The sequence below is a fragment of the Medicago sativa genome, chromosome 6, assembly GCF_051527215.1.
Source record: "Medicago sativa cultivar Bolivia chromosome 6, Bolivia_mono, whole genome shotgun sequence".
NCBI lineage: Eukaryota > Viridiplantae > Streptophyta > Magnoliopsida > Fabales > Fabaceae > Medicago > Medicago sativa.
The window spans coordinates 53,803,256-53,947,434 of NC_140754.1; the positions used below are offsets into that span (position 1 = coordinate 53,803,256).

General features: G+C 34.9%; 6 protein-coding genes, 5 long non-coding RNA genes and 3 pseudogenes across 12 annotated transcripts in view; 6 read left to right on the top strand and 8 right to left on the bottom strand.

The window, feature by feature from the left end:
* Positions 1–20,304: 20,304 nt before the first annotated feature.
* Positions 20,305–22,779, top strand: LOC146915675 (uncharacterized). Its single transcript, XR_015013404.1, has 2 exons — positions 20,305–20,572; positions 22,516–22,779. It is a non-coding gene; the product is annotated as an uncharacterized LOC146915675 (long non-coding RNA).
* A 25,004-nt stretch (positions 22,780–47,783) lies between these two features.
* On the bottom strand, positions 47,784–55,699 carry LOC146915676 (F-box/kelch-repeat protein At3g06240-like; annotated as a pseudogene). Its single transcript, XR_015014714.1, has 4 exons — positions 55,558–55,699; positions 55,033–55,342; positions 48,742–49,842; positions 47,784–48,178 (listed from the first exon to the last, which is right to left on the bottom strand). The product of XR_015014714.1 is annotated as an F-box/kelch-repeat protein At3g06240-like (transcript).
* On the bottom strand, positions 51,486–54,786 carry LOC146915677 (uncharacterized). Its single transcript, XR_015014715.1, has 4 exons — positions 54,491–54,786; positions 54,043–54,160; positions 52,678–52,748; positions 51,486–52,155 (listed from the first exon to the last, which is right to left on the bottom strand). It is a non-coding gene; the product is annotated as an uncharacterized LOC146915677 (long non-coding RNA).
* A 6,517-nt stretch (positions 55,700–62,216) lies between the features above and the next one.
* LOC146915678 (cytochrome P450 85A-like) lies at positions 62,217–66,174 on the bottom strand. The gene is made up of 8 exons (XM_085718035.1): positions 65,605–66,174; positions 64,645–64,966; positions 64,242–64,394; positions 63,662–63,907; positions 63,299–63,385; positions 63,137–63,215; positions 62,624–62,730; positions 62,217–62,526 (listed from the first exon to the last, which is right to left on the bottom strand). Exons 1-8 carry the CDS (start codon positions 65,790–65,792, stop codon positions 62,398–62,400), a joined length of 1,311 nt encoding a protein of 436 aa, XP_085574161.1. The 5' UTR covers positions 65,793–66,174; the 3' UTR covers positions 62,217–62,397.
* A 4,718-nt stretch (positions 66,175–70,892) lies between these two features.
* On the top strand, positions 70,893–73,965 carry LOC146915679 (uncharacterized). Its single transcript, XR_015013406.1, has 3 exons — positions 70,893–71,007; positions 72,594–72,798; positions 73,868–73,965. It is a non-coding gene; the product is annotated as an uncharacterized LOC146915679 (long non-coding RNA).
* Positions 73,966–78,240: 4,275 nt separating this feature from the next.
* On the bottom strand, positions 78,241–79,266 carry LOC146915680 (uncharacterized). The gene is made up of 3 exons (XM_085721413.1): positions 79,066–79,266; positions 78,360–78,611; positions 78,241–78,252 (listed from the first exon to the last, which is right to left on the bottom strand). The coding sequence occupies exons 1-3, from the start codon at positions 79,264–79,266 to the stop codon at positions 78,241–78,243; spliced, it is 465 nt and encodes a 154-aa protein (XP_085577539.1).
* A 13,970-nt stretch (positions 79,267–93,236) lies between these two features.
* LOC146915681 (uncharacterized) lies at positions 93,237–95,686 on the top strand. Its single transcript, XR_015013407.1, has 4 exons — positions 93,237–93,600; positions 93,890–94,030; positions 94,948–95,089; positions 95,233–95,686. It is a non-coding gene; the product is annotated as an uncharacterized LOC146915681 (long non-coding RNA).
* A 4,806-nt stretch (positions 95,687–100,492) lies between these two features.
* Positions 100,493–101,176, top strand: LOC146915682 (ASI1-immunoprecipitated protein 3 pseudogene; annotated as a pseudogene).
* Positions 101,177–102,198: 1,022 nt separating this feature from the next.
* Positions 102,199–102,776, top strand: LOC146915683 (chaperone protein ClpB1 pseudogene; annotated as a pseudogene).
* Positions 102,777–119,841: 17,065 nt separating this feature from the next.
* Positions 119,842–121,746, bottom strand: LOC146915684 (uncharacterized). The gene is made up of 3 exons (XR_015013409.1): positions 121,309–121,746; positions 121,157–121,220; positions 119,842–120,397 (listed from the first exon to the last, which is right to left on the bottom strand). It is a non-coding gene; the product is annotated as an uncharacterized LOC146915684 (long non-coding RNA).
* Positions 121,747–124,493: 2,747 nt separating this feature from the next.
* LOC146915685 (uncharacterized) lies at positions 124,494–126,398 on the bottom strand. Its single transcript, XM_085718038.1, has one exon. The coding sequence runs from the start codon at positions 125,840–125,842 to the stop codon at positions 124,736–124,738; it is 1,107 nt and encodes a 368-aa protein (XP_085574164.1). The 5' UTR covers positions 125,843–126,398; the 3' UTR covers positions 124,494–124,735.
* A 2,963-nt stretch (positions 126,399–129,361) lies between these two features.
* On the bottom strand, positions 129,362–130,120 carry LOC146915686 (F-box/kelch-repeat protein At3g23880-like). The gene has a single exon (XM_085721414.1). It carries the CDS (start codon positions 130,118–130,120, stop codon positions 129,362–129,364), a length of 759 nt encoding a protein of 252 aa, XP_085577540.1.
* A 1,205-nt stretch (positions 130,121–131,325) lies between these two features.
* On the top strand, positions 131,326–137,048 carry LOC146915687 (cytochrome b561 and DOMON domain-containing protein At4g12980-like). The gene is made up of 3 exons (XM_085718039.1): positions 131,326–131,591; positions 135,352–136,319; positions 136,709–137,048. The coding sequence occupies exons 2-3, from the start codon at positions 135,465–135,467 to the stop codon at positions 136,931–136,933; spliced, it is 1,080 nt and encodes a 359-aa protein (XP_085574165.1). The 5' UTR covers positions 131,326–131,591; positions 135,352–135,464; the 3' UTR covers positions 136,934–137,048.
* A 4,472-nt stretch (positions 137,049–141,520) lies between these two features.
* LOC146915688 (F-box/kelch-repeat protein At3g06240-like) overlaps positions 141,521–144,179 on the bottom strand; it is a 6,534-nt gene continuing 3,875 nt past the window's right edge. Inside the window, exons 3-4 of the transcript XR_015014717.1 lie at positions 143,448–143,544; positions 141,521–142,334 (exon numbers count right to left, since the gene is read on the bottom strand). The gene's annotated coding sequence lies outside the window, so the exon portion shown is untranslated. The remainder of the gene's footprint in view (positions 142,335–143,447; positions 143,545–144,179) is intronic.

The window sequence follows — 144,179 nt, forward strand, 5'->3', positions numbered from 1 at the left end:
CAGAAGGAATCTACTAGCCCATCTCCTCAAGGTCTTTTTGTCCCTATTGGAGGCACCAGGTGGATATTCACGATTCTGCAAGAATTTTTTGATGTTGTAATACCAAGGCTTTTTATCATTCACATCTTCATCAGCCTGATCTGGCATATTTTCAATAGTAAGCACATGAGCGGGTCTGTCAAGACGCTGCACCATGATTACGGGCATGTCATTCCAGTGATTCACATGAAACATGGAGGACAAAGTAGCAAGAGCATCAGCCATTTGATTTTCATCCCAAGGGATATGGTGCAGCTCAACCTTGGTAAAGTATGTCAACAGGCGTCTTGCATAGTCACGGTATGGGATCAGCTTCTCATGATAAGTCTCCCATTCACCTTTTATCTGATTGATGACAAGTGCAGAATCTCCATAGATGTCAAGGTGCTTAATTCTCATATCAATGGCTTCTTCAATGCCCGAGATGCATGCTTCATATTCAGCTATGTTGTTCGTGCATTCAAAGGTTATTCGAGCAGTGAAAGGAATGTGGTGCCCCTGCGGAGTTACAATAATGGCCCCAATCCCTTTACCATAAGCATTGACAACACCATCAAATACTAATCCCCACTTGCTATTGGGATCTGGCCCCTCATTGATCAATGGCTCTTCACAGTCTTTTGCTTTCAGATACATAATCTCTTCATCAGGGAAATCAAACTTAATCGGCTGGTAATCATCAAGAGGTTGACAAGCAAGATGCTCAGCAAGGATGCTTCCTTTGATTGCTTTCTGAGCTTTGTACACAATATCATATTCAGACAACAACATTTGCCAACGTGCAATCTTTCCAGTAACAGCAGGCTTTTCAAAGATGTACTTGATTTTATCCATTCGGGATATCAACCAAGTTGTATGATTCACCATATAATGACGCAGGCGTTTGGCGGCCCAAGCTAAAGCACAACAAGTCTTTTCAAGCATTGTATACCGAGTCTCACAGTCGGTGAACTTCTTGCTCAGATAGTAGATAGCATGTTCTTTCTTTCCAGTCTCGTCTTATTGACCGAGAACACAACCTACGGAATCATCTAACACTGACAGGTACATAATCAAGGGCCTTCCTTCCACTGGTGGGACAAGGATAGGTGGTTCCAACAAGTATTCTTTAATGCTATCAAAAGCTTCCTGACATTCATTATTCCATACAACAGGCTGATTCTTTCTGAGCAATTTGAAAATTGGTCCACAGGTAGTAGTCATGTGAGATATGAATCTTGAAATATAATTCAGACGCCCGAGGAAACCTCTGACCTGCTTTTCAGTTCGAGGAGCCGATGTAACACCCTATTTCTAATAAGCGGTAAAACGCGCGAATACATCAGACATATTCTAGAAATAGATGCTACGTCTCCGAATAAACCACAATACAATACATGCATAAAGATCATGTTTACACAACATAGCAGCGGAACAGACATATAATTCATAAAACATCTCTGGATCTCAACAAATACAATTGTATTCTCCAAATCTCAAATAACAAATAACATCTCAACTCCAAATACATGGTCTAAAATAAAACAACATGCAAGAACTATCCTAGATCAGAGCCCTAATCTAGACACTTGCATGAAAAAGAGGAACTCCACTCCTCGGCATCATCAAGCAAACAACTAAGCATCCTGCACTCCATCTACCCGTCCATACAGAAAGGTAGGTGGTAAACCACTGAGGGTTAGCATTACATCATCATAATCCATATGAAAACATAGCATTCAAGGAATCATACATATCACATATACAAACCATCCCTCCTAGAATACTAGCATCACATGATTATCATCCCCCATTACTAGCATCTCAAGCTATCACATTATCATCATAGTATAGCATGCATAATCATTCTCTATTCAAGATATCGACAAGAGCTCATCATTTAACATCACTAATCGAATGAAAATATTACTCACCTCATTACTCATCTAGCGTGCTTAACTCAACAAGTACAATTTCATCATTTCAAAGCAATCCTCATTATCAAAGAAATCACCACATCATATGTATATACATATACAATTCTCACTTCATCATTATTATCAAATTAATCATCATCAAGTGGGTTCACCAAGTGTATAAGCACAAACAATTAAGACATGCAATTAGAACATAGTTCAATTATTCACAACCGTCAACAAAATCCACCAATGTACATATACATCAATCCAAATAATCACAACGTTCACCAAATTTCACCCATGCACAATTCACCAAGTCACATATTCAAATATATCACAACTCATCAACTAATCAAATGCATGCAATGTTCTAGACTCTTCTAGATGCATGTGGTACCAAACTCCTCCAAGGTTGTCACCTTATGATGCAACAAAAACATCATTATCAACGGCTATAATCAACGGCAATATGGATACAAGTATCCGGTCAACGGCAATATGGATATAACATCCGACACGACATATGATGCATGAACATATGACTCATTTCACCATGCATATGTTCACAACAATTCAACGGCTATAAATCAACGGCTATCATCAACATTCAACTATATCATATAGTTTCACAACTTCGTACAATTCCTCATAATCAATGGCTATATGTATACACATGCATTCCTCTCCAATCACATCCAAATTAGCATGTATCAACTCATCACCAACAATAAACATTTAACATGTTCAACAACAACATATCATAAACATTTTCATCACCATTCAATTAGTACATATGCATCGACGACAATTCACCACCACTTGACATATATACAATCACCAACAATATGATCACAAACATCATATTCATCACTCAACAACCATTCATACATCATCTCATAATCATATCAATCTAATCATAAAGGGTTCATAAGCAATTGGCCCTCAATGATCATTTTCAATCAAGTTCGTCTCAAAAATCACAATATTGAAAATAATTGAGCACCTAAGCCAAAACCAAGTAAACGAGTTCAATTGCCTATGCCATGTATCCTCTCAAGTCACACATATGTGCAGTAGAGATTACATAAGCATTTCATCGGCCAAAAACGACGAATTCAAGAAAAACTCAAAGTTCGTCTCACTTTTCCACTTTTTACAAAATTTTCCATTTTCAAAGCAAAACAAGTTAGATCCCTCACATCATAGTTTAAATACTACTAAACACCTTAATTGAACTCATAAAATATAAGTTTCAAAGTTTGGAAACAGTCCATAAGGTTTGGGTCGACTTAGAAATAGTTATGAGGATTTTTCGTAAAATTTTCTTTAAGACCTCCTTGGAGTATTTTCCTCATAACTCAAAAACCAAAAATCATTTTCAAGTCAAACCAAATCCATTGGAAAGCTAACAAAATTCTCTACAACTTTCATGTTTACACCGAAAACCAATTCAAAACAGAAACGTGCGAAAAAGACACAAGAATGCAGAACAGGGAGTTCTGTCCTGTGCAACTCGCAACTCCGAGTGATTTACTTGCAACTGCGAGTTATGACAGTCCAGTCTCAGGAAAAACCTCATTTTCACCCCAATACTCCAATTTTGACTTCCCAAAGCTCAAATTTGATCCCAAAGTTTGTTTAAACATTTCTAAACATGAAAAGACACACAAATGCATATCAAATTTGTCCCAAAACATTCTCTAAACAAAAATCATCATTTGACCCATTTTTCATCAAATATTCAAAAACAACACAAAGTCATATCAAACTCTCCAATTATGATTACCCAATAATTTAATCATCAACAACAACATCTATCAACAACAATAGCAGCTAAACATCATGAATTCACCAACAATTCATCACAACAACATCTCATATCACCATTTTTGGACAAAAATGCAAAGTATACGTATAACCACCACTTAAGCATGTAATTTCATCACTAACAACTCAATTAACATTCAATTTACATACTCAAACATTGCATCAAAACATGAACACGAATTTGAAAGCAATTAGGTTCAATTCAACAATTTCACAAAAATGGGTAAAGAGAAAAAGATGTGAATTATGGTTGAAATCTAACCCTTTTACCTCTAACACCAAGGTTCTCTAACCCAAGCCTCAATTTTGCTCCTAGATGTTGAATCCCCTCTTTGCCTTCTAACCCTTGTTGTTGTTGTTGTTGCCTCTAGTCTCTATCTCTTCTCTTCCCAAATGAAATGAAATGAATAATGTTGTAAAACCTAATTTCACCCACAACTAGAGTTTATATACTAGCTCTACTCAATTGGGCTTATCTCTTAAACTTTAATGGGCCTAACCCATTTCTAATTCAACCTCAAAAATGTTACTACTAACTTACCGGTAAAATATAACACTAACGGTCACTTAACGGTAATTAAAATAATTACTACACCCTCTCTAGTAACAAGGTAAAATAATAACTTCCACTAAACACTAAAAAAAATAACTTTCTGCAAAATTACAAAATTGCCACTGCCCTCAAAATGACCAAAATGCCCCTAAGTCCAAAATGACTAAAATACCCTTCTAACACCGAATTCTACGATTCCCAACCAAAAATACACACAGAGGCAAATAATCACATAAGAGCACCTATAACACACATAAATAAATAATAAAATAAAACTAGCGAAAATCGGGTTGTTACAGCCGACATCTCTCTGATGGCTCGAACTTTGTCAGGATCAACTTCAATGCCTCTTTGACTGACAATGAAGCCTAGCAACTTTCCAGATCTTACACCAAATGTGCACTTGTTAGGATTCAACCGCAGCTTGTACTTTCTCAATCTTTCAAACATCTTTTTCAAATACACAACATGCTGCTCTTCATCACTTGATTTCACAATCATATCATCAACATATACTTCAATCTCTTTATGAATCATATCATGAAACAGAGTTGTCATACCTCTCTGATACGTTGCACCCGCATTTATCAAGCCGAACGGCATCACTTTATAACAGAACGTTCCCCATGGAGTGATGAAGGACGTCTTTTCTCTATCTTCAGGAGACATCTGTATTTGGTTATAGCCAGAGAAACCATCCATAAAGGAGAACACCTTGGATTGAGCAGTACTGTCAACGAGCACATCAATATGAGGCAATGGGAAGTTATCTTTTGGACTGGCTTTGTTCAGATCTCTGTAATCGACACACATTCGAACTTTCCCATTTTCTTCGGTACTGGTACAATGTTGGCAATCCACTCAGGATATTCAGCTGTCATGAGGAAACCTGCATCAATTTGCTTCTGCACCTCAACCTTGATCTTAAGAGCCATGTCTGGACGAGACCTTCTCAATTTCTGTTTGACAGGAGGACATTCAGGTCTTGTCGGTATCCGATGTTCCACAATCTTGGGATCTAGACCCGGCGTATCTTCATAGGACCATGCAAAGACATCTGGATAATCGCGGAGAAGCTGAGTGATCTTCTTTTTCACTTATGGCTCAAGTGCAGCACCGATATTAATCTCTCGCTTGTTCTCTTCAGTACCCAGGTTGACAAGCTCAATCTCTTCCTGGTGAGGTTGAATGGCTCTTCTTTCTTGCTCAAGCAGTCGAGTGATCTCATACGGTATCTCTTCATCATCCTCCTCATCTTCAGCTTCATATATAAGGAATTCAAAATTTGGAGGAACCATAGGGTTACTGTGTTCAACGGGTTTATTGTGGTTTAATCTGCATAATATGATTGGGATGATTTTAGAAAAATGTTTTTCGTGCAGATTTTTGAAATTAATAAGAAAATACAGATGTTTTGGTTTTTTCTGGCATTACCATTATTTCCAAGAAAAAGGCACTAAAAAGTATAAAAACAAAGAGTCGCGGAAAAGACGACAACTTTTATTGATAACGGCAATGCCTAAACAAACATGCCCTTACAAGGATATCACTTTCGCCTTGGGCAGAGCGAAAGGATTGTTATTTTGAAAACAAAAAACATGAGCAACAAGACACATTACATGGAAGTATGCATGACTAAAGGAACATCAAGGGCCTCCCAATTTCTCACGGTGCCTCCTGGTACAGCAAATGTAGGCACATAACAACTTTCAGCAGCGTCTTTAGCAATAGCATTGATGAACCCAGCACTATAGAAAGTTCCTGTTGAAACGCCTGAGGTCGGGGAGAACCCAAGGCCTTCTTTACGCTTGTTTTCCAAAATCTGTGTCACTTTGCCCCAGCCAGCAGCCTGCCCTTCTTGAACAGCTTTCTGGGCGTCTTTCAATGAAGCCATACTACCACTAGCTCTCCGGCGCTCTGCACCTTCAACAGTCAAGCCTTGAAATGACGTCCCTTCAGCGAACCCTGCTTCAACACAAGAGAAAGATGACACTTGGCTAACCAGATACGCTTCTTCACCATGTATAGTGACAAGCTTACCATTCCTCACAAACTTGAGTTTCTGATGTAGAGTAGAAGTTACTGCCCCAGCATCGTGAATCCACGGTCTCCCGAGGAGACAACTGTAAGAAGCATCGATGTCCATGACCTGGAAAGTAATCTGGAATGTCTCAGGACCAATGGTAATTGGCAAATCTATTTCTCCAAGAACATCCTTGCGAGATCCGTCAAAAGCTTTAACCAAATAACTACTTCCCCTTAGAGAGAGTCCATGATGACTCAACTGTCTCAGCGTAGACTCTGGCATTACATTTAAGGATGATCTAGTGTCCACCAGCACATTGGATATCATGTCAGACTTGCAGTGCACTGAGATGTGTAGAGCCAAGTTGTGGTGTTTTCCTGCTTCGGGGATCTCATCATCACCAAATCCCAAGTTATTGCAAGCAGTAATGTTACCCACTATTCCACTGAACTGATCCACAGAGACTTCATGATCAATGTAAGCCTGTTCCAGTACCTTCATTAACACTTTCCTGTGAGCTTCTGAGCTCAAGAGCAAAGACAAGATGGATATTTTTGACGGAGTTTGCAGCAGTTGGTCTACAATCTTATAATCGCTCTTTTTGATAAGCCTTAGAATTTCGTCCATATTAGACTCTTATATAGATTGGCCTGATGGGCTGGCATTCTTGTCGATAGGAGGAGCAACTGGTGGAATTATTGTAGCAACAGGTGTAACCACCTTCTTTTGGAACAAGGGTGGACGGACTTTTCCGCTTCTCAGAGCTGTAATTGCTCCGGCGACGTTATCAACCGTAGCTGGGGATACCAGAGGTATTTCCACCCTGTTCTCAATCATAGTTGCATCATACTTGTAAGGGATTGCCTTAGTAGAAGCATAAGATACTGGGCCAGGTAGCCTGATCACCAAAGGTTCAACATTCCTTGTCTGAGATGCACTTTCAACTGGAGAATCATGAAACACTAGCACAATCACGCAAACATCGCTGGCAATCAAGTGCTTGTCATTCATTAGGCTTTGTATATCACCTTGTACCACACAACAACCCATATAGGATTTTGAAGACATTCTGAACAAGAAACATAATCGTGATTGAACAACGAAGCCTCGCAAAGTTTGACATGTAGTGGCACCAAAGGAGTAACAACATTACGGACATCTAAAGTGAGAGCCTCTTGAGGAACACGAACTCTTTCGAAAGCCTCGATCATGTTAACAGCAGCATGGTTTGGAAGTGGGTTGTCAAGAACATGAGGAACACTATTTTCAAAAGTCAACCGTCCTCGGTCTATCAGGTCTTTCACCACATATTTCAGAGCATAGCAACCCTCAACATCGTGGCCCTGAGCGCCCTGATGGAATTCACATGTGAGGTCCTGTCGGAACCTGGGAGGCAATGGTGTAGGCGGAGGCTTGCCTGGTCTGGTGACGCAGTGGCCTTTGGCGAGTAGAGTTGGGAGCAGATCGGCATACCGCATTGGTATTGGTGGAAAATAAGTCCTGGGCCGAGGACCCTGTTGTTGCTGTTGTGGCTGCTGAGCAGGAGGCTGCTGTTGTACCTGCTGAGCAATGGCGTTAACGGGCACTGGTGGTTGACCCGGTGGCAGAGGATATTGCTGGTAGAATGGTGGAAAGAAAGGATGTTGAGAGTACTGCATATATTGGTAGGGCAGGGGTAACCGAGCAGCAGCTGTAGACGGGTTACCAGATACCATCCCTACTTCGGAATCTTTCTTCTTATGGTGGCCATTACCATACTTCTTAGGTGCACTAGCTGAAGATTCCCCCTTCTCAAGAACAATGATACCTTCTCTGACAGCCTCCTCTAGACGAGTTCCCATAGTAACCATGTCGGAGAAATTATTCGGAGCAGAGACTATCATTCTTTCAACATATTCCTTCTTCAAAGTTTTCAAGAATGTCTGGGTCAGTTCTTCCTCATCAAGCCGAGGAGAAACACGGGCAGCTGCCCCTCCCCATCTCTGAGCATATTCACGGAAGGTTTCATCTGACTTCTGAGACAAAGACTTAAGAGAATCCCTATTCAGCTTCAAGCGAGTGTTAAACTCATAATTATTTTCAAAAGCAGCAGCAAGTTCCTCAAAAGTATGGATATTGTCTTTGCTCAAACCAGTGTACCAGTCTGCCGCATCTTCCATCAAGCTATCCTGGAAGCAGTGGATCATCAGCGCATCATTATTTGCGTAGTTGGCCATCTTTCGGACGTATCGAATGACATGGCTATGTGGACAAGAAGTTCCATTGTATTTGTCAAAATCTGGCACTTTGAACTTCTTAGGAATCTCAAATCGGGATACTAGGTATAAATCACGAGCCTTAGCAGAAACACCATTCCCACGGCTAGCTTTGACCTCACGGAGTTCTCCAGCTAACTCTCTTAACTGTTTTCTCATAGCTTCCATTATAGGGTCTTGTCCACGCGGAGTATCAACGTCAATTACCTGTTGCACAGTGTGTACAACAGGATCGGTAACAACAGTAGTCACTTGAGGCATAGAGGCAGATGTAGGAGCAAAAGTTGTCACAGGAATCTGTCCTTGATTGCCAATACCAGAAATACCAGCCGTAGTATTAGGAGCATAGAAAGCTGAGAGTCCATAAGGGCATCCATTGGGCATAACAAACCGAGCATCAGACATCACAGTAGACAGTGGGATAGATGGAATCATTTCAGTAGAAGCTGGGACAGATGTGGCTGGTTGTTCCTGTGCAGCCATCATAGCGGACATAACGTCATGAGCCTTAGCCAAGTCTTCTTTCATAGCAGCCAATTTGGCACGGAGCTGAGCATTTTCTTCTTCAAAGTTAGCCATGTTTCTTCTCTTGTACAATCTTGTTTGATGAACTCTATCTGGTTGGTAAACTTTACGAGCACGAGCCACTTTTCAGACTGCGGCAGAAGAAACGGGAGGCAATGAGCATGAGAGAAGTTTTTTGTGACCAATGAATGCACATGATGCATGAGATGTGTTAATGTATATGCAAAAATACTCTTTTTGTGTTATCGAAGGGTTTTAGACAAATTAGAAACTTGTAAACATTACTAAACAATTGAAACATCAAAACCAGACAAAACAATCAAGCATCACAGAGTCTTACAAGATAATTCCCTTTGAAATACTAAGCCAAGGGATAGACTTTGAAATGTAAAACAACATAAACAACTGGAAATAACAATAGGAAAAAGAAATCCTCAAGCATAGGAAGTGGATGCATCATCCTCAGACTCGGTCTCAGACTCATAACAGCAGTATTGGGCATAGAAGTTACGGGCCCCCCTAGCCCTCTTGGAGTCCCTCATAAGCAACTTATCCTTTTCTTCAATTTCCTTTCGAGCTTTAGCTAGCTCTTTCTTCAATGTCAAAACCTCATGAGTCTTCTGTTCATCTTTCCCATCCAAAGTCATGATCAAATTCTCAGCCTCATAGTATCTAGTCTTCCACTGAAGCTTCTCCCGACTCTCCATAGCTAGATGCTCCTGATACATCTCCTGAGTAGGTGGGAGTAGAGGCAAAGGCATGGCTGGAATAGATGCAGACACATATCTCATGGCGGGGTAAGGCATACCAATCTTCTCAGCTTGGTTTATCACCCACTATGTATAGGCCTCATGAGCAACACCGGACCTTACACCCATATGCTTCACCTCTTTCTTCCGAAGTTTGGACCAAGCCTCTATGAAATCCTCTCTTATTCCTGTGGGTGCATTGGAGTAATGGAAGAAGTAAGGAGATGTAGCAAGATTGATGGGCTTTTCTTTCATCGGGAAACCAAATTGTCGTAAGGCGAGCTCCGGGTTATAGTTGATTCCACCCCGGGTACCAAGAAGAGGTACATTAAGAAACTTTCCCCCACCAAAGATAATTTCTTTGACTCTAGAAGCTGGAGTGAGCCAAACCACTTCATTAGGAGTGAGAGCCATAATCCGCTGTGAAATAGTCCAGTTCTCCGAATTGTCATGGAAAGACTTCGGAAGGTGCGAAATAAACCACCTATAGAGGAGAGGTATACAGCAGTAAATGTATCCACGACCCTTGCCGGATCGATCGTGAATAGCATGGTATGTGTCAGCTAGCAAAGTAGGAACCGGATTCTTGGAGTGGAAGATCATAATAGCATTCATGTCCACGAAGTCATCAAGATTCGGGAAGAGAATAAGCCCATAGATGAGTAGTGCAAGAATAGCCTCAAGAGTGTCCTGACAAGTGGTCTTGAGGTTGGCTTTCTCAAGTAGATACTTCGAAGTGAACCCTCAGATGTGAGCCTTAGTGACAAGATTCTTGGAGACATCGGTGGTCTTGAGATAGAGATCTTTAGCAATAACCAATGGAGTAGGAGGATTCTCAAGTCCCACGAAGGGTACCCCCTTAGCAATAGATAGATCCATCAAGCAAGAATAAGCCTCGAGTGTGGGCACCAACTGAAAGTCGGGAAAAGTGAAGTACCGATAGTCCCGATCATAGAATTGCACTAGAGTGTGCACAAGCTTCTCATCCACATTAGTCTGGAGAAGAGTAAGTAAGGCCCCGTAACGATGTCGGAAACCAGTCGGATCCTCGATCTTGAGTGCCAAATCTCTCAAACTAGCCAAATCCACTTCCTTGAACTTGTAGGACTTAGTCTTCCCCATTCCTACAATGTTTACAAATTCAACTTGTCTAAGCCCTTCAATAAATGCATGGAAAAAGTTTATGCATGTATGCATGTATGCATGATTATGTTCAAGTACGGAGAAAACATGGTGGGTTAAAATTCAAAGTTAATGAGTCATGGGCGGACACGGTGTCCGGTGAAACTAGGGCTTTGGATAATAGTAACCAGGTTCTAAAAAGGTTCCCAAGTTGCAACCTCTCCGACGTATATTATGGTGCCACGAGACAAACACTCGCTCCATGATTATCCGTAAGAAGGTCTAACTTGAGTGTAGTATCGCGTGACGACTAAAACTCGAGACAACACTCGGTTTAGCCTCCGCACTACATCCTAGAAAATGGCCATGGATGGGTTCGGTTATCTACGGTTCATAGCATTATAGAACAATTAGAAGTAAAGTGCCTAAACGCGACAACACGCGCCGACAACATCACCCCCAAAATGCCTCAGCTATGTGGGATTGATCGCATAATCCAATACACGAGGCAACCCTCGGAATGAATTGTCGATTATATCCCTCCTAAATCCTAAGTTCACTCAGCCCGGGTGTAGGACTTTTGATATTCTCACCCCACACGTTTGTGAGATTTTAAACATTTATTCACATAATAAAACAAAAAGAAGCAAGTAAAAACGAAAGCGCAAGCGTGGAAATAAAGACTAGGCGTAACTCTTGAATCTCCCCAGTGAAGTCGACAGCTGTTTTATCTTGGTTTTCGGGTGTCAAACATTGATTACGTTTGAACCTTTTTAACCTTTGATATCTCATTTTTTCTTGGGAAGGGAAAAATAAGCAAAACCCTTGAGAATCGAGGTCCGGGAGTTGTTTTCACTACGGGAAGGTGTTAGGCACCCATAACGACTATAGTATCATATAGGAACCGTCTTTACTTTCTACGCGCGCGCTTTAGTTTTAAATGCTATTTGAAAAAATGATATTTACACCTAAGAGTTTACTAAGTCAAGAATTGGAGGGAGAAGAAAGTGTTTGAATTTTTATTTTATTTGAGTTGAAGGAATATTGTTTCCTTGCCTACGTACCCTTTTAAGGGATCAAATCCATCGTAGTTCTCTTCCAAAAAATGTTTTTTTGTTTTTGTTGGTTGATTTTAAGTTTGAAAATTGGAATTTTGAAGAATAGAAAGAGAGGCCTCAAGGGCGTAAGATTGTGAAAAGAGTGAGGTGGAATTAGTTATTTTGCAAAAAGGTCTAAGTATGATTTAGAATTCATTAAAATTTTTGTTTAAGAAAATAAAAGGAAAATCAATGGGATTTTGATCCCAAAGTTTATTTAGAAAATGATTTGAGTGATATTGTTCATATTTTTTGGAAAAAAGAATTTTTCTAAGTATCGTGCCTCCTAAGCATACATCTAAACATACATTCCCTAAGCATACATCTAAAGTAACCATGTGATGTGTGTGTGCATGTGTCGGTGCTTGTGTCGGTGTACATCATTAGAGTCCATTGTCCTTTACATATGCCCTAGTTTACATTCTATGGTCTTGCAAGAAATTAAAATTGCATAAAAGTAAAGTACAAAAATTCCTAAGTTTTTACATTCTAACTTTTGCATGAAATTTTAAAGTGTAAGAAAATAAAGACCAAGAATATAAGATGGAGTAGGAGATGCTCATGGGATGCATGAAACATGAAATAGAGGGTTAGTGGCATAAGGCAAAGAGTGGTAGAGAGTATGAGCAAAGGAAATACTAGACACAATTGCAAAATTAACAAGCAAGAAGCAAACAAACTTAATCAAAAAGGTGGTAAAATATGCCTAATATGCACCATAATATCAAGGCAAGATCATGTCCCATAATCCTCATGTTATGACAAGCTTTTCAAAAGGTTTATTTCAGCCACAACATGAAAATTACAAAACAATATCAAGGTCTAAAAAATTATGACTCATTATAAGCCTATTTCACAATTTATTCACATACTAAAGTATCCACATAACTTGCAACCCAAGAAACTAACACAATGCATTCACAAGTAGTAAAGAAAAGACACAAATCAGAGGCAAGCATATCACAAAATGGTACATCAAATATCAATATCAATTTGACAAAATATCATATCAAAACAATAGCAAAAAATTTACAAGAAAAGCAAACAAATCACAAATGCTACCACGTATATTTTTTTATCAACTTTTAATATGTAAAATATCCACACAAAAAAATCAAGAAACACATTAAAACACATAGAAAAATTTTTAGGAATTTTTTACAAGAATTTTGATGAGACAGAGGTGCAAACATCAAGGAACCATGTCAAAATAGCAAAAAAACTCAAGAATACGAAATCCAGCACAAAAGAGGCCCAGGCCCAAAACCTTGGGTGGATTTGGATCATCCAAACACATCAGGAACGTTGGATTGACCCAATCAACCCAAACCCTAGATCTAACGGTGAGGGTGTTGGTCTAGAGGTGAACCAGACTCGTTCAAATGAACCGGTTCGGTTCACCCCCTTTATAAAAGCCTGAAGACCGGTTTTCTACCATTTTCAACTCTTCTTTCTCTTTCTTCCTTTCAGATTCTCTCGTTCTCTCGTTCTCGTTCTACAAACCCTAACCTCATGAATCTAAGCTTAAGCAACCATTAAAACACATAGATCGGCATGGATCGATGGAAATCTTTACGATTTCGAAGCTATTTGAGTTCTTTAAAACGAATTTTAGAAAAAAACATTCGATCTATGCTGATCCATGAACAGCGAGCAAGTGTGTGACCTAGATATTCAAATTTAGGAAAGAAAGACGAAGGAGGAGGCACTGAGAACTTACCTCGTTGAAATTGGAGAAAAGGGAGAAGACGATGGAACACTTTGATCTTCCCTTCGTCTTTTGATTTCTGGAAAATATTCGAAACCTAACCGTTTCAATTCTCTCGCAGATTTGAGATCCTTTCGCTGTTGCTCTTTGATTTGGTACTTGATTCGAAACCCTAGGGTTTTGGATTAGATCGAATTGGAATTTGATTTGATTTTGCTGAAGGTTTTGATTTGGTTATGGCGAGATTAGTTCAATCTTGATGAACCTGTTTCTGCTTGAGTTCGATTTGATGTTGATGCTGGTTTTCTCTTCGTATTCTCTGATCAGATTCTTCTTCTTCTCTGGTTCGATTCCTCTTTGATTTCTCTTCTTCTCTTCTCAAACTTCTTCTCTGTGATCGTACAGAAACGCCATTGTTGTGGTGAGTTCGTACTGGAATTGCAGAGAAAAGTGGTTCAGTGATGAAGATTCAATTGAATCTCTGAGAATCGCGAAGAACTTTACTTGATTTTAATTTGAATTTGGTTCTGGAGAATTAGGGTTTGTGATCGTTGTTGTTGATTTTTCTAGAAAATTGTTCGGTTATGGATGAAGAAGGTGATTACGGTGGAAATATGATGGTTGGAAGTTTGTTACGGTGGAGACGTGGTGGCTGAAGGTGGTTTGAGTGGTGGAGGAAGTTTGTTAGGAGAGTTGGTTACGGTGGAGAGAGGGTTGGAGAAGAGAGAGAAAGTTGTTAGGGTTTCTGGGTGATGTAGCAGAGAATGAGTGGGAAAAATGGAAATTGTTGACCCTTTGACTGTGATGACTGGGATTTATAGGTGATGATTGTGATGATTGGACCAATAGGATAATGACACGTGGACTTGGACTCATAACAAACTTTTTGGACTAACCTGTAATTTTTAAGACTTTGGGACTGAAATGCAATTGACCTAAAAAGGACTAAAACAAAAGTTTTGACCTAAAGGACTAGAATTTAAATTGGAAAAGACCTTAAAAAGAAATAAAATGAAACAAAAGGACTAAAGTGCAATTTTTAGAAATTTTTAGGACTAAAATTAAAAATAAAATTGAACTAAAATTGGTAAATGGAAAATAACGTAAAGTGAAACGATTAAAAACAACAAAACGGACTAAAATGAACCCACTACTAAATGAGGTACTTTAAAGTAACCTCTCTCTGCCAAAATTTCGTGTGAAATGACCAAAATGCCCCTGGGGACTAAATTGACTCAAAACGTCTCAGATGCAATTTTAAAATGGATTTTATCATGAAATTAAAGCAAGAGTTTATTCAACCCAATTGAAAAGACTCAGAGACAATTTTTAGAGATTAAACAGAGTTTTAACACTGGAAATGACTGAAGTGCCCTTAGGGGCTAAACTGACTCAAAATGACTCAAATGCAATTTTTGAAATAGACTTTAACATGAGATTGAAACAAGGACTTATTCAAACCATTTGTAAAGACTCAAACAATTTTCAAGGACTAAAAATGACTTTGAATGCAGGAAATGACTAAAATACCCTTTTTCATGAATTTAGCAAATAACATTGAAATAAAATGCAGAGAAATATGCAATTGGTCAGAGACCAATTCAACTGACTTGAAATGCAAGAAAGATGTTTTGGATGACTTGAAATGCAAGAAAACATGGACAAATACACAGTTGAAAAGATTTGTAAAGCTAAGTTGAGAGATAAAGTAGAGTAAAATGTTAGTGTAAACAATAGCAAATTGGCAATTCTTCAAGAATAATAGACATATATCAAAGATGAAAGAAAATATTTTGAATAAGTATTTTTAGGTCCAAAATTAGGGTATAACATCGTCACACTATCCAATGTCTAAGGTGCACATGCATTGTCAAATATCATGTTTCAATGTTCATACTTCAAGGAACAATCACAATTTTCAAGCAAAATGTATCTTTTTTTATTATAAAAAATATAAAATGTATCCTTTTACTTTTACACGAATTTATTGTCGGATCATTGGTGTGATGTTGGAAGAAAAATTGGAAGATTAAACACCAAGTAATTATACTTTGATCTAATGTTGTGTGAATTGAAAAAATAGAGTGTGGGGGTCCCACATAAAATAGAACACACACATTAATAGTGTTTAAATCGAGGTATTTAATTTAAATACTTGATAACGATGAAAATAATAGTAATTATTATTTTTATTCATAGATATCATCTTCCATAAATTTAGATTATGGTGGTTTTGATAAGAATAAGAATAGGAATGCAATTGCATTTCTTATCTTTCATTCATTCAAATCCAATGAGTTTGTTTCCTCCACTTTTGTGTATTTGTTTCTCTTGATCCTATCCATAAGTGTTGTTGAACTGATTTATGGATAAGTTCTCTTTTGATGTTATCCATTAGAGTAACTGCTGCCGCAATTTTTGCTAAAGCAGATACAAAATCTATATATAAATAGAGGACTCCACTCAGTTTAAATATCACACCATAGAGTTTCATTGAGTTGTCGGGAACTCTTTCTCTCTTCTCCCTTTCTTGACTTGTGTTGACGAGTCTTTCTATTCTTCATCTCCTTTTTCTATCCCTTCGGAATTAAGAGTGTTCTTAAGATCATAGTCCCTTTTCGGTTTAATGTCCCTTCGGAATTAAGAATAGTCTTAAGTACATAGTCCCTTCAATATTTTCATGTCCTTCGGAATAAATAATACCTTAAGATCATAGTCCCTTTTTCGGTATAATGTCCCTTAAATAATTATGAATGATCTTAAAATATATTCTTCTTCGATTCTTGAAGTAGTTAGACGTTAGAATGGTGTAAAATAATATTTGAGTGATCATAGTACCATAGTTGGAGAAGTTAATAATAAGAATGGTGGTAACACCATACTTGAGTGGTCTCAGCACCATAATAGAGTGGTAACAGTACAATATTAAAGTGGTTTCAGTATTAAAGAGTGGTCTTAGTACCATATTCGAGGGTATAATTATCGAACAGTTTTCTACAGTGCAGTAGTTATTCGAACAATTGTAGTTGTGCTTGTTTTTATCCTTGAGGCGGCGTGGTTGATGGTTTGTCTTGCACAATTTTGGGAAGTGCCACGAAACGTCTTAAAGAGAGCGACCTGGTTGTGACTCAACCTAGTAACTGAATTTGACTCTGAATTTGATTGAAATTTGTTTTAAACAAAACCATATTGTGAATAAAAAATCGAACACAACTTGTTTAATATTATTATTAATACTGATAAAATGGATATGTCATAATTTTTTAGATTGCTACAAAACATAAGAAAATGTTTTGGATTGAAAAAGAAAATAATGCAAGTTGTACTTTTGTTAGAGTTATGCAACAAAATTTTATGTAGAAAACAAATTATTATGTGAAATATGCCAACGTAATTTACGTGATCGAAATGTCACTTAGTTGGTTTTAAGTAGAAATTGGTTCTATTTGTTTTTCAAGCAAATTACGTGAAGTTCCATAAACTTATGCATCGAATTACACAATTGGCAAATTGGGTATATATAATCCCTAGTCAGCATATTAAAATCGCAAGAATATAGAATTCCCATTTTTCCCTGGTTCTAGTGCTAAGGTTTGGACGTGTTGCATGCTCCAAAATAAGAAAGAATCTGAATTTCAGATTTCTATTGAATAAGACTGAGTTAACTCAGACTTAAAGAGTGATTTATGCACCATGCATTTTTGAGGGGAAAAGACTGTGCCTTTGATCGTATGATCAAAATTAAATTCTCCTTCTATTTTATTAGTTGTGTGATTTTAATATTTGACATGTCAGAATTTATCATGTGAACAAGTGTTTAACTTTAAACTTATCTAACTTGGACTTAATTCCAAAGTTATATGCTCAGACAACTTTATTTATTGCAGTCAAATAAGTGAACCAAAAGTTCTTATAAATCGGTGTTTAGAGAATTTGAATCTCTAAACTTAATAAATTATGATATGTGCGAACTTGATGGCACATAAACTAGAAATGATAAATTGATATTTTATCATATTTATTGTTGACTATAAATTTTGAAGGAATAAAATTGATACGCTTGATATGTTCAATTTCTATAACGAAAATCGAAATTCATGTTCGATAGAGTACCCAAGTCTAAGAACAAAAAATTCTAATTAAGAAGCTTTGAAGAAAAGACAGTCCAACTTGTCTTATTTTTTAACTTGGAATTGTCTGGACTATATTTAAATTCTGGATCCCAATAGAGTTGAACTTACTAGTAGAGCCTACGAATCTGTATTCATTGGGTATGCTATAAATAGCGAAACATATAGGTTTATGACCTAAATGCTAAAGTGATCATAGAATAAAACGATGTTGATTTCTATGTAAATATTTACCCCTTAAATAAAGAATGGTGGTGGCACTAGTGGGGGAACTAGTGGGAGCATGACATTAGTGGGGGCAATATAAATTCCTTTTTAAAAATTAAAAACTAGTGGGGGCACTATATCTGATCATATTCCAGTAATCAGAAATAGTTATGAAAACATTGTACGAGATGTTACAGAACCTCGAAGAAGATCCATTGGAAGAAAATCCATTAAGCCTTAAAGAAGCTACATCCTCATTGGATGCTGAATTATGGCAAGACGCAATCAGGTTTTAGTTTTTTCCAAAATTCAAATACAACCGATTGGTTTTATTTGAAGAAAAAAGAATGAAAGGTTCAACTAGCTAAGAAAATGAAGAGAAAATAAGGTTTGCTGAAAATACCCATTGTCTTCTGCACTTTTAAGAATCCAAACAACCTATCTAGCACCAAGTTCATGTAACAACTTACGCTTCCTCAAATACACAACCCTAACTTTAGTTTATAGCTTATTCCTCCGCTTTTGGTTTTGTTTCTAAACACCAATACAAAGCATAACCATCATCAATAGATTACATACAAAACCATTGTTGAGCTTATGAAGTGGGAGGCTCGGATGAGAGAGAAAAAGGGAGGAGAAGAGGATTTAAAGCTTGCGTTAGGGCTTAATTGTGACAAGGATCATGATATATTAATTGCATGTTGGATTGGTTTTGATTCACAATAATAGATCTTACTGGAATTTGACTCACAATAAGTTTAGATACTTAGTAATGTTGATTGAGGTTGTCCATGTATTTCGAGGATTTAAAGTCTTCGGTCATGAAGAGACATGGAAGTCATGGTACATTGCTATTCTTTCTTTCCGAAAATAGCATTGTACCAAGACTTTCGTGTCTCTTCATGACTGAAGACTTTAAACCCTCAGAATAGATGGACAACTCCAATCAACATTACTAAGTCTCCAAACTTACTGTGAACCAAATTGCAGCAAGATCTATTCTTGTGATCCTTGTCTGGCATGACAAACAATTTGGAGATTTGCAACAACAAAAAAAAAAAAAAAAACAATAAGGAAGGGTTAGTTCATATCACAAAAATCTTTTAGATTCAAAATCTGAAGTAAAAAAAATTCAATAAGCATTCGGAAATCTTTTGTTTGTAGGATAGTAGTGGCAAAAAAAAAATCACAATTCCTATATTGCGAGTCCCACTGAAGAGACCAATGCATAGGCTGGCCTCTACACCTTATGGTTAAACAAGTATGTATAACATTTTCCGCTCACTAACCTACACCTTCAACTTGAAGATTTTAATTTGTGGAAATTCACTTGAATTATGGTGCAGGAAGAGCTTGATGGTCGATCTAGTACATTGTGTTAAATTTGGTTTGTTGTTGCTGTCATGTGAAGGACTTTAATTGGACTATTCATCCTAGTTATAACTATATGATATGATAGTATTGTATGCTCATTGTTTATGCCACCATCTAGGACTTTAATTTGACTTCTTCTTTATTATTATTTTTATTTTTATTTTTATTTTTTGCTAAAGGATTCTACTTAGAACATTCGAGTTTTATGTTTGATTTTAAGGGGATATTTGAGTTTTATGATATTATATTTTTATATGTGCTGAGCCAGAAGGTCTATACTATCTAAAATATAAGTGTTGACATCTCTTTATAGTGTTGACTTGTAAAAAATAGAGGAGTTGTTGGTTTATCATTCATTTCATGTTTGTATGATTCTTGTATGGCGAATGATCATTCACAAGCTGTTTGCAAACAAAAAAAATACACGCAGAAAAGATTCAATGATTTTACATTAGACTTTAACTATATTAAGACAATATAAAAAACCAATACCTATTATAAAATATCAAAATAGGTAAAGTTATGATTTATGGCATGAGAATAATATGTACCTATACATCATATGTACCTATGATCCAGTAAAATTAAAGAGGTCTAGATTTTATCATTCCACCGTTGGTAGTAATGTGGATAGTGAATCAGTCTGCAGTAATAGATTTTGAATCTGCTAAAATTATTTTACATGCATAAAATACAAGTTGTCTGCATTACTTAATGTGGTTGGAACATTTTTGGCTCTGCTGATGCAAATAATTTGGGAAATACAAGTTGACTACTAAATACAAGTTGACTACTGCTGGAGTTGGGTTTTCTATTGGTGTTGAATTTGGGATTTAATTCAAGAGGATCAATTTAGAAAAGCCGGGGTGTTGCTCTGTGTTCTGTTCCTTCATGAGGTAGTTGAGAAGGGATGTAGCATGATTTTGGAAAGAAAATATTTGTTCATGTAATTTCTAACAAGCTTTGGTAGAATATTGATAGGGCTGGATTTTGGAGTGCAATAGCTTCCAATGTGCAAACCAATCGTAATGTTCTTGGAAAAAGGTCATGGTCAAGCAAGAGGTAATACGATCTTTGGACACTTCCTAATGTTTTGATTATATTGTGGTGCTGGAACTGTTTTTTGCATTCAAGAAGGCATTTTATGAATCACTTATATGTAAACTATCAGAAAATAACAATGATTTCATTATTCTCAGGAATCCATGTAAAAATAAGGTTTTCTACCTGTTAGCACTTCAGGCTGTTTTCATGTTGTTAAAGTAAGATAGGACATGTTTTTTACTTAAATTTAGATAGAACTAGAACAAGGTTTTTTTGTTTTTTTGTTTATCTACAATATTGCTCAAGCTTCGTATCTTTTGTTAGATTGACTTATTGAATTTTATGCAATTATTATGATTGAAAAGTTAAGAGGTTAAGAGATCGATACTCTTTTTTTTTTTTATTATTATGATGATGGCCAGGGCATTTCTTTGAAATCCTTGAGTGATTCCTGATTTATGTATTATGATTCAAATAGATCTATCTATCTTAAGAATAGACTTTTTTTAATGGAGGCACAAAACAATTATTTGAAACACTTCACCTTAGGTTTGTCTTAAACTAAAAGGACATTTTTCTTGCTGAAAAATGAAAAATGTCTTTCTTATAATTTCTTGGAACTTGTGTATTTAATGTTGTAAAAGTTTAACAATTTATATTTCCAATACAAAATTTATTTGTTATTTCCTTTTTTAACTCCTTAGCTTGTGCCCTTAGCGCACAAGTTAGCATGACCCATAATTAAAATAAAGCTAAAACTTAACCCTTAACGACTGACCTTTATTGCTATGTCTCTAATAACACATGTTAAAGCTTCAGTAAAGTACAATTCTCCTTTGCCCAGCTTGAAATTAGGTTTATCCTTCGCATTCATTTCGATATCCCCTTCCTCCGTCACCGAAGATCCAACACTCCAAGTATGGTTTATTGATCGGATGTTATTGGGAACCCTAATTGTGGCATATAGTATATAAACATCGCGAGTTTGCTCTACTCTAGCATCCATATACCTTTTGGATGCTAGAACAGAGCAAGTTGGTGATGTTTATAAACTATATGCCACAATTAAGGTTCCCAGCAACATCCAATCAATAAATCATACCTGCAGCGTTGGATCTTCAGTGACGGAGGAAGGGGATATCAAAATGGATGCGAAGGATAAACCTAATTTCAAGTGGGGCAAAAGAGAATTGTACTTTACTGAACAATAAAGGTCAGTCATTAAGGTTATGTTTTAGCTTTATTTTAATGATGGACCATGCTAACTTGGGCACAAGAATACTCCATCCGTTTCTAAATATAAGCAAAATCGACTTTTTAGGTTCATTCATTTAATGATGTATATAGTTCATAATATGGACCACATACATCATCATTAAATGAATGAACCTAAAAAGTCAATTTTGCTTATATTTAAAAACGGAGGGAGTAGGAGTTAAAATAGGAAATAACAAATAAATTTTGTATTGGAAATATAAATTGTTAAACTTTTACAACATTAAATACACAAGTTCCAAGAAATTACTTTTATGTTTAGCTTTTTAACTTGTGCTTTAAGGGCACAAAATAACATTTCCCTTTAGTATGATGTAATGAATTGCTTGGTGTGTTCTCCTCAATTTTTCAGTTTGCCGATAGGACTCCTTTATCTGCATTAGAAGACAAAAACTATTGTTCAATAATAGGGATATGCTGACCTTAAATTAGATTCTCTTTTACAAAAACTAGAACATTGATACAAGTTTTTTTCTAATACTATTTATTAATTGGTGATAAGTTACCTGATTGATTTTTCAATATGTGATTTTCAGTTGGAATATTGCTTCGCTCTCAACTGAGCATCTTATAATTTTGTATGATTTAAGTCCTGCAATTGACTTCATTATATCATACTAAGTTAACTGCATGGACTCCTTATGTCTAGTATAAACTCATTTTTATTTTCTTATTTTTTATTTTAGGTTGCTTCAATTTGACTACTATATCTTGAACGATAAAAGTTGGTTGAATTTGCATGGGGTGGATGGACCTTTGAATTAAAGAAGCTGAAGAAGGCTTTGGAAGATTGAGTTGATCTTTAAGGGACATTTTTTTATTATTTTAATAAATAATAAAAAATGTAATTTGGCAAAACAAAGACATCTCATGAAAGTTATCAAAGATTCTTTCAAAAAAAAAATGAAAGTTTTCAAAGATAAAGAATGAAAATCAAAGAAGTTCTAGAAGGCTTTGAGAACAATTCAAGTTTTGGAAATTCTATCTCAAATCCTAAGATCATGTCGAAAAAGGAAAACACTAAAAGAACGAAGAAAATCTGCAAATTTCACCCACGCTAAAGCCATGTGCCCCGCACATGATCCCATGCACATAGCTACCAGTGAAAAGGCTCTGTTGCCAGCTGACCATGCGCACTAGGTGAGAACTAAATCAACTTTTTGTTGATTTTCACCTACAGGTTGGAAGAAATAGCGCAATAACCCAATGCAAACACAGTTGGAAAAATGGTTATTTAAAAGACTTTGAGCACACATAAATATTCACTAAAGAAATGGGAGTGGCTCCTGTTATACCCTAATTTTGGACCTAAAAATACTAACTCAATTCTTCTTTTCTTGCATTTCAAGTCATTTGATATGTCTCTGATCAATTACATCTTTCTCTGCATTTTATTTCAATATTACTTGCAAAATTCATATAAAAGGGTATTCTAGTCATTTCTTGTCTCCAAACTCATTTTAGTCCTTAAAAAAAATTGCTTGAGTCTTTTCAATTGTTTGAATAAGTTTTTAATTCAATTCCATGTCAAAATCCATTTTAAAAATCACATTTGAAGTCATTTTGAGTCAGTTTAGCCCCTAGGGGCATTTTAGTCTTTTCATGTGTTAAAGCTCTGTTTAATCTTTTAAAATTGTCTTTGAGTCTTTTAATTTGTTTGTATAAGCCCTTGCTTCAATTCCCTGTTAAAAGTCCACTTTAAAAATGCATCTGAGTCGTTTTAAGTCAGTTTAGCCCCAAGGGCATTTTGGTCATTTCACACAAAATTTTGGCAGAGAGAGGTTACTTTAAAGTACCTCATTTAAGTAGTTGGTTCGTTTTAGTCCATTTTGTGTTTTTTATTGGTTTCACTTTACGTTTATTTCAAATTACATTTTTTAATTCAATTTTATTAATTTTTTCATTTTAGTCCTAAAGTTTCCAAAAATTGCATTTTAGTCCCTTTGTGTCATTTTATTTTCTTTTAGGTCCTTTTTTGATTCGAATTTTTTTCCTTTTTTTTCCTTTAGGTCAAACTTCTTGTTTTAATCCTTTTTGGTCAATTACATTTCAGTCCCAGAGTCTTAACAATTTTGCAGAATGGTCCTTAGTGTTTTTTTTGCAGGTTAGTCCCTTAAGTTCTAGAAAATTGCAAAGAGGTCCCTAAAACAAGAAACCCAGCAAGGCCGAATATCTCAAGTCCAGTACAGGTGTCAAGGGCTCATTGGATCAGAAGTTACAAGCTGACCTATAAATACCAGCCAACTCATCACATGTGTCAGAAATATACCATTCATCACGCGCCAACTCACACAAACAGATTCCATTTTTCCATTTCCCAGAAAAATGGATCAAAATTACAAACTCATATGAACCTCAAGAACATTCATCAAGAACTCAAACCTTAACCATTTGCCAGCAATACAATCCAACACAAATTCGTACCAAATTCATCATCAAATACACAGTTCAACAACAAATTCCACAAAAAATGAATCAAACAGCTTCAACTTCTCAATTGATTGAGAATTATTTCGATTCTCAGAATATCTTCAACGAAGATTTCATCATCGAATCGTTGTCCTCTCCCTGCAATTCAAACCCTAGGGTGATCACAGGAAGAAGATTGAGGAAGAGTAGAAGAGGGATCGAATTCGAAGTGAATCAGAGAGGAAGAAGACGAACAACGTCGAGGCACTTACCAGAAGCTTAGGGAGAATCCGAGGAAGCTTTCATCGTCTTCTCACTCGAATTTTCATTCGAAACCAGGTAAGCATATGAATCCCTCTCACTTTTGTGTTCAAATCATCATCGAAGGATCCACAATCAAAATAAACGGTGAAAGAAGATAGATCAACAAGTCCTAAGACATGTTCATTCGAAAAAACTGAAAAAGCTTGAAAAGATTCGAAAATCGAAACCCTAAAACATAGATCTGCAATGAATCACCGTTTATTTTGTAAAATTAGATGCGAATTTGCAATCAGCATGAAAAATGATACAGATTAGGGTTTCGAATTGACGAACGGTGAGAACACCAATTAATCCTTGATTTTCGAAGAACATGCAAAAAGAATGAACGGAATCCGTCGCTCTCATCAGAGAAGACGACAATTCCGTCGTTCTAGAAGGTTTACAAGGTGTTCATCACCTTCCTCTTGTTCAATGGCGCCGTTAGGGTTTCAAGTTGGAGAGAAGAGAGAACGAGAGAGATACGAAAGAAGAAAGAGAAAAACGGTTTGAAATGAAGAAAAAACCGGCTCCCAAGCTTTTATAGGGAGTGAACCGGACCGGTTCACCTGAACCAGTCTGGTTCGCTCCCCAAACCGTCTTCTCTTCCTTTCTCACCGTTGGATCTGCTTTCCAATGACGTGTACGTCCTGGATCTTGTGTTTCCATGCGCCTTACCTTGTCTATCATGTGCCACGCACTCTCAACCCTTGGATTTAGGGTTTGAGAAGGAATTGGGTTGATCTGAGGGCTACGAAGCAGTTGGATCACCCAGATCCAACTCAAATCCTTGGGCTTGGGCCTGTGTTTGCTGAATTTCGTTTCCTTGCTAGTTTCTTGCTATTTTACACTCTGTTTTGGCTTTTTACACCTCTGATCATGCTCAAATTTGTCTAGAAAATTCTATAAAAATTTGTGTATGTTTCTTGTTAATTTTGTAATGCTTTTATGCAATTTGTTTACTGAAAATCTTGGTAAAAAATATTAGTACATTTTCTTGCTTTATTTCTTGAATTGATGTGAAAATTCCTATAAAAAACACCTAATTCCATTTTAATTTCTTGATAGTTGTTTGTGGTACATATCACTTGAATTTTGTGAGTTTATTGCTACTGTTTGTATTTGATTTTGCTGCATGTGTGTGAATTTTGCTTAATTGCTTGGTTTACAAGTTATGTTTGTGAATAAATAATGCAAATGTGTTTAAATTCACCTCAAAAAATGTCATGTTCATCATGTTGCCTTGATTCTCATCTTAGAACCAGAGTTTATGCCTTTAAAATAGATTGAATTGTGAGAATTATAGGCCACATGATTCTTGCATTTTGTGTGGTTGGATTCTAGTTATATCTTGCATTATTTTGGCCATGTCTTGTGTCAATTCCCATGTTCTTGCTATAGTATTGTGCTTGCTTTATCTTTACCATATTACACTTCATACCACTAACCATTTCATTTCATATTTCATGCATCCCATAAGCTCCTCTCACCTCATATTCATCTCTATTTTCTTGCAATTTAATTCTTGCCAAGATTTAGCATGTAAAAATTAGAGACTTTGTAATTTCCTTTTATGCAATTTTTAATTCTTGCAAGACCATAGAATGTATCTAGGCCAATGATGTAAAGGACAATGGACTCTAATAATGTACACCGACACAAACACCGACACATGCACACACCTCACTTTAGATATATGGCTAGGATATGCATGTTTAGATGTATGTTTAGGATTGAATGTTTAGATGTATGCCTAGGTTTTACACTTAGAGAAAATTCCAATTTTCCAAACAAAAAAATATGAACAACATCACTCAAATTCTTTTTTCATAATAAACCTTGGGATCCAAAATCCCATTGTATTCTCTTTTATTTTCTTAATCAAATTTTAATGAATTTTAATCATACTTTGACTTTCATTTTGCAAAATAACTAATTCCAACCTCACAATTTTACAATCTCATGCCTTTGAGGCCTCTCAATCTCCATTCTTCAAAATTCCAATTTTCAAACTTAAAATCAATCAACAAAAACAAAAACAATTTTGGAAGAGAACTACGGTGGATTTGATCCCTTAAACGGGTACGTAGGCAAGGAATCAAAATTCCTTCAATTCAAATAAAATAAAAATTCAAACACATTCTTCTCCCTCCAATTCTTCATTTAGAAAACTTTTAGGTTTAAATAAACACTTCCAAATAGCATTTAAAAATAAAGCGCGCGCGTAGAAATTAAAGACGGTTCCTATAGGATACTATAGTCGTTATGGGTGCCTAACACCTTCCCGTGGCGAAAACAACTCCCGGACCTCGATTCTCAAGGGTTTTGCTTACTTTTTCCCTTCCCAAGAAAAAATAAGATATCAACGGTTAAAAGGTTCAAACGTAATCAATGTTCGACACCCGAAAACCAAGATAAAACAGCTCCTAATGTTCATAGCTATAATATCTTGATTAATGGATTTTGTAAAATTAAAATGGTCGATGAAGCCTTCAATCTCTTTAAATAAATGCATCGCAAACCCTATACAATAACTTACAACTATCTTATTGATGGTTTGTGCAAATCAGAGAGAATCTCTCATGCTTGGGAGCTTCTTGATCAGATGCAAGCTAGAAGTCAACCTGCCGATGTAATCACATACAACTCCTTCTTACATGCTTTATGTAAAAACCATCAAGTTGACAAGGCAATTATATTGGTCAAGAAAATTAAAGACCAAGGCATTCAACCAAATATTAACACATATATACTTATCGATGGACTATTCAAAGAAGGAAGACTTGAGAATGCACAAGTGATTTTTCAGGATCTTTTGATTAAAGGCTATAAGGTAACACTCTAGACATATACAATTATGATTAATGGTCTTTGTCTAGAGGGCTTGTTTGATGAAGCTATGACCCTACTGGAAAAAATGGAAGACAATGGTTGCACTCCTGATCTTGTAACATGATTAATGGTCTTTGTCTAGAGGGCTTGTTTGATGAAGCTATGACCCTACTGGAAAAAATGGAAGACAATGGTTGCACTCCTGATGTTGTAACTTATGAAATCATTATTCGTGATTTTTTTAAAAATGATGAGAATAATAAGGTAGAGAAACTTATACGTGAAATGATTGCTAGAGGTCTGTTGTAAGAGAAAGTAGAGTTAAGATGATATCTTTTTGTTAACAATTATGATTTAGTTATGTTCATTTTGTGATTAGAATGTTGCAGTTTTAACAAAAATATCATATTTGTTATGTTCATTTTGTTATTAAATTGTTACGAACGGTCGTTGGTTTTGATTTTTGACGTAAATTAGAATGTTGTAGTTTTAACTAAAAATCATGTATTTGTTATGTACATTTTGTTATTAAATTGTTACGAATGGTCATTTGTTTTGATTTTTGACGTAATTGTATTTTATTTCCAATGTGCAGTCAATTTTCTTCATATAGGTGTATCGATTTTTTCCTTCGTTCGTCATTCTTTGTGTTTCTAATAAAAAATTGAATCCATATCCTGAGTTTTAAATGGTTCATGTAGTCGACCCCATTTTGACGGAAGAAGCATTTGTGTTTTTTATTGCAATTTCATCCGTTGTTTTCACATGAAGGGAAAATGTAAGGATTCAACCTTTTGTGTTTGTACCATCTGAGTTTTCTACATGGCAGTAATTGTTGATATAATCTTTTGAAGTCATTGTTGGCCAAAGAATTGGAGCTTTTTGAAAGGTTGGAAATCATTTAAGGTATGTGTGTTCTATTGATAATCTTGAATATACTTTTACAGAAGAATGAAGAAAACATATATAAGGAATTGGATCATTTAGACAAATCATTTTTGCGTTGACATTTGACTCATCCTCATTATACTTATTGTCAGTTGTGGACATAGATTCCTGTCAGCTGTGTTAATCATCTACTTTTTCAACGAATTTAGGTGTTTCATTCGTGTGATATTTGGAAGAAAAAAAAAGTGTGGAGTTACACACTACTAGAAACTCTCGTTTTTCTTGCGGATTTTCTTGCGTAACATAATCCGCAGGAATACCTGAGGATTTTGCTGCGAATAACCTGCGTAATACGAAGTTTCCGGCGGATCCTCTGTCCATAGGAAAATCCGCAGGTAACCCTAAGTTTGCTAAGGATTTTCTTGCGGAACTATTGACGAATATTATTTTAACGTTTCCTTGGGATCCGCAGGTATTTATGTGGATTTTACTACTGTTTTTCATATCGCCTTTCTTGCGGTTTGTTTATTTGGTTTTTTTTCCTTCTTTTTTCATTGAATTTCTTAATTTTAGATATTAAATATGAACCCTATAACTTTAGATTTAAGTTCAAATCAACACATATCCAAATAAAATGTCAAACTGTTATCGTCAATTGTCATTGATATTTTTTTTTTTTTGCATTTTCAATGTTAAAATATTTTGATTCTATTAAAAAAAATGTTAAAATATTTTGATAAATAACATAACATTAGACCACGAATATTGACAAAAATACGTGGAATAGAACATCTTCATACTTATTGTGTATGTGCAAAGTCAATTTAATTATTTTCTCTTTTTCATTTAAAAATGAACAATTAAATTCATGACAATAAAAAAAATAGTTTATAGTTTATAGTTTATGACTGATCATTTTTTTTTGCTATGCCAGTAGAATGGACAGGCATCAAGGTGAAGCAACGACATCCCAACTAGGTTGGCACTCCGCAGAACCCCCATCCTATGCCGCCAATCTCAGAGAGAAATTTTATTAAAAAAAGGGAAAAAGATTACAAGAGGGGGACTAGGCCAAAACCCTCAAAATAAAACAAGAAACAAAGCAAAAAAAAAAAACATAAGAAAGAAAAAGGAAACATCTGTCTACGGGAACCTAGAGCGAGGGAACCCACTCCGGTCCAAGAAGAAATCAGTCTGAAGAGTCTGAGGCAACACCGAGAACCAAATATTGCCTTGTGTCGAGTGACCCATATTAGCCAGCAAATCTGCACAACAATTTCCTTCCATAAAGATGTGAGAGATAATAACCTGAATTCCTTGGTTGCAAGCGTTATGCCAATGATTACGAAGTAAAACCGGAAACAGGGATCGATTTTTAAAGACCAACAGATCACTTGTTGAGTCACTCTCTAACCAAACATTCCTCCAACCGTGCTGAGTTGCATACTCCAAAGCAAGAAGAAAACCATGTTGGAACAAAATGTGTTTAACAATAAACCTTAAAGAGTTTTGATGATAACAAGGTATTAAAAATTGTGAATTGGATTAGCTAATATTTGTTCAAGTGTACAGGACCATAATTATAAAGTTACATCATCATTGGTTCTGAATGAGCAAATAAAGAGCTATGGAAACAACAAAAATTTGAAGCTTGGACGCTCCTGAAGGCAACTTGCTCCTGAAGAAAAAGCGCTCCTGAAGTCAAGCTGCTCCTGAAGAAATAGCGCTCCTGAAGTAAGCTGCTCCTGAAGAATAGTGCTCCTGAAGACAAGAGGTCCAGAAGCCACATCATCAGAAGCTGCATCATCAGAAGCTGCAGAAGTCATCTCATCAGAAGCTGCATCATCAGAAGCCACATCATCAGAAGCTGCATCATCAGAAGCTGCCTCATCAGAAGCCATTTCACCAGAAGCTGAATATCAACTGGATTTGCAAAGAATCAAGAATTGAAGAATCATCAATGCAAAAGCTGTCTATTGGATTCGAAAACACAAACAAAGGATTAGTGGAGCTTGCAACGGTCATTTCAAAGGTGTTTGAAGGCGTGTGTTTGCAATTTGGACGAAAGCGTTGACATTGTACTTTGTACGAATTGTACAACCACGTTCTCCACTACTCTGTTTTGTGTCTGCGCTTCAAGACAAGAAAACAGCTCCAGAATACGGTCTCGCCTGCATAGATGTTCCTTTGGATAAGGAATGGATTTCAAATTTGTTCTTCATAGGACAACAACCAAATCAGGCAAAAGATCATTGGTGAAAGATCAAGCTTCAACAACGACTCTTTGGTGTGCTGGCAATTTCACAACGTCTCTTTCACACCTCTATATAAAGGAGTGAAGACCTAGAGAATTGGTAATGCAAGAACGCTGAACGAAAGACTCACAAGATTTTCACAAGTACCAAACCTCTGCTGAAATTGTTCTGCATTCACTTAGAATTTCTGTGTCTCAAAGTCATATCTTAGAAATTCTTAAGTCCATTGAGTCTGTATCTGATTTGTATTGTGAGCACCTCTGATTGTATATCAAGTGTTCAACCTTAAACAATTTTCTGTGTAATTTTGTTTAGTTAGGAAGTCTCTTGCAGTTGTGCTTGAGCAGGAAGTCTCTTGATTGTGTTCTTGAGCAAAGGAAGTCTCTTGCTTGTGTGCTTGAGCATTGGAAGTCTCTTGCTTGTGTGCTTGAGCATTTGTAATCAGATATTACTCATAGTGAAAATCTCCTTGGAAGTGCAAGGGGGACTGGACTACTTCCGGATTGTGGAAGGAACCAATATAATTGCTTTGTGTTGTTCTTCTTCTCTCTCTCTGTTTTATTCCGCTGCATTTAGATTCTGATCATCACTTCAGAAGCTGTCTCACTTAGCTTCTGATCAGTGTATTCAGTTGTTTAGAAAAACGAAGAATTTTTAAAAACACAATTCAACCCCCCTTCTTGTGTTTTTCTCACCTTCAATTGGTATCTAGAGCCTTGGTCTGTTGTGTATCACTTAACCGTGCAACAGTCAAAGATCTGAGAAAAACATGTCTACTCCTACTCCTACTGGTCCTGGTGATACTAGCTATAAACATGTCTCACATGATTATAGTGATAGTAAGAAAACCAGTATTGGAAAAGTTCCAAAGTTCAATGGAGATGCTGAAGAGTTCTCTTGGTGGAAGACCAACTTTTACAGTTACATCATGAGCCTAGATGAAGAATTATGGGATATTCTGGAAGATGGTGTTGGTGATTTAGTCCTTGATGAAGAAGGAGCTGCTGTGGATAGAAAGAAACATACTCCAGAACTGAGGAAACTTTACAAGAAGCATCATATTATCAGAGGAGCTCTTGTCACTGCCATACCCAAAGCAGAGTACATGAAGATGAGTGACAAATCCACTGCTAAAGCTATGTTTGCTTCTCTCTGTTCAAATTATGAAGGGAGCAAGAAGGTCAAAGAAGCAAAGGCTCTCCTGCTTGTACATCAGTATGAGTTATTCAAGATGAAGGATGATGAAACTATTGAGGAGATGTACTCAAGGTTTCAAACCTTAGTTTCTGGTCTACAGATTCTAAAGAAGAGCTATGTTGCTTCTGATCATGTAAGCAAGATACTCAGAAGCTTACCTGCCAGATGGAGACCAAAAGTGACTGCCATTGAGGAAGCTAAAGATTTAAACACTTTAAGTGTCGAAGATCTTGTTAGTTCTCTCAAAGTTCATGAGTTGAGTCTTAATGAACATGAGTCTACTAAGAAGAGTAAATCAATAGCTCTTCCATCCAAAGGCAAGTCATCAAAAGCTCTCAAAGTGGTTGAATCTGAAGAGGAAGAACAGTCAAGTTCAGACTCTGAACCAGATGCTGCTGAAATGGCCATGCTCTCAAACAGACTTCAATATCTGGCCAAGAAGAACAGAAAGTTTCTCTCCAGAAGGGGTAACTCCAGAAGCTCAAGGAAAGAAGATCAGAAGGGATGCTTCAACTGTAAGAAGCCAGGTCACTTCATTGCTGAATGCCCTGATCTTCAAAGAGAAAAGTCAAAGGACAAGTCAAAGAGGTCTTCATTCAAACCAAGCAAATTCAAGAAGCAGATTAAGCAGAGTTTAATGGCAACTTGGGATGATTTGGGTAGTGAATCTGGATCTGATAAAGAGGAAGCTGATGAAGATGCAAAGGTAGCTGTTGGGTTGGTAGCAACAGCAACTTCAGAAGCTGGATCAGATTCAGACTCAGAAGATGAAAATGAGGTATATTCCAAAATTCCCAGAGATGAACTTGTTGAGTCACTTAAAGAACTTCTTACACATTTTGAAGTAAGAACCAATGAGTTGAAGGATTTAAAAGAAAAATATGTTGATTTGGTACAACAGCAAAAATCAACTCTATTGGATCTGAAAGCTTCTGAACAAGGACTTAGGGGCTTTGACTTCATGTGTAAAACATATGAAGACCAGCTCAGGTTCTTATGTCAGAAGCTACAAGAAAAGTGTAATGAAAAACCTTTAAGTAATCATGAAATTGCTCTTGAAGACTTCATTATATCTGGCATTGACAGAAGCAGAGTGGCTTCTATGATTTATAGCATTTACAAGAACAATGGCAGAGGAATTGGTTTTCCAGAAGTGAAACTGGAGAAAACCAATCTAAAGTCTTGTTGTGAATGCATCAAGGAAGGTCTGAAAACATTCTTTGTACCAGAAGGGGCTGAGTTGGAAACTGTTGTTCAATCAGAACCTGAAGCTTCTAGTTCTAAGGCTAAGATTACTTCAAAGCCAAAGAACTCTAAGTCAAAGGCTATGATCAAATCTGATTCCAAAACTTCAAAGGTTAGGATCCTGAAAAGATCAGAACCTATTCCTCAGAGTCTGGTGAAACCAAAATCTGGGGTTCTGAAGTCTAAGTTTCAGAAGAAGACAGTTACTGCTTCTGAAGTACCAAAACCTAAGGTGATGGTTAATCAGAAGCAACCCAACTCACAGCACAAGGTACAAGAAGTGAAGAGTAAAGCCTTAAGTACTAACCTTCCAGGACCCATAGAACAATGGGTACCTAAATCTAAAAATGTCAATGATGCAGGTATGTCTAAGAGCAGTGCCAAAGCAAAGATCATGGTACCTAGACAGCGGTTGCTCAAGACACATGACAGGAGACAAGTCCATGTTCCTCAGCCTAACAATGAAAGAGGGAGGAAATGTGAAATTTGGAGGCAACCAGTCAGGCAGGATCATAGGTACAGGAACTATTGGTAATTCCTCTACCTCAATTAATAATGTATGGTTGGTAGATGGTCTTGAACATAACCTTTTGAGCATTAGTCAATTTTGTGATAATGGTTATGATGTGCTTTTTGAAAAACCCAACTGTACAGTAATCAACAAGGAAGACAAATCCATTGTGTTCAAGGGAAAGAGAGTTGACAATGTCTATAAAATCAATTTTTCTGAACTGGCTGATCAGAAGGTGATTTGCCTACTATCAGTGAATGATAAGAAATGGATGTGGCACAGAAGGTTGGGACATGCTAACTGGAGGTTAATCTCTAAGCTTAGTAAGTTACAACTTGTGAAAGGGCTACCAGACATTGACTATCATTCAGATGCACTTTGTGGTGCATGTCAGAGAGGGAAAATTGTGAAATCATCTTTTAAAACCAAAGACATTGTCTCAACCTCAAGACCTTTAGAATTACTCCATATTGATTTATTTGGACCAGTGAGTACTGCATCCTTATATGGAAGTAGATATGGATTAGTCATTGTTGATGATTACAGCAGATGGACTTGGGTGAAATTCATAAAGAGTAAAGATGTTGCGTGTGATGTATTCAGTAGCTTCTGCACTCAAATTCAATCTGAAAAAGAATCAAAAATTTTGAAAGTCAGAAGTGATCATGGTGGGGAATTTGAAAATGAGCCATTTGAAGCTTTTTGTGAAAAACATGGAATTTTCCATGAATTCTCTTCTCCTAGAACACCACAACAAAATGGAGTTGTAGAGAGAAAGAATAGAACTTTACAAGAAATGGCCAGAACCATGATTCATGAAAACAATTTACCAAAACATTTTTGGGCAGAAGCAGTGAATACAGCATGCTATGTTCAAAACAGGATCTATATTAGACCTATTTTGGAGAAAACAGCATATGAACTCTTTAAAGGAAGAAAACCCAATATCTCTTACTTTCATCAATTTGGATGTACTTGTTACATTCTGAACAACAAGCTCTACCTAAAGAAATTTGATGCCAAGGCACAAAGAGGAATCTTTTTAGGTTACTCTGAAAGGTCAAAGGCATACAGAGTGTATAATTCAGAAACACTCTGTGTTGAAGAATCTATGCACGTTAAATTTGATGACAAGGAGCTTGAAGATAAAACTTCAAAGCAAGGTGAAAGTTTTGCAGAGATACAGGTTCCTGAAGCTACTCCAGAACCTGATCAGATAGCTGAGTCTGAAGATAGTCCAGAAGCTGAACCCACATCAGAAGCGCAAGATGAAACTGCTTCTGATGAAGCACAAGATGGCTCACATCAAGAAGATCCTCCCAGAAACACATTCAAACATAAGTCTTCACATCCTGAGGAGCTAATCATTGGAAACAAAGATAGTCCAAGAAGAACAAGATCACATTTCAGACAAGAAGAGTCAATGATTGGACTAATCTCAATGATTGAACCTACAACAGTTGATGAAGCACTTTCAGATGATGGATGGATCCTAGCTATGCAAGAAGAGTTGAATCAATTTCAAAGAAATGATGTGTGGGATCTGGTACCCAAACCTCAGCACAAGAACATTATTGGAACAAAATGGGTATTCAGAAACAAGCTGAATGAGCAAGGTGAAGTAACAAGAAACAAAGCCAGACTTGTTGCACAAGGGTACAGTCAACAAGAAGGCATTGATTACACTGAAACGTTTGCTCCAGTTGCAAGATTGGAAGCAATCAGGTTACTTCTTTCCTATGCAGTTAATCATGGCATAATATTATATCAGATGGATGTCAAGAGTGCATTTCTCAATGGTGTCATAGAAGAAGAAGTGTATGTTAAGCAACCTCCTGGATTTGAGGATATTAAATATCCTGACCATGTTTTTAAACTGAAGAAATCACTATATGGCTTAAAACAAGCTCCCAGAGCTTGGTATGATAGACTAAGTAATTTCTTAATCAAAAATGATTTTAAGAGAGGACAGGTTGACACTACACTCTTCAGAAGGACCCTTGGGAAAGATATTCTTGTTGTGCAAATATATGTTGATGATATAATATTTGGTTCTACTAATGCATCTCTTTGCAAGGAATTTTCTGAGTTAATGCAGGATGAATTTGAAATGAGCATGATGGGAGAGCTGAAGTTCTTCCTTGGCATTCAAATCAATCAATGCAAAGATGGAGTCTATGTTCATCAATCAAAGTACACAAAGGAGCTTCTGAAGAAGTTCAAACTTGAAGATTGTAAAGTGATGAACACTCCAATGCATCCTACGTGCAACCTGAGCAAAGAAGATGAAGGAGCTAAAGTAGATCAGAAGCTGTATAGAGGTATGATTGGTTCTTTGTTATACCTCACTGCATCTAGGCCAGATATTTTATTCAGTGTATGCTTGTGTGCAAGATTCCAATCAGATCCTAGAGAATCTCATATGAATGCTGTCAAGAGAATCTTCAGGTATTTGAAGGGAACAACTAATCTTGGACTCCTTTATAGGAAATCCTTAGATTATAAGCTAATTGGATTCTGTGATGCTGACTATGCTGGTGATAGGATTGAAAGAAAATCAACCAGTGGCAATTGTCAATTTCTGGGTGATAATCTTATATCCTGGGCTAGCAAAAGACAAACAACTATTGCTATGTCTACAGCAGAAGCAGAATACATTTCAGCTGCAAGTTGTTGTACACAACTACTTTGGATGAAACATCAGTTGGAAGATTATCAGATAACTGCTAACAGTATTCCCATTTATTGTGATAATACTGCTGCTATTTGTTTGTCTAAAAATCCAATTTTGCATTCAAGAGCTAAGCACATTGAAATCAAACACCATTTTATCAGAGATTATGTTCAAAAAGGAATTTTAGATATACAATTCATTGATACTGAAAATCAATGGGCTGATATATTTACTAAGCCTTTAACTGTTGAAAGATTTGATTTTATAAAGAAAAATTTGAACATGCACTTCGTGTCTGATTAAAATGTTTGCTTGCTCCTGAATAGGATTTTAGGTTCTGAAGTTAGTTCAGAAGCGGTAGTCCATCAGAAGCTCTTTATTGAGGTTCTGAGGAAAACTCGCTTCTGATGATGACATCAGCATCTGAAGTCCAGAAGCTGGATTTGTTGCTTCTGAATAGTTGAATTAGTGGAAACGTTGGGAGTTACTTTTTAAAGTAACTTCTGGCCCACTAACTTGGTAGTTACTCTGTGAACTTCTTACGTGGCCTGTATGTGTTGGTGTATAACTAAAAAGGGCAATGATGATTTAATAGCTTTGAAAGTACTTTTCACGCGCCCCCAATTTTGTCATTAATGTTATGTTTGTTTGTCTCTTTTGAATTGCAATCGTTTTACTTTTAACACTTTGTCAATTCACACACTACTCACTCACAACAAACACATTTGCTCTCAAACCTTTTGCGAAGTAAGCGCATTCTCTCAACCTTAGAACCCTAAAAATCTTCATCTTCTTCAAATCTTCGTCAATCATCAAATGGCATCATCAAGCTCAAAAGTTTCAGAATCTACATCAAACAAGCAAAGCGTATCAGAATCTGGGTCCATCTACAAAGAAAAGACTATGGATATTCCATGGGAATCCTTGATAGTCCAAATAGAGTCACCAGTGGATTTTACTTCACTCAAGAAGTACGAAGTAAACATGGAAGGTTTAATAGAAACACAGGAGCTGTCTGAGTATTTCAGAATGCTAAATGGGCCAACATATGTGAATTTGGTCAAGGACTTTTGGTTAAAAGCTGAAGTTTACAATGAAAAGCCTGCAAAAGTCGTAAGCAAACAAGCTGGGTCAAAGAAAGGGAAAATGGTTATGGATATGAATCCTACATCTTTTGACAGCTTAGAAATAAGGTCTGAAGTGATGGGCATTCCAATAACCATCACTGAAGAAGTTATAGCTAAAGCTTGTAAAAGGCATGCAGAGGGAAGATTCCAAGAAATAGTCAAGAAGGACGATGTCCTGCTACAAGGTTACTTCAACACTCTTTTGGGTGGGAAGAAAGATGCAAAGCCTTCTGAAATGGAGATTCACAACAGGATGTTGGTGAAATTCAGTAATGATTGCTTCTTTCAAAGAGCAGGAGGATCTGACCAACCCAACAATCAACAGAAGCTGGCAATCTACTTCATGGCTATTTTGGAAAAGATAAACTTCCCAAGATATGTAATGGATCATCTCTGCTGGGCCATAAACGAAAGTATTACAAGAGGAAGAAAACAAGTACCCTATGGAAGATTGCTGTCTGAAATCTTTCATCAAGGAAGGGTGCTGGAGTTCTTAAAAAGGACAAGGAGTGCTTCTGATAGTTGTTTCGAAGTCTCTACTGCTGAAAGGACTATCAGTAGCAGGAGCTTACACTCTATGAAGTTCTTCAAAGAAGCCCCTAAAGATGAAAAATGGTTAGAGATGACCACTGCTGAAACTGAGATAATCAGGGACTTTCCTCACATCTTTAAGGAAAGTGACTCTGATTTTCTAGTTCAATCAGTAGCTGAGTACGTCTTGGAGGAAGCTGCTCACGCTAAAGGGAAAGGAAAGAAGGCCAAGGTAGTTGCTGTGTCAGAAGCTGCTGCTTCTGATGCACCTAAAGGGAAGAGGACCAGAACTAGTTCTGAATCAGAAGCTGCTCCTACTAAAGGAAAGAAGGCCAGAACTAGTACTGAGTCAGAAGCTGCTAAACCTGTTTCTATCAAGGAAAAAGGAAAGATGCAGAAGGTTGGTGCTGCTTCTATTCCACAGAAGAGGAGAAAAGGTAAGGCAGACTTAGTAATCACTCAAGAGCAGCTGGATGAAGCTCTTGAAGAAATAGAGAAAGAGGAGGCTGATCCCAAGCTGAAGAAGAAGAAGGCTCCCCTTCAACTTGTGAGTCCTATGGTTGAGATGACTCGAATAAGGAAAAGGATGGCTGATGAACGTGCTGCTGATCTTATATCAGAAAGAAAGGATCAAAAAGCTCAATACATTCATCAAAGAGATGAAAAGCTCAAGGCTTTGGGATTGGAGGACTGTGATAGGTTCTACAAAGATAAACTGGCTGAAGTAAGAGCCATTGCTGGTAAACCTACTGAAGACAATGAAGAAGACGATATGATGCTTGTCTTTGAAAATGCTCCAGAAGAAGGAACTTCAGAAGCAGTTTCTCAATCTGCTGATCCACAAAAGATCACTTCTGAAGCTGGCCTTGCAGATCAGGTAATCCAGATTCCAGTCACCCCTATCCCCATCTCACCCTCTTCATCATCAGTACCTGAACCAATAGAAGACACTTCTGTCTTAGACAATCTTGCTCTCCACTACTCAGGTGAGTTACCCATAGACAAAGCCTCAGAAAAAGCCTCTGAAACAACTCCAGAAGCAACTGCTTCTGAAAATATTGTTTCAGAAAACCTTCATCAACAAACACCTGAACCACAAAAACCCACAACACCCCCACAATTACCAATAGCCATCACTGACCCCCAACTCAACAATCAAACAACAACTTCACCACATCAACCATCAACTGAAACTGAATTTCAACCTTTACCTGAACACTCTCCTGAACCAACTCCCATGGATGTTGACATCTCTCTAGTCAATGTTCAAGCCTCAACCTCCACCACACACATTGATTCTGACCAGCCCTCATCTTCTAACACACAAACACACCTTACCATTCCAGTTCCTAACCCTATTCAAGATTTAGAAATCAGTGATTCTGATCTTGAAATCCTTGAACATCCACCCACAAACATCCTGGAATCTGGATATATCAATTCTGAGCTGCTGACAATCTTGAGTCAGATGCACAATCTGGTGGATCAAAGAAGGACGATTGATCTCACAGGTGCATATGAAGACTCCTGGGTATCTCTTCAGAACCGGGCAGCTGGGGTTATTGAAGAAATCAAGGCCAAATGCATCAGAGTCAAGCAAGCTTCAGTCAGAAGGGTAATGGAGCATGTGAATCAGAGTCTGAGAGTAAGAAGCTCTACACTGCTCTTGGCAAACCAGCCTTTCTTCTTTGAAACGGATTACTTGACCAGAGAAGCAAGGCTGTGTAAGCTTCTGAAGAAACAGATGGCACAGCAGCAGCAAGAAGCTAAAGAAAGGGAACAAGCTCTTCTTCAGAGGCAACAACAACTTGAAGAATTGTTGAAGGAGAAGATTGAAGAAATGGAAGAGATGAAGAAACAACAACAAACCAACCCTTAGTTGCACACCCTTGTGTTTTTTTTCTTTGTTTGTTGTTTGTTTTATTTTCTTAGTCCTTGCTTCTGAAATCATCTTGTCTTATTTCTTTTGCTTCTGAATGCTTACTGATTCTGACTGTTTAGCTGCTTCTGACAATTGAATATACATGATTTTTGCTCTGATTTATTTAGTTCATTGCTTAGTATACTCTCTCTCGTTTGAGTTTTTCTCATATCTTTTTGTCTTTTGTGCTTAGATTTTTTTTTAATTTTTTTTGATAATGACAAAAGGGGGAGTATATGTGACAAGTATTTAAAGGCTCTGAGCCCCATTAATGGCATTTGAAATTTTTGAAAAACTTCTATCTTTTTACCTTATTGGTATAAGCTATGAATGAACGAAGGAGTATCAAAATTCAAGTAAAGTTAATTGAACCATTCTTCTTATCTATAAGTTAATTCTTTCAATGATTCAATTTTGCTTTTAAGCTCTGATAATAATTATTGCGCGCAAAATGAATTTAATTAACCTGGATAGAACTTAGGGGGAGCTTACAAACCTCACCTTAAAGACTATCAGACTCAGGGGGAGTTTGAGCTTACAAACCTCAGATTCTGAGCTTACAAACCTCAGAACCCCAAAGTCAACTTGTTAATTAGATTAACAACAATTGATCAATTTTAAAATACTTTTGTTTGTCATCATCAAAAAGGGGGAGATTGTTGGAACAAAATGTGTTTAACAATAAACCTTAAAGAGTTTTGATGATAACAAGGTATTAAAAATTGTGAATTGGATTAGCTAATATTTGTTCAAGTGTACAGGACCATAATTATAAAGTTACATCATCATTGGTTCTGAATGAGCAAATAAAGAGCTATGGAAACAACAAAAATTTGAAGCTTGGACGCTCCTGAAGGCAACTTGCTCCTGAAGAAAAAGCGCTCCTGAAGTCAAGCTGCTCCTGAAGAAATAGCGCTCCTGAAGTAAGCTGCTCCTGAAGAATAGTGCTCCTGAAGACAAGAGGTCCAGAAGCCACATCATCAGAAGCTGCATCATCAGAAGCTGCAGAAGTCATCTCATCAGAAGCTGCATCATCAGAAGCCACATCATCAGAAGCTGCATCATCAGAAGCTGCCTCATCAGAAGCCATTTCACCAGAAGCTGAATATCAACTGGATTTGCAAAGAATCAAGAATTGAAGAATCATCAATGCAAAAGCTGTCTATTGGATTCGAAAACACAAACAAAGGATTAGTGGAGCTTGCAACGGTCATTTCAAAGGTGTTTGAAGGCGTGTGTTTGCAATTTGGACGAAAGCGTTGACATTGTACTTTGTACGAATTGTACAACCACGTTCTCCACTACTCTGTTTTGTGTCTGCGCTTCAAGACAAGAAAACAGCTCCAGAATACGGTCTCGCCTGCATAGATGTTCCTTTGGATAAGGAATGGATTTCAAATTTGTTCTTCATAGGACAACAACCAAATCAGGCAAAAGATCATTGGTGAAAGATCAAGCTTCAACAACGACTCTTTGGTGTGCTGGCAATTTCACAACGTCTCTTTCACACCTCTATATAAAGGAGTGAAGACCTAGAGAATTGGTAATGCAAGAACGCTGAACGAAAGACTCACAAGATTTTCACAAGTACCAAACCTCTGCTGAAATTGTTCTGCATTCACTTAGAATTTCTGTGTCTCAAAGTCATATCTTAGAAATTCTTAAGTCCATTGAGTCTGTATCTGATTTGTATTGTGAGCACCTCTGATTGTATATCAAGTGTTCAACCTTAAACAATTTTCTGTGTAATTTTGTTTAGTTAGGAAGTCTCTTGCAGTTGTGCTTGAGCAGGAAGTCTCTTGATTGTGTTCTTGAGCAAAGGAAGTCTCTTGCTTGTGTGCTTGAGCATTGGAAGTCTCTTGCTTGTGTGCTTGAGCATTTGTAATCAGATATTACTCATAGTGAAAATCTCCTTGGAAGTGCAAGGGGGACTGGACTACTTCCGGATTGTGGAAGGAACCAGTATAATTGCTTTGTGTTGTTCTTCTTCTCTCTCTCTGTTTTATTCCGCTGCATTTAGATTCTGATCATCACTTCAGAAGCTGTCTCACTTAGCTTCTGATCAGTGTATTCAGTTGTTTAGAAAAACGAAGAATTTTTAAAAACACAATTCAACCCCCCTTCTTGTGTTTTTCTCACCTTCAAACCATATACCTCCGCATAAAAAACTGTAGACAATCCAATGTTACAAGCAAAGGCGCCTAAAAGGGAACCACAGTGATCACGGAACAGACCTCCACAAGCTGCAAGGGAACCAATAAGGGAGCCATCTGTGTTCACTTTGATCCAAGGGGCCGATGGGGTCTTCCATTAAACCATCAACAAATCACTAACACGACGTTGTGAGGAGAGACCGAAAAAGCATCCAGAATATAATCATCAGAAGCAATACATTTAATTACCAGCATAAATATTGCCCCTAAAGCTAATAGCATCCTGAATACGCACCTTTGTCGAATGCAGAGAAGTAATTTGGTTATTGAACTGTAAAGAATTATGAACCAGCCAAATACCATGAAAAGTGTGCACCACCGCAAGCACATAAATATCTCGAACCTGTGAGGAACATTTTTGCAGGAAGGAGCTGAGAATGGCCGCAGAAGAGGCCAAATTAAAAGTGATATGAAGAATACCTCCTAGCCAAAGCCAAATATTCGTTGCAAAGGGACATTGTAGAAATAAATGGTAAGAGGACTCATCCGTGAACATACAGAGACTGCAGATAGAAACAATAATATAACCTCAACATCGAAGGTTTTCATCCGTGGGCATTTTCCCATGCATAATGCGCCAAAGAATAAAAGATAGTTGATAGTTTTATTGGTTTTCATTCGTGGGCATTTTCCCATGCATAATGACTGGTCATTTATAGTTTATAAAAGATAGTTGATATAGTTATAGTTTATAGCTGATGAATAATAGTTTATAACTTTTTTTGAAGGAGTTAACTTATAATTTATGGTTGATAGATTATAGAAAAGAAAAATATATAACTTTTTTTTGAAGGAGATAAATTATAATTGATGGTTGATTAATTTCATATTGTTCGGGTTAAGATATTGATGGTTGGAATGTGCTAAATTTCTTAATGTGTAATAGTCTTCAAATGTATCACCCTTTCACCAAGAGAAGGGGTGAACATTATTGTTCGGGTTAGGAGCTTCCAACACAATACCTCCCTTTCACCAAGAGATTTATAACCAGATATCGCAGAAAAATGCTATGTCCAGCGAATTAAATTTCACGATTTTATCCCGATATGTATATTTGTACTGCATATCATCATTGCCACCTGAATTCCACCAATTCCGCCTTTTATTCAGCTCAGCAATTATAACTAGGAAACATGTTTCGTGAGTGCTCGTGAGGAATTCTGTCGCGATGAATAGCATCGATGTTCTCTTAATTAGTTATTTTAGTCTATTGTAATTCATATTGCAAATCATCTTAGTTTCCTGTCTACCTCTCATAACCGTGTTCTCTGCCAGTCTCACACATTCTCCATGATATGCACTGTATGGCCAAGTTGTTGTTGCTCTCATATTAAGTGCATGCCTAATGCCTCTTCTTCCTAATTATGTTGATACATGGTTTACCTCACGTTTTTCTTCTTTGGTTCTCATGGTTCTATTATCTAACTCAAACCCTCTCACTTTTCTCCTTAATTATACAAGCAATTAGAAACTAACCCTAACCCTCTTGATAGATAATTGAACGGAAAACATGTCACGCACCACTCTCTCAATTTTCTTACATCTATGAACATACAACCTCTAGCCATTAGTTACACTCATGCCTATCCTATTACTATCATTCATCAAATATTTTTGAAGTCCATTCGCCTTCTTCTATTTCTTTTTGTGTGACGTCAAGCTTTGAACTCTTTCACCAGCAAGTACTTCGTGAGGCTATAGAGTTGTCCACAAAAAGTCTAAGGTAAGGGCTCTAGTCTTGACCATGATCTAAATGAAAATGATAGGTTATGATGTTGAATTTGATATGCTTCTTGATTCGATGGTTGAGTGAAAAGATTTATTATGTTTTTATTAATTTCCTTGTAGTTGATAGTTATAAGAATTGATGAGTTGCAATTTTGTTAAAGTATGTGTTTTGATGATTTTGATGAATGTGTAAATATTGATGATTGCTTATTTGTGAAATGAAAAATGTTGTTGAGTTATAGAATGATTCTCTGTTGTGTATGTGATTTAGAAGTTGTGTGTAAGTTATTATTTTATGTGGTTTACGTGTCAAAAGAATAAAGAAAGAAAGAGTGCATAGCATGCATATCATTGCATTTGATGGATTCTTAAGTGCCAAATGGGGCGATTCGATTCAATGGAATATTAAGTGCCAAAAAGGGCGATTATCAAGTGCCAAATGGGGCGATTCAATGGAATATTAAGTGCCAAGAAGGGCGATTATTATATTATTTTATCAAGTGCCAAATGGGGCGATTCAATGGATTTTTAAGTGCCAAGAAGGGCGATTATTATTATTTCAATGGATTTTAAGTGCCAAATGGGGCGATTATTATTATATGCCAAATGGGGCGATTATTATTATATGCCAAATGGGGCGATTCATTATTATATGCCAAATGGGGCGATTAAAACTATTATGCCAATTGGGGCGATATTCGGATCATGGTCTATTTGCATTTCATGCATTTGCATCAACATTGAGTATTGGTTGTTCTTATAGTATATTTTAGAGTGATGAATATTTTAAATTAAAAAGAAATGTTTTAGCACGACTTCTAGATGATGGTTGTATATTCTTATTTGATGTCTTAATTTATTATTGATTTTATTTCATGGGTGTTGAAGACTAACCCTTACAACCAACATTTTAGGTACCAAAGAAGAGATGATGTGTGCTTGATGTTTTCTTGAAGCGTGTTCGTGGGGAAATAAATTTGGGTTTTTCTGAATTGTAATTTAAATTAGTTTAACTATTTTTGTAAAACAAAGAAATATAAGTAATGTTTTGGATTAAAAATCCAGGACGTTACATTATGGTATCAGAGCAATAATCCTCGGATTTATTTTTGGGTGGGACGCTTTTGTACGACGCGTGCTTTTGATTAATGTCTTTGAATGATTTGATCTATTTTTATTTTATTTATTTTGTCTTCACATTTTCCTGATATTAAATTGATGATCTAAAGTTACTTGTATTTACATGGTTGCTTGATGCTTATTTAAATTGCGGATGTTGAGCATGAATTTCCAACAAATTGATTAGTTTGGTGTCATATAGTATCTTAAATTCTAGTTTGTTGCATGTGGGAAAGCAATAGCAGTAGTTTTAGAGACTCTCTACAGTGTTTGTACAGTTTTATAGCTAGTTTGAGTAGATGTAGAAGTGGGGCTTTAATGTATTTTATAGGTGTTGTTTCGTTAGTGGTGTGATTTAACTTGGTGCAGGACTGCTAATGTTCTCTCTCTCTCTCATTTATAGTCCTTCTCTATATTATGTTTTCTTGATGTCTTAGTTTATTGCGTATCACTTTCTCCATGGCATATACCAATTAGCTATTTGATGTTTACTTTAATAACATTGCTTTATTGTTGGTGCATGTTTTTTAAGCTTGTTCATTTATTTATTTAAGAAATAAATAAAACTTAAAAGCGCCGATCTTTTAGTTTAAATTGGGAATAAAAATCCATTGGCCATTACTGCGTGGTTGGTGCTAGTTATTTTTTGGATTTGTTTTTGCTAACAATATTAGTTGTTATCAATAAAATGCATATAACCCAACTATCATGATAGCCAACGCAGAAACAAATATGAAATCCAAAAATTCTCAATCTAATCCGAAAAATCCCAATTCGTTTATTGATATATTATAATGTATGTCGTCTGATACCTACTGTTTATTATGAACAAGAGTAAATTTTTAGTAATTATAAAAGACCATGAATTTTTTTAGTGAAAACTTCACAGAGAAAGAAAAAACATTGTATCTGTTATGGAACGAACAATTCTGATCACCAGATAAACGAATTATTTGCCTATAGATTTATTGATTCAAAGAAATTTGATACACAAAGGAGCTATTCTTCCCTACAATAGAGCATTCACTAGTTCTTTATATTCTTTGTCAGAATATTGAGCACGAACTTTGTCAGCCACATATTTGTTATTCACCGAGTTATCACCATTCATTGTGGCCCTGCTCTTGGTCATAATTTCAATAATTGACCGGAGATTGTATCTCAGCTGACAGTCGTCTCGATTGTTTGTTCATTCTCCTGATTCATAGGTATTAATCAAACATAGAGGTGAATACCAAAAACAAGTACATAAAACATAGAAGTTTAAGCATCTTAGGCTTAAAGGAACTAAACATTTACTACATGATGTTATAGCTGGTGCCACAGAAAACCTCTCATACTTTCAATAGCAGCCACCTATCGTTCCGTTCTACTATGCTGCTATAGATGACAAGAAACAAGATCAAAGAAGGTGACTGTGTTTACATGGCTTAGCCGAGATCCGAGTTAAGATGGGGAAATAGTTGATGACCCAATATATGGTGAATCATAAGGTAATTTTATAGGTCTGTTTATTAAGACATGAAGCCAAATTATGTTGCCTTCTAGTTAATTGGAAACAAGATTAGAATTCATCAAAGTGTTGCAAGGAACATTAAGTACTGAAATTAGGACTATTTATAGTCCAATTCAAGAAGAAAACAGAACCTAAATCAAGATCAGTTTGGCTAAACCGAACCATTCACAACTTGTTCCAATCTGAACTGGTTTTAAGTTTCAATGAACATAGTTCTATATCTTCAATTCGAACTGACCTATCTTTGCAGAACTAAATTGTTTGTTAACCTTTACGAACCAAATTGTTTTGCTATGCAAATAAAACATTTTGTTTTTATGTAAACCAACTATTGCTGTTTTCTTGAACTGATTTTTGAGTTGTCTATATCTCAGTTTCAATGTTTTATTTACTCATTTCCACACACTTATTTGGGTGTCGAAAACTTAAGTTTTCTCTAAGAATAAGAACATAGTTTCAAAATGAGCAACACACCAACTATCCTTTGAGGTTGTAGAAACGATTTGTTAGCCTATATTAATATTATAATCCGACAACAGAACTTGCCACAATCCACATTTTCTTTGACAGGAGAAGTCCATTTGAGATAGCAAATTTATAAAAATTAATTTTTTAGTATGATTTGGAAGATAAAAATCACGTTGGTGCTGGCTCACTAAGTATGAGCAATGAATGAAAATTTCCTTAAAAGTAAATATGAGCAAAGTCAAAACAAATGAAGTTGATCTGGCTCACTAAATATGAGCAATGAATGAAAATCTCCTTAAAAGTAAGTGAAGTTGATCAAAAATCAACCATTAATGCAATTATAATATCAAAATGAACTTAAAAACAATCTGTTGGTCCAGATAAGTGAACGCGGTGTTGGAAGGTGGCAGGACCAAATATATTAAGTAAAATAATAACTATAACTATTCAAAAAACTCATAGAAATGCAAACAAGATTCATATGCTAGGCTTGGAAGCTTTGTGATATCTATGATACGATTTATATCGAAAATCAGATTTCAGATAATCCCAATCAGTTAGAAAAATATGATACTATCTTCTGTTATTGATGAAGAATATTGTTTGGAAAAAATTAAGTAGTAATATAGTACTATCAGTTAGAAAAAATTTAGTAACAAGTATCATATTAAAGACTAAAACAAGTTAGAACAGTTCATCAATTTTTTATTGGTTAGAATCAAACATGGCATTGTCTCTTTGAATAGAAACAACAAATTGTAAACATGTCATGGGAGAAAACGAAAGAAACAATGTAGTTTTTTTTGCTCTCGTTTCCCTTTTTTCCAAGAAAGACAAGAAAAAACAAGATACTTGAGATATAATTTGGAAACCATCAATCAACAAGGTAATGTTTTGCAGTGCCCCTCATAATTGAATGAGTGTGTTTCTTCAAGTAAAGCCCCAACTTCATCAAATAATGATGGTTTTGGTTTTGTACGAATCATATTGCCACTTCCATTATTCTCAACAACATTATCCTTATCCTTTAAATAAGTACTAAATATTCCATAATCCAAAATGACATGATATTTATGCGAGAAACCGTTACGCATCTTCTTGTGAACCTGCTTTTTGTAGTATATTCTAGAAGAATATCCCTACGATCATCACCGTAAACATTGTTTTCAAAAGTTAAGGACTCTCTAAAATCTAAAAATCAAAACTGAATCACCTAAATAACCCATAAATGCGAAAGAAAATATACTATTCTTGGGAAACACACTCTTCATAGAATTCTTCATCGTCGGATGAAGAGGAAGATATATTTATCAAGTTAACATAAGACAATGAAGAATCCGTGTTTGTCAAGTCAAACAATCTGTTGAGACAACGAGATAACAATTTTTTCTTCCCGCAATTTAAACTTTCCACACCTATATAAAAGAAAACAATATTAGGGAACGATGACTAAGTAATATTAGCTAAAATTGCAATTTGTAGGGGGTGGAATAAGCTCAAGAAACAATTTACTACTTGGTAGCTAAGGAAGATTCGAAAATTGACAGTACTAAACTGTCCATTTTTTCCTCCTCCATCAAAATAGAATGAAATTTACATGCAGTTAATGACTAAAAATTGTCCCCACATAAATTTATTTCCATTAATTGTCAGTGCCAATATGTGATTAAAGGCAGTAGTTATTAGATAACGAAAAAGAACTAAAATTATAACATAAATAACCACCATATATATATATATATATATATATATATATATATATATATATATATATATCAGTTGTAAAAGCAAATGATTGAGGAAATGCCATAAGCTTAAGTGAGAAAACCTATACCTAACAAGTCTTCCTTTCTCCAAATATAATACCATTGAATACTCGTTTTATAATTAAAATTAATTACTGTGATTTTTATGGGACTGTCAACCATCAAATTCAATTGCCGAATCAGAAAAATTAAGTTATAAATTAGATTCTTACCTTGAGTGGATATTCAACACCTCAATATTATCTCCTTTCACGGCATCCTTCAATGAGATTAGACTTGGAATATGTGGAATTACTTCAAAAAATCCTTTAAAATACCTTGCAGAATACCCATGAATTCGAAAACCCTTGACACCATATTTATTAGGCTCATAGTAAGTAAAACAATCATTTGAATGATATAACAATACGGCAGCACCCTCTTCAAAGTGTTTTACCGGAAAACACAAAACTTGACCCCACGGTGAAGGATTGAACAAAGTATGAATGTGGTAAACCTTAGTCCATGATTTTCCAATGCCATATTCATTCATAACCCACATTGTAACATATTCGAAGAAGTTTGAGTCACAAATGTATAGAAATCCCTTTAATTCTCCCATGCTAATATGTATGTTACCAGAGAAATAGCCATATTGACCAATTTGTTCCAGGACATGACTGCCAATCGCAACTGGGGGAGATGGAAATAACTGCAACTTCTCACTTTCAAAACAAAAACACAATATAGACATTTCCCTTCTCTCAAATCTGATCCAATGAAGTGCACCATTCACACAAGTGGGATTCATAAGACATGAATATGAAATTTGAGGATCCACATTGATATTTCTCCATGTTGGTGTTCCGAGTGTGTGTATCTCGACAAGGAACACATGCTCAAAGTCCGAGGAATTGACACGTATAACACTTCTCCTCCAAATATGTATCACTTTATATTCATTAGTTTTAGGATAGAAACCAAAACCAGCTTCTTGTCCTATTACACGAACTGTGTCATTCGGCATACGAACTGTAGTAGCTTCAGGAAGTCTTATGAATTCCCCCATGAATGGGTTGCAGATCACTAAAGGGTTTCCGGTAGTTGGTTCAGACAAACATAGCAAGCCATTACATGAATTCACAATATTAAACTTATCACGATCACTGTTGCCAGCAATATAAGGGTGCTTGGATTTATTCTTTATCTTGTCACTTTTGACATCACCACGAAGAGGAAGTCTGAATATAGGCTCAAGATTCACGTGATTGTTGCTTCCAATCTCAAACTTTTGTGGATCACACTCTAGAAGGTAGAGAGTTCTTGACACTCGTCTCACTACAAGAAATCAGCCTATTAGAGACCGAATATTCAGTGGCTACATCATCAAAATCGGTCACTAACAGACTTGGTGACCGAAATAGTGACCAAAAATAAGAGTAGCTAAAACGCTGGTCGCTGATCCTTAGTGACCGTAGTAGCGACCAAACATCAGCGACCGCGTTTGTAACTGAACTTAGAGACTGAATTAGAGACTAGTTTAGCACTTCTGAATTTAGAGACTGATTTTGTGCCTGAATTTGGTGACCGGCTTAGTGACCAGTTTTCGACACTGAATTTGTCACCGATTTTGGTGACTTATTTAGTGACCTCTTTAACAACGTGAAAAGTTATTGGTCACTAAATCGGTCTCTAATATATGATGACCAAAAAAAAAATTGATCTGTCAAAATATGATTTTACCTCTTTGTATATTAATATCATACACAACAAATTATACATTTATATAGTAAACTCAATACCAGCAATATAGTAAAATTAGCCTTTGACCTATGGTAGTAATAGTATGATATTACATTAACTAAGAAACTAACTTTATCAAAAAATACAAAAGAAAATTTGTAAACCATGAAATGCATTTTCTTAAATAGTTGGAATGCTTGGATCTCCATTTCTTTTTTCTTCCCTCCATAACTCTAATGCTATTCTTGAGCACCACCTACCAATGTCAAACAACTTAGCATCATAATATAACACACTTAAGATATTTACCATATAAGAAAGAGACAATAAACATACAAACACACACATCAGGTCTGCATTCCCAAACAAGTGAAGTGCAAGGGTACTTTACTCCTAAACTAGTACTCACATTCAACTCTTTGAGATCAAGACTTTGCAGTCTTAATTATACTTATATGTATTACTTGCAGATAGAATGTGTAGTTTCTAAAATCACAAGAACCTCAGGGTATCATTGATTATCCCTCCGTAATTAATTTAGTAACTGCAACAATTAGCTCCTTAATTCAATTTTTACAAGTCTGGTTTTAAAATAAATTAAACAAGGTTCAATTCTTAGTCTTTTAGAACATCATAATAAAAACCATGATGATAATTCAAGGTCTATATAAGCATTATTAGTGGGACACACATTAACTTGTTATCTCTTCACCATGTAATCTCTTGGTAAGTAACAATGTATGTGTTTCAAGATAATGAGTAATAGCCATTAATTCAAATAAAATATCATGTAATGCCAATACTATTCAAGCTCTATACTTTATCAATAGAAAATGTTAAGTCATGTAATAGCCATTTTAAGGTTCAAAAGTCAAATGATTAAAAATTCATGATTTGGCATTCTTAAGGTTCAAATGTTAAAATTCAGATTCAGAGGGTTTTAAAACCTTAGATAGAAAGAATCAATACTTTGCATTGTGAATAAAACACTAAACACTAACTTTTTATCTAAACAAGAACTATACTCATAATGCTAATAATGTAATAACTAAGAAATATGGAATGGAAACTATTCAGAAAGTAATCTAAGATAATACTAATATAAGGTTGTTCATACAGTTTAACACTAGAACACCCTGTCAACAAATCATGGAACATTTGTTACTTGGTCAACTCAACAGAGTACAATTACATTTATTAAAAATCACTGAAGTTGTTATTAGTAAATAGAATTCAAAATATACATGATCTTAAAAGAGTACAATTACATTTATTAAAAATTAAATTTGTTAAACATAATCACAACATTTATAGGTATAGTTTAATCAAAACTTATGGATGATGACAAAACATGTACTATCAGACTTATAGCAAATCATAAATCTGGTTTGCCAATTTCACCACACTTCTTTTACCATGTATCTCAATTAACTTACAGCAAAAACTACTCAAGAGCTAATGTTATAAATATAGAACTAAAGCTTATTATAATAGAGTAAGATTATAGGTTTCCATAGGCATCTGTTGCTCACATACAAACAACCCCTTGTGAGGAGATGATAAATAGAAAGGAGAATAAATTGAAACTCAAACAAAGGAAGAAACTCTTCAACTATCAAGTTAATTTCAACTTTCAGTTAATTTATAGAATCTCTATTAAACAATAGCCAGACTGCTTTATTTAAATCTGAGGCATGTATGCATTGTTTGCTCAGAGAGAATGCAGTCAATTAAAGTAACCTTTAATGCTCAAACCAAATGAAAGTTCCTCTTACATAAGATGTAGCTGTTCCAATTAAAGTTTGTGCACATGTATGTCAACTCCAATAGCAGTTTCCTCATTCTCAGCCCCTAAATGAATAAAGCAGCACACCAAAAACTGGACATCCTTGTAAATAACAAACCTGCCTTACAAACCAGAAGAAAATTAGCATAAAACACACAGGACAGGCCAACAGTGGGGCACAAAAAACAGCTCTCAAAAACTCAGCACCAAACAGCTCTCAAAAATAAAGTGGACAAAACGAATGCATACATGCCAAACTTTAATTATATAGATTTTCAAAAACAGCTCTAAAAAATTTAAGGTATCACAACCAATTTAATTTTATATTAAACTTAACAGAGTTGAAAAACAATCAAAATGCAAAGCCATTAACAATTGTAGCACACCCTAAAATTAAGGCAGATGTACCCTGATTATTATCTTCTTATGAAGCCTGAAATAGTACTAACTACATATCAATAATGTAAGAATACTTAAGAGAAGGACAATATTTTTCATTGACATTTACCCCAAAACCTGAGAACAATAAAAACTAAAACAATGAATTCAAACATAAAGCAACGTAAGCCATGGCACTAATTAGTTTCAGAGATGTAAAAACAAAAAACAGTAAATAAAATAGACATCAAATATAACATACATTTAGGTTAAAAAAACTGGTCATTTTGAAGCTTCCTTATATAGATGTCCATCCTCCCCATCCAAGCAAACCTGCAAATAATCAATAACCAAACAAATAAGTAGCCAATATGAAGTTGTAACCATTACATTTCTCAAGAATGAAACAATGCAACAATGTCTTTTTTTCTATGGTAGAAAAGGAACAACTAATTTGTAAAGAAAAAGAAAACCACAAAATAGGATTCGTGTAAGAGAGAAGGGCTTACCGTTTGGAGATGGCGATTGGGTTTACTATGAACGAACCAGAGAGAAGATGATTGGATTTCTTTTACGAAGAGAAATCAAACCCATTTGTCATAGAGATGAGATGAGAAAGATTTAACTATGGAACAAATATTTTTGAGATGTTTTCAATAAATCTGTATGCATAAGAGAGTAGGAGTGATGGATTCGGATACCTGGAAATATGAACAACTACTTAAAATACTCTTTTTGTATAGATTAATGGAGAAGAGGAAACGGCAGCTTCGAACAGAGGGTTTGAATTTCGAACGGAAGGGGAAGGGAGAAAAGTTGTGTTGGGGATTGGTATTCCAGAAGAGTCTTTGGAAATATAGAGGGAGAATAGTAAAAGCAAAAGAGCTGATTGGTTGATGTATGTATATGAAACGTCAGGTATACAACGGCTGAGATTAACTCGGGTGGTTGGCAGTTTAGGGTAGTAATTAATATGGGATTAGGAGGGAAATTAGGGAGAGATTAGGGCAAAAGTGCCAGCACATCAAGTTGAGCGTTTATAATAAAGGATACTAGCTCACAACAAAATAAGTATACTAAGATAAGATAGGTGTTGAGCCACTAAACTATTAATCAAAGGTAAATAACAAAAAAGAAAACAATAAAATAAGTATACTGAGATAAGAAAGCCTATAGGTGTTGAGCCACTGAACCATTAATCAAAGGTAAATAACAAAAAAGAAAACAACAAAAAACTTAAGGTATTGAGCCATACCCAGGGGCGGATCTCTATTGAGACCCCCAGGTGCCACTGCACCCCCCAGTTTTAATATAAATATTATATTAGGCATGATAGATCAAGTAATGTGCCGTGTTGCAGTGGTTATGCGGTCTCACAAACCATTTTATTATGTCCCTAGTTCGACCCCTGGCACCCCCTTTTTAATAAACTTAGCGAATTTTTCGTATTTAATTTAAAAAAGAATGGTCCTGGGGTGACTTGAACCGGCATCCTACTTACAACAATCAAGTATTTGTACCACTACTCCAACCTTCTATATTGCATAATTTTTGAAAGCGTTTAATATATATTTCATAAATTTTGGCACCCCCGAAGTTTTTTTCCGAGATCCGCCACTGGCCATACCATTGTCAATCGGAGGCTTGGCGAAACACCCTTACCGGAGTCGTCGCTATTCCAGTTAGTTGCAAGAATATTGCAGAGGTTCTTTAGAGTTGTCTCTGACATCCTTGTCAACTGTAATCTGATATAATAAATAGAGACAGTCAATCAAACCATCGTTTAGTAACTTCTGAAAAACAAGTTATCAGGGAAGAAAAAAACGAATTTAACAACAAAATTGTAAGTCAATATATGAAGTGAACTCAACAACAAAGAATCAATCACCGTAAACAGAGATAGGCCCAAAAAAGTACCGAAATACAAAAATAGAGAAATTACGAACAAAACAGAATTGTGAAAATATCTATGAACAAAATAATCAGATTAGTAAAAGAAATTGGGTTAGGGTTTCACATAAAAATTGGGGCTTTTATTTAATTGTGAAATCTAAGAAGGTAATAAAGCAACTTACCCTTGAAAAAGAGAGACTCAATGACATCGGAATGACCCCGGTGTGGTGGTTCCAGAGAAGTCGTTACCAAGAGGGATAAGAGAAAGAAGATAACGAGGATGTTGCAAAAACACAGAAACGAACGGATAAAAAGAAAGATCTCGTTGAGAGGAGAACGAAAACAATCTTGTTTTTCAGTTTATGACGTTGAAGTGGCCGGACTGAAACCGGAAATGTGGACTGAATGTGAGGGTTTTGTTTGGAGAGGAAAAGGCGATTCAGTTTGGTTTTGAAGATGAAAGACTTTTATTTTTTATTTTTAAAAAATGTGTGTATATCTCTATCTAGCCCACGTGGGTTAAATTCGAAGAGGAAAGTTTTCTATTTTATATTTTAATTTAGACTCCCATTTTCGAGACTGATATTTCAGATGCTAATTTGGTCACTAAAATACATGTGTGACCGATTTAGAAACGAATATATATTTGGTCAATAATTACAACAATGGGTGTCAAAATCGGTCTCTACAGTGACCAATTATTTAAGGTCTCTAAATCGGTCACTAAATGACAGTTTTCTAGTAGTGTCTATAGTATCTTGTTCGAATCGTGAGACTAATTGGTGATCGCTCAAAGTGTAATTTAGCAAAATGTGATTCTGAAATCATTCCTTTCCAAATTTTGCACACACATTTACAAATGAGAAGAGACTTGATGGAAAGTTGAAGCAGAATGTGGGTGGTGAGGTGGGGTGGAAGAATATCAAAATAATGGCAACATTCATGACTTTCTGCCTCCTCAACTTTCCCTTTTCCTTTATTGCATCTTTGGCTAGCCCTAACAGGGGTAATTGAACCCTTTTTTCTTTTCATGGCTATACCAAATTTCAAAAAGGAACATAAACAAAATAAGTAAATCAAAACACACAAAGGGATTCATATTTGATATAGTTACCACACAGACCAAACGAGAAACTAAAAGGAAAACATATTCAATTCATATTAATTACTAACTACAAGCAAACCGTAAAAAACATGAGAATTATTGAAAATAAAATCGGAACAGTGATGAGAGAAAAGAGGAAAGTACCTTGGGTCAGGTGGAAATTGAAAAACTACAAAAGGATGGGAGTGTGCGTTGGTAAAGAGAGATTGGGAGCGGTTGTTGGCTAAAGCAAATAAGAGGGCTAGGGTTTATTCACACCAAAATTTAATTTATTAAGGAAAATTAAGTTGTGTTATTATCATGTGAGAGAGAGAAAGAGAGACCGAGTAAAATCAGTTGAGGAAAGAGGCTCAAGCGGCGGAAAAATCTGTTGAGGTGAGAGACCGAGTAAAAAACCTTGCACATTTATTTTGATATTTTTTTAAATTGTTTTTAAATCTTGCATATTTATCTTAACAAATACTTTTATTTTTAAAAAATGATAGAATGTTTTTCTTATTTGACATAAATATCTCAAGAAATATTTTTCTGTCTTTTTTTTTTTTTTTTTTGAAAGATTTTCTATGTCTTTTATAGGGAAAGAAAATAAATGTCGGAATATTAAGATAACTTCGTAACAATTTTTTTCTATAGTTGTGTTCAGACAAATTAATTTTTTTTGTCAAGTAGCCTAGTGACGAGTTCTCACAATTAAATTGTGGAGAAGTGGAGTATCCGGGGTTCGAACCCCGCCCCTGCATATAATATGCAATATCCCTACGTGATTTTTATTACGACAAACAAACACAAATTTTATTTTCCATTTGTTTTTCTTGAATTTTCGTGGATACATCATTTTTTGGTTAACTCAACAGTACGATAATTTGTTGGCCGTATGTGATCAATTCACAATAAAATTGTACTACAATTAATTGAAAATGAACTACTCTAGCTGCAATTCTTTGTCAAATATTTATTTATTATTTTCTGGAATCTTTTGAAGGTAGATTGTATTGTGATGAACTTAGTAAATGAATAGTGGTTACATCTTAAAATGATATGAGAGTTAGATAAGTTTATCTTTTATAAAACTGCTTGTGCTTTAGAAAAAGGGAAAGGGATATTTTTGAAATTGAAAGCCTCATGTGTTGTTTGGTTTTTAACTGAAACATATCATGAAATAGTTATTGCTTCAACAAACAAGTTCTTTCTAGTAATGTTTGAAAGATTAATATGGTTATTTTGTGGTTATTTAATGTATATTTGAACTACAGGAGGGTTTGACTACCAATGAAATATCCAAGAATGAGCCCGATCAGCGACAACAGATGCAGGTCACTTTTTGCTCCATACCAACAATCTTATGTTATCTGTTAAATTGTGTGAATATTATATACTGAATATTAGCTTTTCTATTGGTCAAACAGATGATAGATGCTCGCTGCAAAATTTGCAATGAGAAACAAGTTGGCGTAATGGATATTATATGTGCAGGACATGTTGACCGATATATGGTTTGCATATTAATGCTTTACTGATATTTAAAATTCCAAATTCCCCTCCTGCACTTTTTATGACTTCAGTTTGGCTGCTTCTCTGCTTGTTCAGCTGGAATGCATCGCTTAAGGTTGTTCATGGTTTGCCTCTTGTAATGCGGTGTCTGTTCTAACTTTAGATGGATCAGATTCAAAAGGAAATGTAGGCACATATATCCCAATGGACAACTGGGAAATTGGATGTTGGCAAGAAGCTAGTGGGTGCCCGTGAATCTGACAAGACCAATGACATCTTTATGCCACCTTCATTAGAAACTCATAAATCATTTGCGAAGTCCATGAAAGATAAACAATTCCAAGCTTCAAGTTGTTCTGGCTAGGATTAGTATGAATACAATGAGTGAGTGAATTGTCATAGTTTTATATTTTTTTGACAAATGAATGGTCATATTTAAGAAATATGATTTATTGAATATGAGCAAATAAAAATTCAAAGATATGAGTGATCAATTTTTGAGCATGCACTTGTATTTGAAGTTTTGAGCATGACTTGCATCATCCTTTTATTGACTTTGTTTTGCATAATAACTGATATTGTGTTATGCTCAATGTATTTGTTAATTATTTGCTTCTGGACTGCACGTTGCTGTTTTATTTTTTTTTGTCTATTATTTCAGTTTTGTTGCATTTAGTCAATAAGTGGTTCCTAAACTTTAGGAGCAAGTAGGTTGTTGTTCCACCATCCTAATTTCATGGTGATGTGGTAGTGTTCTGTTTTGATTTTCTAAGACTATTAAGTGTATTGCTGCAGTCAAATAAAATAACTGAATTTCCCTATTCCATCTCAGTGTTACCTTTCAACGTATTTCTTGCTTCTATTCTATATTTTTTCTACCATAAACCTACAGTATTGGTGAATTTAAACAACAAAGTATATATGTCATCGTAATTCACTCTACTAAAATTAATCATGCAAAACTCTTATGCATATCATGGGGTTCTTGTGTGTTTCAGAATTTGCATGACTGCAAATTTGGCTATATTAATCATGAACAAATATTTGGATGAAAGTGGAATTTTTGTTTTGTTTCAATATCAGAGTTGATGTCTAATGACAGATTCAAAAGCATGAAGCATCGTGTGTTGGCAAACAATCGTAAATCCCCCTTGGAGTATCAGTGGCATGATTTTTTACTCTTCATCTCTATCCAACAAGGCAGAATTAAAGCAACACTTGGTAGCAGACTAAAATTAATAATTTACAATGCCCCAAAAACATAAAATTATGCTTCACAATATAAGCTCACAAACTAGACGCAAACCTACACCAATTCAACAGAATCGAACATGTGATGACAGAGACGAACCAGCCTCATAAGCAAGAGAAGTACTGAATAACTAATTACAGTTCTAAGATATAATTACTACTTCTCATGACACATATACAACCAATGAGAGCACATTTCACTTCAATTATACAGCTAAGCTATCATGCTAAAGTTCAACTTACAATAAGTGGTTAACAGAAACAAAATTGGGTGACTCAAATGTGAAGAGAAAACTTAGGTTTAATCCACATGAAAGAGAGTTCTATTATTGAAGTCAAATCAGATGTGCGTAAAAGGTGATATTTCATCATTCTAAACTAAAGTCGGGACTGCATTGTAGAACTAAACAAAATTGTCTTTATCGACTACATTTATTGAGAGAGCTTCCTGATTTCACTCCATTCAGCAATAAATTATATTCCAAATTCAATAGTAACAAATAATGAATCCCTTAACCATAGAAGATGAAATAGGTTGACCATAAAAAGGAGTGGTAGAGCAATATAAACAAGTGAAAATCTAAACACAAACCTATTATATTATCTAAGTTTCATATTTTTAATGTCAAAACAGAAGTACTGTAACAGATCCAGGCCAGTGTCAGAAAAGAAAATATAAATAAATTTAACATATCATCCCCTATCCAAAATATAACTGCAACAAACATAATGTAATCTAAAATAAAATCCAATAAAAAACAAGTTTACCGCACAGTAAACATCTTTCTTAGCTTCCTTTCATGAGATACATTTTAATCTCTTCTGTTAAACAAGAAACATTTGATGGCTTTTCTATTGAGGCTTATTTTCAAGCTTCAATCCTATTATTAAATGAAACAAGACATATTAAGAAATGGTTGACTTTCATATTAAGATGAAAATTAAAATTCAATTTGAATAGCAATTTAAACTGGCAAGTCATATTTATTAATCATGAAGGTGTGCATATAAGATATCAAACCACTAGTTTAAATGCTAGAAATTGTAAGTTGTAAATAATAACATGAACATCTGATATAAGTAAGGTAAATGCTAACAGTTGCTCTTCAGGCATTGTTTAAGTAACTAAAAGTGGAAACTTTTGTATAAAAAGTTGTGTAATTATAACTTGTACATGTGTTTGACTTATATTTAAAAGTTTTTAAAAGTTTTTACATATATGCTGTGATGAGGTACTTGAATTGCTCATTTGCATCCTTTAGGCTTATTTTGCATCCATATTCCATTAGTGATATTTCACTAGTTTTTTCTCTTAAAGTAGAAGTTATTTTAGTGGATTTATTTTAATTTTAATTGAGGTAGGTTTGCTTTTTAGTGATAAATTATATTCAGTTATAAAGTTAACAGAAAGTTAAAGAAATTTTTGCTATCACCTAGAGCCTTAGATTGTTAAGCAATAAGCCATTTTGATAGCTTCTAAATTCTGCACACATTTTGAATTTTCAAAATTGTTTGTGCTAACTTTTGTTTGATTTCTAATTGATTTTGTGCTTGTATATGATATTTATTGTTTTTTTCTTTTTTTGTGCTTATATACGATGTTTATCACGTTACAGTTGAGCTATTCTTTTTATAGTTCATTGGCTTGTCAATTTTGTACTAAATTATGTTCTTGACAATTCTTGTGTACTTGATACATCAAAGCTTAGTTAAATGTTTTGGCTATTGCAAAAGGTTTTTTATTTGGATTATGGTTTGATTTTCTCAATGAAAGGGGTTTTGTATGGACAGATTTAACAACTACAATTTGGCAATAACAGAGGAGTTGGATTCATTCACTTCTTCTTTGCTAGTTTTTTCCAATCAGTATTGTTTTGAAGTATCTTATGCAGTTATATTGTGCTTGGACTTGGTTCTTTAGTTGTATTTTGGTTAAGAAAGTTGTTTGATGATAAACATGCCGGCTTACCTATCGAGATAAACATGTCGGTTTCTTCCACAACCCTATTCTTGGTTAATACAACTGCGGCTAATTTGTTACTGGGAAATTTGATTCCATGTGGTTGGAGTGATATTACAACTGAGAAGACCAAGTCCCTGACTAATGAGGTAATAAATTTAGTTTGCTCCATTCTTATGTATGACTTAATGGTTCAGTTGAAAACAAGTGATATTATTTTCTTGTGGCTGAAAGAAAACCATTTGACAAGGATCAATTACCTCTATACATATATTGTCAAGGACAAGCTTAGTACAATGAACATAGAGGAAAGTTAGAGTAAGGAAATAGCATAAACAACTCCTTGGAGGCAAACAATTGGGGTATGCATCTTGGTATATACCTCTTACAGTTAGGGAACTTGAAAATATGGCAACTAGCCATAAGATGTTGCAGCCATAGACATGTTGTGGATTTCCTCATCACTATAGTTGATTCTATAATTAAGGCCTTTATGGTTGCCAAGTAGTTTATTACTTGTTTTTGTTATTATTACACTAATTTTTCTCTATCTGTCATGCAATGTATACACCTTGCCATGTATTTATGCTCATTGTTGTTTGCTTGTTTTCTTGATTTTTCTTTTGCCAGGGTATTGGAAATGGCATTCCTTTTGGTGTTATTGTAATTTGTAACTACTTCTGAGATTGCAAAGGTCTTGACTCACCAAAGTTTCTTAACAACTATGGCGGAAATCTTGATTGTGTAACTACCACGAGATTGTGAAATGTGAAGCTCAATTATTAAGGTGGTGTAAATAAACAACTCATTTTATGATAAGTTGAATTCTATTTGATTATCTATACATTTTTTTAAAGAATTAGTCAACAAGTTTTTCTAAATCATATGAAACAACAACATAATCAAAAGTAGCACAGTTTTACAAACTAATCAAAAGTAGTGGCAACATTGTGTTACAAATTAAAGAGTACAATCTTCATTAAAAAAGCAAAAATTTGCTATAATGTGAGGCTGAGTTTGAGAAGAAACAACATTAGATTGAGTCAAAGGAGGCGAGGTGCAGCGACTTGTGAAGTGTGAAGTGAGCCATAAGTTGAGTTTCAAATTAGAAAGTTAGTATTGCAAAAATAAATGAGTCGTGTGTGAGAGACCGAGCGGGTAACCCGAGGGTTAACCCGAAACCGGTCCCTATTTTAGTTATGTCTATGTTTTATCCCATATTTTTTGTTCTTGTTTTTCTTTTGACCAAGTCAGACCTTCCCCATTGCGCTCGAGTTAGGACGGGTTGTAAGACAGGATCGGGATTTGTACACCCCTAATTAGCATCATCCATAAATAAATATTACCCATCAAGTTTATTTAATACTATATTTTTTTAATCTTACTCAATGCACAAGAAGTTCCTGATGTACTTTCTTATACATTTTTTAATTATATCTAAAATTAAATAATATTAATAATCTCAAATACAAATACAATGAAGTTTAAATATGCTTTTAATCCTTACAAAAATATCATTTTCTGCTTTTAGTCCCTAGGTTTTTATTTTTGTCCTATCAAAATTTATTATAGTGAAATTAATCTTTGTAACATTCATTTTAGTTTATTGTATTTTGAAATCTAGTATGATTTCCTAGACCCAATCTCAATTATTAATAGAGTCAAAAAAAAAAACTCAATTATTAATATTATTATCATCATCATTTGTTTTTTGTTTTTTCAAGAAGGTAAACATAAAATGCTGGTTAATTAATTAGTGCCAGTTAACTTTCCCAACTTATGTTTCTTTTGATGCATAGAAATTATTAATTGAGGTGAAAAGATAAGCAAAACAAATAAAATGAGAGCAAGGAGAAAAACTATTTTTATTCTAATATTTGTCAAAACAATAATATCAAACATAATTCCCCTACAACCTGCTACATCTTATTACTGTGTATATTGTCACTCCCTAGTTAGCAAGATGAAAATCTCATGTGCAACCCATTTGGTGCTTGAACCCTAGGAAATATCATTAGTTTATCTCCCCCTACTTCTTCCCACCTGCAATCCACATTAAATACATAATAAGATGTCAGAATCACCATAAATATAATACAAGTTTCAGAATAAAAAATTCAGTATTTATTTATACATAATTATTTTTTGTGTGGAGAATCTAGATTACATGAAGTAATACAAAAAAAAAAAAATATTAAAAAAAATTGTGTAAATAATATTATTCTTTTTAAATTTTCAACACATTAAGATATGCAGATTTTAAATAATAAATTATTCACAACTCACCTATATCTAGTTACAAGGTGGTGCAAGAAAATTGAAATTTCAGTGATTCCCAACTCTTTTCCTGGACAAAGTCTAGTGCCACCTCCAAATATCAAGAAGTAATTATGTGATTCTAAACTCTTATCCTGCATATTTAATTTAAAGGATATCAATATGCTGATTTAATAATATAGAATTTATTTTTAAGCAATTACAAAAGAAATAGAGATTTGTTGTACTAACCATCCATCTCCATGGATTGAATGTTAATGGGTCAGGATACAAAAAAGGGTCATAATTTATCTCTCTTGTATACACATATATTCTCCACCCTTTAGGAATCAAATAGCCTGAAAAAAAAAACATACATTAGTAAAAAAAAATTAGTCACAACAATAATATGCTAAGTTATATAATTCATCAATTCCTTTGTGTTTTTTTTTTCTTCTTAATTTCTTTTTGACAGCTCTAAGCTTAGCATATATTTAAATTAATGCTAAAAGGAAAAAGGAAGGATACAATTTTTTTTGAATTGATGTGCAAATTGACAGGTGTGTTATCAATATCCTAAGGAAGGATACAAATTTTTTTGTTTGGGTTACTTAGTAATTACATTTTTTAATTTGCAAAGTTACAATTTACTTTATTTTTTTCTTTCAATTTTTGTTGAAAAAGTAGCTAAGAAAATAAAAGAGTAAAAAAAAAATGTCTTCAACCCATAAATATAACAAACTAGAGTGGTCTAATAACACATACCATTTAGTTCCATATCTTGAGTGGTTTTCCTTAGAACTCCATTAACTATTGTGGCCAATCTAGTTGTCTCAAAAATCACCTGAAAAATGTACATAAAAAAATTATTAGCAATTATTAGAAGAATAAATTTAATTAATTCATTGAAAAGGTTATCAATCTTACCGCACGAGTAAACCTCATTGATTTGAGATCATTGGAATCAATTGGTTCATTTGGCTTTTTCCTCTCTCTTATGGCCAAATGCTCTTTCTGCAACATATAGATCACATAGATAGGATAGAAAACATAGCAAAATATTCTAACCTAAGTTTTAAATATTGGTCGCGCCGCAATTCTAAACAATGCTATATTGCTAAGCATCGCAATCAAACACGATTGATACAGCTTCAATCGTGCGTTGCAGTCATAGACAAAAAAATCATCATGTCACGTATCAAATCGTAGTCGCAGACCTTTATTTAATACAATTATATTATACTTAAGAAAAAAATTATGTTTAAGGAAATAATGAAGTTTTGCACTCACTCTTAGTTCTTCAAGAGCTTTGGGATGGTCATGGAGGTACTTCACAGCCATCATTGATGTGGTTGAAACAGTTTCATAACCAGAATACATAAGTGTAATCACTTGATCAATGATTTCTTCATCACTTAGTTTGTACTTGTTTTCTTCTCTTTCCATCAAAAAACCAAGCATGTCTTTGTGAATTTCATTGGATGCTCTTCTTTCCTTTATTAGTTGACTCAAAATGCTGACTATATTCTTCCTTGCCTGCAACACATTGTGAAATAGTACCATACTAAAATACTTTATAATAGTTAAAAAAATTGAACATTAATAAATAAAAATAATAATTCATGCATCTTCATATCAATTATCATGATTTTAAATTGTCGTCTGCATATGCAATAATTTAGGGTCGCAATATAAAAGATTTTGAGGTGCGCTTCACAACCACAATTTCAACTGCATCAACCATCTTTTCTCGTATTTTTCCGCATTATAAAGGTTTTCAGCATGATTGTAACGATAATTTAAAATCATGGTCTAAATTTTCTTGTAAAATAATAAGCACCAAAATGTGAAAAAAGATTAGTGATCAAACCTGAAATCCACGGTAGTAATTTGTGCCAGGAAGGTTAATAGGTAGAGAAAGGGTTCCTAAAACAAGCTTAAAATACTCTGTCTTGAAAGAATCAGCTATTGTTGAGGTTGATTTTATACTAGCAATCTGCTTCAAAGATAAGAGGAAGACCATCTGTTCAAATGTTTGAAAATTCATGTTAGGAAGTTAAATTATTAATAAATTTTATCATTTAGCTAATGAAATTTGAACAATGTTTTAAAAACCGAACAAGACATCAAATCCTTCAGATATCCAAATGGAAAAATCGACCAGATATCCAAAGGAAAAAACCTCCGTCAAACCGTAGATAATGTCAATTTATGTTTCGATGTCTGGTTCGATTTTCAAAACATTGAATATGAATTAATATAAAGCTACAAACCTCTTTAGTTTTCTCTTGAATGTTGATGATTTTGTCATCCCAATTTCTTAATTGAGCACTCATAAACTCATCAAGTTTAGGCAAAATCTGATCTCTAATCATGGTAGGGCTAATGATAGAAAGAAGTGCTCCTCTCATGTACTTATGAGTGGAGCCATGAACAGCTGCAATATTACATTTTCCTAAGATATCTAACATAGATTGAGGGTATCCAGGAACAAGACCTTTTGATTCATTCAATAATATGTATCTATTAAGCTCTGGATCCATTGAAACAATTGTAGGACTGCCAAGTATGTGTGATTTGAAAAAACTTCCAAACCTGCCATTTACAAAGGGTATATTTTTTTTATTACTATTGTGGTAAAAGTACATGCATCAAGAATGCTTACCTCATACCAAGTTTGACTAATTTAAGAAACAATATTAAATAAGAAAAAGATCTTTCATATAGGCATCTTATGCATGTCATAAGTCATTTTTGTTAGTAAAATTGTGTTTTTTTTTTGTTTACCTTTTTTCTATACCAAAAAGAAATCATCAAATAGTATTTCTTTTAATATTATGCTTAATAATCACAATTGTCAACATAATCACATTAAGATTTTGACCAAATCACATTTATACAATGATTTTGTTGAAACTAAACAAATTGTTATTTTGAATCATAAATGAATTTGACCAAATCACATTAACAAAATGATTTTGTTGAAACTCTAAAATATAACATTTCCAAAATCATACAAACACAAGGATTTTGTCTAATTCATCGTAAATTCAAACATACACTAAACTTTGAAAATCCAATCTCTATAAACACGGTATCAAAATGTTATCAAAAACACTTTTTTTTCAACTTTGCAAGTGAACAATGATTTCATGAGACATATAAAATCTAGATATGAAAGAAACTCATATTATAAGATGTAAGAATTGTAACACATATGATGAAGTTTTTACCTTGTTCTTTGGTTTTTCATGAAATTTGGACCTTGTTTAAGAAACTCAGTTGTTTCTCCAAAAACTGGCCACCCCATTGTTCCAAGTGGCAAACCTTTCTTCCTATACCTTAATTCATTCCACCTCAAGAGAGCAGAGCAAAAACAAAGAACCAAGAATACACCAACAATTGCCATGAAAAACGCCATTGGTGCTCTCACTTCAAACTCAACTCACAAAGACAGAAAAAAAATGGTTCACTTGTTTAAGCTTAGTTACCTAAAGAGTGTACATAAGCACACATATATATAGACCCTTGAATTGAACTATATTTTGAAAGAAAAATAACCATAGAGACCAAAAAAGAAAATTCACACTATTCAAGGTATCCTATTAAATTAGTCAAAAAAAAAAGTACCCTATTAAAAGCCTTGGTGATAAAAAAAAAGTTAAAAAGAATAAAAAATTAAATTGAGTCAAGAAAGTTGAAGAGTGGAAAAAAAATTAAAGGGTGGTTGGTATATATAGACCCTTGAATTGAACTATATTTTGAAAGAAAAATAACCATAGAGACAAAAAAAGAAAATTCACACTATTCAAGGTATCCTATTAAATTAGTCAAAAAAAAAAAAATGTACCCTATTAAAAGCCTTGGTGATAAAAAAAGTTAAAAAGAATAAAAAATTAAATTGAGTCAAGAAAGTTAAAGAGGGGAAAAAAATTAAAGGGTGGTTGGCTTTTTTAATGAAGAATTAAAAAGGACATTTCTGTGTACAATAATTTATGCATAAAAAATTCAGACCCTTATTTAGCCCTTCTAGATTTTAAGCAGGAAAAGTTTGTTTTCTTTTATAAAGAGAAGAGAAAAAAGTGAGAGGGGTTGGTTTGTGATTGATGATAGTGAAATGAGTAGATAGATACTGTAACATATTTACTCCATCAGCTCTTTTTGTATTTAGTAAAACTTGTCATCAAATTATATCTATATATACTTGTAACTTTACCTTTATTATTTTGACTCAATTTTGAAAAGTATTGTGAATTGTATTATTATTTCTCTATTAATCTACAATCTACAATATAAACAAATCAAACATTTTCTATAAAATAGTACATGTGGCATGATTTAGGCCTAATTATAATTTAACGGCTTATCTTGAGGCATTTGGCTATGTCATAACTTAGGGAAAAAAAAAATGCCTGCTGTCTCCTTCAAAATCTCAATGTTGGATTTGTCTTCGGCAAAAGAGGAAAGAATGCAAGCAAAATTTGTTGCGATGTCATGCCTCCTAAAAGAATGAAACTTAATGTCTCGATTCATTTTTTGTTTATGATTGCGGTAGACAATCTCTCTACGCAACTAAATTAGTCATCGACGTCTCCATATGTGAAGAGATGTCGATGACTAATTTAGTTATTAATCATGTTTGCTTCGTTTGTGACGTCCACAGTTGCTAAATAAGACAAGATAAATCTCAAGTTATAAATGAAGAAATGAAGTTGCCTGCTTTTTTTGCGACGTTCACAATTAGCTTGAGCGTAGTATCTAGGGTAATGTTGTTTCATCTTCAATCCACTAAATAAAGTTTGTATTTATTTATGGGGATCATATTTACGGGTCTCTTGAATATAAAGGACAATTTCAATCTCCAGAGCTATTGACCGAAGAATTTGGCTTCAGGTTTTTTCTTTCATCGGCATCAACAATCAAAAGAAACTTATACATGTAAGAACTTGTGTTTGTAACAAAAATTGTTTATCCTTTTAAAATGAAGCAATTGTCTTCTATTAAAGCCCTTAAAATATCTATAGTACAAAATTCAAAGGTGAGATAAAAAAAGTTTCTTATCAAATGTAAATTCTTTGAACGTTTGGTGGGAAATTTTTTAAGGCAAGGTTTAAGAATGCTAAAAATATTAGCCACTTAATTTTTTTGCAAAAGAAAGTAGAAAACATACACTCACCCTTCTTTTTAAAAGATAAGAAGTTGTCTCAGGCAAATTTTAGTATATTTCCATTTCAAGGCATATTATGTATGTTATTGGATGGATTTATAGAATGAAGGAGGATGGATCGAATTTCAGTAATAATTATAAAATCATATGAATTTAGTTTTTGAAGATATAACTATAGAAACTAATGACCTATAGGGAAGAGAAGATACCTTATTTTGAAGATCTTGCAACAACAAAAGCAATCCACCTTGTTTGCGTTCGGTGGCTGTAGTAGACACATGATCTTTCAATTGAAAGGTTGAAACAATGATCTTTCAACTTTTAGATATCCTAATTGGACGGAAACTAAACAAAGCTTGAAGAAAGTGTGTGAAGGGGAAGAGCATAATTAATGTTATCAGTTAGAGTAAACGTTAAAAGCTAACAGGTGCAATGATTGAAATGCAATGTTATCAAATTATGGTCACATGAAGTGGAATGAATCAAAACCTAGAATATTAGATAGGTGACCCAAGAAAACTGAAGCTTTTGTAGAATATTAATCGATGTTGCATTAACAAAATTCTTGAGCAATATTATTCTAGGATAAATATGCCAAGATACTTACTTCTTCTTGTTCAATATATCCCGTCTGTCTTAATTCATACAATCTAAAAGCAATTGTGAGCAAACCAAGAAAATATAATTGATCTTTAATCCATACTGATGGTACTAAAACAGATAATAAGAAGAAAATACAACTGCAAAATGCTAACTGTAGTCTTGTAAATTGTAATCAATTTTCTTTTCCAAAAGAGTATAAGGATGAAAGACACTGAGAGCATGTACAAACTCCTCAAATTCTACAATGCCATTATTCTTTTCATCAAAGAGATCAAAGTCCTTGAAATTTTTACAAACAATCAAACATACTCAATTATACATATGAAGGAGGAACAGTCAACGTCAGAAAAAAAAAAAAGGAAGAATAGTCACAACGCAATATATCTTTCTACATATCAAGTATACACATATATCTGTATAAAATAATCGATTATAACAACCTTATCCCATTCCCTTTGGATACTTTTATACAAATATTATATCACTTTTGATCCAAAAATGAAAATCGTATCCTTTCTCTCTCTCTTAAATCCTTGGATCCAAGCATAAAAATCACGAAAATGGGGAGAATACACATAGAACATCATCTCTTTATAATACTGGGATATATTAAGAAACCTGCTTGTTATTATTATGATTAGCTATTAAGGAGAAGAAAAAGAAACCTGTTGAATTTTTGTTCCTACTTTATCTCAAAGGCAAGTTACCACATTGACCACCATTTTACAATTATAAATTAAATTTGTTTTAACAGTCAAAATTAATTGTTACTTTTTTTTTTTTTTTTAAGAATCAAAAATGGAATATATTACTATGAACACCGCAATTATTAAGGCACAAGATGTGCCAAAACAATTACGGGAAACAACATCCTGTCAATATTACAACAAAATCAATCAATACCCAAACATAAGAGCGGGCTCGACCACCAACTAAGAGTCCCAAAAGTAAAGGCTACATTGCTAGCTTTCAACCACCATAAGGTATGAGATTTTACTTTGTCTAGTAATTGTGGTATAGAACTCTGATGGTTCCTAAAGCACCTGTCATTCCGCTCATTCCATACAATCCAAACACATTGAAGCCAAATCAAATGAAATAAAGAGCGACGAGCTTTCAATACACCTGCATATTCAATAAATTGCACAAAATGATCTGAGATAACGTGACAATCTACCCCATCGACTCCGAGCCATTGTCACACCATCGGCCAAAGAGCACCGAAAATAGGACAAGACAAAAACATATGATTGGCATCTTCAACATGCCCACATCCCGTAACACAAAGCCAATCCTCGACAGAAATAACACCACGATCCGCCAAATTGGATTTAGTAGGTAAACGATTCTTCAACAGACGCAAAGCAAGGATTGAAACTTTTAAAGGAACCTGTTTATGCCATATTAACTCCAAATTTTGATGAACTTGATGTTGTACCTGTGATGTTAACTTTCTAAGAGTCGTTACTTATTTACTTTCTACTCAAATATTTCTAAGAGTCGTTAATGCTTGCTGTAGTTTTTGTAGGGAGTTGATGGTACGTGATCCAAGTCAAGCACGCTTAACTGTGGAGTTCCTATGGATTGAGCTCCCGAAAAGAAGATGCATCTTGTTGATATGGGTAGTACCTAACAATTCTTATAAGCCTTCCTTCAACCATGTAGTTCCATACCTACACGTCCTCCGGATCCCTCTCATTCACTTGTGATTTGGTTCCTCCTATCAACGTGGGGTCATCCTGTAACAGCCCGGTGGTCCGACTCATCCCGCTTAAGTCCGGGGCCGGCCTGGCTCCGCCACTGTTACTGGGCCACGTTGTGGGTGTTACATTTATCGTTTATGGTGTTCGTTTGTTAGAATTGTTTAGGATTAGATCCTGTGTTGTTCTTCACCGTGTTGTTCTTCTTTGACGTATTACCCGTGAGGGTTGATTCACATGGATTGATTGGGTAAGGTTTTATGTCCCCCAGTTTTTATGTAATTTTCTCTCTTTTTTTAATAATATATATGAGCAATTGGCAAAAAATTAGAGTAGGGCACCAACTTAGTTGAGTGCCACTCTTCTTATGTCGTTTTGCTCTTAGCTTATAAAAAAAAAAAAAACATGGTTGGGTTAGGGGCATTTAGTGTCCTATTTTGGTAAAAATTTCAACCTTGACATTTGATTATCCAATATTTCCCCATGTAAAAAGTTAAAATAGGCATGTAAAATTTTGGGAATAGGAATAGTTTAAAAAATTGAGTAGTGTTTTTTTTATATTCTTTTTTTTGCAAAACTTTTATTTATATATTATTGGTAGATATTTGACCAAGCTTGTATTCCTCTCAAAGCCACGTTCTCATTTTTGTAGCCTATTACTGTGCTTTGTTTGCTTAATAAGTCAGTCAAATCTTACCTTATTTTCTCAACTAAAAAATCGGTTAATCCATGTGGGCTGTGGCATAATATGAAGCCTTTCACTTAGAGATCAGCAGTATACTAACCTAAATTGAAATAGTTCCACTCCTAATGAAATTGGGTTCATGTGTCCCAAGTTTCATCTCATGTTCCATTTTCATTCGAGTTGTGTATGTCGGTGGCCAAGTTATACATCAATGTTAAGGCAGATAAGTATATTTGATCTCTCTTGTTTATTCTCATTAACATTCAATTGATGCTTATATTTATATGATGATTTCTATTTGGAGATAATTCTATGCCTAATTTATACTACAATATTATGGATTTATTTCACTAATTTGATGGCTGCAATTGGTACAGTTTGCTGGACTGCCGTGAATTGGGAAACGTTCGTTGGAACCATTTGATCTCTCTTATGGTCTAAATTCGACAGAAGGATCTTTGCTTGCAGCTTGAGTCAAAAGGTAACAATTCTGGCTGCAATGTTTCTGATTCTGTGAGTTAATTAAGACTTTCTTTCTCACTATTCTAATTCTTAATTAGGCTCTGTAATTATGTATAGTAAATAGTTTTTGTGTTTGTATAATGTGAGAGAGAGACCAGAGACCATACTCATTAACAACACTTTAACTAAATGATAAGAAAACCAAATTGGAAAGACCCGTATAAGCAAGTTTACCTCGTCACTTCCAATAAATTTATAGCAAGTTTTAATTTTCAATTTTCTTTTGTTGTTTCTGAATTTGTGTGAAAGAGACAAGATTGTATATGTAAATGATGTATCACTATTTGTACACAGAAAATGGAAGAAGCCATTTATAAGGCAAAATTTCAAAGATGGATAATGTAGAGAATAATAACATTGTGTCTTTTTGAGCTTGTATCAATTTATAAGGCAAAATTTAACAATTTAATTTCTAATTTGAAGTATATATAAATTCATAAAGATTAAATTGTTAAATTATTAATCTAATAATATTTTAAGACTGTTATTCAAACAAATTTATGTATTAAGATCGTACCAATGATATGTCATATAAAAATGTAATTTGAAACATGCGACGTCAACGTCTATGGAAAAGCAGGATTAAAACTAGTGACAGTTACTTGGACCTGATACCGATTTTTAAAAAAATTTAGACAGAGAAAAATTTGAAATAAAATTTTAGACACTATAATAAAATTTGATATTATATAAGGGACCAGAAATATAATGTCACTAAATTGTATCCAAAATAAATGCAAAAAAACACCATTTTGTTTTAAATCACTTTTATTAAATTAAAAGAGACAATAATAAAAACAAACTTATATTAACTACCAAATATATAGTACGTTTTAATTTCTGTTTTTAGAGAAGTACGTTTTAATAACTTTTTTTTAGAGACTTTTTAATAACTTTTGTTAATTCTATATATAAAATATTTATAAATTGTTTGAAAATCTTAATTCTATATATCAAAACAAACGTATTTTTTTTGGTTAAAAAAAAAACAAATGTATTTTCTAAATCTTAAAAATTGAAAATGAAAACAGTTAAAAAAATGAAAATAGAATATGAAAATGCAAACCAAACAGCTAGTAACACAACTAGACCAAGTCAAATTAATCACAATTAATAACTTATTATCATGTGTTTGTTTTAATTCCATATTCTAGTTAGTTTTTTGTTGCTCAGTCAAGGAATTTGATAGCTTATTTGTTTCCTTGGCTTTTACTGAACGTGTTGAACCGTGTACCATTTTATTGACTTCGTAAATGCCTTATATATATGAAACAGTCTTCTTAATTGTCAGGAAGTACATGTTCTACGGAACATACAATAATCAGTAGCCTACAATGAACTTAGTGTTACAAAATTATATATAAGTATTGTGCTTTTGTTCCAATAATTTTATGGGTCAAATTCTTGTTTTTTTCATGTATGGATAGCCTCGGCATGATTAACATCGAAAAACTGTTGTATTTTGACGGGAGTTGCAAAATAACTCAGATCATTTTTAGTTCGGTCACTATTATTGTTTCTCGGTTTTGTGTTTTGATTTTGCAGGTTTATTTTCCTCCGTCCTCCGCACCAACAATCTAAGGAATTATAGCTAGAGACGATTCTACAAGTTTGTCTACTGAAGAGTCAGAGCTTGCAAAACGAAGGTGTTTTGATGTATGGAACTATGCAACGTGATTACAATGGTCCATGTCTTGGTCTCCTCAATAATACCATATTGTAATTTACTCTTGTGTTTCGATAGAAACAGGTTAGGTTTCTCTATCCTCTTTATTTCTTTTTTTCTTCGGTGATTAACTCTTGGTCGTTTTGAACTGGATCTACAAAGATAAATGGAAAATCGTGTGGTTTTTAGAGATAATGTAATTGGAACGTGCATATTCTTGTTTTGCATTTTGGATTTGATGATATCATCTATTAACTTCTTTTTTTTAAGGAATCATCTATTAACTTCTAACCAATCTTTTTCAATCTCTTTTTTATATCTACAATCTCCTTTTTCTCTCCACGTGCCCTATGTTTTGATGTTATTTCTATGGTTAACTTTTAATGGTTGAGGATTTGGTTCAATTTAGTTCATAAGGATTTTTAAGAAGAAAAAAAAATGAGATTCAAGTTTTGCTTATTTTATGTTGATTGATGAGAAGAAGATTATTGTCTGAAATTAGTGCATTACATTTGTTTATTTTGATGAAAAGAGAAGCTCAAAATTAGTTGGGCCAATTGATTGGCAACATAGTTACAACGCATTACATTTTTTTTTTGAAGAATTACATCTAGGATTTATTTTTGAAAGATGTATTACATCTACCATGTTCATCCCAATATTTTGTCTTTAATTAAAATTTTGAAATAAGTGGGAGATCGTTGTATTTTTAGAGATATTTTTGAAATAAGTGAATGTTTTCCGGAACATACAAAAATCAATAGCCTACTATAAACTTAGTATTAGAAAATTATAAGTATTGCTCTTTTGTTCCAATAATTTTAAGGGTTAAATTCTATCCTTTCTCGCGAATGCATAGCCTCGGTATGATTACTCGATAAAAACTGTTGTATATTGATGGGTGTTGCAAAATAACTCAGATAATTTTTACTTCAGTGATTATGTCACAATTGTTTTATTAGTTTTTTCTCTATAACCCTATGAAATTATAAGAACTTTTTTTTTTTAATGTTAGTTGCTTAGGTTAGTTTGGACTTCTACATAATCACTTATGTAAAAAAGAAATATTGAAAGAATCTTATGATATAGAAGTTAGTTTAAACTTGGCCCTATGATTTGTTGGAATGACATCTAGTCAAGTATTTGGATGTAGGTCAGACAGATTACAGACCAACTATCTATGGAGGTATCACGCTAGACGGCTGAAGCCTTAGTAGCACTTCAGGAGGTATGTTACTTTTTTCATATGGTTCTATTATATTTTTAATATGTATTACAATACTTTTTAAATTATGAAGAATCTGGCAGTTATATTTTATAGTGTTGTGAATTCGATCTCAAAAGAATCACACCAATGAAAAACAATGATTATGTGTGCAGCAAAGGGAGTGGTAATCAATGAGCAAAGTAACCTCAAGCAACAACAACAACAAAAAAAAAAAACAGATCTAAATCTATGTGTAAAGAAACACCACAAGCATAATCAAAGCAAACAAGATAAGAAAGCAAGAAAGAAAACAAACACACCAAGATGGTAACCCAATTCAGTCCAATATGACCTACAATGGGGGAGAGAGCAGCTCTCCAATCCACTAAGATGAAAGTGATACAAAGAGTTACAAGAGATTAGCTTAAAAGCTCACAAAAGAACAAGATCTAATTTCTACCCTTTTTCAAGTCACCCACACTCTCAATGAATCCTAAGACAAAATACAAAAGGAAGCTTTTTCGTCCTTCCAATGGTGAAGTCTCACTACCTAAAGTGATTACAATGTTACCCAAGCGAAGAGAACCTCACTACAAAGACACTCAATCTTAAAGTTACCTCCTTTGTAAACCAAGGTTTCTCTCTTGAAGCTCTCCCAAAAAACATGAAGAATGAAGTTTTTTATAGTGTTCAGAAAACGCGAAAATCGGCCACCGAAATCAGCAAATCGGCCCCCGATTTCACCTTCATACATAGTACGAACCCAGTCTTATCCTCAAAATTGGCCACCGATTTATACAAATCGGGGCCCGGAAAATTTCGAAAGGAAAGGCTGAATTAACACTCAAAATTGGCCACCTATTTCTACAGATCGGGGCACAATTTTTTACTCCTTCATACCTTCAATTTTAAGTAAATTTCAACATTTATCCACCTTGACTTCAAACAGGTGATGTTGTCAATTTAACCATCAACCGCCATGTTGCTCTCTCCAATGGGGGAATTACTTTTCAACAAACTTGATCAAGTCCAAGTAATGCTAGAACCTTGATCTAGGTAATGACTTGGTAAAGACATCCGCCGGATTCTCTTCCGATGCAACTTTCTCCACAACAATCTCTTTCGATTCAACCATTTCTCTCACAAAGTGCAAACGAATGTCAATGTGCTTTGTCCTCTCATGATACACTTGGTGATTTTCCAAGTGAATGTCACTTTGGCTATCACTATGTATCTTCACACATTCTTGAGTAATTCCTAACTCGCCAATCATACATTTCAACCATATGGCCTCTTTCACCCCTTCAACAAGGGCAATATACTCCACTTGAGTTGTAGATAGTGCAACCACGAATTGTTGATTTTCCTTCCAACTAGTAGTCGTGCCATGAAGAGTAAACACAAAACCCGATAAAGATTTTCTTGTGTCCGCATTTCCCGCATAGTTCGCATCTACGTACCCCTACAAAGCGTCTTTCTCTTGAGCATTTCTTGTGTACTTCATACTGCCCATCAAAGACTCGTTCAAATACCTCAACACCCACAACAAAGCTTCCCAATGCACAATACCCGGATTTTCCATAAACAACCTCACAATGCTCACCGCATAAGTCAAGTCCGGTCTACTACAAACCATTCCATACATGATGCTTCCAACCCCACTTGAATAGGGAGTACTCTCCATCATCTTCTTCTCATCCTCGGAATGAGGACATTGTTTTATAGACAACTTTGTGTGGTGAGCCAAGGGAGTGCTCACGGTTTTAGAGTTTGACATTCTAAAACACTCCACCACCTTCTTCAAATAACTTAGTTGAGATAAGAAAAGTTCTCCTTTGTCACGATTCCTCAATATAACAATTCCAATGACTCTCTTTGCCAAACCAAGATCTTTCATCACTAATTCACCATTTAACTTTTCTTTGAGCTTCACAATATCAACCTTGCTAGAGCTTGCCATCAAGATATCATCCACATAAAAGAAGGTAGAGAATAACTTTCTCCTTCTTCTTTAACATGTACGCACAAGAATCATACCCACTTCTCATAAATTCGGTCTTCAACAGAAACCCATCAAAGCGACGATACCATTGCCCAGGGCTTTGCTTCAACCCATACAAAGATTTTTTAAAAAGACATACCTTAGACTTGTTTTCCACAAACCCATTTGGTTGCTCCATGTAGATTATCTCTTCAAGGTCACCATGTAAGAAAGCAGTTTTCACATCCATTTGTTCTAACTCATGATTGAATTGATTCACAATTGCCATAAGTATCCTTGAAGAACAATGTCGGTGAGAAGATCTCATTCTAGTCAATCCCCTCAACTTGAGTGAAACCCTTGGCCCCAAGTCTTGCTTTGTACCTAGGACCTTCAACTCCCGGAATACCTTCCCTTTTCTTGAAGATCCACTTGCATCCTACTACCCTTTGGTTTTTTGGTAGTTTCCAAGTTTGGTTCTTCACCAATGAATCCATCTCTTCATTCACCGCTTTTAACCAAGTCTGCATAACCATATCTTCTAGGTGTCGTAATGGTCCTTCTTTCTTGAATAATATCATACCACCTCTTTCTTTCTTGCAGAATTTATAGTGAGGAAATTCATTTGGCCAAAATCAAACACCAAATTCAAACAAATACTGCAATGTTATAACTTTCAATCCTACTACATACTACAGGATATGCAAGCCAATCAGCCAAATTTGGCCACCATTTCATCAATCTATTATCTCGCATTTTATTATTTTCTCTAGATGCAAAACAAATGCATAAAATAAAATAAGTAAAACCGTAACATATTCTACAAGTCCAACAAAAGCTTATTCTACAACCACATATTTCAAAGAAGAAGAAACTGATAAAATATTACATTAAAATCATCATTAACACTGATTTTCATTTTGTGGCTAACAACTCGAGAGAATCACATGTTGCAGTGAAGAATTACCCGAGTTATAGATGAAAACACATTAATTTCAACATCAATTTCAAACTCAAGTTCAATTTTAACAATTGAAACACGTCAATTTCAACATCAGCAACAACAACAATTTCTAGATAAATAGCGCAAATCTCAAAGAATGAGAACACTAACCCTAACGATGAGAAGAAATGCTAAGAGTCACCATCATCGTTTCTGCTACTACGACGTCACCCAATTTAAATGCTTGACGGAGGTGAGAATCTGCGAGAGTGAGAGATACGGTGGTGAGGTGAGACGTGCTAGGTTTTGATTCGGTGGTGAAGTTAGAAATACGGCGTACGGTGGCGAGGTGAGGTTCACGGTGATTTGCGATATGAGTGAAGTTTGTGTTCCATCCAGAGAAAGTGAGTTTGTACGAGTTGTTATGTTTGTGAATATAATAATAATAATAATAATAATAATAATAATAATAATAATAATAATAATAATAATAATAGTTTTAGTGACGTTTATGACTTGTCCGTAGGTAAAAATGGTCCTACTCTGGAAACTGGCAGTGGCCATAGGTCACTAGATGGTGGCATAAACAATGAGCATACAATACTATCATATGATATAGTTATAACTAGGATGAACAGTCCAATTAAAGTCCTTCACATGACAGCAGCAACGAACCAAATTTAACACAATGTACTAGATCGACCATCAAGCTCTTCCTGCACCATAATTCAAGTGAATTTCCATAAATTAAAATCTTCAGCTTGAAGGTGTAGGTTAGTGAGCGGAAAATGTTATACATACTTGTTTAACCATAAGGTTCCTTCAAAAAAAAATACTTGTTTAACCATAAGGTGTAGATTAAGTCAAGGAAAATGCGGCCAACCTATGCATTGGTCTCTTCAGTGGGACTCGCAATATGGGAATTGTGATTTTTATTTGCCACTACTATCCTACAAACAAAAGATTCCTGAATGCTTATTGAATTTTTTTTACTTCAGATTTTGAATCTAAAAGATTTTTGTAATATGAATTAACCATTCCTTATTTTTTTTTGTTGCAAATTTGCAAATTGTTTGTCATGCCAGACAAGGATCACAAGAATAGATCTTGCTGGAATTTGGTTCACAGTAAGTTTGGATACTTGGTAATGTTGATTGGAGTTGTCCATCTATTCTAAGGGTTTAAAGTCTTCAGTCATGAAGAGACACGAAAGTCTTGGTACAATTCTATTTTTGGAAAGAAAGAATAGCAATGTACCATGACTTCCATGCATCTTCATGACCGAACACTTTAAATCCTCGGGATACGTGGCCAACCTCAATCAACATTACTAAGTATCTAAACTTATTGTGAGTCAAATTCCAGCAAGATCTATTCTTGTGATGGCATGACAATTTATTCGGAAATCTACAAAAAAGAAGCAATAAGGAAGGTTATTCATATCACAAAAATCTTTTAGATTCAAAATCTGAAGAAGAAAAAAATTCAATAATCATTCAGAAATCTTTTGTTACCAGTATAGCAGTGGCAAAGAAAAACATCATACTTCTCATACTGCGATGCCCACTAAATTCAATCATCTCACTTGTAAGAAAGATACTGATTCCCCAACTAAGAGATCCAACATCATACCCTCCAAATTGGAAACCAACTTGAAGGTAGAACCACCACAGATGAGCTGATAGATAAATATCCACATATTTTTCAATGATCAATGTAGTGAAAATGAAAATTGTCCAACCAAGTTTATATAATATTTCATATACCTGCCATCATTCAGCAAAACATCAAACATGAAAATTAATAGAAAAAGAAAACAAGCATAATCATTATTTTTCGAAACCCCGTCATTTTAAAAAATGGTACAAAACACCTATTTTTCTAAAAATAACTTAAGAATAGACAGTTTTCATAAATATATAAAATTAAATACACAATTACTGACCTGGATTTTAAAGCACATTCTTTAGCCAAGTTTAGCTTCTCTTTGGCATTTAGATTTGCTGGGTGTGAGTGATGTTTGAAGAGCTTTCCATTCACAATGAAGTGACCTACCTACCAAGTCATGTTGACTCCTTGAGAGTTTTCAAGTTTCACATATGCATATATTTTCATTAGACCACCGTTCTCTTCAGCTTTCAAATCCTATGTTTCAATGGTTAACTTAATAAGAACAATTATATTGTAATCTTGGATATTCGGTGTTATTATCTCCATTACATCGTCATTTATGTATGTCTCTATGACTTGTGAGCCAATCATCCCTGAGCCTATGGGATCGAGTCCCCACGTAACCCATCCTTTTGGGGTTGGTGGGGCAGCAACAAACACAACAGAGGATGTTGTGTTTTCTCTGTTGTGAGAATAATGGAGCGTGGCGATGAGCTCCAGCAGGTCTCTACAGAGTTGGAAGCTTTCCATTGTTGGGGGACATCCCGCACCTGATATTGATTCAGGTGTACTAGATGTACGGGTTAATACCAGTAGTAGAGAAGCAATCCAAAGATGGACGTATACGTGTTTTTTGGGCTTTGCAATGGAAGCCATCATTTGATTGAGGAAAGGAGGAGGAGGAGAACAACGATTGTTGGAGTTTTTTGTTATTCCAGTAAATATTTATGTTGAGTGTTTACATAAAAGACCTTAATGATGTTACTATGAAAATTTACACAAACACCCCTAGAATTTATTCTCAATTTTGAGACAAAGTCACTGTCAATAACCTTCCTCATTCTCTATTGTGTCGCCGTCTCTTCCTATCCGTCATCGACCCAACTTTGACCTTCACTGTCGCATCTCATATCAGGTTCAACATATTCATCTCTAATTTATAATTGAGTTTGATTTTGTTTTTGTTTTTGTTTTTTAGACATCTATTTTTTTGGTTTTGATTATTGGATAATTTGTAATATCCCGCAAATTCTCAATAGACTGCAGTATTAGTTGAACATGTTAGAAAAGAAATAATTATGAAGGGTTAATTATATAACGAGGAACACAAAGATTTCTGGTATTATCTCGAACATTATTTAACGGAGCACTAAGAATATTTAACTGTGTTGTGTTAGCCAACTGAGAACAAACGAGAATATGAAGTTGCAAATTAAGGAAAGGGCATAAAAGTAATTTCAACATTAGTATTTATAAGAGTTATCCCACCTGCCCTTATTCCTTCCCTCTCATTTCTCCTCCATCAAAAAACAACTCCCTCCTCTTTCCTCTTTGTCTCTCACGGCTCTCTCTCTTTTCCCTCAAATATCACCAATTCATCTCCCAAATCAAAACCAATCCAATATGCAATTAATATATCATGATCCTTGTCACAATTAAGCCCTAACACAAGCTTGAAATCCTATTCTCCTCCCTTTTTCTCTCTCATCCGAGCCTCCCACTCCATAAGCTATATTGGGAAGTTTAGCTTTTAAGCTCAACAATGGTCTTGTATGTAATCTATTGATGATGGTTATGCTTTGTATTGGCGTTTAGAAACAAAACCAAAAGCGGAGGAATAAGCCATAAACTGAAGTTAGGGTTGTGTATTAGAGGAAGCGAAAGTTGTTACATTACATGAACTTGGTGCTAGATAGGTTGTTTGGATTCTTAAAAGTGCAGAAGACAATGGGTATTTTCAGCAAACCTTATTTTCTCTTCATTTTCTTAGCTAGTTGAACCTTTCATTCTTTTTTCTTCAAATAAAACCAATCAGTTGTATTTGAATTTTGGAAAAAACTAAAACCAGATTGCGTCTTGCCATAATTCAGCATCCAATGAGGATGTAGCTTCTTTAAGGCTTAATGGATCTTCTTCCAATGTATAAACCAAGTTCATACTCTTCAGCAATTCTAGTTTTCTTACCTCTTTGAGGTTCTGTAACATCTCGTATGATGTTTTCATAACTATTTCTGATTACGGAAATATGATCAGATATAGTGCCCCCACTAGTTTTTAATTTTTAAAAAGGAATTTATATTGCCCCCATAAATGTCATGCTCCCACTAGTGCCCCCACTAGTGCCACCACTATTCTTTATTTAAAGGGGTAAATATTTACATAGAAATCAACATCGTTTTATTCTATGATCAATTTAGCATTTAGGTCATAAACCTATATGTTTCGCTATTTATAGCATACCCAATGAATACACATTCATAGGCTCTACTAGTATGTTCAACTCTCTTGGGATCCAGAATTTAAATATAGTCCAGACAAGTCTAAGTTAAAAAATAAGACAAGTTGGATTGTCTTTTCTTCAAAACTTCTTTATTAGAATTTTTGTTCTTAGACTTGGGTACTCTATCGAACATGAATTTCAATTTTCGTTATAGAAATTGAACATATCAAGCATATCAATTTTATTTCTTCAAAATTTATAGTCAACAATAAATATGATAAAATATCAATTTAACATTTCTAGTTTATGTGCCATCAAGTTCGCACATATCATAATTTATTATGTTTAGAGATTCAAATTCTCTAAACACTGATTTATAAGAACTTTTGATTCACTTATCTTGACTGCAATAAATAAAATTGTATAAACATATAACTTTGGAATTAAGTCCAAGTTAGACAAGTTTAAAGTTAAACACTTGTTCACATGATAAATTCTGACATGTCAAATATTAAAATCACACGACTAATAAAATAGAAGGAGAATTTAATTTTGATCATACGATCAAAGGTGCAGTCTTTTCCCCTCAAGAATGCATGGTGCATAAATCTCTCTTTAAGTCTGAGTTAACTCAGTCTTATTCAATAGAAATCTGAAATTCAGATTTTTTCTTATTTTGGAGCATGCAACACCTCCAAACCTTAGCACTAGAACCAGAGAAAAATGGGAATTCTATATTCTTGCGATTTTAATATGCTGACTAGGGACTATATATACCCAATTTGCCAATTGTGTAATTCGATGCATAAGTTTATGGAATTTCACGTAATTTGCTTGAAAAATAAACATAACCAATTTCTACTTAAAACCAAGTAAGTGACATTTCAATCACGTAAATTACGTTGGCTCACATAATAATCACGTAATTTTGTTGCATAACTGTAACAAAAGTACAACTTGCATTATTTTCTTTTTCAATCCAAAACATTTTCTTATGTTTTGTAGCAATCTAAAAAATTATGACATATCCATTTTATCAGTATTAATGATAATATTAAACAACTAGTGTTAGATTTTTTATTCACAATATGGTTTTGTTTAAAACAAATTTCAATCAAATTCAGAGTCACATTTGTGAATTTTTTAGTGTTGTTGTCTATAACAACAATCACTTCTTCGTTTTAGTCAAAGATGTTGATCGTACCTGATCAGAAGGTGACTATCGGTGCTTTGAATGCGGTGGTTGTGACGGTAGTGGAATAATTCAGAATGCTTCTTGGAGCGGATGGGGGGTGTGTACCTGCAGGCACTCCGACGCTCAAGTCAGTAGAGATCAGAGAGTGAGGGTTTAGAAGGAAGAGAGATTCTACCTTGGGGACTGCCGTGAGTCGAGGGCTACAGAGCCGTTGTAATGGCACACCTGGCTCTGGCTGTTACGAAATCGTGGCAAGTGTAACCGCTAGAGAGTTTATTGCGGGAACGTGCAAAGACATGTTGTGGTTCATTTGAACCAGTTTCTTTCGTTCTGTGCACCCCCCTTGTGTGGAAGGGGTGTGTCGGAAGTAACTTTGCCAAACGTGGTATTTGGGCTTTGAATTGTATTGGGCCTAAGTAAATGGGCCAAGGGTCCTTTTGGCTGGTCCAGAACAGATGTATTTCTATAACTTGATTTATCCTTAATGTATTTAGGGACAATTTAACCTTAATAAGTAACTTTTTCGGTAGACATAACATAACGAAACGTCTTAAAATTGTTGTTTTTGGATTTCCAAATTGTTGTATTTGGATTTCCAAATTCTATTATCTACCAAATTATATTAACTCTATATATAGCAAAAGCCAGCCTCTAGAAAAGGAAATAGTTCCACATTATAAGGCACTAAAAACGGTCATAAAAACAGCCCAAATCGGAACATAAATTTACACTGAATCAGCACATAAATATGCACCAAATCAGCACATAAATATTAGGGGTGGGAATGAGCCAGGCCGAGCCAGGCTTTGCTTAAACAGGCTAGACCTAGTTGAAAAAACTAAGGCCTAAGCCTTGACCTTTTACCTGTGAAAGGCTTTATTTTAAGCCTGGCCTGGCCTATTAGCCTGTTTAAAAGGCTAGTTTGTGCTGCAAATTTCAAACAGTCTATTCATCAAAAATATTTTCCTTTCAATTTGTGCAACGTACTTAATATAGCGATAAACATTAATTAAATACATATTAAACTAATGAAACACAATTGTAAAATTTATAGATGGATAGAAACTCAAGAATAACCATGTCTGATAACAACAAGGATTTCAAACTTAATCTAACAACCATACTTGACCTTAGGCATATAAGTAGCAAGCCTTAACAGTTCACACAAATGTATATAAATATATCAGTAGCAAGCCATACAAAATAAATAAAAAAACTGAAATAATAATAATTAATTATAGTATGAAAATTTGAAGGATCAATAATTCTTTTTGATATATATATATATATATATATATATATATATATATATATATATATAATAAATATGGAAAAATATAATATACTTGTATACGGGCCGGCCTGAGAGGCTTGATAGACTTTTCTATAAGCCTAAACCTGACCTAATTAAATTAATAGGCTTTATAAAAAGCTCAAGCTTGATCCATTTATTAAACGAGCAAGGCCGAGCCGGGATTTTAGTAGGCCGAGCCATAGGCCCCTGACGAGCGGCCTGGCCTATTCCCACCCCTAATAAATATGCACCAAATCAGCACTAAATCATGCTTGGATCCTTTCTTTCCTTAACCATGCTTCTAAATCCCTTCTTTTGCTCAAAGACTTGATCTTTCATCATATTTGATCCTGAAATAAAAACAAACAAATTTGAAGTACCAAAGTTCTAAAAAGAAATTAAAACACATAAAATTCTACTAAAATAAACACTTAAAAACCTTATAAAATAAGACTTATTAAAGAGCCATATGCAAAGAGAAAGAAGGCAGGGGGCTGTGACACTTGGGAATGCTTAAGGGCTGTAAGTACACTTATCAATGCACTTGGAGGCAATGACTGCAAAGATTAATGCTGAGGAAATATGTGTACTTGAGGCTAAGATTAGTATTTGGAGTAATGGTGGTGAAAGAGTTGAAGGTTCCATGGTCATGAAAGAAGTTACTGGTGTTTACAAGATGTTGCTACCTATGTTTAAGATAGTCCATGAGCAAACAAGCATGTTGCCACATTTTATTGTTTGATACATGTGTTTGATTCACTAGTCTTTTTACAGTTTCAGGTTCAAAATATTATATGCTAATTTAATTAATATTTTACATACTTGGTATTTTATCAATTGAATTATTGTGAAAAAATAAAACTCGTAGAAGGACTAGCATCACTTTCTGTTTTTTTATCTGTAAGTATGCATACTCATTTCAAGCAAAAACAAGAGCTACTAGTTCTATTTCATTATCATGCTGAAAGATGAGTGTTCGCCACCTTGTTATACAAAAGATCAATTGGGGATGAGATAAGGTGGCAGTGCCAGGTAGTTATCTTAAGCCTATTTAGTAGTATAACAATGTTCGAATCTGTCGCACACAAGCATGTGACTGCAACGGAGGTTGAGTGAGATGGAACAACAATGTATCTGATTGATCAACCTTATCGTTATTCCCAGACTGTGCTGGAAAAAATTAGAAGATTCAATTCAATTAAATTTGATTTTGAAGGGAAATAACTTCAATAAATCCCTCCCTGTTTCACCAATTCAAATGGATATACTAATCTTGTAATCGCCATCCTGTTTCTCATGAATTTGAACGAAGAAGCATGCCACCTAGTGAAAATATCAGCTTGTATCAGGAAGCATGTCACTTAGTACAAATATCACCAAGGTGTTGTTGTCGAAGTGTGTTTAATTAGTACATATTTTAAAAAATTCGTTCGTGGTTGATATAATGATCATGTTGTTCTAATTCTATGTTGGTGGCAGGAAGCTTTTGTTTTTTGTTTTCTCTGCTGGTTTTTAATACCATGATAATTAAAAATCACACAAGATTAACTGTTGTGGTTAGTGTTAAGATCTTTACATTGTCATTGACAATGCATTATAATTAAATTCCTTTTTAGACTAGCTTCCCTGTTTTGTTCTTAGCAATCCCAGGAATGTGCATAATGGTGTATTTTGCATGTCGGGTCGTCCTCATTTTTTTGCTTTTAATAACAAGGTTTCCATTTTTTTTTTTGAGTTATTATATAATGAACATATGTTGTGAATCACATTGATCAATATTGATGTTATAAACTTATAATTATGAGTTTTGTAACCCCCTTCTCGTTTCTCCTTTACGTGGGGGGACAGATAGGGTGCTATTCCCTCCTCTTTTACAAAATCTATAGTTATACATACACATTTCTTGTAATATCCCGCCTGTCAGCATCAGAATATTACCAGTCGATCGTGCCAGAGGGCTGAGATTCAAGGAAAGTATGTATGGAGAATATTTATTATGTTATGTCAGCTTAAATCAAGTTAAGTATCAGTGTCGGAATAAACACGTCTGAGGCAAGGGCATGATGGTAATTTCACGAAGAAGGATATTTATAAGATTTTGGTTAAGATATTTTCATAACTTCTTATCCTTTCTCTCTCTAGATTTGTTGGCAAGACTTCCTCCTCCCTCTCTCTAGGAAGCTCACGCCTTTCTCTCTTTCTTTCCACCAAATCTTCCAAATCTTCTTCCTTCCATGGCAAGTGAATCCATGATACTCTCTCTTGATCTCTTAGGCATGTAGAAGCTTGGTTAAGGTTAGATTTCTCTATTCCACCTCTCAAGAAGATGTTCAAAAGAATCTAGGGTTTGGATTGGAACAAGAAGCTAGGGTTATGTTTGTTGTTTTGGAACTCTTGTTGATTCTACTACATGGAATTGGAGGGTTAAGCAAGAAACAGCTTGAGTTAAGTTCATCTTGGAGTCAAGAGTTAGGGTTTGGTTCATGATAATATGGAAGATGATTCAAGCTAGGTTTTCTTCATGGTCAAGAATCATGGTGCTTAGATTGCAAGAAAGAGCAACAAGATGGATTGGTTTAAGTCAAGGAAGCAAGTGATCAAGAACTAGGGTTTGGTTGCTTGAGCCAGAAACTTGAAGAAGTCACAAGAACTTGGTTTAGGTGAGTTCCATAGATAGAATTCCTTACCTTCGGGATTATGTTTATGTCTTGTAGAATAACATGAAAATTTTAGGGTTTATGAAAGAAATAATTGCCCCTTTTCTTGCCATGCTTACTAAATGTGTTAATACTTGCCATATGAGTATTTTACAAGTATCCTATGATCAAATATGTTCCAATATACTTAGAGACACTTGGTTTGAGGTTTTTGTGTCAAAAATACCATTTTTACAAGTTCCGGACTGTCACAACTCGCCACAGCGAGCTATTACTCACCACAGCAAGCAGAACGAAGCAGAACCAAGGTTCTGCTCGCCTCCAACTCGCCATGGCGAGCAGCTGCTCGCCTCCCACATAAAGTTACTCACCTAAGCGAGCAAGTGGTGCATTCTGGTACTGCTTGCTCGTTCTGGCAGATTCGGTGTTTTTTGTACCGGATTTTTTTGTGCAGTCTTTTATAAAAGTAAACCCCTCAAACCAAGGTCTTATATGATGATTTTCTAAAAGAGTTTTTTTATGAATGAAGTAAGATTAAACATGTTTATTGATGCTTGATACACGAGATAATGATATGTATGATTTGATAGGAACTGGGGTAGCAAGTTATTCATCAAGCAAGGGAAAAACTAGAGCCTCGACATAGTAGTCGAGAACTAGCATGTTAAGCAAGAATCCCTAGAATGATAAGACGCGAAGCATGTTATCTTCGCACATGATAAAGAATGATGTAGCAAGTATGAATTTACCGCTAATCGGATCGATCAAGGTTTCGAGGTAAACAAGTAGGCATGATTAGGTTTAACTTTCATGAACGACAAGACTATGACATGTATAATGTAGGTGGCATGTCTCTTGCTATCCACGCCAGGGGGATACAAGTGGTTTTCATGATGAGAACGGTTCAAGCCGCAAGGGACCCGCATGTCACTGAGTAAGCAAGATGTAGGTGTTCGTGTCTATTGTTATCTACGTCAGAGGGATACGAGAGGTTCTCAAACCAAGGGGAACGGTTCATGCCGTAAGGGACCCGGACGACACTGAGGGAGTCCGATGTACCCTTGTTAGGTTTCATCGGTCATGTATGGGATTGTTCTCAGGGTTACTCCACCCGGGGCTCTCCGTAAAATGAATCAAGATAATGACTGTTTGTTCAACGCTAACATAATGAATGAACTTATGCACGACCATGTATGTTATGATTATGATTCCATGCACGATTATGATTATGATCACGAATGAACTCATGTACGACTATGTTAAGAACAAGAGCATAAGATGCTATTAGACAAGTACAAGACATGGAATAGAACAAGTAAAGAATGTATTACCGATGACTATCTTAGGTTTCCCCTAATCATCCGGTGTAGAATCGTGTCATGATTATGTTATGCTTAGGCCTGGATACGTATAGCGTATTCTTGGCAATGCGGTTTTAGATTCCCCTTGACTGCCATGTCACGTATAGAAGTGAAGCGTATAACAAGTTAAGATGAGACTATGACGGCCTTAGCATGCACGACCATCTAGTATGCAGGTCCCCACACACGTATAGTCAACCGGCAAGTTGTATTATGGACACGTGGTGACCGTAGGTTTCCCCCGAGGTTACCTATAGCCTAGGATTTAGGGAAACTCACTGAGACATTATGTATCATCCCAATCCTTATTTGTTTTAGATAAACAGGTTGGATGTCAAGGTAGCAGCCGGATGGATATTTCAGCATGAGCTCGTTCGTACTCGCAGCATGGTGACTACGGATTACAAGGATGCATTTATCTTATAATGGACAAGAATTGTTGTATTGATAATGTACGAACACGTTTTGTTGTATAATATATTCATTCAAAGTTTTTATGTTGTAATTTCTTAATGTATCCAGTACTAAACTAACACACATGCTAGACTTTCTAGATACATCTAGTATGGGTGTTACATTTGGTACCAGAGCAGGTCGATTCAGATCGTGCCTTGGGTCATTAAGTTAAAACAGAGGTAGTGGGACCATTGGGTTCCGGGTAAATGTTCTAGTTGTCGTTGTTAGTTGAGCCTGATCAACTCAATTTAGCATTCGACGATTAGAACGGATGCCTGAGAGCTGAATAGGACCCAGGAGGAATGAAGTATGTGATGAAGATGCACTGGAAAGTGTGAACTCAAAAGTAAGGACTCGGAATGAGTATTAGTAAGAAGTTGATCGTGCCAGTAGGTGGTCGGTGAACTAAGCAAGAAGAAGTATGAATCCTCTGGGAAGGTAAGGCAATGTTAAGAAGGGACGTTCCGACAGCGATGGGTAAGTTGTTAATGATACTTCGTACACCGTAAGTGAAGAATATGAAGTATCTTAGTAGCACCCAAAGTTTCAGAAGGAGTCGTTGTTGGATCGGGTTTGAGGTATAGAACAGAATGATATTCGGGAACATAAGTGCAAGGCTACCAGATAGTGAGAAGTTGACGTATGTTGACGGAGTTAGTAGGCCCTCAAGAACGGCGTTATGGGATTGAAGTTTTGGACTTGTATGTTCAGAGTGGACAAGGACCTTGTGTAAGTGAAAGTTTTATGTTATCAAGATTAAGGCATTGATTTCCGACGTGCCGAGAATTGTATCGAAATAGGTTGATGTTGCCGTACATATTTTATAGAATATTTCACAATGTTAGGAATGAATGATGTGGATTTTATACTTGAGAATTAAAATTTCATGCAAAGAATTCTTTTCGGAAAACTGAGTTGAAGAAGCTCACCAATAGTGAACCTGAGACGAAATTTTGTTTTTCCGAAAACTTTCAGTTCGTCTCTAGTGTCTGCAGTGACTATTAGGGAGTTGTCTTCAAGACCTTTTATGCGACAAAAACCTTTTTATAACATCAAGTAGCGAATGCATATCACATCCTAAGGTTTCCAAAGGAAAAAGGCATGGAGCATTAACGGAATCGATACGGTTTAAGGTAACTTTGGAAGTTAATGTGTCAAGAGTCAAGAAAGAGCTCAAACCAAGAGTTTAGAGGTTCCGGTATTTTGAATAGATGTCATGGATGTGAAGACATGAAGTAAGAAGTTAAAGTGGTGCAAAGTTATGTGGAATTACAAGGTTCTGGGATTTTGTGGAAGTATGAGTATTTCTCGAACATATGTTTTGCTTAATTGACTTGCTAAGGCTCGTTATGATGTTGAATCATAAAGTTTAAATAATTTTAGAAAGATTTACGCGTATGGGCAATTGAAGTTGACATTTTGAAATTCACAAGAGATTTTATAGGAACCGGTTTGTTACGACACGCGTAGAGCGGGCTAGACTCATTAGAATCTAGATTTGATGGCACATATGTGTTATCAACTCGTTCTATGATTTTAGAGTAACGACCAGGGCCTAAACTCAGTATCTATATATAGTAGAAAATAATCAACATCAATGACCCGTGCGCTAGTTTATGAAGATTTCTTTAAAAGAAAAATCCATGAGTAAGCATTGGTATGATTAAGCAAAATATAGTATGCGAGAATGTGAAGGTACAAGGTTAGAAGTTTAAGGAAGGTATGTTCAAGTACAAGATGAGTTTGTCATGGGAATTCGAGTTTGCTCGGAAACAAGTTTAAGTATGATATGTATACCTCAGCAGGTAAACCTAACCAGCAAGAATGTAGGGTCTATCCCCCAAGTAAAGTGATATGAGTATGTGATAAGTTTATCACTACACCATTTATTGCCTCTGGCAACACTTTTTTAGGGGACATGTAAAAATTGTCCCCTAAAAGTCTCTAAGGCAATGATTTATGAGTGTTGCCAAAAATATTTTCGCAACCCCTGAAAAACGTCCCATAAAATACTTTTGGGGACGATTTTGGAGCGTTGCACGATTATTTCTTCGATGACAACCATTAATTGTCCCCTTAGATACTTTTGGGGACGATTTTGGAGCGTCAAACTATTGTTTCTTTGGTGACAACCATTAATTGTCCCCTTAGATACTTTTGGGGACAATTTTAGATTGTTGCATAAAAATTTCACCAACAAATTTTTGGTGGCAATCTTCCCTCCAAAGCTTGTTTTCCAAAAAACAAATTTTCCCTCCAACGGTCAACACACCTTTAGATTGTTGCATTAGTTCTAACAAAAAGGAAGATTTTTGACACTTTTAGTATCCTTATTTAATAATAATATTTTTTTTATTAGGGTGTTCTATTTTTATTTGTTTATATTAATCTACATTTTTATTCGGCTTAATTGCATTTTTAGCCCTCTAACTATTTATTTAGTATCAGTTTGGTCCTCTAACTAAAAAATGAATTATTTTGGTCCCTTAACTTTCTCTTTTGAATTATTTTGATCCTTTAACTTTCTCTCCGTTATACATTTTGGTCCTTTCCGTTAAATTTAATTAAAAAACGTTAAGGTTTATAACTCAGCAACAACACCATCAATAGCAACAAGAAAATAACCCAGAAACTCATACACAAACCCAGCAATCAAAAACAAAATTTGAAAAAATCGAGATTGGCTGTTAAATTGGCTGTGAAACACAAGACAACAATCCACAACAACAACAACAACAACTCATTCCCTCTCTTCCTCCTTCATAAATCAGCAACAACATTACCTCCTCTTCTTCTTCCCTTTCCAAATCCCTAACCCTTTCTAATTTTACAAAAACAAAATTTGAAAAAATCTATCAATCTGAACAAGAAACTCAACAGCAGCATAAGAAAAAATTCATCAATCTCACAAGAAAATCAATCTGGGCAAGAAAAAAATTCAACAACCCTTTTTTCATTTTTTTGCAAAGAAGAAGAAGAAAGAAACAAAATGTGCCCCCTGTTCAAAGAAGGGATTTATGAAGGAGGAAGAGAGGGAATGAGTTGTTCAATTCGAATTTTACAAGAGAAATTTGGGATTTGAGGATTTTAGGGATTTGAAAAATTGGGATTTGAGGATTTTGTTCACGTGAATCCAGTTGTAGTTGCGTGAGATGAGCTCAGCTTGCTGCCTCCTTCAACAGCTTATTCTATTCGTTCCTCTACCCCTTTCTTTCTTTCTTGCGTTCTCAGCTTCAGAGATGTTGATGTTTCTGTTGAATCCGATTCATTCAGATGAAGAGAAGGGATTTATGAAGGAGGAAGAGAGGGAATGAGTTGTTGTTGTGTAGTTTATGGAAAGGATGATGAGATTGATGTGTTGTTGTTGTGGATTGTTGTTGTTGTTGAAGGAGTGGAAAAGAAGAAGAAAAGAATGAAGAGAAGGGAAGGAGGAAAAGAAGGATACGGTGGTAGCATGAAGAAGGGGGAATAAAGATGATGATGATATAAACCCTAACCTTTTTTTTAATAAAATTAACGGAAAGGACTAAAAGCAGTAACGTGACAAAGTTAGAGGACCAAAATAATTCATTTTTTAGTTAGAGGACCAAACCGATACTAAATAAATAGTTAGAGGACTAAAAATGCAATTAAGCCTTTTTATTCAGAAAAACCTCTTTGATAATTACAAATATTACTGGTTAGTCAAACCTATGAATAGTGATAGACATCAATGAAATTAATTACAAATATTTCCTTATTAAAGAATTAAATTTAAGAGTAAATAGTCACTTTAGTCCCTGGCTCTGCACCTCGCTGTCATATAGGTCCCTAACTCAGGATTAAATACAAACAAGTCCCTGACTCTACACTTCTATTATCACTTTAGTCCCTGCCGTTAAAAAATCTGTTAAGTGATGATGTGGCATGCTGACAAAGAGTATGACGTGTCACAGGGACTAAAGTGAAAGTAAAAAAATGGTCACTTTGGTCCCTAAATCGAAAATCAATATCCTCAATTTACTGTTAGATCCCTGACTATGTATACTTACTGTCAGTTAGGTCCCTGAATCGAAAATCAATATCCTCAATTTACTGTTAGGTCCCTGACTGTGTATACTTACTGTCAGTCAGGTCCCTGATAGTAAACACGAAATTAGGGGTCAAAATCCAAATGCACGTCTGAATGAACTACAAATGCTTACATCTTTCATGCCAACTCCAAGGGGTCCGAGGCCAACTATGTGATGTTTGTTAGTTTATTTATTTATAAGCACAACTGTGGTGCGATATTTTGTTTAATATTTTGCTGAATCATTATGTAATGGCTTGTTGAATTATATGCCCAAATATGGTGCAATCTTTTAATTACTCTATGGCTGACATTAATGACTTAATAGTTATGTTATGGAAACATTTGTTATTAAACTATGGAATCATTTTTATAAGTGTTATAATAATATTTTGATATTTAGCACAAATGCCTTAGTGTTGAGTAAGTAGCATGTTAAACTAACAACTTGCCAAGGATCTTAGTGAAATTTCGTGTTTAATGTCAGGGATCTAACTGATAATAAGTACACACAGTCAGGGACCTAACAGTAAATTTAGGATATTGATTTTCGATTCAGGGACCTAACTGACAGTAAGTATACACAGTCAGGGATCTAACAGTAAATTGAGGATATTGATTTTCGATTCAGGGACCAAAGTGACCATTTTTTACTTTCACTTTAGTCCCTGTGACACGTCATACTCCTTGTCAGTGTGTCACATCATCACTTAACAGATTTTTTAACAGCAGGGACTAAAGTGATAACAGAAGTGTGGAGTCAGGGACTTGTTTGTATTTAATCCTGAGTCAGGGACCTATGTGACAGCGACGTGCAAAGTCAATGACTAAAGTGACTATTTGCTCTAAATTTAATTAAGGGAAAACTTAGGTGTATTTCCTTATTTAATTTAAGGTTTTAAGTTCTTCGGTAGTTAACTGTAGAAGTTTTCCTCGGTAGTTAACTACAGCTGGGTTCTATTTTCCTCGGCAGTTAACTACTGAAGGGTATTTTCGTCTTTTACATGTGTTTCTCAGCCTTTGCATATGTGTCAACAACGATTATATATATATATATATATATATATATATATATATATATATATATATATATATATAAAGGTTTTGAGAGTTTGTCAAAAAAAAAAAATATAAAGGTTTTGAGAAAAGAAGATTCGTATGTGGGCTTCAAAACCAATTTTTTTTATGGTAAAAAAAAACATTATTTTAAAAAAAAAAAGAAGAAACATTTAACATATATAAATATAACACGTATTTTATATTATAGAAAAAAAGTTATTTGTGTTGTACCTTACCTTTATCCATATCGCCTTCATCATCCCAGACACAAATTTCTTCCCCAAATAGTACCTCAAATCTTTAAATCGTTCATCCTTTCCTTCAAATCGTTCTTCAAATCCCTTCACACCAGCTTCGTTCAAATCTCCAAAACCAAATCTCATAATCCTCTAGTTCAAATCGTTCCTCAGACACACCCAAACCCTTTCGACCATGAAAACCCACTTAACCCAATTCGTTCCTTAAACCCAAGTCGCAATCGAACCCAAATCGTTTCTCAGATCTTCGATTTCTCTCTTTAGACCTCAAATCTGTTATTGATTTTGATTTCCCGAACCCATTTGACCATTTGGTATGCTTGACTTCTCTTTGCTTTGGATTTCGATTTTTCTTATTATATATTGTTTTTTGAATGATATATAGAAATTTTTAGTTTCTGTGAATAGATGAGATCGAGAGAAGGATAGGATTTATGATCCATTTCATAATTTTTCTACTTTGTGCTAATTCAATGATTTTGCAATTTAGGTCAGAGTTATTTTTGTTTTTTTTCACGGTGTTTTTTCTTATTAAATATTTATCACAATATTTTTAAGACATGTTGTATTGAACTTTTGTGATTCACACATTGTCGACCGCAGATCCACTGTTGTCACCAAATTCAAATCCACCAGAATCAAATTCACTCATTGCTCGCTCCGACCCAGATCAAACGTCGTCATGAATTCTGCTCCAGTCAGATTTTGTCGTCGCCTTCACCGCCAAACTCGTGAAAAATAACGGTATGTTTTGTCCTCTCTGCCGATCGTATTTACTCGCAAGGGTTTCGAGATTATCTTGATAATCCCTAATTTCCCAAAAGTTCTTTGTTGAGGTATATCTTTTTTCTGAAATCATTCTTTTATTTTTTCAGTTTTTATTTAAACCATCATTTTCATGTTGCGTTATCACTAATAGGTCGACTAAAACATCAATTTTTCACGTTTAATCATCAACTTTAAGTTTCATTTTTGCAATGTATTCTTGAATCACATATTGTGTTGTAAATTGTTATATGTGATGTTGATTTGTCTAGATCTGAAGTGGTTTTTAGTTTGTTATATCTTCTATGGTTCTTCTCTTTTCTCTTAATTATTAGTTTTTCATTTGTTTATTTATTTATTGGTTAATTGCCTAGGTTTTGTGTTGCTCTACTTGTGTTTGGAAATATATATTATTATTGTTTATTAGCGTGAAAATAAGATGAGTATATTTTGTGTAATATGTTGTTATTTTTGTTTTTGAGCCAGTTATGCTTGTTCCATAGATATAGTTATTTTAGTTTGTATGTCATGATATATGTAAAAAGGCTGTCAACATGGTTACTGCTCTAGTGTCATGATGATTTAGGAAAATTTTCTCATGGGTTTAATAGATTGTAGGTAATGTCCATATCCAATAAGTCTGCTTATGTGTGTTATGGTGATAGTATTTTCACTATTGTTTCTACTTCCATGGTCTAGTTAGAAATTAAAATTTTAGAGTATATGTCCTAGTTATAATTTGATCCAATATTCTTAAAAGTTTCACCTATTATCATCCTTTTTTGTTATTACTATTATTCTAGCTTAAGCTTGTTTTTCTTAAAGTGCAAGCTACAATTTTGGTTTGGGAGGCTCTTTTAAAAAAATCTAATATTGTTCTGACTGTGTGACTGCAGAACTAAAATTAGATCAATAACTGCAGCTTTCGCTTCTAATGCGGGTGTTGTGTAGCTTCAACAAGATAGGCATGGGTCATGGTACAAAGTTTCAGCTCGAAATGTTTGTTTTTCAACATTGAGATCAACATTTCCGTTTAAGGTGTGTTGTGATTTTAGGCATTTATGGTTTAACTTCAAGCATGTCTTTGTCATATATACTATTCAATTTTGTTTTTAGAATGGTATGTGTTCTTGTTTTATTAATCTAAGAGTTTTTATGCTTTCTTTGTTGTATGCATTTAGAAGCTACTATGAGACTGAAGTGTGAAGGAACATGACAATGAGCTTGTGTCGTAAATTGAGGCATCCGGCCGTAAGGGATGGGAAGCGTTCAAGGGATGGGAAGTTGAGGCATCCGGCCGATGCCAAAGCATGTAAAGACTTTGATGCAAAACATTCAGATTTTGCTCGTGAAACCCGTAATGAATTACAAGATAAACTTGAATGATCGAGTTGGATGGTGTTTTATTTTGGATTGTAGTTAAACCACATTTTGGATTGTAGTTAAACCACTAAACTTGTCTGAACTATAGTTTTGTTTTGTTATTTTGCTAGGCTTATACTTCGAAGCATTAAACTTATCAAGTAATGTTTGACATTTTGATTGCTAGGATTATTATATTACATCTTTTGTGGTTGTATTTGCTAAATTCGATCTTGTTTGAGTTATAATTGACAATTTTAATATTGCCTTTAAGCTATAGTTACATTTCTAAAATAATTGGAAAATTCTAAAATTTTACGAGAACACTCTAAAAATGTTGCCTGTAAGCTATGGGGACGTTTTTAGGTTTTCTTAAAGATTCACATTTAAGGCAACGTTTTTTAATTGAAGCAATCTATGGGAACATTTAAAAACGTCCCTTCAGAATTCCCAAAAAATCGTCCTCTATTCTTAGGGCTTAGGCGACGTTTTGAAATAGTGTGCCCAAAGATCATGAAAAAACGTCCCCATAGACTATAGGCGACGCTCGTATAGGAGACCCCTAGAAAACGTCCCCTATACCATTAGGCAACGCTTTTCATAGTTCTGGCAACATTTTTCGATTGTTGTTATAAAGGATAAATGGTGTAGTGTATCCTGAGTTTTAATCTTACAAGTAGTGCTAAGTGTACGGTTGTGACGTTGGTTGCAACATGGAAGATCTTGAGAATAGTTCAGGAAGATAGTAAACAAGTGGTGAACAGGAATGTGAAGTTTCACACTTTTCAACAGAATAGAGTATTGGTTTAAGCCAACCAGTGGGAATCAGAGTAGTTCCACGGAAGTTAATCGGTGATCACGGAACATGGGATATTAGTATGTATGAATCTTCGTGAAGAATGTTCGGTTGGTAACACAAATATAGCAAGAAGCACCATAAGACAAGCAAGGAGTCCTCGATGCGATAAGTAAGTAAGGATGCTTATATAGTCAGCGTTGGCTAAGGTAAAAGTTTAAAGTATGAATCTTTACCTAGGTAAGATGAGAAAGACTAGAGTTGCCATTTATGAATTTATCAGGATGCATGAATGATGATATTGGAAAACATGTATGAAATCAGAAGGTTTTCTTTTGTGACTCAAAGTAAAGGTCGAAGCGACAAGAATAATGACTAGTATTCGGAAAAGGTAGTAACGCTCGAGCAATACTTGAGTAAGATAATTTGAAGATTCAAGTTTAGTGTTCCTGAAGAAGAGGAACAAGTCAATGTCAAGTGGGTCAAGTATCTTCTTTGGTTTATGTTATGTATTAATGGATGTCAGAGGTATGTATGTCAGTTAAGAGGGGAAGAATCCACTCTTGAAGTTAAAGTATGTTATCTCGAAAGGAGATGCAACTCTTGAGTTTTGTGTAATGAGATTCATACTCTTGTATGCAATACTTGTTGAGTGAAAACGATACTTGTTAAGATATGTCAAACCATGATTTAATAATCTTTAAGTTGAGATGGGTATTAAGGAACTTGGGAATGATGTTTATTTTTTTTTTAAAAACATAGAGTTTTACATTTTCAAAATTGAAAAGGTACGCCGTAAGCTCACTTAAGACGTACAAATTTGAGGACCAACTTGTTGTGGGAAAGTTAGGGGCGAGTTGTAAAATCTTTTTCAAAATATAAAGACTCATCCTGTGGTTCTGTGGTACCATTATAGATTCAGTTTTGAAATGATAATTATGTCATGTAACTATTCGTTCCAAGAACCCATATACCAAAGTTTGGAAAAAAAATTAAAGTTGTGATGGGTATTACGACATTTGAAAGCATGCAAACGTTATTAGTTTGGAAAATAGCAATGTCCGTATGATACCAATATCATACGGGATACATAGATTTGTAATTAAGAGTGTTCAATGCAAGTGCAAATGGACTTAGTAGGAAGTGCAAGAGTAAGTGAAACACAACACAGGTTATTAGATTGTTAGATGAATCAGCATTGTTGATTTCACTTTTTCATGTAAAGCTATATGAGTTACCCTTTAATTCGGGTGCAATGAGATCAGAAGATTTTCTAAGGCTCTGAAAAGAGATAAGTGATTCGTGGAATCGCCTAGACGAGTAAAGTAAGTAAGTGACATGTATCTCAAGGTACAGTAAGTAAGATGATGTATGAACTATGTGGTTACACAATAAGATGTTTATGATGCAAATGAGCACTGCAGGGCAAACCTGGATTCCAGTAAGGCTCTAGTTGAAAGGCAAATCCTGAGTGATTAGTTAATGAAAGGTTACTTATATGAATGGTTAATGCTGAGCGGATAAGTTATGGGTCCGAGACAACCAGGCCACATGTAGCAAAGGTGTGTTTTAAACACGATGTTCTAAGTTAACTCTGTGGTCTTGAGGAAGAGAGTAAGACCGAAGAGACTACATTCGTTTTTATGTGGAACAAGAAAGAGGAGAAATTATATGATTTGATAAGAAGTATGCTTCGAACTCTTTGGAGTAGGCATGATCAGATTTTATTTAGCTAAAACCAAAGGAGGCAGATTTTAATCATGGTGATTGGTAGAGGATTTCTAAATTTCTAGGACGAAATTTCTTTAAGGGGGTAGAATGTAATATCCCGCCTGTCAGCATCGGAATATTACCAGTCGATCGTGCCAGAGTGTTGAGATTCAAGGAAAGTATGTATGGAGAATATTTATTATGTTATGTCAGCTTAAATCAAGTTAAGTATCAGTGTTGGAATAAACACGTATGAGGTAAGGGCATGATGGTAATTTCACGAAGAAGGATATTTATAAGATTTTGGTTAAGATATTTTCATAACTTCTTATCCTTTCTCCCTCTAGATTTGTTGGCAAGACTTCCTCCTTCCTCTCTCTAGGAAGCTCACGCCCTTCTCTCTTTCTTTCCACCAAATCTTCCAAATCTTCTTCCTTCCATGGCAAGTGAATCCATGATACTCTCTCTTGATCTCTTAGGCATGTAAAAGCTTGGTTAAGGTTTGATTTCTCTATTCCACCTCTCAAGAAGAGATTCAAAAGAATCTAGGGTTTGGATTGGAAGAAGAAGCTAGGGTTATGTTTGTTGTTTTGGAACTCCTGTTAATTTTACTACATGGAATTGGAGGGTTAAGCAAGAAACAACTTGAGTTGAGTTCATCTTGGAGTCAAGAGTCAGGGTTTGGTTCATGGTAATATGGAAGATGATTCAAGCTAGGTTTTCTTCATGGTCAAGAATCATGGTGCTTAGATTGCAAGAAAGAGCAACAAGATGGATTGGTTTAAGTTAAGGAAGCAAGTGATCAAGAACTAGGGTTTGGTTGCTTGAGCTAGAAACTTGAAGCAGTCACAAGAACTTGGTTTAGTTGAGTTCCATAGATAGAATTCCTTACCTTTGGGATTATGTTTATGTCTTGTAGAATAACATGAAAATTTTAGGGTTTATGGAAGAAATAATTGCCCTTTTTCTTGCCATGCTTACTAAATGTGTTAATACTTGCCATATGAGTATTTTACAAGTATCCTATGATCAAATATGTTCCAATATACTTAGAGACACTTGGTTTTGAGGTTTTTAGGTCAAAAATACCATTTTCACAAGTTCTGGACTGTCACAACTCGCCACAGTGAGCTATTACTCGCCACAGCGAGCAGAACGAAGCAGAACCAAGGTTCTGCTCACCTCCAACTCGCCATGGAGAGCAGCTGCTTGCCTCCCACATAAATTTACTCGCCTAGGCGAGCAAGTGGTGCATTCTGGTACTGCTTGCTCGTTCTGGCAGATTCGGTGTTTTTCGTACCGGATTTTTGCGTGCAGTCTTTTATAAAAGGAAACCCCTCAAACCAAGGTCCGATATTATGATTTTCTAGAAGAGTTTTTTTATGAATGAAGCAAGTATTAAACATGTTTATTGATGCTTGATACACGAGAGAATGATATGTATGATTTGATAGGAACTGGGGTAGCAAGTTATTCATTAAGCAAGGGAAAAATTTGAGCCTCGACATAGTAGTCGAGAACTAGCATGTTAAGCAAGAATCCCTAGAATGATAAGACGCGAAGCATGTTATCTTCGCACATGATCAAGAATGATGTAGCAAGTATGAATTTACCGCTAATCGGATCGATCAAGGTTTCGAGGTAAACTAGTAAGCATGATTAGGTTTAACTTTCATGAACGACAAGACTATGACATGTATAATGTAGGTGGCATGTCTCTTGCTATCCACGCCAGGGGATACAGGGGGTTTTCATGATGAGAACGGTTCAAGCCGCAAGGGACCCGCATGTCACTGAGTAAGAAAGACGTAGGTGTTTGTGTCTCTTGTTATCCACGTTAGGGGGATACAAGAGGTTCTCGAACCAAGGGGAACGATTCAAGCCATAAGGGACCCGCACGACACCGAGGGAGTCCGATGTACCCTTGCTAGGTTTCATCGGTCATGTATGGGATTGTTCTCAGGGTTACTCCACCCAGGGCTCTCCGTAAAATGAATAAGATAATGACTGTTTGTTCAACGCTAACATAATGAATGAACTTATGCACGCCCATGTATGTTATGATTATGATTCCATGCACGATTATGATTATGATCACGAATGAACTCATGTACGACTATGTTAAGAACAAGAGCATAAGATGTTATTAGACAAGTACAAGACATGGAATAGAACTAGTAAAGAATGTATTATCGATGACTATCTTAGGTTTCCCCTAATCGTCCAGTGTAGAATCGTGTCATAATTATGTTATGCTTAGGCCTCGATACGTAGAGCATATTCTTGGCAATGCGGTTTTAGATTTCCCTTGACCGCCATGTCACATATAGAAGTGAAGCCTATAGCAAGTTAAGATGAGACTATGACGGCCTTAGCATGCACGACCGTCTAGTATGCAAGTCCCCACACACGTATAGTCAACCAACAGGTTGTATTATAGACACGTGGTGACCGTAGGTTTCCCCTGAGGTTACCTATAGCCTAGGATTTAGGGGAACTCACTGAGACATTATGTCTCATCCCAATCCTTATTTGTTTCACATAAACAGGTTGGACGTCAAGGTAGCAACCGGATGGATATTTCAGCAAGAGCTCTTTCGTACTCGCAGCATGGTGACTACGGATTACAAAGATGCATTTATCTTATCATGGACAAGTATTGTTGTGTTGATAATGTACGAACGCGTTTTGTTGTATAATATATTCATTCGAAGTTTTTATGTTGTAATTTTTTAATGTATCCAGTACTAAACTAACGCACATGCTAGACTTTCTAGATACGTCTAGTATGGGTGTTACATTTCTATTTTTTGATTTCCAGAGATATTTTTTGTCAGGACATCACGCAATCCCTAAATGGAAGCTTGATGATTACAGGACAGTGGTTTTACTGTCCAGATGAAGCAGAAAAAAAAGGAGGTGGTAGGTGGCAATCGATTGACAAAAAAGATTTGTTTTATAGTTTCCACCAAGATGAAGTTCTTGCAGAATCTATTATGCATAAATGTGTGGTGCATTTTGTTCCCATACACAAACAACTTCCAGATCGTAAGCAACATCCCGGTTTTATTATGCAGAAGGTGTATGACACAAATGAATTGAAATTATGGAATCTAACTGATAAGGACTATCAAGACGATAATCAACAAGAAATTGATGAGTTTGTTCAGAAAACTCATCAATGTTTTGGTGAACTACCCGACATTGAGACCGATGAAGCTGTTGATCAGGAAGATCTGCCTGAATGCACATCTTGACAACCGGATCCTTATTCTCTGATGTTCATTTACAAAACAATCAATGAGCTACCTAGTTATTACAATAAGTTAAAAATTAAGTTATACTCACATGATTTTAATGAGAAGAGATAAGCCAAGCTAAATCAGAATAGTGTAAACTTTATTCAGATAATGAGGCTAAAGTATACAAGTTTCCTGCATAACTATAAAAATATTTCTTTAATCACGACAAAGAACACATGTTTTTAGCAATTTCAAATAAATAAATAGCAAAATTTTCTTCCACTAAGACTTGAATCTGATTGCCTTAAGTCCCAATTGAAGACAAATAATGTACGTGCAAATCTAGAGTTCAGATTTGGAATTGACTGTGATGAAAGTAACGGCCTTTTGATTGCTTCAGCAAACAGATTAACCAGAGTTGATCCCTTGGCTCCATATTCTATTTATTTAGAATTAACTTCAATTAAAGACATGTTATATCATACATAGATTCTATCTTGAGAAACTGTCTTCGCGTCAGCATTCTCAAAATTGCTGATGAGCAATAAAAACCTGTTGGTAATAATAAGACAAGAATAGAAGTTGTATCAACTATCTTATCTTACTATAAATCTGTTACGCAAATTGATGCTACGTTGATTTCTAAACCACCTTTGAATTATTGATGATAATTATTTGTGCATTAAGCACGCAACTTTAGTGCTTAAAGATGCATACTTTGTACGAGAGATGCTAGCAAGAAATCGACCTTTCCAATAACATTCATGATATAACTTGGCCATCAAAGGTGATGTGTGACATGTAACATGTAACATGGGACTCTTAATATTAATATCATCTTTGTTCATATCTAGATAGTGTCCTTGCCTGGCCCAAATAGGTATAACAAAAGGGAAAAACAAAAGAACATCGATAAATACAAATAAAATTACAAGCATTCTCTTCAACCAACAATTTTGAAATAAAAAATCAATAATGAACCAATACAATTTAGGTAAACAACAGCATTTTGAGTCTTCAAGAGAACATCTGCCAACATGTACAAAAGCTTTGAAGTTGGTGTCGCTGTTTCTAGAGTAAAATCAGAAGTTGACAAGCTTTATCGTAAAGGGAAGAAAGTTGAAAGTGCTTTTGGTGATACAAATTTTCAAGTTTTGAAAAAATATGGTAGCGATTTGGTTGAACGAGCAGGGAAGCTTGACTCTGTTATTGGACGTGATCAAGAGATAGAACGGCTTGTCGTGATTTTATCAAAAAGGAATAAGAACAATCTTATTCTTGTAGGAGAGCCAGGTGTTGGAAAAACTGTTGTTGTTGAAGGGTTGTCTCAAAGGATGGTAGAGGTAGAAAAGATCTTGAAAATGGTAAAACAGATCTTGGAAATCTTGCCAATGCACAAATATTTGCTTTAGATATGGGCGCATTAGTTGCTGGTGCTAAGAGCAATGGAGATTTTGAAGAGAGGCTGAAGGAAGTTTTGAAAGAAGTGGAAGAAGCTGAAGGAAGGGTAATTGTTTTCATCAATGAAATCCATCTTGTTCTTGGTGTTGGTAGAATTGAAGGATCAATGGATGCTGCTAATCTTCTCAAACCAATGCTTGATCATGGTGGATAACCTAAGATGCATTGGCGCAACAATAATTGAAGAAAACAAGAAGTATGTTGAAAAAGTTGCAGCATTTGAGAGGAGGTTTGTATAGATTGATGTGACTGAACCTAGTGTTTCAAATACCATCAGTATGCTTCATGGAATAAAAGAGATATAAAAGGATCACAGTGGGGTTATAATTCAAGACAATGCTTTTGTTGTTGCACCTTAATTGTCTAGTCGATACATACCAGCTATGTCTCGACTAGACAATTGAGCTTCAACAACAATAGCATTGTCTTGAATTATAACAACATGGTGATCCTCGTATATCTCTTTTATTCCATGAAGCATACTAATGGTATTTGGAACACTAGGTTCAGTCACATCAACCTATACAAACATCCTCTCAAATCCTGCATATTTTTCAACATACTTCCTGTTGTCTTCAATTGTTGTTGTGCCAATGCATCTAAGATATCCACCACGATCAACAATTGGTTTGAGAAGATTAGCATCATCCATTTATCCTTCAATTCTACCAGCACCAAGAACAAGATGAATTTCATTGATAAAAAGAATTACCCTTCCTTCAGCTTCTTCCACTTCTTTCAAAACTTCCTTAAGCCTTTCTTTAAAATCTTCGATGCTCTTAGCACCAGCAACTAATGTGCCCATAGCTAAAACAAATATCCTTGCATTAGCAAGATTTCCAAGATCTGTTTTACTATTTTCAAGATCTTTTTTACCTCTACCTATCCTTTGAGCCAACCCTTCAACAACAACAGTTTTTCCAACACCTGCCTCTCCTACAAGAATAGGATTGTTCTTATTCCTTTTTGAGAAAATCATGACAAGCCTTTCTATCTCTTGATCAATTCCAATAACAAGGTCAAGCTTCCCTGCTCGTTCAACCAAATAGCTGCCATATTTTTTCAAAACTTGAAAATTTGCATCACCAAAAGCACTTTCAACTTTCTTCCGTTCTTTACAATATAGCTTTTCAACTTCTGATTTTACCCTAGAAACAGTGACACAAAAAAAAACTCATTGAAGTAATAACAATCTCCATCATTGAAGTGAGAACATGACACTTGAAGAGCGCAATGTTGTCAATCACCGATTGCAGTAAATATCGGAGCTATAGTTGTTGTCTCGCAACACTAGAAGAGGATGACAACATATACCTGTACTTGCCGCAAACACGATGACGATGCGAGTATGATGGTGATGCAAGCATGATGGTGCACCAGAAGAGAAAATACAGTCAAGTGAGAACTAATAAATTGAGGGTGAAGATGCAACCACCGAATGAAACCCTACTTTGTACATGAGAAATTAATGTGAGTTTTTCCCAGTAGCTCCTATATGGAGTGACTATTGATCCTTAATTAACTATCATGGGGTGATTCTTGGAAGGATACATTGCAAATTACTTGATTAAAGTCTTCAAAATGATTTTCAAGTTCCAAGTTCAAGTTTGGAGTCATCATTTACATGAATCTTCTACAAGTTAATTGATTGAAGGTAATTGGATAGATCAGATGTACGAACATTCATGCATGTAAAAGAAAATAATATTAGTGTACGAAGGGATAATGGATATATGAAGTTGAAACTACCACCAACAAGCACCAAGCCTACAAATGTGGCACGCAATGGTGGATCTTGAGTAAATTTGTTGGGGGTGCCAAACCACTATGAAATATATATTAAAAAGTTTCAGGAAGTAGAAAAAATCATTACTTCGCCTAGTGGTTTAAATTGTTTGAAAGTAGCAAGGAGGTGCAGGTTCGAATCCCCACAAACAAATATGTTTTTTTGAATAAAATATGTAAAAATACAAGAGAAATATGTAAAAAGAAGATGGCCTGAGTGTCGAACTCGCGACTTGGGTGATTTTTAGACTACCTTTCCAATGCGTCAGCTGAAAACTAATCAACATAATACACCTAATATAGTATATATTGAAAACCTAGGGGATGTCATGGATCCCATGGGTCTATACTAAGATCCGCCACTGGTGGCACATAAGGTTTTCCTAGTTTCTACCTGAACATACATAGTTACTAGTTGGTGGGAAATAAGAAGAAAAAAATGTTGTATGACTAACTTCAGAAAGTAGAAAATCATGAACATACATAAAATTAAATCAATGTCGGTGACAATCACTTCCTCGTTGAAGGAAGACTAAAATTTGTTAATCATAAGCATAACCCAAAGTTTCACATCAATTTTTAACTCAAAGTTATGAAGTAAACATTAACAACGACATACCAGAGAGGATGCAGTGAGATGAGAGCAACAACGACGCGAGGCGATGACGCAACGGTGACATACAAGGGAGGGTGAAACAACGTATTGACCAATATCTAAAGTTGTAATGTAGTAATCTCCCCATTATTCTTAAATGCAACAATGTATGTTTTCTTCATGAGATGCCTTCCACCAATCATTATGACTTATCGTTATAATTTGTGTGTTGCGTGTGCAGAAGATGCAACAACATGCAAATGTCATGACAAGACACACACAAGAGAGAGGTTAAAGTATGTAATTAATATTTTGAAACAAGAAGAAATAAAACGAAAATCCCAACAAAGTACATACTGATACTTACAAATTTGCCACAGACTTCTATACCCTGTGTTTTTCATTATCAATTAATTATTCACAATAGCCTAATGATTATGATTAAAAAAAATAGATATCCAGTCTCCTTTCGAAAGAAAAATTTGGAAATAAAATTGATAGTTTAGAAATATTACATCATATTCTAAGAGAAGTATTTAAAGTTATATACTAAATCAAATTCAACATTTTGTAGTTAATTTATCACACAACAATTTGAATCAATCATACTCATAACAAATCTATTAATGATAATATGAAAATGATCAATATTTAAAGAAACAGACCAAAGGGAAATTAGAAACTTAATTTAGGTTACCTTGTCTAAGTTCTACAATGCCTCCAAGCCAAAGGTGTAGTTTGCTAAGAAATATGTTCGAGTTTGAAGGGTGCGACAAATACTAATGATATACAATGTAATGTGTTTCAACTATACTTCAATACTGAGAATGCTTATCGTGCAACAAGTGGCTTGTTCTCTGTACCTCTTGTATATGTCAGCTTTGTAAAATCTTCATTTCCTAGTCACCAAAATAAGTGAAACAAATGCACCAAATAAAAAATGCAGTTGTGATAATAATGAAAGATAACTTAAAATAATCAAGCTGGTCACAATTCAAGTCATTAAACAACTGAAAAGTGATTCAATAAAATTCATGATTTGGAAGGTTATTTTGTACATGAAATTAGAACTCAACTCAGAACTCTTTCATAAAAGGTTTATCATTTCGAATTGAATGTGGTAAAGATGGTTCAGTTTGAAGCCCAGTTTAAATGGTCCAACTACCCTGCCGGGTTTAGAATTATACCTTACTAGCAGATATTGCTGGTGGAATAGAGGGTGACATACCACAATAATTTGTGTGTGATGGAGTTGAATACTGATATCCACCAGAAGGTGATTGTGCAGAGTGGTAAGGAGAAGACCGAGTTAACTTACTAGATTCCAATGTGAAAAGCATTCTGAAACTTGCTAAAAATATAGCTTAGGCATGTGCACATGGTTCAAAGTGAGGAACAAATGATTCTTGTGAATTGATTGAAAATTGAACTAGTTTTGTTCTCTCTATTTGATTTACTATGATAGTTCACTTTAATTGCAGTTAGATAATTAACAAAGGTATTGATTTTAAGTCAAAGTATAGAAAATAATAAAAATGAAAATACACCAATAGGACTCGTATAAGATGCAGCTATATAATATTTCTCTGTCAAAAGATTGTTTGGAATTAAATAATCAAATAAATATTGTATGGAATCTCTTGTTCCTTGTGATCAATCTCTAACAGAGGTTTAAAGAAAATCTGAAATCATCTTTGCAAAATGTTCACCTTCACTTTTGCACCTACGCTTCCCTAATGCGTCAAGTAATGAAACATCTTCCACTAAGCCAACCCTCATTTACATTTGAACTGCAACAAAAGCTTGTGTTTCCTATGCATATAGGCTAATACTAAATCTTCTATGTAATCAAATCAAATGAGTCCTGTAACGCCCACTTTGATAGTGTCTAGAATAATCAAAAGTGCGTTAAAACTGATATTGGATACATTAATTTTACAATATAACTGTGTCATCAAACACAACTTCAACAACCAAAGTCTTATATTACATCATTCTTCATAGAAGTTTGTCGTACAAATCTAATTATACATCCAATATACAACATGTGCTAATAATTATACATATGCATCAACTACTTTAACACCAAGATGAAGTCCTTGCATGCATGCTAAACCTGCACCTTTTCTTTACCTTTACTGTGGGAAACCTGAGAACCTGAACAAATAAGGAGAGGGATGAGACATAATGCCTCAGTGAGTTCTATCTAACCCTAGCTAGTGATAACCTCGGGAAAAGTCTATGGTTACCACGTGTCTACTTTACAACCTGACGGTTGATTATACGTGTGTGGGATGTTTTCCTAGACGGTAGTGCATGCTAGACCCGTCGTAGGTTCAACTTACTTGTTATAGTCTCATATTTCTAAATATGACATCGCGGTTAAGGGGTAATCTAAGACCGCTTTACCAAGATACTCTCTAAGCATCGAGGTCTTTACATATGTCACATTACTAAGTCGTACGATTAGGGGAAAACCTAGAATCGTCATCGACAAAACTATCTTTAACTATTCTAGTCTGAAGCTTAACGTACCTGACGTCATCTCATAGTCAAGAATATTTGAAATAAGAGTTAGCGTTGAACAATAACAATATCTGGATTCATTTTATGGAAAGCCCCGGGGTGGAGTAAACCCGAGCGCAAACCCTATCTGCTCGATGGAAACCTATCTAAGGTAAACCACCGGAACTCCCTAGTGACGTGTGGGCCCCTTACGGCTATTCCCGTTTCACCTAATGGAAACCTCTTGAAACCAACCTAGTGTGATCACAAGAGACACGGCACATATATGTTATTAAAACATTCTTAGTGAAAAGATATCTAATCGTCTCACAATCTATTATTCATCGTCTAAATGATGCTATTCTATTCACGACAAACTATGTCGAGTCTCTATGTTTCTTCCCTTGATAAACTATTACTTTCCCTCTCACATTCAAGTGATTCGCTCACTAGAAATCCCTAATGATTATGTTATGATTGCCATGAATTTTAATTCGAGAATCGTTACGTGTTAGATGCATTGCCTAGATGTCGTTTTGGGGTTATAAGATTGGAAAACGATGAAAGAAATACTTCGGAACGCACCACCGACCCGAGGGAGGGCCAAAGGGCCAAAATTAAGTTGGCCACTCCAGAGGGCTGCGCTATTAGCGCCCCTGGGGCGTGGCTTTTCTGGGGAGCTGCGCTATTAGCGTAGAATTTCGCTAATAGCGTAGCTCTTCGGGCCTGTGGTACCAAAATTGCAATTTTTGACCCAAAACGCATCCTAATGCTTCCTGCAATGCACCAAAACATCCAGCAACATACTAAAGCAATAAATAACATATTTCATGGCAATCTTAACAAATATTCATCAAGAATTAGCTTTGAAGTTCATAAACACATCTAGCACAATCAAAGCTTACACACTAAGAAAGCTCAAACCAAAGGAAGGTTTTTCTAACTAAAAACTCACCTTGCCCAAAAGAAATAAGATTCAAGTGCTTCTAAGCTTAACCAAACCCTAGGTAGACAAGAATCAAGAGAGAGAGAGCTTGCTTCTACAATCTTTAGGTGTTTTCCATCATGAACTTCTTATCCCTTTCCATGATGCTTGCCTCAAGGAAATTTCACAAAGAGTGGATGATTATGGAGGGGAGATTGGGCCGAAATTTTAGAGAGAAGGGAGAGAGAAATATTTGTTGGAAACCTAGAGAGAGAAAATTCAAATGAAAATGAATATTTTGGGACCTTTTGCCCATAAATACCCCTCAAGCTCAAATTCCAATTACGCCCCTAAACTCAGACGCGCACTTCCTTTCGTTAACTGATATTACTCGCAACCTAGATGGATGGGGTATTACACTCTACCCCCCTTAAAAAAAAATTCGTCCTCGAAATTTAGAATTTACCTGAAAACAAGTGCGGATACTGCTTCAACATTTCTGATTCTAGTTCCCACGTAGCTTCACCATCCGGTGAACCTTTCCATACTACCTTCACTATAGGAATCTCTTTGTTTCTGAGAGATTTGACATCACGTTCTACTATCATGTCTGGTTCTGGCTGAAATGTCAAATCTGCTTTCAATTCTATAGAATCCAATTCAACTGGTTGGAAAGGATCCGGTACATACTTCTTCTGTTGGGACACGTGAAACACATCATGTATACCTGACATAGCTGGTGGTAAAGCTAATTGATAAGCCACTGGTCCGATACGCTTGAGTATCAAAAACGGTCCTACATACCTAGGACACAATTTCTTAATCTTGAAAGTACCCCTCAAGCCTAATTTGGGAGTAACTTTCAGGAATACATGATCACCTTCATTGAACTCTAAAGGCCTTCGTCGATTGTCCGCAAAACTCTTTTGACGACTTTGAGCTATCCTCATCTTTTCCTGAATTGATTTAATCTTCAAAGTTGTCTCTTGAATGATTTCTGGTCCAAGAATACTCTTATCTCCTACCTCAGCCCAACATAAAGGAGTTCTACACTTCCTACCATACAAAGCTTCATAAGGTGCCATGCCAATACTAGAGTGGTAGCTATTGTTGTAGGAAAACTCTATTAAAGGTAAGTGATGATTCCAACTTCCACCATCTTCCAATATGCAAGCGCGTAACATATCTTCCAAGGTCTGGATGGTTCTCTCTGTTTGTCCATCTGTTTGTGGGTGATGAGACGTACTCAGCTTCAAGCGAGTCCCTAAAGCCCTTTGGAAAGCCCTCCAGAAGTGTGAGGTGAAGATGGGATCTCTGTCCGACACGATACTCACTGGAACACCGTGTAGCTTAACTATTTCTGAAATGAACAATTCTGCATACTGAGAGGTTTTGTAGGTAGACTTAACCGGTAAGAAATGAGCCGACTTGGTTAATCTATCCACGATTACCCAAATGGAATCATGTCCCTTCTGAGTACGAGGTAAGCCTCCCACAAAATCCATAGATATCTGCTCCCATTTCCACTGAGGAATCTCTAGCGGTTGTAGCAACCCCGCTGGTCTTTGATGTTCAATCTTAACTTGTTGGCACACCAGGCATCTAGCTACAAAGTCAACAATATCTGATTTCATTCCAGGCCACCAGTAATCTCTCCTTAGATCGCGATACATCTTGGTAGCACCAGGATGAATCGAAAAACTACTCTTGTGTGCTTCTTCTAAAATCATCCTTTTGAGTTCTGCGTCATTCGGTACACAAATTCTTCCTTCGAATAAAATTGCCCCATCTGAAGCTATAGAAAATTCTGGATGACCAATCCTCCTTCGTAAATCACCATCTGCCTCCTGTACTTGTACAATTCTTGACCGCAAATCACAAGTGATTTCTAATCTGTGTAACCAAATACCATCAACATCCTCTGTGGCTTCAAGGTTAAGGTCTCGAATCTCCTCGTGCAACTTACAAACATGCATTTTTACTTCGGCTTGGATCAAGGCTTTACGACTCAATGCATCCGCAACAACATTGGCTTTTCCTGGATGATATTTCAATTCAAAATCGAAATCCTTTAGGTATTCCATCCAACGCCTCTGCCTCATATTCAGATCCCTCTGATCAAACAAGTACTTCAAGCTCTTATGATCGCTAAACAACTCAAATTGTGCTCCATACAAATGATGTCTCCAACTCTTCAAAACAAACACTATGGCTGCCAATTCTAGATCATGGGTGGGATAGTTTTCTTCATGAGTCTTGAGTTGCCTAGATGCATAAGCTATCACATTGTTTTCTTGCATGAGTACTCCTCCAAGTCCTTTAGACGATGCATCACAAAACACAACATATCTCTTCTCCGGGTCTGGAAGAGTCAAGACTGGTGCTTGTGTTAACTTCTTCTTCAAAGTCTTGAAACTCTTTTCACATTCTTCATCCCACTCAAAAGGTACATCTTTCCTTGTGAGTCGGGTTAAGGGTAAAGCAATCTGGGAAAACTTCATAATGAAACGGCGATAATAACCAGCTAGTCCCAAAAAGCTTCAAACTTCTGACACGTTCTTTGGCCTAGTCCAATTCTGAATAGCCTCTACCTTCGACTGATCCACTGCTACACCTCCCTGAGAAATAACATGACCCAGAAATCTGACTTCCGTTAGCCAAAACTCACATTTATTGAACTTTGCATACAATTGCTTCTCCCGAAGAATGTCCAACACTATTCTCAAATGTTGAGCATGTTCCTGCGGATTCTTGGAATAAACCAAAATGTCATCAATGAAAATAATGACAAACTGATCTAGATATGGCTGAAAAATCCGATTCATATAGTCCATGAAAACTGCTGGGGCATTGGTTACACCGAATGGCATGACCAAAAATTCATAGTGCCCGTATCGTGTTCTGAAAGCCGTCTTGGACACATCTGAAGACTTGATACGAATCTGATGGTATCCCGATCTGAGATCAATTTTCGAGAACACTGACGCTCCCTTGAGTTGATCTAACAAGTCATCAATCCTTGGTAAGGGATACTTATTCTTTATGGTCACCTTATTCAGCTGGCGATAATCAATACACAACCTCATGCTGCCATCCTTCTTCTTGACTAACAATACAGGTGCACCCCAAGGAGAAACACTAGGCCTGATGAAATGCTTCTGAATAAGCTCCTCTAACTGGGCTTTCAATTCTTTGAGTTCTAGGGGGGACATTCTATAAGGCGCTACTGATACTGGCTCTGCTCCTGGAATCAAATCAATTGAAAACTCAATTTCTCTTTCGGGAGGTAAACTTGTGATATCTGCCGGAAAAACATCCAAATACTCACTGACAATTGGAATGTCGCTAGGACTTAAGTCTGTTTCTGGAGTCACAGTGAGCATCACATAAAATCTCTTATCTTGAGCACAAATAAACCGAGCCATCTGATATGTGTGCTTAATCAATTCTGACAAAGCTACTCCTTCCACTGTATCACTAGTTGGCATATAGATACTCTTTTCTGCGCACCCTATATACACATGATTCGCTGACAGCCAATCCATTCCCAAAATCACATCAAGTTGTTTCATCGGAAGACATACTAAATCTATATAATAAGTCTTGCTAGACACGGTGATAGGACAATTCTCACATACATAATTAGCTACGACTCCTCCATCGGTGGCCGTAGTCACCATCATAGGGGGCTTTAGTAATGAAACGGACAATTGAAGAGTTTCCACACATTGAAAAGAAATAAAGGAACGTGAGGCACCACAATCAAACAAAACTCTAATGGGATTCTGACCAAGAAAACACATACCGCCGATCAAGTCTTCATTCTCCTGAGCCTTCTTCCCATCTAGTGAGTACACCCTTCCTCTAGTCATTGTAGTTCTTGCTCCCTTGCCTTTGTCTCCTCTATTTGGACAATTTGCCATGTAATGTCCCGTCTGGCCACAAGCATAACAAGAGTTGTCACCCAGTTTACATTCCCCCGTATGAGCTTTTCCACATTTCTTACAAGTTGGATAGGATCTGAAAGAACCCGACTGTTTACCACTCTGAGGAGACCCCTTTGGCTTCAACTTCTCATGATGTTTATCAACAAAGCTACCTCTTCTTCTATCGAAAGTAGTGGTACCTTCTTTAGCAGCTCTGTCAAAACCTCTTTCAGCTTCCAAGCTATTATGTACCATCTCATCAAAGTTTGTCAACCTCTGTTGACTAACCACCGCATACAACTCGCCCCTCAAAGCATGCTTATAATGATTAACCTTCCACATTTCATTACCAGCATACTCATTGTGAGTTGAGTAATGAGATAACTCCTCGAACTTCTTGGTAAAATCCGTCACGGACATGTTACCCTGTTTCAAGTGAAGAAATTCTTGTTCTTTTCTGACCTTGAATGTCATAGGAAGGTACTTCTCTTTCATAACTTGCTTAAAATTCTCCCAATTCAACTCTAGCCCATTAGCCTCCATCCTACGCCGAGCAGTTTCCCACCAATCCTGGGCTGCACCCCGGAATTGATTAGTTGCAAAGATCACCTTATCTTCCTCGGTACAGTTGGCCATAAGGAAAATCTTTTCCATGTGCTTAATCCACCTCTTAGCCTCTGGTGGTTCTCCACTACCATCGAACTCTGGAGGATGGTTCCGATTGTACTCTCGGAAAGCTAGGTTCCCCACAACTGGAGGTGGAGGATGCTGTTGATGCACTCCCGGACCTTGTTGCATAGCTTCAACCCACTGCTGATGGGATTGAGCATTCTGCTGGATCTGTTGTTGCATCATTTGCATCATCTGCTGATTCTGCTGCATCAACTGTGCCCACATCTGAGCACTAGGATTCTCATTCTCCTCATCATTCTGATTATTCCTTGGCCGGCCCCGTCCTCGTCCTCTTCGCGCTCCGGACATTTCCGCTCTAACTGTCATATTTAAGTCAAAGTGATCAATTTCAACCAAATATAACAATGAGGACAATATCCTAAACTCGAAAGAACAACTCCTTGGATTGTAATATTAATGACCCAAGGCACGATCTGGAACGACCTGCTCTGATACCAATTTGTAACGCCCACTTTGATAGTGTCTAGAATAATCAAAAGTGCGTTAAAACTGATATTGGATACATTAATTTTACAATATAACTGTGTCATCAAACACAACTTCAACAACCAAAGTCTTATATTACATCATTCTTCATAGAAGTTTGTCGTACAAATCTAATTATACATCCAATATACAACATGTGCTAATAATTATACATATGCATCTACTACTTTAACACCAAGATGAAGTCCTTGCATGCATGCTAAACCTGCACCTTTTCTTTACCTTTACTGTGGGAAACCTGAGAACCTGAACAAATAAGGAGAGGGATGAGACATAATGCCTCAGTGAGTTCTATCTAACCCTAGCTAGTGATAACCTCGGGAAAAGTCTATGGTTACCACGTGTCTACTTTACAACCTGACGGTTGATTATACGTGTGTGGGATGTTTTCCTAGACGGTAGTGCATGCTAGACCCGTCGTAGGTTCAACTTACTTGTTATAGTCTCATATTTCTAAATATGACATCGCGGTTAAGGGGTAATCTAAGACCGCTTTACCAAGATACTCTCTAAGCATCGAGGTCTTTACATATGTCACATTACTAAGTCGTACGATTAGGGGAAAACCTAGAATCGTCATCGACAAAACTATCTTTAACTATTCTAGTCTGAAGCTTAACGTATCTGACGTCATCTCATAGTCAACAATATTTGAAATAAGAGTTAGCGTTGAACAATAACAATATCTGGATTCATTTTATGGAAAGCCCCGGGGTGGAGTAAACCCGAGCGCAAACCCTATCTGCTCGATGGAAACCTATCTAAGGTAAACCACCGGAACTCCCTAGTGATGTGTGGGCCCCTTACGGCTATTCCCGTTTCACCTAATGGAAACCTCTTGAAACCAACCTAGTGTGATCACAAGAGACACGGCACATATATGTTATTAAAACATTCTTAGTGAAAAGATATCTAATCGTCTCACAATCTATTATTCATCGTCTAAATGATGCTATTCTATTCACGACAAACTATGTCGAGTCTCTATGTTTCTTCCCTTGATAAACTATTACTTTCCCTCTCACATTCAAGTGATTCGCTCACTAGAAATCCCTAATGATTATGTTATGATTGCCATGAATTTTAATTCGAGAATCGTTACGTGTTAGATGCATTGCCTAGATGTCGTTTTGGGGTTATAAGATTGGAAAACGATGAAAGAAATACTTCGGAACGCACCACCGACCCGAGGGAGGGCCAAAGGGCCAAAATTAAGTTGGCCACTCCAGAGGGCTGCGCTATTAGCGCCCCTGGGGCGTGGCTTTTCTGGGGAGCTGCGCTATTAGCGTAGAATTTCGCTAATAGCGTAGCTCTTCGGGCCTGTGGTACCAAAATTGCAATTTTTGACCCAAAACGCATCCTAATGCTTCCTGCAATGCACCAAAACATCCAGCAACATACTAAAGCAATAAATAACATATTTCATGGCAATCTTAACAAATATTCATCAAGAATTAGCTTTGAAGTTCATAAACACATCTAGCACAATCAAAGCTTACACACTAAGAAAGCTCAAACCAAAGGAAGGTTTTTCTAACTAAAAACTCACCTTGCCCAAAAGAAATAAGATTCAAGTGCTTCTAAGCTTAACCAAACCCTAGGTAGACAAGAATCAAGAGAGAGAGAGCTTGCTTCTACAATCTTTAGGTGTTTTCCATCATGAACTTCTTATCCCTTTCCATGATGCTTGCCTCAAGGAAATTTCACAAAGAGTGGATGATTATGGAGGGGAGATTGGGCCGAAATTTTAGAGAGAAGGGAGAGAGAAATATTTGTTGGAAACCTAGAGAGAGAAAATTCAAATGAAAATGAATATTTTGGGACCTTTTGCCCTTAAATACCCCTCAAGCTCAAATTCCAATTACGCCCCTAAACTCAGACGCGCACTTCCTTTCGTTAACTGATATTACTCGCAACCTAGATGGATGGGGTATTACAAGTCCTACCAAGGAAGTGAACACACTTACAAGCACTGTGACGCTATTAAGAGCTTTGCAACCAACACAACAGCCCCAAAATTTTAGAAAAAAAAAATAAGGCAGCAGATGGAAAATGTGATACATAGTCATTCAATGGTATCACTGAAACAAAGACAAGAACATAAATGACATATATAACAATGGAAATTTGTAATTCGTTCAACAGATTCAATTCACACAAACAATGACACAATGCAAAGTAACTTCATATTTTTCAGTTTCTTGTACAGTAAGTTCACTTCATATTTTTCAGTTTCTTGTTACTATCAAGAGCCAATTAATTTTGGGTTGGTTGAAGGATTGAAGATATATATTTAATTAGTTTGAAAAAAATCTGACCTCAATCAAAGTAACTAACCTCAAACAATGAAGCACTGGCACAAACACCGATGTCTAACACAGCATTGACACATCAACACCGTTAATGATTTGTGAAAATAGAATAATCTAATGTTACTGCAAGTACCGGTAACAAGAACCGGACACATCTTTAATTGAAGTGTCAGTGCTACATAGTTCTAAGCTTTAAATTCCTACATATCATTCTGCTTGTTATTTGTTTATCATCTTTGTGAAGAATAATCTACCTATTAAATCAAATTTTTTAATGAGTATTTCTTTAGAGGAGACCTGATAACCAAATCATACATATTGTGAATACAGGAAGAAAGAGTAACATTAAAAATATAATGACTCTCAGATAAGACTTGCATAATCATCATGTAACAGGGAACTTCTATGGCTCGGAAGATACATATCTTAATAAACACAATGAGTTTTCCAATGAAATTCAGACATACATGACTGATGCAAAAAATGAAGTGTAAATGTAAACTCTTCAACAACTCTATCTCCAATGTTATTACCTCTAAGCTTGCTGGCCAGCCAGGGTTGTAATCCAGATATTGTGTCTTTCATTACTGCTGAAGATAATGTGTCCTCTTAGGTAGCAAAATCCTTAAATTCAGAATCGGAATCATTAATGATCAAATTTTCAAATTCTATGAACAACGGTACAAAACAATGTTCAAAGTGAAGTGCAAAACCTGACCGTTGGAGTAATACAACTGAAAAATCTTCTCTCCACGATTCTGCGTCTATGAAAATATCAAGAACACAATGAAACTAAAATCTAACATTACAATATCAATATAACGCTTCACTGCGTATGAAAAGTTAAAAACTATATTTTTTATTCTTTCGAGAGCAATAATGCTCCCACCAAGTGCAGTGGGATCTAGAAAGCTTCAATTAAAGCCATGCATGTGACAACAACAACAACAACAAACTAGTTAACACAATATACTAGATAGATCATCAAGCTCTTCTTGCATAATCATTCAAGTGAATTTCAATCAATTTAAATTATTAAAATTGCAGGTGTTTAGATAGCAATAGGAAAATATGGTGCATACTTGTTCAGAGAATTTCCATCAGTATAAATATATCTTTCCTGTTAAAAAAAAAAAAAGAACTTGTTCAATGATAACACTAAGACAAGGGAAAGAACCAATGAATACAAATATAGCAGAGTATGACTTATTGCTTCATTTTAACACTCAAATAAATCATATACAACACCGTATAACAAGAACATTAACATTCAAAGTTCCTACCTTCTTGGATTAGTTTGTGATTTGACTCATTTAAAATGAGAAATGAACGAAAAAATCATTAAAGTAGATAAATCTCATTGACAATACCTTGCAAAGATAACAGATCGATAACTAAGAAAAAAAAACAGCCATTAACACCATTATAATATGGAAATGAACTTAGCAACAAAATATGAGTTTTATTAACATTAAAGTGATAGCGAGACCTTTGAGTAGTCCACATTTTACTTAAAAAATAAAAAAATAAATGGATCATAACAATTGCATAGAGTAACTCTTACAATATACCTCTAGCAACCATTTCACGAAGAAGTTTCTACGCCTTTTCATTGTAATATTTATAAAAGAGAGAGCGGATAATAGTTTCATAACTTACAGCATCAGGAATGAAATCATTATCCTCCATTTTTAAAATCAATGCCTCTGCTTTATCAAACAAGCTCTCTTTACAAAGTCCATTGATCAAAATATTACATGTTCGGATATTTAGGTTATAACCTTTAGTTAATAGATCCTGAAAACATCTTGTGCATTCTTATGTCGTCACCTTTGCATAACCCATCAATAAGTGTATTGTATGTGTACATATCCAGTTGAATGCCCTGGTCTTTAATTTTCTTGACTAATGCAATAGCTTTGCCAAGATGATTGTTTTTGCATAAAGAATCTATTAAAGAATTGTAGGTAAATATGTCAGCTGGTATGGATCTCATCAACAAGCTCCCAAGCATAGGAGATTCTTCCTAATTTGCACAAACCATCAACGAGAAAATTGTGAGTTAGGAACAATTCCTCTGCAACACATTTCCTTAAAGAGATTCTTCCTAACCCTTAATGATTTACCTTTATTGCTATGTCTCTAATAGCACAGGTGAAAGCTTCAGTAAAGTACAAATCTCTTTTGCCCCACTTGAAATTAGGTTTATCCTTCGCATCCATTTCGATATCCCCATCCTCCGTCACCGAAGATCCAATGCTCCAGATATTGTTTATTGATTGGATGTTGCTGGGAACCCTAATTGTGGAATATTATTTATAAACATCACTAACTTGCTTTGCTCTAGCATCCAAAAGGTCTATGGATAACTTACCCGCAATGACAAAACGGTAAGATTTAAGGTTGTAAGTATTGACCATCATTGCTTTATTGCCTCTGAAGGCAGCAATGACCTGTGCTCCGATCATCTCAGAGCCCTTAGGATTGATCCCCCATCCCACCCAACTATTTGGGGTTGGTGGAGAAGCAACAAAGACAAATGAGAGTGAGGGGTTGTCTCTATTGTGTCTGAAGTGAAGGGTTGCATTCAGCTCGAGCTCTTTGCACCCTGGGTATCCTTCTAATTTCAGAGAACAACCAATTCCAAATGAAACAGGCGCACAAGAAGAAAGGTGTAGGACCAAAGGAAGCGATGCAAGTCAAAGATTTTCAAATATGAGTTTTTTTGGGAAAGGAAGCCATTGGAAATCAAACCAAAACCAATAGCTTTCTTTCCCAGAAAAACTCATATTTGGAAAACTTTGGCTCCAATCTCTACCTTTGATCCTACATCTTTCTTCTTGTGCGCCTGTTTCATCTGGCATTGCTTGTTCTCTGAAATTAGAAGGATACCCAGGGTGCAAAGAGCTCGAGCTCAATGCAACCCTTCACTTCAGATACAACAGAGACAACCCCTCACTCTCATTTGTCTTTGTTGTTTCTCCACCAACCCCAAAAGGTTGGGTGGGATGGGGAATCAATCCTAAGGGCTCCGAGATGATCGGATCCCAGGTCATTACTGCCTTCAGAGGCAAGAACGCAATGATGGTCAATACTTACAACCTTAAATCTTATCGTTTTGTTCTTGCGGGTAAGTTATTCATAGACCTTTTGGATGCTAGAGCAGATCAAGTTAACAATGTTTATAAACTATATGCCACAATTAGGGTTCCGAGCAACATCTAATCAATAAACCATACCTGGAGCATTGGAGCTTCGGTGACGGAGGAAGGGGATATCGAAATGGATGCTAAGGATAAATCTAATTTCAAGTGGGGCAAATGAGAATTGTACTTTATTGAAGCTTTCACATGTGCTGTTTGAGACATAGCAATAAATGTCAGTCATTAATTAGGGTTGTTCTTATATATATAAAATGTGTCCATTTAGTGTATGGGTGTTCCTATAATATTCTTTTGTAAATGGATGTGCTAATTTTGACTTCTCGTCTCTCAAGACACTTAATAGTATTAATGAGGGGTGTATTTGAAGTAATGTTTCTAATAATTTGAAATGATACAAAGCTCCATGGAAGAAAAAGTTGTCATGGTGGATGGTCACATGGAAGGGGTGGTTGATCAGACTCGAACAACTTCTACTGCACTATTTGCAGCCAATGACGCTTTGGTGTAGTATGAAATAGGTATGACAGAATGAAGAGATTCTAATTTAGGTTCAGCATATCCCTAAAAGTAAATGACTGAATGAAAAAATCCTCCAAAGTAATGAAGGTGGTCGACAACACATTTCAATGAACATAACAACAACACATGACTCTTGATTAAAATTGAATTAATAGTGAGAACATTGAGTAGTCCACCTTACTTTGTATATGCAACTATCAGCAAAAATAAATAAATAAATAAATAAATCATAATGATTACATAATTTTCATCATAGTAAAAAAAAATTATAATTAGAAAGTATCTTACCTAGAGTTATTCTTCAAAGCATAGGAGATTATACCATTGTCCTCCTTATGAAAGAGAGCCTCCAATTTTCATTCTCATCTTTATAAAAGAGAACCCGGATAATAGTTTCATAAGTTACAGCATTAGGAATAATACCATTGTCCTCCATTTTTGACAACAAGGCCTCCACTTCATCAAATAAACCCATTTTACAAAGCTCATTGATCATAATAGTATACGTTCGAATATCTAGACTATAACCCGTAATCAAAAGATCTAGAAAAAAATCTCATGCATTCTGAAGTCGTCCTCCTTTGCATTGTACATCAATAAGTATAGCGTATGTGTACATATTTGGTTGAATTCCCTTTTCTTTAATTTTCTTGCATAATGCAATAGCCTTATCAACATGATGGTTTTTGCATAAAGCATATATTAATGAATTGTAAGTGAATATATCAACTGGTTGACCATTATCACACATCTCATCAACAAGATGTGTATGCAACCTTGAGAGGTGCTTCAACAGATGCTCATAGGTCCACTCAATAAAATAATTACAAGATGACAATGTTAACTCATCAATGAGTCCGCAATCCTGTATTACCAATTCATGAAAAAGATATAAGTTAAATTAAGAAAATAGTGCGTTGCAAACACATTTATCATTGCCAAATTTGAAATTCTCAGTAGTCCTAAACTCTCTAATCTCTATCAATTCAAAAACAAAACAATTAAAGTAGATAAGATATTCAATATTCATAGTCTTCCATAAACATTAAGATCTAAACCATTCATTAACAAATCAACAATATCTTTCTCGAGAAATTTCTCTATTGTTTTTCCTCTTTTTCCTTACCACATTGATCTGATTTTTCATTAATTTTATTTCAAAATATCCCTTTATTATTATTATAACTATATTTTTTTTACTATTGTCTCTAATGCACCTTTCAAGTTACTAACCATGCAAGTGATGATACAACAATGGTATCAAGGCTAAATGACACTCTATAGCTTTTTTCACAATTTGAATCTTTGCGCAGATTACGTATTAGAGTACTCAAGTCAATGTCTATTAAGCTCTCATGCATCCTATATGTGTCGGAGAAATTAGACGAACCTTTTAGCCTAGTACAATTGTTTTTTTCCCAAGCACGAGGAGTATTGCTGAAACAAATAGTCAAAAGATAATTTGAAGTTCTCATGATAAGAATGTCACAAGATCTCCATCCACCAAGTATATTTCGTTCATGAGTATCGTAAAGAATATTTTCACCATCATTCCTTAAAGGAACCTAAAAAAAAAGCAACACAAATCTAATAAAAGAAATAACCTCAACCAATAGAGTCGCACCTGTATTGTTGTCAAGCAGTTGTTTTATTTTGTCCATGCAGCTTAGAAATCTACAACTCCAAATCTGGAATTCCTCAATACATCAATATTAATTCAATTAAAAATGGTAACAAATTCTAAATCTGAAATTTGTCACTAGAAGATATGCTCACCTTCGAAGAGAGTGCAGAACAGAGGTCGTATCAGAGAACGAAGTTGAACACAATGGAAGGAGATATAGTTTGTGAGTATGTAGATAACAAACAAAAGAAGGAACGGAATGGATTATAAAACACCCTGAATTCATATGACACATACATGACTTATAAATTTGAAAAGCACATAAATCTGACAACCATGAGTATTGAATCACTACTAAAACATACCAATTTTTACAAAGATAATGTGAAATTAGAACAAAATAACAAATCCATTGTCTTATTTAATCAATAGAGAAATAGAGCATGCCTATAGAGCACCAAGGATCTTGTCAAACACCCATGCTTAAGGATTTCACAAAAGATATTAAATCACTTAGCTATTTAACTACACAACAGAACAAACAAACGACAATAGTGATCGAAATGGAAACCAACCAAAAAGGAAAAGAAAAAAACCTCGATCACCTCACAGCGTAATCTTAGGTAGGAATAACACTAACTGAAGTTTAGTGATAATTATGAGTTACACAAGCTGCCAAACAAATTTTCAATCCAAAAATAAGGTTAGTGTCAAGTCACAAGGGCCAAATAAAGAAATTTTAGTCCAAACAAGAGATAAACATGTATAAATCACAATCTAGAGGTGATTTTGGACCAGAACTTTTTTCAACAGTTTTGTAAAACCAAAAGAAACTTCTTGTTATAAAAAAAATCAAAAGAAACTTAGATACCAAATTTCATGCTAACTGAACAAGTGTAGCTCAGATTAGACCCGTAGTTGCAATTTAACACTTAAAAGGAGACAATTGAGGGTAGCTTGCATAACGTAATATCTAGGGTATACAACCTTCAATCTTCATATACCATAAGAACCCTAACTGCAAGGAGTGGACTTCAAGATCTTGTGCTAAATTCTACCTATTCCTGATTCAAAATTTGTTGTAAGCATTACAAGTCATATAAATTGAACTGCAACAACACAAACAAAAGCAGTAGAAAACAGGAGATGAACACATATAAACAAAACCACAGACTACAACAGGAAATCAAGTTAAATGGAAAAGTCGACACAAACACTCACAATAATAAATTAGATCAGAGTTTAATGTCACCAATAAATGAAAATAGTGAGCATAAATCAATTGTAAATTTGAAATAAATAAAGAAAAAAAAAACAAGATAGATAAACATTATGTTCGTAGCTCGCAACATCGATCATGGTTGACAGAAGGTTATATTCGCAAAATCAAAAGGGGTTAATGATCAGAGATGGAAAACACAATTGAGGTTAAGATCATAGGTGAAGAGCACGTACCAAAGATGACGATCAAAGACGGCGATTTCAGATCCGTGATTGGCTACGGCTATTGCAGAACAAAACCATGAGAGAATGAGAGACAAGAGAGATAGAGGTTGAGAATGAGAATCCCAAATAGTGAGTGAATAAGGTCAGGGTTCGTTGATTTGGGATTCTCCATGGAGGTTGAGAACAAAGCATCTTGATTTGGAGCAAGCTGATAGAAATTAGGTTTTGGGATTCTCCATGAAATGAAAGAAACTTGTGAAGTGTTGAGTGACAAAAAAAATTATTCGTGAGAGTGACAAAAGTTAAGTTTCCAAAAAATATAAAAATCAAAGTCATGCAACGTTTTTTTAGGAAAACAATGTTACTAAGCTTCTTTTATAGCAATACTTAGAGCTATTTTCGACAATAATTAATGACAGTAACATTTAAATTAATGTTTCAAATCAGTGTTGCTAAAGGTGTTCAATCTAGTAGTCTTGGAGTATTTGAATTGCATTCAGATTGTTGAATTGCATCCAGACTTGAATTATATTACATAATCTCAGAGGATTTGGATCTTCATTTCTCTTATTCAACAATCTGGATGCAATTCAAATCCTCAAAGAAGAAGTTGATCAAAGATGGAAAGAGATTCGTATATCTGAACAAAAACAATGGAAAGAGATATAGTTTGTGAGTATGTATATAACAAACAAACAATGATCCTTGGCTAAAATGTGAATTTTGTACATATGGAAAACTTGGTCAAAATTACGGTTAAGAAAAACCAGGAGTATCTCACTACTAAGAATAATTCCATGCAAGATTATAGGCACAGCTAGTTAGCATAATTCTGCCAAATACCGTTGCTACTAGTTTTTTTTTTTTTCCTCAGATGACCGTTGCTAACAAAATAAAACTTATGTGAATTTTTTTTGAGGTCTTAGAGTGTGGCACGTATGGTTAAGAATTGAATACTAACCAAAATACTTCAAAAATAATTATAAGTTACATTTTGAAATTCTCTCAAAAAAGTTACTTTTGAAATATCTTTTAAATACAACAATCCCCACACATTTACATTTCAAAAGTTTAAAAATAAAAAAAATTCCTAGGTTATATTTTATGCATTTACCAAATCGGAAATACTACTTGTCCCGAGAAACTTTTTCACAAGAACATCCCGACCAATACAAACATAATATCTTTCTCCATCACTTTTATTTCCAGCCACCGATCTATTGTTGTAATGAAGGCAATCTAACAGTTCCAGACCATTCATGATATTTTTTTCGCTATCAATAGCACCACTGTTATCAAATTTCAGCTGTTATGTAAACTTTCGCATGATTCAATCCGAAGAATACCTGAGGGTGTGTTTGGTTGTGAGAAGAAAATGAGAAGAGAGAAATAGGTGAGAGAGAGTATGAGAAAAGAGAAATATATAAGAAATAGAGTAGATTTGATGAGTTGTTTGGTATATGAGAAAGAAGAGAGAAATAGAAGAGAAAGAGATACTACACTTTTTTGAAAAGACTAAAATATCCTTATATTAAAAAACTAATACACAACTTGATTATCTTAGTCATATAATTTTCTTTTAAAAGGATTTCATATATAAATTAACGCACTTTTTATTCTAATTTAATTAATAAATTGAATTGATTATTATTACACAAAAATTATATTAATTTTTAATTAATTTTTTAAAATATTTTAACGTAGTCAGTTAATTAAAACAATTAATTTCACTAGTTTTATTAAAAAAAATATACGGCGGGCTTTAAAAGAATTTATATGGTGAGATTATCACACTATTTAATTAAGCTAGTTTTATCAAATGGTATGTTTGAAAGACCGAAATAACAACAACTTAATTAAATTTATATCGGTCATGCAAAAGAAGTTTTTTTTTTTTTTTTTGATAAAGGCAAAAGAAAGCAATAAAAGTCAGGAGAGGCCTGCACCTGGTACAGCCAAGGAGTACACACAAAAGGCAATCCTAGACTAACCCAGAAAAGAAAAAACAAACAATGAATGAGAAACAACTACTAAAGTGAAGCTGAAGTAAACAATGCTACTGAAGCAAAAACCAAAACTCTAAAAAGAACCAGAACAGCCAAAATTCCAGCTTCCTGAATCTGCCAAAAAGCTTTATTGAGATATGTCTTTTTTTGCACCTTTTTTGGACCTGGTTTGAATTGCTTCATTACTATTAACTCTTGTCCTTTGCAATTTCTCTTTCTTTTTCTGTCTTTTAGGGGTATAGGGAGTGTAGTTCTCATCCTTTTCTATGTTGCCATCAACATATCTATCACTTCCAATCTCACTCTCTTGATCATCAGAGGATAAGTCCCCCCAAAGCTTCTTAAGTATTCTAACACTTTCCATTGCTTTCTTAGAAGGTGCATTGGCCATAGAAGTATGAGCAACAAAAGGCCTCTTGTCCATGGTCAAAACTGAATAGCTAGTGAGAGGCATGGCCATAGCAGTACTAGTAACCAAGGAATCAGACATATTCGTTTGAGAAGACAAACTTTTCTCATATTCTCTCACTGCCAAAGAACCATCAGGTGGGAGGTTTTCATCTTGATCCAATAATGCATTCTGCCTTGTACCGTCAACCTCATCAACCTTGGAGCTTGAACCTCGCCCTCTCAAATTTGCAACTTGCAAAGGCACAGTGGCAGGGATTCCTTCAAGAGTAAGTTCCTCTTTCTCCGAGTCTTCATAAGGCTTTCCTGGAGCGTTCACCTTTGCAGCCTGATCACTGATAACTTTATCAAGTAACATAGTAGCAGAAGGGTAAACTGCAGAACTGAAGAGCATGTTGTTGGCTTGCAATATGGGTATATCATCTTGTTTTGTTATATTGGAGACAAACTGCTCTTGAACAATATCCATTACCACACCACCAGCCTCTCCAACAGAATCAACCAATTCATTTTCCAGCAGGTCAAATGAATTGTGTAGTGCTAAAGTAGGATCCTGAATGGAATCATGTATGACTGCTGTGACAGCCTCACCATCAATGGCTCGATCCTGCTCCTGTATCAGACTTAACCTATCAATTCCAATAGATTCTGAAGCCAATTGAACAATATTGTTTGCGTTAGGATTCTTGTTAGCTTGCATTGTGTTAATGGTTTCTAGGTTCGCATTGGGCTTCTTCTGTAACACTGCAGTGGGAGCTTTCTTGACAACTTTAGTAGAAAAATCCTGATGCATCTTCTTATAGTTTTGAATTGAATGACCTAGCATCTTACATTGGACACAAAATAGAGGCAGTCTCTCATATTGAACAGAGATAGATAGAGCCAATCCTTCACTTTCCACTAGAACAGATTCAAATAGCTTAGCAGATAAATCAACATCAACAAGTACACGAGCAAAGAGTCCAAACCTTCTGGATAGTGTGGCCTCATCGATTGTTAAGGGGGTACCCAAGCCAGATGCAATCTCGAACAATGTCTTTTTACGTCAATACTCTTGTGGTAACTGCATCAACCGAACCCAAATCTGAGCGTGTGTCTGAGCTTGGTTCTGTGGTTTGAAAGCTTTCGTCCATGAAAAGAAACGTAAAATACGTGGCTTCAGATTTACAGCTCCCATAGCCCATACCTTCCGCATATCTTCCACGGATCCAAATTTAAAATCAAAGAAACCTCTGCCTAGAGGCAGCACGCTCCATTCCCTTAAGGTTGGTCATAAGCTGCTTAGTTTAATCTTTAAAGCCTGAGTGGTCCAAGTAGTATCCCCCTTTGCTAGAGTAATCCTACCATGAAGATTCATTCTACAGTCTGCAATACCTGATTCCAGCTCTCCAAAAGAAGTTACTGCTATCAGGTCTTTAGAAAATACTGATGGCCAATGTCACAGTTATATATGCAAGGTATAATTGAGAAATGTCCAAATTAACAACAGTTCGTCCACTTCCTTCGCACCAAAGATGAGAAAGAATATTGATGTGGGGCCCACTGGTTTTTAATCCCTCTCTCCTATTTCTTTGCTCACCAAACAGCCTTGATGGGACACTTCTCTCCTTTCTCTCTCTCTTCAACTTCTCTCTTCCCATCTTCTCCTCAACCAAACAGCCCCTAAGTGACATATTATTTATTCTTATGGCGATTGTAAATAATCCAATAAAAAAGAAAAAAGTGTTAAAGGCTTGTTCTCTTCACTAAACAATAGCAAGTGGAAGGAAGAGCTGGCAAATAACCACAACGACATTGATACCAAACAAAAATCATTGTGTCAAATTAAATTTCTTATGACTTTCTTCTGTATTGTATGCAAGAAAGCGAAGGTTTGAAGAACAACCGGCATCCCATATTCAAAAAATTTACGCTTATTTTAAACGCCACCTGACACCACCGCCGCAAAATAGTTAACCGGTCTCACACCGGAAGGTGTAGCTACTGCTGCAACTTACCCACTCCCCTCCCTCGGTAAACAAATATCGCCCCCCTCACCTCCACCTCCAATCTCCCTCCCCCCAAATCCATTACTTCCTCCTATTCCCTCCACTTTCTTCCCCGTACTCACAATTTTTTCTCCCTCACCCTCTCCATCATGACCCTGACAATATTTTCTCCCTCACCAGTCATCCGTCCCTCCAACATCATCCCTACTCCATCCACTGAAACACCCTCTCCCTTAGCTCCTTCCCTCTCCTTCAACCTCTCGACACTGGTTGCAAGACGGTGAAACCATGCTATTTTCGCGAAAACACGTCCAAAATCAACATTATTCAAAGCTTTCAACAACTTGTCCACATCCTTGACATTAATATATATTTGACAAAACCATAAACCTGCCCATGCACATTACGTTTCCTTGACAAAAAAGTAATGATGTGGTCATAAAAAGTAATTATTTTTAATTATTTTAAAAAATAAAATAATTAATATTATTTGTTATTTTTGTATTTTACCCTCAGGTACAGGATTTTTTATATGCCTAATTGATTTTTTGACCACACCAAGTGTTCATACATATTTTTATTGACAAACTAAGAGTTCGTTCATAAAGTCCATAGTTTCTAAGTGTTTGCACGTTTCATTTGTACATGTAGTTTGTTGGTTTATCTCATGCAATATCAATCATGGTTGTCTAACTCGTGAGTAAATTCGTATGAGTTTATAAGACAAAATTGAGTGTAATCGCACGTAGAATCATTTTTATGATTTATTTGTTTAAACTCGTACAGACCCGCATAGACTCATGATTCTCTGATGAGTTTATGAGTTTTTGAAAAAACTTTTTTTTAAAGACCCCAAAAATGGCAAGAACTAAACAAAATTTGAAGAACAAAAAACCTAAAATCCTCTTTTCTCTTGCATTCTCACTCTTAGTTTAGAAATGAAACTACCACTCTCATCAATGACGAAATAACTCATGTTACGCTCACCTTCATCGACAATGTTTTCCTCTCCCTTCATCGACGACATTCTCTTAGGTGAGTCGCGCATGTCTCCCTTTATTTATCATTAGTTGTTGCTTTCTTCATTGTGAATCTTATAATCGTTGCTTTGTTTGTTGTCATTGTTCATGTAATTTTTGTTGCTTTGTTTGTTTTCATATAATCATTCTTCATTTTCACCAACGACATTCTCTTTATTCCCTTTAGTATGTTTTTTATATTTATTAAGCATGCTCATGTAATTGCTGGTTTAAGGTTGTTATAGATTTTCAATAATTTCTTTCAAAAAAAATATATTTTAAATAAATGTGTGCAATCAAAAAAAGAATGATTATCAGTCCAGAAACATATATTTGTGTGTGTGATCTGATTAAGATTGAAATTATCTTTTCTTTAATACTGGGTGTTTATATCAACATTATTTGTGTTTATGTAAACATATGTGAAACTTGCATGTTTTTAAAAGTCATTTTTAATTTTCCATATACTTGTGAGTTTACGAGTCGAGTCTAGGGATCCTTTTCGAGTGTATATAGACTCATGAGTCTGACAATTGTTTAAGAGTAACGATATTTTGACAACCATTTGATGACAACTTTTGTGACAACCTTAGTTTCCTTTCTTCTCATTGGTCAAAAACAATAGAGAGAGAAAAAGGAAGAGAGAGGATAAGTACATCATGTGAGTATCGGAGATAAAGTTGTACAAAAGTTGTCATCAAATGGTTGTACAAATATCATTTCTCATTGTTTAATAATCACATGAAAAAGTTACATAAAGACTTGAAACCTACACATATATCCATGTCTACTATTAAGCCTAGTTTTAATAGGATAGATGACTAGAAGACATTGAGATTTGTAGAAACAACTATTCTTTAACGGAGTGCATGTATGACTACAAGATCAATAAATAAATATATTCTACAAATTAAAGAAACATTAGTTCGTTCATATGATTCTTTCCCTTATATAAAATTCATATAAGCTAGTGATAAAACAAATAGAAAAGAATTGGCAATGAGGGCACGGTAATTGGTGGAAAACAAAGTCAAACTGATCTCAGTTTGTATTCCTTACTAGGGGCAGAAATGACAACCTTCTTGGGACCGACCACCCTAATCACCAACAAAGTCTAAATTATACATATTTCAAATTATTAAATATATTCTTCACAAACATATAAATAGAACTATGTTTTCAATAGGAACTCAAGGTGAAACTAAAAGTGAGCAGTAGCTTTTTATCCATAGTACACAAGTTGACTCGACAACATAACTCACCATTGAATTTCAGCTCATGACATGTGCTATATTGATTCTGTGGATTATACTTCTTTTACAAAAAATATATCATGAATCAGCTGCAGAATAGATTTAGCAGACCCAAATGACATTGGAGAATGGATGTATAATACCTCCAATTATAGACGATTGCTTCGTCTTTAATATTCATTCCAAATACTACTACATCACCATTCTCTGAAAGACACAATGGATGTATAATCAATTCAGGAGTATAACCAATCTCCAACTCACGAAACTCATAATCTAATTCAAGATTAAAAAAACTAACTTTAAGGAATTGAGTCCAAGACTCTTCAATTCCAAATTCCTTCATTTTCCATATGACATAATGGGTTTTCTTGAGAGTATAAGAAAAACAAAGACAATCATTCAACACAGAAAGAGTTGGAGAAAGAGTTGTAGAATCATGTAGGTATACATCACAACATCGAGGGAGCAACAATTCTGTATATGTCTCTGACCCCAAATCAAGTGAGATAATCATTAATTGTTCAGCTGTAATATTCTTCAAATGACAATTATATTGGCGACGAACAAGCCAATTAATACTATTATTGAAATAAAGACCATCTTTTACAAATGAACAACGCACTAATACAACAGGGAAACAATCAATATCTTTCCAAACACCATCACCCAAAGTAAAAATTCTTACCGCAGTTGTAATAAGGTCGCCATCCTCTTTCAAACATAACAACACCATCTTGTAAGTGTCTGTTGAATCATCATAACCAAACGTGAAGTTGCGAATATTTTCATGGAGCTTGAGATAATTGGGAGGAGAGACTAATGTTTCAGATATAATCCTCATGGCAGGGTTCCAGAAACAGAAATAACTAATAAAGAGAGAGCATATTCAGAGTTGCAACATTAAACTCAAAATTCCTTCAACTTATATATAACGGTATGACTTGAAAGACGGAATCAGCGGAACACAGAGGAACACGGAAATAGTGGTACCGTCGACTTATAAGGAAAACAGAACCATGGGGGATTGATCCACACACAATAGGTAACAAGGGTTTTATATTTTGAGAATTGGGAGAAAATCAGGGTGAATAATTTCAGAAGATTGTTTGGGGTGATAAGAGCCATTGAATAGCATGGAAAAAGAAGAAGACAAATGGTATCGTTGACTTATGCAGTTTTTGACATGTAGAATACACATCATTAGTGGTTTTCTTAGAAAATACCCTTCTCTTCTATTAAGCATTTCTCTAAATAAAATAAAGAGATGTGAAGGACACTGATTAAATGGAAATTAGGAATATATGTGACATCATGAAATAAATCATTACCATGCATTGAGTCACACGTAAACCAATAAGCATATCTTTAAGTAACTGATTTTGTTTCAATCCTTCTTTATTTTTCGATTAAAAAAGAAAATGACATAAGGTAGAGGCAAATAGCACCAACACGTAAACTCCCCTTTTTCTACATACTCGGTCAACAATTCCCACTTTCTATGCCATTCCAGATCTAACCAGACCATTTTTGTTGGATGAATATCCATCATTGACGTTTTTATGTAAGCCTTAGAGAAACATGAAGCCTTTGCTCGTGAAATCGGATCATATACTCTTACTATCATTGAATGGAAAGCGTTCAAGGTAATGGCATTTTTCCATACAACTCAAAATTTAGACATTGAATTAGAGTTCTACAAAATATTTGTATTGTGTTTGTATGCCTAATTGAAGGTTGATTCTTTTCAATATATACACTATGGCTCTCTATAAATTTGTTAAAGTCTAACTAAATATACGTGAGGTGCAGTGTGTGCAAATGATAAAGTTTGAACCAAAATAAAATAAAAAAAATTTTGATTGTGGAAAATAGCAATACTCTGTTAGGTCATGTACATGCTAATGTGAAATGGTTTATGTCTATATGATGCCAGTGTGGTGTTTAAGTGATCGGTTGAAATCATATTTCTCTGTGGTGTCTTATATCCAAATCATATAATTTTAAGAGTATGCTTAAATATTTATGTTGGTTCCTCACGATGGAGTCATGTTTTTGGGAATTTACATGCATTGTGAAAGAAAAAAAACAAAGAGGCCAAAACTCAATTGTACTTGAATATTATACTAGTATACATGGGTATGCAAACAAGCTACGATCTTAGTGCAATGAGTACTGTTTTCTTTTGAGAATAATGATGAGTAATGTTTTTTATTTTGATTTGGAGTAGTGTAAGCCTTAGAGAAACTTGAAGCCTTTGTTCGTGAAATCGGACCACATACTCTCTAAAAGCACTATCATTGAAAACGTCTAAGGTAAGGGCACTTTCCCATGCAACTTAAAGTTAGACATTGGATTAGAGTTCTACAAAATATATGTATTTTGCTTGTAAGCTTAGATTGAAGTTTGATTCTTTTCAATACATACATTATTGCTCTCTGTGATTTTGTTAGGTTAAAGTTATTTTTAACTTTACTTATGGTGATTGTTTAAAATAAATAATTGTCATGTATAAAAACTTTACTTCTTCCCTCACACCAGACAACCGAAAACTTGAAATTCTTACCATTTAATATTTACCACCGCCATAAAGAAATTGGAATAAAGAACACCAAAACATCACACTCTAATTTGATTAAAGTAGCCTCCAAAGTGTGTTTGCAAGTATTGATTGATTAATCAAATATGTATATACTATATGTAAAAGTGTAATATAGAAAAAAACAAAATCGATAAATATTTTGATTGAATATAGCATTCACATGACTTATACAATTCATCGTTGTTTTAGCATATGAGACGGCGGCCGGCTCTCAACAGCATTGGCGATTGGTTTTGTTTGGGTCACTTGTAAACTTAACGGTTGAGAAGCTTCGTTTATGAAAACTTATAAACATATGCAAAGCATGAGACAAACTTTTAAGAAAACACTATTTATAATTATAAAAGTAGGCATAAATTAGTGAGATTGGTGTAAAAAATTTGATTAAATTTAAAAAAATGAGTGTAAACAATTAAGTGGATGCAGGTTGCTAACTTACACCATAAGTTTAGGTGTGTTTTAGCAAGTTATAACTAAAAAGTAGTTAAATGCACCTTAAGGTGTAGCTTGCTAAAACACTCCCACATAAAAACCAGTGGGTGTGTTCTAGCAAATCCCTATATATATATATATATAAGTTCATAAGTTTCTTAGGTAAATATCCTTCATAATTTTTTGTTCTTTCTTTATTTTTTTATAAAATGATCGCATATCTTATCTTATATGTAAAAGTTGTTAAGTCTCTTAGAAAAATTTTTGGAGAAAAAACTCATTGGCAATTTCTTTCTTAAGTTTTGCTTTTTTTTTTTTTTTTAGAAAATGATCTTATATTTAATAGTTGTAAAGTTTCTTAAGCAATATTTTGGAGGCATAAAAGTTGTTGCAAATTTCCTACATAATATTTTTTTAATTTTTATAAATGATATCTTATTATACAAGTTACACAATTAAATATCTTGGTTCATAACACAAAATAACAGATAATTAAAAGCTTATGTAAATCATCGTATTTAAGTTGGATGGTTAAAATGGAGAAGAGCCTCAAGTGTCTTATGTAATACAAACATATCATTTATGATAAAGTGAAAAAATATCAGACAATTGTCAGAGCAGCGATGTTTTAAACAACATAGTGTTGGGCGGTTAAGAAGCAACACGAAAATAAAGTAATGGTGCGGAGATAGGGATGTGGCATTGGATGTGTGGTAAGACTAGATAAGATAAGATTAGAAATGACAACATTGTATAGATAGTTGGGGTAGAACCTATAGTATAAATATTATGGAGAATATTTTTAAATGGTTTGGACATGTAGAGAGAAAAGCTGTAGATTACGTAGTAAGAAGAGTAGATAAAGTAGATGATAGTCATATTACAAAAGGTATAGGAAGACCTAGAAAAACTATAACAGAAACTATTAGAAAATATTTATAGATTAATGAGTTGGATCTAAATATGGTTTATGATAGAACAATATGATGTGTTTCAATCAATGAAGTCCACCCCACTTAGTAGGATAACATTTGTTTGTTGTTGTTGTTGTTGCCGTCGTCTTTTGGACATATTAACTCATGGTCAACAAAAAAAATTATTTTATTTCATGATCGACTACTACATTTATTATTCAATGAGATAATCAACTTTCTGTTCATCACACAGGTCCAAATACTAGTGAAAAATGAAAAATAATGGTTCTCACTTGGTTCTTTAAAAAAAAACTAGTGGTTTTCCCTTGGTCTCACCCAGAAAACAAACCCACACACTAGATTGGCAACTTCTCAACCGGAGAGGATATGCATGAAAAGAAAAAAGAAGTTGGAGAGGACGGAGGTATGGACAGAATTGTGTGTGGAAAAGAATACATATTCTCATTTATATTTTAAAATAATATGGTACATGAATATATACGATATATAAAGAAAACTACCCCTTTCAACACTTTTGGGTTGGACTTTTCTTTCCAAAAATACCCTTAATTTTATTTTAAATACAAATAATACATGTAACAAATAAATACAAATAACACGTGTAACAAATAAATAAGAATAAATTTAATTTAAGGAGAAAACTTACACACAGTTCCTTATGAACTGTTCTTACTGTTAGCCAATTATAAAATAACACGTGGATACTAATCCATGTCACTTATCGTCCCCGTTAACCCTCTTTTACCTCTTTTAACCACATATCAAACTCACAAATAACCAGCACAAAACAAAAACTCATGTTACTTTTTATTTTGGTCAGGACTCATGTTACTTTTTTATTAGCCGTTTTTATGTTGTACATATGTGTTGTTCCTCTCAATACAACCGACAAAGATTGCCAAGTTTTTCATATCACTTCCACAAAAAACAGTATTTCCATATTATCTTATTATATAAGTTACTCTTCCTTAGCCTTGATCAATTGTAACAAACGTGAGCAAAAAATAATGGTAAAGATAGGACTTTAAATCCTCTAAAAAAAATTAGTAACAAACGTGGGCAAAAAATAATGTTAAAGATTGGACTTTAAATCCTCTAAAAAAAAGATTTGTAACAAACATGAGCTAAAAATAATATTTATCCCACCACATATTTTAAAGGTAAAAAAAGGTGCACCTTTGATGTTGTTGCGAAACATAGACCCTAGATATGGCCTGTGTAATGGGACACGATTGTTATGTCATGGTTTATTTAAGAATATGTTGGATGTGGAAATCCTAACTGCAGGAAGCAATGCTATCATTCTTGCCCATAATTAAATTAAAAACAAATGGGAGTTCAGGACTTCCCTTTGTGCTTAGTATAAAATAGTTTCCCGTTAGACTAAGTTTTGCTATTATCGTAAATAAGTCACAAGGGCAGACCATTCTCAATGTCGGAATCTATCTTTCATGACATGTTTTCAGTCATGATCAATTATATGTAGCTTTATCAAGAGGAGTTTCTCAAAATTTAACAAAAGTTATCTTTAAAGGAGGGAAAATAAAAGGCGAACAAAAGTTCTCTCTAGTCCCGTTGTTTATTTTCATATTCCCTTTTGTATCGAGAATTGGATTGTTAATGAAATGCTATAAGCACCTTTGTTTAAATAAAAACTATATATAAGAAAATAATATAACATTTCATTACATCGATTACAAATGAATATGTAATAAAACCTAATAGACTACTAACTTAGTAATATAAAAGTCGAATAGTTACGTTTAAGGTCAATACTTTATTATCTAACACTTACCCTCAAACTCAAGATTCATCAACAAGAAACATTGTGAGTTTGTCAAACAAAATACGAGAAACATATTAAATAATATAAACTTCTAGCAGAGTAAAATTTCAAATGAATTTTCAATAAATATTAATTTAGCAAGATAAATTTTGAATTATGTTTCAATAATTTTCATTGTTCGTTTTTCAAACATTTTTAATTTCATCGATATAAGTATTCTAGTTACTAATGGAAGTTTGCTTTAGAACTGTACATTTCTCTTATGCTTTTGAATTTCATCAATATAGTATCAAATGTTCATATTCTTTCTCTTATTTTAGGTATTTCATGCTCTTGAATTGGATATAAGTCTCTGTTATTCCTTCTCTCTATTACTATTTACCTGAAACCCAAAAACCCTACTCTTTTCTCCTCTTCCTTCAACACTGATCCAATGGCTTTACCGTCACAATTGTTGTTTCTTCTTCTTATATATCTCTATTTATACCTTGCGTCCAGCTCTAACAATTCATCTTCAACTTGTTCAGAACTTGATACAAAATTCTATGAAAACTGGCTTAACCTTCCTACATTAAATGCTACCCTTGGATACACATATAATCCCATAAACGCATCCCTTTCGGTTGTCTTTATGGCAACCCCTCCATCCCCAAATGGCTGGATAGCCTGGGGGATCAATCCAAATGGGCAAGGGATGGTGGGAGCAGAAGTTTTTGCAGCATTTAGAGAAAACGATATTGTCGAGGTGAAAACTTTTAGGCTTCAAGGTTATTATGTCATTGTTCCCAGAAACTTATCATTTGATGTTTGGGATGTGAGTTCAGAAGGTGTGGGTGATGTTATGAAGATTTACGCGAAGGTTAAGATTCCGGATAATGTAGAAGCAGTGAATCATACGTGGCAAATTGGATCAGATGTTGTGAATGGGATTATAGGTAACCATTCTTTAGAAGACCCAAACATAAACTCAAAAGGGAAGCTATGCTTATTGGGAGTTGATTCTTGTGATCCTGCTGCCGGGAAGAAAATTACGCATGCAACGATGTCTACATTGGGTTGGGGTGTTCTGCAACTCATCGAAATATTCCTAGAAAGGTGTAGGAACAAATTGTCATCACCTAGTCGAAGATTAGTAAATCTTCATAATATTTGTCAATTTATAACTTACATTACGGGAATAATGGGTTGCGGAGTCGGCCTAATACTTGAAAATGAATCAGAATTGATTCAGTCCAGGATACATAGCACTGTTGGAATTGCCATTATTTGGATATCCACAACTAAACTGGTAAGACATATAGTTTAATTTAGGGTTAATTAAGTTTTTAGTCCCTATAAATATTCACAGTTTTGTTTTTAGTCCCTACAAAATAAAATCACACTTTTTAGTCCCTGCGACATTTTTCTTAAGCATTTAAGGGACTAAAAATGCTGATGGAAAAATTTTATAGGGACTAAAAATGCTGATTGAAAATTTTATAGGGACTAAAAATGTTGATGAAAAATTTTATAGGCACTAAAAAGTGTGATTTTATTTTGTAGGGACTAAAAATAAAATTCTGAATATTTATAAGGACCATTTACTTAATTAACCCTTTAATTTATATAGTCATTAATAACAATCGTAGCATTTTTTGTGTTGATGAACTAATTATTATTTTATGTTTTATTTTGCAGATTTTCGCATGGTTCCTAAGGCGAAATAATAATCAGAAGTATAAAACATGTTGGAAGATATTCACTTATACTATGGGATATAGTATAATCGGGATGGGACTTATTGAGATATACACGGGCGTTAGAATCTTTAATCCTGGGAAGCCGTGGGAAACATTTTACAATATTTTGATGTTTTTATTGTTTATATTTGCTCTCATCTTTGAAGTAATCATACGTAGGTAAATGCCATGCTATTGGCTTAATGGCATGATTTTCTTTGGTTTGTAATAATATGATTTTCTCAACTCTTGTTCCCCTCCTTTGTAGAACCTAAATGTATTAATATGTTTTTATTGCATGATTTTTTTAAGAATTGGTTGATAGAAATTATGTTTTTTCTTGGGTTGTAATAATACGATATCTTGAAGAAGAAGAAGAAGAAGCAGGAGGAGGAGGAGGAGGAGGAGGAGGAGGAGGAGGAGAGGAGCAGAAGAAGAAGAAGAAGAAGAAGAAGAAGAAGAAGAAGAAGAAGAAGAAGAAGAAGGAGGAGGAGGAGGAGGAGGAGGAGCAGAAGAAGAAGAAGAAGAAGAAGAAGAAGAAGAAGAAGAAGAAGAAGAAGAAGAAGAAGAAGAAGAAGAAGAAGAAGAAAGAAGAAGAAGAAGAAGAAGAAGAAGAAGAAGAAGAAGAAGAAGAAGAAAGAAGAAGAGAAGAAGAGAAGAAGAAGAAGAAGAAGAAGAAGAAGAAGAAGAAGAAGAAGAAGAAGAAGAAGAAGAAGAAGAAGAAGAAGAAGAAGAAGAAGAAGAAGAAGAAGAAGAAGAAGAAGAAAGAAGAAGAAGAAGAAGAAGAAGAAGAAGAAGAAGAAGAAGAAGAAGAAGAAAAAGAAGAAGAAGAAGAAGAAGAAGAAGAAGAAGAAGAAGAAGAAGAAGAAGAAGAAGAAGAAGAAGAAGAAGAAGAAGAAGAAGAAGAAGAAGAAGAAGAAGAAGAAGAAGAAGAAGAGAAGAAGAAGAAGAAAGAAGAAGAAGAAGAAGAAGAAGAAGAAGAAGAAGAAGAAGAAGAAGAAGAAGAAGAAGAGAAGAAGAAGAAGAAGAAGAAGAAGAAGAAGAAGAAGAAGAAGAAGAAGAAGAAGAAGAAGAAGAAGAAGAAGAAGAAGAAGAAGAAGAGAAGAAGAAGAAGAAGAAGAAAGAAGAAGAAGAAGAAGAAGAAGAAGAGAAGAAGAAGAAGAAGAAGAAGAAGAAGAAGAAGAAGAAGAAGAAGAAGAAGAAGAAGAAGAAGAAGAAGAAGAAGAAGAAGAAGAAGAAGAAGAAGAAGAAGAAAGAAGAAGAAGAAGAAGAAGAAGAAGAAGAAGAAGAAGAAGAAGAAGAAGAAGAAGAAGAAGAAGAAAGAAGAAGAAGAAGAAGAAGAAGAAGAAGAAGAAGAAGAAGAAGAAGAAGAAGAAGAAGAAGAAAGAAGAAGAAGAAGAAGAAGAAGAAGAAGAAGAAGAAGAAGAAGAAGAAGAAGAAGAAGAAGAAGAAGAAGAAGAAGAAGAAGAAGAAGAAGAAGAAGAAGAAGAAGAAGAAGAAGAAGAAGAAGAAGAAGAAGAAGAAGAAGAAGAAGAAGAAGAAGAAGAAGAAGAAGAAGAAGTTGTACAATCCGCACAATTTTTCCCTTAAAAAAATGTCATTGCCCTTCTAACCAAATAAAATGATACAATTTCGTAGTCTTGTTTCCTCTGCAAAGGTAATTAAACGAAAGGAAATTATCAACTAACTCAATCCTCCAAACATCTTCTTTTCAATCCAGCAATTTAAAATTAACTTCAAATCTGTCGAATTTGTAAACATTTTAGAAACATATGATTTCACGACTCTATACCATCAAAACAGTAAACATAACATTGTTGATAAATTTCCCTATCGACACCATTCCTCCCTAATTTAACTCTTATTAGAAGCCTATCTAGCAATAATTTCCGTCCAAACAAGAGTATTTTTGGTGGCACAAAAGTACCCAGAGACACCTCACCACAAAACAATACATCTTAATCTTCTACTACTAAAAAGTGCAGGTTGTAAAAAAAAAAAAATCAAAACAACCCTATAAAAACTTTTCTGACAGATCACGGGCGCTGTATATGATGTGCGGGAAATTCAAATTTTGAAATATGCGATGGAGTTTAGCTATGCATTGTAGGAATGAAAAATTCAAATTTGAATTTTTTCGGCATAAACATGCCGCTGCAAAACCGCTTTGAGAACAATCTTCTTAAAAAAAACAAGGGCTTCTGATGGATTCAAAAGTATGGGCAGGAAATTCAAAAGTTGAATTTTGCGGCAGTTCTAGGTCGCCGCTAATGAAATCTTTGTTGAACTTGAATCAATATATTTATTACTTTTTTAAGCACAATGTAGATTGATGAATAGAAGAGTGGTATGCTTCTTAATAATGAATTGAGCAATAATGGTGTTTCGCCAATTTATAAATATCTACCTTTTCAATTACCAGAATCCAGGTTGTGTATCTTCTTGCAGTGGCGTAGCCAGGAACTTTGAGTAGTGGGGGCACCATATATATAAATTTGTAGCAAGGTCATCTTAAATAATTTGGAAATCTTATTTTAATTTTGTAGCAGGGTTATCTTAAACAATTTTGACGCCAACGTACAATAATAATTTAGAGACCAATACCAATTTGGAGTAGTCATTTTGGTCTCTAAATGTGTGATGTGTTATCAATAAAATATTTGAATTTTATCAAAACGATGAACACATTTTCAAATGTTTCTTTTGTTACTAATTGTATAATATTACTGAAAAATATATATAAAGATTAAATTAACTGACTAAAGACACATTTAAAAATCAAAATGACAAATAAAAAACAAAGTTTATTTTTGTAATTTTAATAGAAAAATTGATAACCCCTCTTGATTCAAAACCTTTAAGCTTTTTCATAATATTACGTTACATTAATATTATATATTAATTATTAAAAAAAATTAAACGAAGGTAAAAGATATTGATGTTGAGAGATGCAGTGAGTATTTTTGTTCATAGCCACTAATACACATTTTTTTGAGTAAATGTTATAAATAAATAATAAATGTATAGAGTGTGTAATGTGTCTGCATATGCATGAAGAAATCTTTACAAATTAGTGGGGGCACAAGCCCACACATTGCTAAACGTGGCTCCGCCACTTCTTGGCTTAGCTCCTACTGAAACTCCCATAAATCAAAAAGAATCTCGACGCCAAGGAAGAATCTTGACCCCACTTCTATGAAAGTGTACAATTTACTTTTGAAGAAATTCGCCTTCGAACCTAGTATTAATTCAAAACTTCTAAATAAAGATTTAATGCACTAAAAGTGTACCCAAGATCCTTCGCATATCAAAATCGTGTCATTAGTGCACTGAAAAATTTCAAAATTAAGTTCATAACTTACCTTGAATCCCTTGAATGTGCATATTTCGATGAAGCACTAGCTTTGTTTTCAAAAATGGAGGACAATGGTTGCATTCCCAATGTCGTACGTTATGAAACAATTGTTGATTATCCCTTTCAAAATGATGAGAGAGATACTGTAGAGATATCTCTTTCAAAATTATCACTAAAGGTCTACTATATTCACTTTTCTCGGGCTTTGGATGCTGCAACCATGACACTCAATTTTACACAAATGGACAATGGTGCATGTAGCATCGTTGAAGATAGAGAGGAAAAAAGTAACCTCTAATGTTAAGTGAGTAGTAGACTTTGAAGGCTTTAGTAGTGTACCATGAAACTCGACTCTTCATATCGTTTCTTTATATAACAACAAAATGGGGAATTTTTTATTAGTTAGATAGTGGTAGCATTGTAAAATTATGTGCATATGTACATTACTAGTATTAGTATAGTAAAATATGCTTTAATCGATGTTGGATTATAAGCTATTTGATGTTTACTTTAATAACATTGCTTTATTGTTGATGCATGTTTTTTAAGCTTGTTCTTTTATTTATTTAAAAAAAAAACATAAAAGCGTCAATCTTTTAGTTTAAATTGGGAATAAAAATCCATTGGCCACTACTGCATGGTTGGTTCTAGTTATTTTTTGATTTGTTTTTGCTAACAATATTCGTTCTCATCAATAAAATGCATATAACCCAACTAAGTTGATGGCCAAAGCAGAGACAAATATGAAATCCAAAAATTCAATCTAATCCGAAAAATACAAATTTGTTTATTGATATATTATAATGTACGTCGCCTGATACCTACAGTTTATTAAGAACAAGAGTATATATTTGGGATTAAATGTGGCATATCCATAATCAATCATATATAGAAATAGATGAGTTTCTTTAGTGATTTTATTATTTCAGCCTAATTTTATTATTTGTTTGTTTTATTTTTAGTTTGTTATTTTCGGTCCCTTAGGATTTTTGTTATTTCCCTATCAATCATATATTAGGTTTAGCGCTTGCTAGCCTACGCTTCCGACTGCGTCAGTTGGTATTATAGCAGGTTTCTCCTGTTCTTTTCCTAACGTGATCAGCCATGGGAGTTGAACCGGTGACGAAAGAGGTTGTCGCAGTTCTTACCCCGATCCTCAATGCTTTGGCTGCACAAATGGAGATGTTCACAACTAACCTGAATAACACCGCCAGCGACATCAACAACAACAATGTCAACAAGAACAACATCAATATCAACAACAACAAAAACAATCCGAACAGGGGAGGAGAACCAATTCCGGTTATTAAGGTTCGTAATAACAACCATACTATTGTTACGTACCAAAAATTAGAACATACCCGTGAATCTCATTTTGGAATACTATGAGCGTAGATATTACAACAAGTTGAAGGATGATTACTACAAGTTTAAAATCTCCGATTCGATATATCGTTGTCCGTTTTGTTACAACAATAAAGATTACTCCTTGACCGACCTCTTGAGACATGCTTACAGAATTGCAGGTAACTCGCGTAAGACGATTAAGGATATTGCTAAACATTCTTTTTTGATAACGTATATTCAAAGGTATCTTAATGTTAAAGTCGATGAAATATTTAGCCTCATCAATAATGAACAAACTGGAGAAAGCAGTTCATGTATGGTCATTGAACCTACTAACAAAAGAGATATTTGGGTAGGGATATCTGGTGACCACTGTCTAGAAGGAATTACATGTGAGAGTTTAGATTGTCAAGAATCTACTGCCCACGTAGAAGGAAATCAGTTGCAGTGCTTTCAAATGAGTTAGTAGATAGGCAGTCATCATTCAGTGATGGGTGTGAAAGAAGAGATTATACTGGGCAAAATGTTGATTTGGTGGGCGGTGGCAATCAGAGATAGAGCCAATGAACATATCCAACAAAGCTTACAAATTGATGATTCAGAGCATAGTAATAATCAGGTATCCAGCAAGATACATAATGAGCAGTCTGAGCTGGGTGATATAAGTAATAATAAAAACAATTCATAAAATCAAAGTGATTATACGGAGAGCAATGCTGTGGATGATGTGAATGGATCAGGTGCTCTAGAAGAAGCAGCCCCTCTGCTAAACTTGAGCAGCAGAGTCAAGATCAGATTTTTGCCTACACATCCTGATATTCTTGATGGAGCGGATGACCTCATGCAACTTGGTTATTTAAATGAATCGTCAGTTTTATACAACCTGCAACACAGATAAAACCTTGCTCTCGGTCAAAAATTCAAACAACCATCTCCTTAATATAATTTACCAAAGATTGTATCTCAGTCGACAGTCATCTTGATTGTTTGTTCATTCTCTTAATTCATATAGGTCTTAAGCAAACACATAGGTAAATACCAAAAACAAGTATAGAAAACATAAAATCCACCTATCTTTAAAACTCAAATGTTTTCCTGAAGCCAAGTCGCAACTATAAATAGCTGCTCCATGATGCTATAGCAGGTGCTACAGAAAACCCCTCAGACTTTCAATAGCAGCCACCTATCGTTCCGTTCTACTATTCTGCTATAGATGACAAGAAACAAGACCAAAGAGGGTGATTGTGTTTACATGGCTTAGCCGAGATCCGAGTTAAGATGGGGAAACAGTAGATGACCCAATTATGGTGAATCATAAGGTAATTTTATAAGTCTGTTTACTAAGACATGTAGCCAAATTATGTTGCCTTCTAGTTAATCGGAAACAAGATTGGAAATACTCAAATTAGTACTATAGTACTCAAATTAGGACTATTTATAGTCCATTTCAAGAAGAAAACAAAACCTAAATCAAGATCAGTTTGGCTAAACCGAACCATTAATAACTTGTCCCAAACAGAACTGGTTTTAAGGTTCAATTAACATCGTTCTATATCTTCAATTCGAACTGACCTATCTTTGCAGAACTGAATTGTTTGTTAACCTTTACGAACCAAATTGTTTTTCTATGGAAACAAAACATTTTGTTTTTATGAAAACCAAACTATTTCTGTTTTCTTGAACTGATTTTTGAGTTGTCTATATCTCAGTTTCAATGTTTTATTTACTCATTTCCACACGCTTATTTGGGTGTCAAAAACTTAAGTTTTCTCTAAGAATAAGAACATGGTTTCACAATTGAGAACAAAAGCAGTATAGTTGGGCAGAACATAAACCAAGTATAAAAAATTGCATCATCTGAAACAATATCAGTTACCTTAGAATCAAAACCATGTTAAATTCACCAATTGACAGGTGTAGCTAACAATTAACGGAATAAAGCAAATTCAAACTAATAATATCATAAAGAGAAAGAGAGACACAATGAACAACGCACCAAATATCCTTTGAGGTTGTAAAAACGATTTGTTAGCCTTTATTAATATTATAATCCACTTTTTCTTTGACAGGAGCAGTCCATTGAGAATCAAAATCTGTAAATAAGATGAAACATTAAGACCAGGCAATAGAACTAGATTCTCAACCCGAGACAAAAAATTTATAACGATTAATTTTGTAGTATGATTTGGAAGATAAAAATCACGTTGGCGCTGTTCAATAAAGGCCTAGAACCAAAAGTCGAAGCAAAGTCAAAACAATGAAGTTGATCTGGCTCACTAAATATGAGCAATGAATGAAAATTCCTTTAAGGTAAATGAAGTTGATCAACAGTACATTGCAAAGATAACTATGTCAAGACAAAAAAATCAACCATTAATGCCATGATAATATCAAAATGAACATAAAAACAATCGGTTGATCCAGATAAGCGAACGCGGTGTAGGAAGGTGGCAGGACCAAATATATTAAGTAATATAATAACTATAACTATTCACATAAACTCATAGAAATGCAAACAATATTCATATGCTAGGCTTGGAAGCGTAGTGATATCTATGATACGATTTATATCGAAAATCAGATTTCAGATAATCCCAATCAGTTAGAAAAATATGATACTATCTTCTGTTATTGATGCAGAATATTGTTTGGAAAAAATTAAGTTGTAATATAGTACTATCAGTTAGAAAAAATTTAGTAACAAGTATCATATTAAAGACTAAAACAG

Coding starts and splice junctions, on each gene's coding strand:
- LOC146915685 (XM_085718038.1), bottom strand. CDS start 125,842: ATGCTAGGTCATTCAATTCAAAACTATAAGAAGATGCATCAGGATTTT.
- LOC146915687 (XM_085718039.1), top strand. CDS start 135,465: ATGGCTTTACCGTCACAATTGTTGTTTCTTCTTCTTATATATCTCTAT. Junction 136,320..136,708: donor GGATATCCACAACTAAACTG/GTAAGACATATA, acceptor TTTATTTTGCAG/ATTTTCGCATGGTTCCTAAG.
- LOC146915678 (XM_085718035.1), bottom strand. CDS start 65,792: ATGGCGTTTTTCATGGCAATTGTTGGTGTATTCTTGGTTCTTTGTTTT. Junction 63,386..63,661: donor AAGCTCTTGAAGAACTAAGA/GTGAGTGCAAAA, acceptor TATATGTTGCAG/AAAGAGCATTTGGCCATAAG. Junction 62,527..62,623: donor TCAATCCATGGAGATGGATG/GTTAGTACAACA, acceptor TTAAATATGCAG/GATAAGAGTTTAGAATCACA.
- LOC146915686 (XM_085721414.1), bottom strand. CDS start 130,120: ATGAGGATTATATCTGAAACATTAGTCTCTCCTCCCAATTATCTCAAG.
- LOC146915680 (XM_085721413.1), bottom strand. CDS start 79,266: ATGGAAAGCTTCCAACTCTGTAGAGACCTGCTGGAGCTCATCGCCACG. Junction 78,612..79,065: donor AGACATACATAAATGACGAT/GTAATGGAGATA, acceptor GAATGATGGCAG/GTATATGAAATATTATATAA.